Below are 137890 nucleotides of genomic sequence, written 5' to 3'. Positions count from 1 at the left end.
TGGTGGGCCTGGAAACGGGCATCTGCTGGGCGGGACACGCGGTAGAGTCGTAACCGTTCCCGCAGTTCCGTCCAAAGCAGCGCGATGGAACAGAGTGGGGTTTTAGTCGGTAGGAATCCGACATAACCACGGCTCCATCCCCGGGAGCCGGGGGTATCTAAGAAGATTTCCCCACTATAAATAAAAAAAAAAAAAAAAAAAAAAAAAAAAGGTACGGGCGCGGGTCGACGAACGAAAACCGGGGCAGCCTTGCTCTGTCCTCCGCGCCCTATTTCTGTCGCCACAGAGCGCTTTCCCTCCCCCACCTCGACTCACCGCGAGCTCCCTCTTAAATACACCACTGAAAATTACTTTTCGAAATTATTATTTTATCCCCATTATCAGTTTTTCATAAAGAGAGCCTACTGTAAAAATAAAAATTAAGTTTACGCGCTAAATAGTTGTTATGAAATTCAATACTGTCGCTCTTATGATTATGTTTTTATTATTAACATAACTTATTTAACGAGGAAGTATTGAAATAAGCGAGCCCTTTGTTATCTTAACATTAGATACAATAAGCCATAAACAATGAGACGATGGTTGAGGTGAAGTAAAGATGAGGTCATGAAGTACATAGAATGGACACTATCTGTTGTATGCGGAGCTGGTGGAAGGTCAACAAACAACATCGAGTCAACAGCTTCAAGGCGTTAACGTAACTGTTGGTATAAGCGACCATGATAATAATCCGTTCGATTACAATACTTTTGTATTTGTATCCATTAATTTTATCGAATATTATTCATTTGTGTTACGAGTAAACGGTGGCAATTATAGCCTTCGAGTTCCATTCTACATTTAAACATGCCCTTTCAAAAGTTCCAGTCACTGCGACATATTGTATGGCGTTTTAATTAGAAAAAAGGTATACGTTCATATGTAGTTTGCGAAATACATTACTTCTACAAACAAAGAGAACGTTTACAATATATGAAGCGGTATCCTTATGTATAGAGGTAATGATTGTCTGGGTATTGTATAACGCATTCGTAACTTGATTGTAATCGGGTGTCGTCAATACAAGACACGTCTAACACGTTAATAATGTTATTGTACATTCGACTTTTACATGTGTGAGTGTGACGTGGCAGCGAGTGGTGTGTGACGCGGGTTGCGTCAACTTTTACTCGCACTTTCTCGCCGTGCGCTTGCGCAACCGCCGACCAGCGCAATACTGGTTCACTGGACTCGGAGCGCTCATTGCATTTCCCTTCAATTATAATTTGTATCTACATAAGCCATGTACACAAAAATATGTGAAAGGCGTGAGAAAACACTAATGATTTTAATATGATGTAGAAATAATTGCTTTAACGGATACAACATAAATAAAACCAATTATGTGACATTCACATAGAAGATTATTATCGAATCCTACGTTGTTTTTATAAACAATGCAGGTTCTTTTTAAATTAAATGCAATATGTGATAAAAATAATTTTATGAAGGCTAGTGGTAGGTAACGGGACAACGAAGGGGCAGCACAAGTGGTGGGGGGAGCACGAGGTACGTGCCCTAGTTTCGCGCGGGTGCATGAACTCTAACGAGGTAAGGCCACCGACCGAGGCGGCCCTCACGCTGAATCGTGCTTTATTTCTAGAGATTTAGATAACAAATTTCTGTAATTGCGCTCCCAGTATATCGACATGAGCTAAGCATTGGTATCAAGGAGCAGTTGGGCTGTGTGACGATAGCTCCAGCTGCGACGCGACCTTCGCAATTATCGCCCCCGTGAGATCCAACCACTTTGACACACATCAATCTATTGCAGGCGACCAGTGTTGTAATAGATAGCATGTGAAATCATCTCATTACATGTTATACTAAAATGAATGTTAAATGTTATGACAGACCATTACTTCAACAGGATAATGAGCTAGTATTGTTTAGTGTATTTATATGTTTAAAGGATATTTAATAAAGCTTCACAAAAAAGTCATTGTGCCTTATATAGGACGACATCATAATAAGATGCGTAGAGATGTCCTCATGTTGTGCGCTTCTTTATAATACGCACAATGAAGTCTTTCTCACATCTCATTGATAGGTACAAAAACTACTCGATATGGGAGTCATTATTAATAATATTTTATTTTGTACATATGAAGACGGTCTCTGTGACCGAATAAGAATGAGTTTCTTTTTATTTATTAAGAATTATGTTGTCATACGTGTATGGTAATAACAATTATGTACATATTCTGTTTTAAAAGATTACGCATTCATTTAATTGAAGTGTAATAAATCTTTCTACATACCGAAATAACTCATTATCAAGCAAAGTATTATGCAGAAGCGTATAATTATCGTTAGTTAGGTTAGTGAAACACAAACGCATATTATGTACGAGTTGCATCAAAAGTAAACAACCTATAATCGGAACAATAAACTTCATCAAGAACGAGCGATGTTCGATTGTTAATAGTTATCTCATTGTGCTGTCGAACCAACGTAGGCCCTTATCTTAAAATTTGCATGGGCGAGCATGCGTAGTAACCACGCAATCTAATATTGCACAGTTGTTACCGTGCCAATTTCTAATTTCAAAAAAAAACTATTCTATTTTTTTACAACATTCATGTAAAACAATTTATAAAATTATTGATACAATAACAACCTTCACCTAACCTAATTAGACTATAACAAAAGATTTCAGATTCACATTAGGTTAGGTTATGGTTGGACATGATAAATAACATATATACGTGCTTTGCGTACCGAGTTTGTGCCACTCTAATTTTAGCCGAATGCAAGCAGCTACCTAGTTACAATAGTGATAAAATATAAATCCATCTGACTGCCAACAAGCTGTGTACAATTAATTAATAAATTATTCAATCAGTCAATAAATCAGAAACTACAAACTCTAAATTTCATCATTTATTTGAAACGTTCTAGAAAACGTTAGTCAGTAATGTATGTACTGTAATGTCAACGTAATATTTCATACCGATAGAGTTTGTTGTAAAATACGTCTAGTCTGTATGTATAGATAGTGCATATTTGCTAATAGATGTTGGCATGTCAGCGCGAGCGCGATGCAGGTCCTTAGCCGAAGGTCCCCCCTCGGTTCGCGCGGTTCGCGCGGTTCAACAAACTCTGCAAGGTTGCACCGTGACTCCGCTATCGCTAACTATAGTTACGATATCGCCCGCCCTTCTCTAACAAACTGCTTTATTTTATTACATTGCTATCGTATCGAGAAGGTCTTTTAGATAAAATACATTTTTTGTTTTATTTTGTTATAGAATATTTCTTACAAAGTTTGATGACTTAAAGATGTGTAGATTAAGTTTCATGCTTTATAAAGTTACATATTAAAAAGATTATATCAAATAAGATAAGTTTTTGTACCTGTCAAAACAAAGTGCTAATTAAAACATGATTAAAACTATGTATTTCTTATGAATCTGATATTCCTATTTATATGAAAATAGAATATGACATGATATTTTTCAAATCAATTAATACCACTAAGAAATTACAATATATTTATGAAGAAAGGATGTCCTCAACTTTTTCTAAAATATTTACAATAAATACATAAACTTGAATACGATGAAAGGCTTTCAGTACAAGTAATATGTATTATGAAACAATTCACCGAGACGTTGGTTGGTGCGCCATCTGTTGGCGAGTAGCATAACTAGAAGAAAATCGCTATACATAAAATAAACACACAGCAAAGCGTTTTATATAATTTGGAATTATGTATATTGTTGTTTTTTGCAGATCATTATTAAAAATAACACAATTATTTCATTATGTATTAGTCATTTTTATCTGCACATTTATTTTCCGTGTTATCTTCTATCAGTTCTATATTAGATAGGTGAGATTTCATCGCATTTTATTTAGTTTCAATTATGTTTGTCAGAAAGAAATTTAATTTTTGCGAAACTATTATCTGAATAGAATAAACTTATTTTTATTCATTCGTAACCTGATAGATACGTAGGTAAAACTACAGTGTATAGAGGCTATATTTTACACGTCTGTATTGACTATTTAAATTCACAATGATTAATGTGGGCCTATATCATTAATTTTGTAACAATTAACCTGTAAGCTAAGTGCTAAAAGTATCATAAAATGTAAATAACAACTGACGTAAAAGCGAGTAAGCATGCAATAAACAAACTGAGTCAAGAACGTCATTTTTTCTGAGTGGGGCCGTCGACCGCGTATTGCGTGCGTCATTCGCCATCGGCCCAGTAGCACACGTAAGGTATAGCGGACCTACTCTACTAATAAATCATTTAATTATTAACTACTAAATAGCATCGATAAGATGTTATTTTAATTAGCTAGTTGACTGTTGCATATTATCCATCAGATTATCTCTATCCTTATAAATTATTGTGATTTGTTTTATATTTATTCGTTAAAGAAGTAATAAAATAATAAAACTATACAGTTAATAAACATTCAGAATCATATCCACTGCATTATTACTAATTATTATTATCGATACTGATTAATAAAAAAATCCGTTTGTAAATGGTCAAATCTACTTTGTATAAAACTTTAATAGATTGTATATATGCACTTGTTTAAAATAACTAATAAATTGTATTTATTCAATTCAATTGAATTATAAAATTAAATCATTTGAGAAACGAATAGAAAAAATAAATGTTATATATAGTGGCTCCATCTAGTAGACGTTGTATAAAACTGTTAAGTAACAAACTTTGCAAAGAGCGCCATCTGTTGGGGTTTTCCGAAAATAAGGAGGCTTCTTTCTCCTTTAGTCACTAGAAATTCGAGAAAATGCCAACAGAGAACGCTTTACTTGAAAGTGAATTTTGAATACAGAAACACTGTTCTTCGTAACAAGTCTTGTTAAAACAATAAATGTATGTTTCCCATGCGATAAATATAACATAAACTAGCAAAAAGCGGTGATTTATGATGTTTCACGAAATTGACAAGTTAAATTTCCAACTTTATTTTTTAATGTGAATATTTGAATTTAGACATTTTTTTATGATTTTTAACTAATTAATACCAAATATCTAGATTAATTATCTCACCAATTTATAAATTAAGGTTAAAAATAAAGTCAGTAATTGGTATTTAATATTTATAAAAGAATTCTATCCTAGAGTCATGAATAAAAAATGCTATATCAAAGCTCAAAACTTAAAATGTACATAGTTTCTCAGTAAAGTATACCATATAAATGTATAGGTTGTGATTGATGGAATGATAATAATTTCAAAAGTTTTCTTTAGTGATTATTAGGATAATGTAAGGATAAAATATATACATAAGGAATTAAAGATATTTGATGCCTAGAGCTTTTTATGGTTAGAAGAAAGAAAGAGAGAAATTAAATGCGTTCTTCTCTTCTTATACATACATAAATAAGAAAGATACAAGGGAGTGTAGTTTGTTAGCGGAAGTCATAATAGTACAACGATATGAAAATAATTACCCTCTCTCATCTCTCTCTCTCTCTACATTAATCGTGATTCGTGTTATGTGATGAAAACCTCACTATATTTCAGTTCTAAGATGTAGCTTCATTACGTGCATATTTACCACAAATAACTTATAATAATGCTTATGGCCGAAAAACAAAGAAGCTGCAGGGATCAAAGTAAATTTTATAACATTGTATGATAATATGTATCTTAAATTTTACGTGTTAAAGAAATAAAATAGGGGTACATAGGTACCTAACCGATCATTTGCTATGATAATCGTTATTATAACCACAATAAAATATGTTTGTTTGCCCATAATATAGTTACGTACTTATTACGTATGTTTTGTGGCATTGAGAACTAATAATAATAGGTGAACTTGACATTGAGAACAGAGGCTCGTCATCGTAACAAGACATGCTATCTCAACCGCACGTGGCAATTACGTTGAGGTAGGAAAAGGACGGAAAAAGAATCTTTCTGTATATGCGGCCGTTTGTAGGTCAGTCGTGTATTTGTTCCGGACGATAGTCGGAAAGTCGACTGGAGGTTACTGTATATAATTATTTATGTTCCCACTTATCACAATTTGCACTCATCATCAATTTGTCAGTTTCCAAGTGCAATGTCGATGCCACATAGTTATTAAAACCAAATATTAAAATGATACTTGCATATACCACATATAGATAGAATTTATTGGGAAACGAATGTCAGGAAATGAAAAGACAAATTTGAAATGAATGCCAACCTCGGAATCCATTTTTTTATATTTCAAACAAATTATTTAACGATATTATCATTATTAATCTGTCTCTACATTTTAAATGCTCTGAAACGTGACGAGTATATTCAAATCAATAACGCTCTTCTACGAATTAAGCATACCATTTTCTCGTTTTATAGAGAACCTCTACAGACTGCACAAAATTACGACTAGTTTCTTAATTTCTAATGATAGACGTGCCTTTATAGAAATGATCTTTTAAATTACGTACACTACCATTAGCACCTAAGTGTAAATAAGAGCCTCTATCTTGTTTATCTTTTAGAGTACTTTCTTGGATTCGCGATTGAAAATAAATTAATTTATATTAAGTACAATCATTTTGTTTTTTGTGAATAAACATGTTTATCCAATGTTGAATTACAAAAGAGGCTCTTAATTTTGTCTACGAATATAAAAACTTCTCATTGCCTAAATTGAGCTAATCGATAAGTATTATTAGCCATACAAATTTCAATATTAAAAAATAAGCTTAAAAAAGAAAAGAAGCAAAAAATAAGCTTTTTTTGCTTTTTTTGAGCTTTATTTTTTATTATTGATTTCTATCAATAGTTATCAATAGTTCAAACGTTAATTACGTGATTACTTGTTTTTGAATGGCCAATTTCAGAAACAGAATAGGCGACAGAATCGTTACAAAATACATTGTAAAACAAAATATATTTTTTGTGATTTTGTTCCTCAAAAGGACAACATTGCATCACTTATTATTCATCTATTTGCTTGAATGTATTTGCCAATATTTCTCAGAATTGCTGTCGAGTGGAAATTAATAAAATCAAGTGAGCAATACTTTGTATCAAGTCAAAATAATAAAAAAATGTTGACCTTCAAATGAATATGTAAGGCGACAACAATAGTTTTCCAAGAGCACAGCTAAGTTTGTCCCTCAATACACTCTTTTCATACTTCGACTCGCACTTGACTGACTATTTTTCACTTACTTCAATTATTGTCCCTGTATGTGTACAGGATAATATTCGATGAAATATTTAATATATTATGATTGTTACATTTTTAATGTTCTAGAGAGTGTTCTATTTATACAAATTTAAATATTATCGCTCTATACATATATCTATACATATAATAAATCTGTAGAAGGGTCAATTCTGTACATTGAAAATATTGAAAAAATAAATAGCAGGGGGTGTTACTGGATCGATACCAAACCCAAATATGTGATTAAAGAAATTTTTGTCTGTCTGTCTGTATGTGAAGGCATCACGTGAAAACGGTTCGATTTCGATGAAACTTGGTATAATTATACCTTATTATCCTGGGCATAAAATAGGATACTTTTTATCCCGGAAAAATACGTAGAAAAAAAATCTTAATTTTCCCGCGCGGACGGAGTCGCGGGCGGAAGCTAGTTCTTTATTAAGAGATTAAATCAACGGAAACAACAAACTTACAAACAGATGAACTTTTTGCGTAGTTAGAAGTTCTAAAGGTCACCTTCCGCCTTCGTTATAATCCCAGGGTCACGCAGTATGAACTTGATTCCATACTTATTGCATTGTATATCTTTTTTTATAACAATAGTCCCTATTTTTTATAAAAGAAGGTCGTTTTAGCTACTACCCATAGACATAACTTGAGAAAAGCTTAACGGATTTCAATTAATTTTGGTAAGTTGGAGTCTTGGACGGAAAACAGCTAGTTATTATTTATAAGTATTAATTATTATTAAGGTTTATGGATAAATGAGCGTTACTCATTAATTCTTTAAACTAAAATACATATCCTTATTTGTCCTATTTCGAAATTTGTTTTGTTTTAATAATAACTATCACAGCTTCTTTAAAATAATACGTCGAAAATTAATCTCCTGGCTCTTCCAACGGCTTTAGGGAAAATAAAATGCGTCACCCCAAAGCTTAGGGAAGATACATTCAGGTTGAAATATTAAACAAACCCTCGGCCTTGCAGTAATTCAAAAATATTGTAAACAACGGTGCTAATATTTTCGGAAGCAATTTACAAATGTAAACCTTTAAAAAAATTTGTTGTTGTGTAATAGTTACAAACGAATTTTAATAGTTCAAAGTGCAATTGAAACGCCGGGCGCGGCCACGCATTTCCTAGTAGTGCAACGTATTGATCGCGGCCGTGACTCACGCCGCCCTTGCCCGACATTCAATGTTCAAGTCCCCTTCCCACATGCCACCCTGCTGCATCTTATCACCCATCCCGTTGTACAAGGAATCGGATGTAATATGTTTAGGAAGCAATTACGTTCCGTAGTTAAACGGCTAAACGCGCTTTATTTATATCTCTCCGAGCATAAAGTGACCTGGATTCTAATAATATTAGATTTCTATGAAATTTGACGGTCCCTTCAATAAGATATACGTTCGACATTGGGTTTACATTGCCTCTTATTTCCGTGTTACGCAAGCAAGGTCGTGAGCAAAACTGAGCGTTGAAAATAGAACGATGAAGTTAAGATGGATTTTCTTTTTTACGATGAATAACTGAATAAAACATATGTACTAGAATTTTTTGTTTAAGTGAATACTTGAATCATTCATTCTTCATTGTTTTACAGGATCACATGATTATATGCGATCACAAACACGCGGAAAAATAATTGAAGCGAAGCGAGATCGAGACGTATCGCTCAGTAATTGTAATTGAGCATATACGTTGTAGTGTTACATAACTGTGTTGTCATAACAATACGTAATATTAAACTAATTCCAAATATATTTTTATTAAAATTTTATAACGCTAATCACAACATAATTAAGAATCAATTGTTTTGTTAAAAACTCGTATAATAAGAGGTAGAGTCGGTACATTTTTTTTTTGTAAATACATGATAATGATCCCTTTTTCTTAAGGGTTCTTATAAGATATTCTACATAGGGGAGGCATTCGCTTACCCTTTCAACCAAAGAACCCTACTAACTTTAATTCGGAATTGTATCAACGGGAGAAAATGCGGAGGGCATCCGGAAGAATGCAGAGGTATAGATAAAAATATGCATATGTAGAGCCATGGTAAAAAAATACAATTTCTTAATAGCTGCTGATTCTTAACTTTCTATGCACTAGGCACTATTTGAAGAATATTATAAATCCAAAATTTTGTAATAGTAGTAATAAAAATTTCCAATAAATTTTTATTAAGAAATCTATTCTAATTCCTAACCTCTCGCTCTTTGACTGAGTTAAGCATGGGTGCATGATCATTAACTGACCACTGTTTTCAATCAGATAAGTATTAATTTAATTGGAAAGCGTGATTATGGAGCACAGTTTCTCGTTGCGCGAGGGTATGGCCGTCGGATCGATGCCGCCCCACGTTCACGGTCAACGCCCTCCGCCCGCCCTACACTTCCGCGTCAGCCTCGCCCCCGCCGCGCCGCGCCTCGCACCGCGCTAAATATACCACCGACGCGACCCTTCAAACTGTTGTGAAACACAATTAGCTTTTAACTATTTCGAGACCGAGTAATTCGTCTGCTCACTGACGACGTAATGCAAGCGATGCCATATATTACTATTTTTATTAACGAAACTAATATTACTTGCGTACACATTGGTGTGACGTGATGATGATTGCGAACCTACGCGGGAAAGAAAAATTTTATAACATGGTGGCCTGTCATATTAATTGTGAAATGGGACTTTACACGTGTTTAAAGGATAAAAAATTTGGTTCGTAATTCAGGTTAAATGTGTTCCAAATTTCCTGGAATTCAGTTGAGCGAGTTTTACGTGTAACAGTTATATTCATCGATAAATTTTTATTAAATTTATATTTAACAAATTGCTACGTTTATAATAGGAGTGTCATCACTATTGACATAGATGTATTCATAGATATTGACAGAAAACCGTAGCAAATTTTCCACAGGAATTATTAGAAGTCACTATAAGGGCATGTTTGTGCTGAATATCCTTTCGTTTATTTTCGTATCAATTCAAAAATAAAATGTTAATATAATAAAGATATCCTACTGTCTATCTGTCCTTGCTATTGAATCGCTTAACTGATTCCAATAAGACAAAAAACCAATACTGGAATTCGTCGACGTTGCTAACAAGCAATTGTTCTTAAATATTTAATTGACAGCAAGCTTATGTGATGGTTTGTTGTTTGTTATTATGCTTGTCTCGGTTACAAATGAATAGACGCCTCACATCAATCACAAAGGCTTATTAGATGGAAATGGCCTATTGTTAGTAGTTCATGGGACTAGTCTATTTAACGTACTTTCAGTATATTGTTTCCTTGTAACTGAACCTGCACTAAGGCATTGACATCCGATAGACCTAACATAGATTTATAAAATTTTAAAACATTTAGCGTATATTTGAACAAAGATAAGATCTTTTATAACAAGAATTTTCGTTCAAAGTTCGGGTGAAGTTTTTTTTAATGCTATTCATTATTAAATCTTTGGCTCATTAAACACAATTGACATAACGATTCTACATTGTATAATGACTGCAATTAAACGGTATAACCCTGAATGAAGTCCAGCTGTACGCTGTTTACACGTACAGTAATACTCAGCAAATACCTCTCAGAGACTTCCTTTTTGTTCGTCACTCTAAAGATCCCTTCCAGACAAGAGCATTCATTTCACCCTGAATGTACTATCCGTCTACATAAGGAAAAAGTAATACAAAAACTGCGTCTGATGCGACGAGGGTCCTCAGACGGTTGTGTGTATATCTATAAGTATGTCTGTGCAGTGAGTGGGTGAGCAGACTGCAGTCAAAGCCGGCTGAATCCCGGAAAACTACCGACCCAGTCTAGACATGGGGGCACTTCCCCACCTCGGTCCCCGCGCCCCGATCTGCCACCCTGCCGCTTTCACCAACGACTTGCAGACATTATAAAAACGGAATGCATCGACGCTTTTGGCTGATGTCGTGTGTAACAGGAACAAAAAGTTACATGAAAAATGGGACGGCGCTGCGTTATACACATTTCTGCCTGTTTCACTGCGTCTACGATATACCATTATATATATAATTATGAACATATGAAATATGAGTTCTATAAATTATAACACATTATATTATTTTATGCACATTTTTTTTTATTATTACCCGGTTATAATTAAAACTTATTTGATACCTACGATTGAATACCAATAGCTAAGATTGAAACTCTACATTAGTCGTTCTAAGTAGGGAAATATGTGTTTACATAGGTACGGGTACCTATACATTTTTGATTTCTTCGTGTTAATGTAATACCTAATTAATTTGAAGTTAAATTGTAAAAACATCCTTGTAAAAACAGGACGTATCGACTTTAATTAATTAATCAATCAAAATTTATTTCATCAATCTTAACAATCTCAAAAAACCGAACATACTGTAACCTTCATGTGCATACAATATAAAGGAATGTTGTTTTTTATTGTACTGGGAAAAATTAATCAAACATTTTTTGCAATAGCCTGTTCTTCCTTCCTAAGATATAAGATACATGAGATCGTTACAAATAAGAGGAAGCATGTACGCATCTACCACAACCATTTACCTTACCATTTACTTTAGAAAAATGATTCAGGCATTACGATTTACGCATCGCCTTGAATTAGACTGCGTGATATGCATGATTGACTGTGCTGCAGTGGGTTAGTGAGAGTGAATTACTGGGGTGGCAGGGAGTGCTGCAGACAGGGTGGGTCGGGGTGTGAGGCCAGACGGGAGGCGCTCGACGCACCTCGTTTCCGCACCGACGTAACCCGACATACATACAGACATGCATTTACTCACGCCGCGTGATTACACTTTACAATGTCCACGGCTGTAGTACACCCACGACAAAGCGACTTGACAGCCATGCGGCTTCATACACTCCTTAAATTACATAGACCGGGAGATACTGACACAAAATTTCGAGTCATTTGTAACATGGATGGCGGTTCTACAGGGGTCTTAGTACGCAATGACAAAAAGAAAAATGATGGTGTGAACGCTGGTACTGGTGGCTTAGTCGCGTGGGCGTTTGTCGAACTCGTCGGAAAAATAGCGAAAGTCAAACGATTTGTAACACAAAAATTTTAGAATTTACCGATAGCCCATAAAAAAGTAGTAGGCGGTAGTGTCATGCCATACTTTTCCGGTGTGACTTACAGCCCGCCATACCGATGCGAATGTGTTGATTTAAATAAAACAATCATTCAACCATTTGTACCAGGCTAACTTTTGCACAGGTAACTATCGTCGTGCAGCCATTTACGAAAATCGCCATGCCATACTTTTCGGACGATTCCAAATGGTCGCCATACCGCCGAAAATCTGCAAAAAATATTTATTTCGCCAAACTTTTTGTACCAGTATTGCATTTGGATTTTTGGAGAGTATTTGATAAAATGTGACCATTATTATATTTGCCATACTTCTAGTAGGGGGAAAAAGTGCTGTCATACTTGAAAACTTAATTTATTATTAATTTATATAAGTGAAGATTTCCAACACATAGATCTTTGAAATTTTGTATTTATATTTGTTGATCCTCAAACTTACAGGAAAAATAAGTGCCATACTGTTACAAATCGTTTGACTTTCACTATTTTCCGACGAGTTCGACTAACGCCCCCGCGACTAAGCCGCCGGTACCTACCAGCGTTCACGCCATCGTTTTTCTTTTTGTCATTGCGTACTAAGACCCCTGTAGAACCGCCATCCTGTTACAAATGACTCGAAATTTTGTGTCAGTATCTCCCGGTCTAACAGGGGTTGTTTGTTTTGCAGGCAAATTTTTGTAACAAAATATTCAAGCGAATTTTATTTTTCGTTAGCTAAAACAGCTTGCACATTTTCTCTTATCTTTTAGTATATTTCACAAATAAAATTATTAAACACATTGATAGTTCTTAGTCATCACATTATCGTTGATGTGAAGTTTTAATGAAACAATGCATTTCTGTCCATTAGTTCTCAGAGAGTTTACATTACAAAGTATAAGTACCTAAGGCGCATTGCTTCTATGGTAATTGTAATCGAGTTAGATAGCGCGTCCCTGACCGTGCGGGCCTTGGCCGCGGCCGTCGACTTTCATGCTCGCGCTGCACTCCTGATACGATACTTTGCAATATTATAGCTTCAGATATATGTCTCTCCTTTTCTAACGCCAATAAGATAATAAAGACAAACGAGCATCGCATTCTGCATCTAAACAGCTCTTAAGGATTCTTCTCACGCTATAATATTGTATAATGTATCGACAACCTAACAAGTTCTGTGTCATTAACTTATCGAACTGAATGCAACTCTAGATAGATTATTATTTTTTACTCTGCTTATAGAGAGGTATAATGAGAAACTAAGTCATTTCTGTGGACCCTTCTCCATACTATTTAATCGATACTATTGAATATAATAGAATAAGGCTTAATTCTTGTATGATATAATTTTTAACGTGAAACACTGCGTTTTGTAGGCATGAGAATAAGGTCTTTAAGTTTATTTCACCACAAGTTATTCAGAATGGCGATTGTGGATTCAGTTAGAAGGTATTTTATAGCTTTCATTGACACATGTGATCCTTCTTTTTTTCACTATTTACCCCTGGCGAAGCATCTTCAGTTGTTAGAAAAAAAATTTTAAACACTGATAAGATGGCCGAAAATTATCTTAATCTATATATTTTATAAATTCCGGTTCAAACGTGCCTTTAACTGTTGCACGTTTTAAAGAATACGCGTACCCTAAATTCCCTTTTAATAGATTATAAATATTAGCCAATACTTCCAAGATGGTGCAGTAGAAGCAGCGGCGAGGTCAAGCGCCGTGCGGGTCGTCGCCCGGGTCGCGCCACTCACACCGCATCGCATGTAATTCTGCACTAGTTAGTTGCAGCAAAAACAACCATCACTCTCGATGACTTTGATTTAATGATGTATATCAATATTTATTAAGTATAAAATATGCAAGACACTCAACTATGTTTCAATATAGATATTAATGGTTTAAGTCTGTCATGTGTTCGAAATTATATGCCGCCAACAAAATAAACTAGAGTAAATAATAAAATAACACTACACAAAATCAATTTAAAGAGATGGGAGCGTTTTTAGCTTGTTGGCGAACCATTAATTACAAGTTTTTACTTTCTCATATGAAATGATCTCATAAAAACCTAACCATGAACATGCATTGAAAAATGTAAAGAAAAAAATATATCGAGTATTGTATATTGACCCCAAGTGCCCTCCGGTCACTGCATTGCAAATTATAAGAATTTGAATTAAACTTCATTTTAAAGACCGTGTATTGTTCGTAAATAACATGTTATTATCATGATCGCTTTGAAGTTAACAAAAAATAATTGTTGTATGAGAGAAAAGTGGAGGGAAAGTATGGTATTAGTTTTCAATATTTGCATATAGAGCGAATGTGCGATTTAACTATTTCAATGTAACATTTTATATCATACTCATCCATATTAATTACGTTGCAAAGTTCGAAAGAACAATAGAGTTAAAAATTTGTATTTCTAGTAAATAGTTTTTCCAAGCGACTAAAAAAACTTCCGTTCTCTTATAGAATTTGGAATCACTGAAACATAACTCGATATAAAATGTGGACATTTTGTTGGCGCAGTATTTCAGCTGAATCACTGTTTCAAGAGGAAATTCCACTATTGATCTCTTGTATTCGTCATGGGCTCTTCCCATCCCATGACATTATATATAACAATAGCTTTGATAACCCTGATGTAGAACGATGACTCACTTAGCTAAGAGGGATAAAAAGAAACTTCAGGTTTAAATCGGTGCAAAATTACGTTTAGAATAAGATTTACTGTTCGTCTAGTAGGTACCTAAATGTAAAATTCACAAAATATCTTTTATTTTTCCTGAGCATCTTAACATAATGTGATGAGTTACTTTAAACTTAAGGATCATTTCATAAAGGATTTTCCAAAGCTTTAAGAGAAACTCTTTTATAATGTTATGATATACTTAATCTGAGATAATTATTAATTTATTATAGGTATCCATTAATAATTTAATCTTCACATACACAGTACGGAAAACGTGAGCTTTCCATGTGAACATTACAACAGACTTCGAAGCAAGCATGCGTATAATTATCATGTCTATACAAATCTTACTATGACTTAAAATATTTTTTTTCTGTATCGACTAACAACTACTTTATTGCATGATATTACAAAATAGAAATAACTAAAAGATAAAAAATAATAAGTAAATATGAAGTATTTCTCCGTGTAATACAACGCCGTAGCAATGTCGTAGCTAAGCTACGTGTGCTAGCTAGGTGCGCAGACGCAAGCGCGGCGCACCACGACGCAGGTCACTGGCACTGCCCGGCCACTGCACCCAACTAGCTTAGATACTTCTAATACTGCAGTTTTTTTTCTATTGCCAACATTCTCAGCCCAGTCAACGGAGTTCAAACCACTTTGTGCCAAGTTATAGCAAGTTAACAACCACATTCGTTATTTTCTATGTGTTTGCGTTGAATTGAAATAGAACATGCTATTTTACATGGAAAGTTGAACCCGTTTTTTGTAATTTAATACATTATAAGAACTATTTGCACGTACTTTGTTGGAATTTTAAATGTTAATATAGATTTCATTTCGCATTTCTGTTAAGTTATAGGCAAATATAAACCTAATAAGCTAGCTCTACACTGACGTTATTAAGATGACATTTTGTGATTTTTTTGTATTTTTAGCACATTTATAATGAATACACTCAAAAAGTACAGTATACGAGTGTATAGGCTAAATTTTCGTACATATTTGCCTCATCCCTCACCCCGAGCGGAGCGAGGATGAGCGATTTGTATTATTGTTATATAAAATTATATAGATTATTTACAACCTGTAGGTACCTACCTGAAGAGCTATACATTATTATTCGTATAACTATTTGACTTTCTACAACCGATTACCATTAATCGGTTATATAATAATCGGTTTAATTTATATGGAAATAGTACAGCTATTACAAATACATAATATTCCTCAATTTGTCATTATGGTAATTGATAGTTTGTAAGTTCAGTTTTCTCTATTTTAGAGCTTTTAAATATTTTTAGAACTGATAATAAAAATAGCGATCTTTGATTTTCTTCCCGATTTTGTATAGGGTTTCTAAAATTAATTCAAATTTCGATCCCGTTGTGCGGTGAGAGTGGTAATGTGAATCACTTTCGCAGCGTGTGCGCACACGCAGTTGATTCTCATCTAAAGTGCAACGCCCTGCTGAACTTCGCGCTACTAAATGGGCCATACAGCATACTGTCTTTATATTATATAAGAGTATTTGGATATCGTATATAAAATAAAATACTTGCAGGTATTCGTTGCAAATTCGAAATTGTGCTAATGAAAATTAAATTGATGGAAAATCATGACTTTGTATGTCGTTTATCTACGTGTGAAAAATATATTACGAAACTCACACACTTGGTTAATAATTATTAAATAGATCAATCGAAATATATTATTTAATAATGCAACTCATTCTGCAAATCTAAATGGCTCGTAGCCGCGACATGTGTTTTTCTCGTATTAGTTGAGGGCAGTGTAGTGTATATGAAAATGCGTTCTGAAATAGTCAAGACAGCATCTATCGCTGCGCAGCTGCTTGCGTTCGTTGCCCCTTCGGAAAGCATTAGATGTACAACGATCTCTGCAATTATTGCTGCGCCTCGCCCGGCCTGCACTAAACTTGAACTGCACGTAACGAGCCTGTGCTCACCTTCACTGCTTAGAAAGCAACATTAAATGCATCTAACACACTCTATTACGGACGCATAGTTGGTAATCGCCGTACACTGAGTATTCGAGTAAAAGTGAGAGGAATATTGACTTACAGTGAGATTTTAATGATGAAAATGCATGCACTTTTAAAAAATACTTATGAATAATACAATTATAATAAGCCTGTAATTAAATAATACACTACTGAATTAATTAAGTATCTTTCTCACGCTTTATATGTATATTGAATTATCTAAAGACATGATTGAATGAATACAGAACATTATACAAATATTCTTGTTATGATATCGTAATGAAATTTGTTTGTTTGTAATACATATACGAGTTCAATAGCTTATTTTAAAAACATTTCTCTCTTTTAATCTCATTTACAAAATAGGGAACTAAATAAGTGTAGGTTAAGAGTAAATGAAAGGGTACAATTTAACTAAATACAATTAATAAAGAAAAACGTTTTGTTTTATTCTTAATTAAACTCATCAGTTTATCTCCTGTGGTATATAATTAAGGAAATTATTTATATTGCTGAGATAACTACAAGCTACAATTTACATTCATCATGAAAAATTATTATGATAATGCTTTAAGCACGTTTTATCGAATATAGCAAACAGTTGCAAATATATCTCTACCTTATTATGCTAACCTAGTACTCCGATGCACTAGATTACACTACTAAAGGATGGTTTAATGATGAAGAAGAGTCATCCCATAAATTAAACATAATTTACATGAACAAAATAAAATTTTAAATTTTTTACAACTTGCGTTAAGCTTGCGTTCATATTATTTTTATTATTTGCCATCATATAAACGGGAGATTTACTTTTTTATTTAAAAGTTAATCAAGGAAATATGTCAGTGTTTGTTCAGACTAAGTACCAGGACATCTGAAATTGCGAGAAGATAAAATATGGTGGTGGTACAGTTTGAAGCTGTGCCGAGGTGCACGTAATATGCATTTCGATAGAGTTATGACAATAGCATGAGTGCAAAAGAGACAGAAAATAATGTGAACGTGTTTGTGATAAATTAATGATTACATTGGAAACAGAGCAACTTTTTGCTCTTGTTTTATTTTACTGTATTGTAAAAGATTTCAATTATTTTTTAAATATATGTAAAAGGTTTTATGTTACATCAGACTCTACTACAAATCTTTGATTGAAATAAGAGTTCATTATGAACACAAAATTTTTTTAAATAGTTAAATAAACAAGTTGTGAGGAAATTTCTCACTCAATCCGTATAACAAATAAAATGTACTCGTATAGGTACATTTGACTTATATGTGACTGCAATGACCTGGTGCAAAAACCGTGCAATGTGAATGACGTCAGCCTCTCTTAGGACGCATGACCAGCACAAAGATCGCTTTCAATACATATTAATATTAATCAAACTGTGAATTTTTTTCTCATATTATATGAACACATATCATTGAGAATTTAACATTTTCTGTATCTATGTATTAATAAATCTTGAGGCTAAATCCAAACCAAAATAGACTACTCAACTAATTAACCCAGAGAAAACATCGTCTAGAAGTCGTTAATAATCAAATACATAATATAAAATATTCGAACACGCACACGTACGAGCCTTTTTTTTCAATATCTCCGTAATTTTATATGATTTTTATATATAATATGGTAGCTTAAGCTAATTGATATTAAATGTTTATATTATACATATTAACCTATATGAAACAATCCGATTCCATCCCTCTAAAGTCTAAAATAAGTAACCAACTGCCTCGACCGCGTTATAAATAATAAATATTTTCCATTCATAAAGTATTCAATGGATCGCGGACCTAAATGCAACTCAGACGCAGAGTGAGCGCATCGAACTTCATTAAAGTTATGCTAGCCTGGTAATGAAGGTTCGCTTATTATACAACCCTTTACTCGTCCTAAACGTGTCCTACGCGTTGTTACCTTTTTATTTGTCATTTACAAATTATATATTATTCGGATCTCAACAACAAAATGATACCTAGAGATGTTTTTGTAAAGTGTGAAGAAGAAATAAGTTGTGATAATACGGGTTTATAAAAAAAAATCTTAATATATCTTCTTACTCAATAACAACGTTTCTTGTTTGTGCAACTAATAGATAACTAGAGAGAGGGCTCTAGGTTCCAATAATTATTGTTTATAATATGTATCACAATTTCATAATTATCTGGTTTTATTTATTGTCTTAAAAATATGACATGCTATCACAAATTAAACAAAAACTATTTATTTAAAACATGTTAATAGTCACGTTTACATACGATCAGCTTATTCCTTTTTAAATTGAATATTATTTGAATGTTTTCTAAAACTTATTACCTATGCTGATATTAAACAGAGAAATAAGGATTATAATCTTGAGTGATTAATCATATTGATTGCGTTATTCTTACAATTTCATTGTTTTAGTGATAAAATAAAGACGAGAGAGCATTTGAATGTTAAGAATGAGAATAGAACATCTTATTTCCGAGTGCATCCCCGCTTTGGATCGATCGACCGTGACCATAGCAACGCGCGTTCAATGCGTGGGTCAGGGGCGACACTGTAATATATTCAATCCAACGCTAGTAAATAAACAAATTTAACAATAAAACTTATAAAAACTGCATATACTCGTTTGTGTGACATTCAAATTGGCATTTTCAAATGATGGCAATAAAAAGGTAAATATTACGTTTGTATAACTTTGTACTTAGTGCACAGTAGATATATTATGATAAAAATATCAATGATTGTTGCATTAAAATGCATTATAGATGTCTGATAATTAACCCATTGACCACCGTAAGGCCCGATCGGGGCGCGACACAATAGATTTTCTATTGTGTCTGTGATTCCGAGGACTGATGGATTAAACGATCATTTTGTGATAAGTATATTTATATTGTTTTACATCTAACAATTACATAAACAAAAGGTAAATAATAATAGAATAATTAAAAAAAAATCAAAGTTCTGTCTACATTTCTATAAAAATAACCAAATACATAACATAAAACTGAAACAATATATAACGATAAAATTGCATAGGTATAGTGCTGATAGGTGACGTATAACGTTTTTAATAGAACCAATTTCTTATCAGCGACCTTCAGCTCAACATTGCCAGTAATAACACAAATGCATAATGTGTGCATTTTTTATTTATTTAGCGGGAAATGCATTGTTTCGCGGATTATGTGAGATAAATCTTGGTAATTTTAGAATAGTTACTAAAATATTGAATATCATACTATTTAGTTTTTCAGTTTATCATAAAGGTATTTATACTACACTGATGCTATACTGAACTTTTTTAGATTTCGAGAAGTCTCGAAGCCTGGGCACAACGCAACGCAAAAAACTCACACGCTCACCACTTCAATAAGACAACAATTGTTATAACTGATCGTTTAACCTCAGCCTTGACTGAGCTCTTGGATGTAGCTACATGTCAATTTTATTTCCTAGATTATACACTCGTCACTCAGAGATGCCATGGCCATGAAAGTAACTGTGCTACTACTATGTGTACAGTGCCGGATGGGTACACTAATTCATGATTACATTGTTGATACTTTAGACTCTATTATGGTATATTATGCAGTACACTATGTAATATAGTAAATATAATAACGCAATCCGGTACTTAACAGAAGACATTTCCTCGTTTTAAGTCATTAATGTTGCTTCATATATGGTAATATCAATTTATTATATAGGTACGTATATAATATGCATTTTCCTATATGGCATAAATAGTTATAGGTCAGTTTTTTCCAATAGCATAAATATAATATAGGTGGAATTGACCGCTAATGATCATTTGCAACCTTGAAATATTTGCACTAACACATACACACTTAATATACAATATTTTAGTTATATGAGGTATTTTTATTATAGCTTATTAACATTGAAATACTGTTAGCGATATAATCAGAAAAATTACATTACGTCGAAAAACACGAAAATACTTGCGGCCATGACCTCAGCTCGGTCAAATCAGTAGGAGGGTTGCTAAAAGGGGATGGTTGTGGAGGCCGGGTCAACGTTTTGAATACACACTAAAGAGTCTATATTGTGAAAGCTTAGGTATTTAAGAAAAAGTTGACGTTGGCAATTTATTAGCGTTCAACTGGTTGTTTATGTTATGAAACAATTTATGTATTGTTAGTGTTGCGAATGACGCTACGTGACCTCCGGCAAGGTTGCGAGCCGACACTTCCCTGTGTACTCAATCGTTTACTGCCATGTATTATATGATTGTTTAGATTATATAAATGTTCATGTGATACAAATACCATATACTGTGATTGACGCTCTTATTTTGTATAGTTCAATATTTAATACATTATTGTGTAAATATATAGGTACTGTTTTAATTTCACATTCTGTAATATTCCTTTACATTCGGATTTTTTTAATAATATGTCATGTAATAATAAATATTTGATAATCAATAAGCATGAAACGTGTGACAAAACAAAGAAATTGTGTGCATTTATATCTGTGCTAAAATTATGTATGCACGTCTATCTTTAATTTATTGTTTACTTCTTTAATCTTATCTGACGTATGAACTAAAGTGATCTCCCACGAGGACATTAAAGGTGTATTCAAACGTCCTTGTTTTATATCAGACGCAATTAAAGAGTCACCGAATGGGCGAACTCGATTATTTTCCTCGTATCAAGAAAACAAAGTGTGATAAAGAGATATCTAACGTTAGAGTATCAGCAGGAAGTAATTTGCTCTAGCAGAAGGTTACAGTGATAACGAATTAGAATTAACAATATGGTTCATTACTGAATCGACGTTGGCACAAAATATGACGTTCCACGAGATTAATTACATAAACTGACTTAAGCTTAATGCGAATCCTTAGTGCTGCGATAATCAAGTGAGTCATTATAAATAGCTGTCGATGTCGAATGCGCTGTTGACAAAAGCTTTGTTTATAAGAATTGGATGTAGGGGTCGTGCTCACCTGCGCCCGCGCCACTGACATTGCCAGATAAGATACGACTATTATTTTGTCACTGCTATCGGTCCAATGTCACAGTGACCTTAATGACACCGAATGACGCGCCATCACAATGCGATCGTCGCTGTGACCTTGCGATATTTATCTAATCTTCCGTTCGCGAAAAATTTGTTAGCATGATTACGTTTATTGTACACGTTTGGGCATAACACTCATGGAAGCGTGAGATTTGGGAAAATCATAATAATTTATTTTGTATTGTTATAATGTACCCATGATTTATGTTCTGTGTGTTCTATGTAATAGAACATCTATCAATTATTTCACAAAAGAATTACATGTGATTACAACAATATAACGTCAGCTGTAGAATATAATATTATCTTACCTTTGTTGTCGATTTTACTTAGCTACGTTAATAAATAAATAATAAGTGTAAAATAAGTCCTTTCAATAAAAAAAAAAACACTAAGCAATTGCTGCATTTAACACATACCGGTTTTTTAATTCAAATAGATTTAATACCAAAACCGGGCTTAAGTCAGATTATTACGTTTTCTAGTTGATGGTATAATATAGAGCCTAATCTTCATCACTGTTTTTTTAAATCATGAGATTTTACGTCGGGCTAAGCTTTTTTATAAATTATTCTGAGTATTATGCTTTTTAATATTATCGATAGTTAACAAAATTAAAATAAAAAACTTAGTTAAATAAAATTAAAAATATAGGAATGGTAAAATTGATACTGATACTCCTAAATCATCATAATCAACGGATCTTTTTAATTTTATTTTGCCTTTTGTTTCAACGTCTAATCCTCACTAGAATTTTCCATGACCTTCGATCCTGTACAATATAATTGTACTATATATTTTTTAAAGAATTTTAATTTTGTTAACTATCACAAAATTAAAATAAAAAACTTAGTTAAATAAAATTAAAAATATAGGAATGGTAAAATTGATACTGATACTCCTAAATCATCATAATCAACGGATCTTTTTAATTTTATTTTGCCTTTTGTTTCAACGTCTAATCCTCACTAGAATTTTCCATGACCTTCGATCCTGTACAATATAATTGTACTATATATTTTTTAAAGAATTTTTGAGTGAAAAAAAAATTAAATTGCGATGACTTAATTAGCTTTTTATTTTCCTAGTAACTAGCATGCCGCAAAAATATTTTGCATCTTTGCATTTTTTTTATATTTTCATGAGCACACACACACTTGATAAATATAAGTGTTAAAATTTTTAACGACCTTCAACAATAGGTACCATCGATCGATTTACAAAAAGGAAAATTTTTCTCTCTTCCTTAATGCAAAAGCATAACCTCACGGATAAAGCATACGTTGCCATAAGTGGAAATACTCTTATCAATATACCCATTAAACTGATTTGTTTACGGTAATATTATAGACTAATAAAATATGTATTTATAAAAGCGACCTTCATTACTTGTCGTCATTACCCGGAAATCACTATAGGCATAACAGTAAACGTTCTGTATAGTTTTCCGAAGCAGGAAGTACATACACGATGCTCAAGAGCCAAGATAGTCAATAAACGATCCTTGCAATATAATTACTATAATTACTCAATATTTATGATGAATAGAGGTTTCACTGGTCTATTTTTTATCACGGTCATGAAATGCATTGTGTGCGCACACAGCACAAACTTTTTGTCTCCGATTAAATCGAACCCTGAACTGATTGCAACGCTTACGAATTGATCAGTCAATAGCAACTGCAGCAAGATGTAATCGAAAGTATTGGTGCTAATTGCAGCAATAATATTTATAATTAAAAAAAAATACTTTAAAGATATTAAAATCAAATTCATTACTTTATTAATTGGGTTTTATCGTGATATATATTTGTACATGAGAACCATAGTAGTGGCGACGGAAAATTTGACAATGTAAATAGTAACATTGTTATGATGATAAATTTGTAGATATGAAAAAAAAATATTAATTCCATAAAATAAATACATTGTTTTGAACAAAAAAAACTTACCTAGATCAGGAATGGAGCTGGAAGGCTCTTCAAAGGGCGAAGGTTTCAGGATTCGCGGTGGCGGAGGTGGCGGCGGTGGTGGTCGCATGCACTGGATCACCGACTGCGTCGGCTGCGGCGGGGGAGCCGGCGCCGGCAGCAAGCAAGGAGCCCGGAACTCCTTGCCCGGCGGTGCCGGAAGCTCCAGCCGTCTACCGCCTCCCATCATCTCCAAATCATAAGGATCCATAGGCTCGCGTTTCGGCGACAACTTAGGATAACACTGCATAGTTTTTTCAAGTTCAATGTTTATAAAATTATTAAACAATTTAACGTTCAACGAAACAGTTCTAGCACGCAAGAAGCAAATCTCCAATATCGAAGTACAGCAGTATGTTTATAAGATCGCGATCGGCACGCGTGCAGTGGGTCGGTGCGGCGCGGCGCCGCTCCACTCGCGAGACTCGTTCGCTCGCCGCGGCCAACTTTCTCTCACTGGCGTGGCGGTGCTCGTGGCTGGACGAAAGTGAATCTGCAGCGTGCCCCCGCGCCCTCACATCGCCCTGAGGTGGCCCTGCACCGCCCGCCCAGCGCCCTCGACGACGTTTTCTGCAACGCTGTTCCACCTCAACTTTAACCTTACTGTCTGACCTCTTGAGTGCAATGCTCCAGGTATCTTATTAAAATTTCATATGTATTTTAATCTCCACATACGTATAGTGAATATTTTAACGACATTAAACTTTTATTTTATTTTATTTTCACGTGACCTAGGATTTTCACAACATAATGCAAACCTTGTATTGACAACCTTGTAAAACTTTACATATCATTGATCATGTACAACAATGTCAGCATAACACATTTCTTACAATATTTTGCGTACACAGTAATAAATAACCTTCACATCATTTTTATTCCTTCCGTAATTCTTATAAGAGTTAACGACGGATCTTGAACTAGTAGCGTCACATATTAAACGCACGTATTAATTAAGTAGGTTTTGTTACAGATTATAATATTATACATTAGAACCATTCTAATATTATATTTTTAAGCCTTATACTTGTTTTGATTCAATCTTTCTATTTATAACATAATTATGTTAACATATGTTTTAGTAATAACATTTAACTAGAAAAACTCAAAGCTTAGAAATAAGAGTTTTTTAATCTACATATTTGCACATTGATGTAAATTAAAAAGTGGTAAGTATTTAAAAGATAAGATTTTGTTGAGTGGGTCAAAGTAATAATAAGTAATCACAAGTAAAATACGTATATTTTCTCTAAATTTGGTATCCCTAGAGAGGGCTAAAGCACGCTCATTGATAAGAACTGATAAGCATCAAAAAGATAGCTCAGCATCGGGACGTGACACAAGATATGGGATTTAAAACAATACTTACATTTAAATAAGATAGTACACGATATTTTATTTATCAAAATCTTTTAATCAGATACCTTTCAATTCCCTGAATTTCTTTTTAATTGATCACGTCAGGTTTGTAGGTTATCTTATAAGACGAGATCGTTTATAATCAGTTTTTCAATTATTGCCAATATTATTTAAGGCAGTAGTGTAAGTATTGCTTTAGTTTTTAAATATTCAGAGAAAGGAGCAGTGAAGGATGGACTGAACTTAATATTTTGTTCCTTGTTCTTCTATTAAAATTAAAATAAATAAAATGAGATTTAACAATTCTTAATGAGACTATCTCTACTACTACTACTAGACTTTCCAATTTTCTTGTTTAATGATATTAAAACATGTTCTCTAGTTATTTAAAAAATATCATTTCCATAAAATTTGGATTAACATTTTCTAATAAAATAATGTCAGACATCCGAAAATGCGAGTGCCTTAATTAGGTATGCTCGTTGAAAATACTAGTGCTTAAGTATTAAACCATATTTTCAGTGTTCAGGGGATGGGTGGAGGGTGGTTGGAACGGCGTGCAGTCGCGGGGCGTGATCAGGTCACTGCCACTGAAGGCTCACGGTCGAGACCAATGCTCACATCTATTTCGGCGACAGGTCTCAATGAACTTTATCTATATTCTATTGTTTGTAATTTCATCTTTTGTCAGGTAAAATGATGAAATGTATTCTCCGTTACTGTTAATATCTGTGTATCTAGTTATGTTGGGTATTTTTTTATTTTTACGAATTACTTATAAATTATATTTATTAATCAATGCTAAATGTAAATTTACAGAAACATGATGACGAAGTATATCTTTATAATATTAGTATACTTATACTACTTTACTAATATTATAAAGAGGAAAGGTTTGTATGTATGTATGGTTTTCACGCCTAAACTACTGGACCGATTTTGAAGAAATTTGGCACAGATAATTTTTAAACCATGAGAAAGAACATAGGCTACCTTTTATTGCGAAATATGTACCACGGGCGAAGCCGGGGTGGACCGCTAGTAAATAATAAAGCCATGCAAAACACAAATATCGCTTTAAAATTTTGTAAATATTGATTTATTTGTTGTATATTATACACAATTCCATGATTGTTAAGATAAGGTGCTCAGTGTTTATTGATTGTTATATAATAACCATCTCGTGCAATAATATTTGTGTAATATCATGCGATATACCATAGAACGAAAAATGTAGAGCTAACGCTAAACTTCGATAGGAATCTCACCATAACGTGTCGATAGGTAGTTTTTGTGTATATCTATTAGAATTCGGGAGTGAAAGTCGGTTGATACGGGAAGGGCAGCAGGGCACACGGTGTGCAAGCGGTAAGCGAGGGTGTCTACGTTGGGCCGCATGCGCAACAGATACCATCTTATGCATCTGGACGCACTTGCACCGACGCGATCAGTTATATTAACACTTTTTTAAGATCATTAAAATAGAAATGTAAAAAAGTACGATTTATCTTTTAATAACACCGAATATAGAGGGTATAAGTTGTTTTGGGCTTCTTTTTATTTCTTGATTTTTCTTATTCTTAACCTATTTATGAGTAGCATGTATGATGGCATATATACGGCAATAAATATCAATTGGCCCATATTATAATTTATGCTAAAAACGAACGCAATCTGTTTTAAAAATTTAGTATTTTAATGCTAAATAATGAAAACACTAGCACGCAAGAGCTTTTTTATTGCTTAATTCGTAACATTTGACCCATATACATAAATTTAAATTCTTAACCATGAACCTCTATACCAATTCTACAAAACATTTGCGTGTGAACTTGAACTTGTGACTCCTGAATATTCATGAGCTTAAGAAAAATTACTTTGTGAAATTATAACGAAAGTAAACTAGATTATTTCAGTAAAATTTTACGATATTACAGGTTTTAGTATAGAAAATAGTATGTAAACATAAACATAAATATAATATTAAGAACCTTTAACTAATCTAAAGGATAATAAAACATTATTATATTTATAACGGAAACGGTGTAAACGCATCCTGCATCAGTCGCCGCCGTCGCGACCTCCGCCGATCGATATTCACTGGCTAGACGTGCATTTCTTCCCCTGGATACAAATATATATTATTATTAAAAATTTAACTGCCTCGCCACTAAAACAGTACACGTTATAGCTTTTACGTGTAGGCTATAAAAAGAATGTTCTATTCAAGGTAATTGAATGTTTATTTAATATAACACGTGGGCCGCACGATTCTTTGATTGATCTGTCATAAAAATGGTGTAGGTACGTAGTACTATTATACAGGGTGTCCCACTGTTGGTATACTAAGCTCAAAGGAGGTTATAGTTTTGCATACGCTGAGTACGTAAAAAATAATTTAAAAAATCCAGACGCATTTTTTTTTCAAATAGATGAATTCTTAAAACTCTATGTGTACACCCAAAAAAAGCAACCTGCCCATCTTTGCCACCAGCACATGTGCTATCGTTTAAGATTATGTTTTCATAGACAAAATGCTCATATTAGATAAGCAGTATATGCCGGCTGCGCGAAGCTAGAGAAGAAAACATGGGTTTTCAGGAAAAATTTAGCAAAAAATTTTGGACCCAATTTTTTTTTAAGTATTTTTTACGTGATCAGTGTATGCAAAACTACAAGTTCCTTCGCGCTTAGTATACCAATAGTGGGACACCCTGTATATTCTGTGGTATAGGTACATATATGGTAAATATGAGCATCTTGTATATTTCTAATAAATGATATCAAATAAATAGTTAAGGTTAGGTACCTTACGTACCTTTACGTATTATAGGAGGTGTAAACATTATTCTAGGTAAAGCTTTGTTTATAAGTTAGAGGATTCTATAGAGATGGTTCCATTGAATTCAATAGAATGTGTTTTTATATTAATCAAATTAATAAAATAAATGCAATCTACACGATTCTTTTCTTTATCTGTCAGAAAAAGCGCTATGCTAATGCGCTATGCACTCATCATTAATTAATATGAGTTTTAAAGCATTTTATTTTTATAAATAGTCCAGATAGTTATGGAATCTTCTAGGAGGTGTAAATGTCGATCTTCCAGATGTAGCTTTGTTTATAAGTCAGAGGATTATATAATCGTAATTTATACTAGGTTATTTTTACGATATTAAATTTGCAGTATGCAAATTAAGACTTGATTATTCAAAGTTAATTTGTGTTAATATTACATTTAATCAGTTCATAATTGTTTTCAGTTAAAGCAATTTTTAAAAATTCTTCACGTTATGCTCATAAAGCAGTAAACGATGCATTTTAGACCGAAGCCAATTAATTTCACATTTTTACAATATATTGTATGTTAATGTACCAAGAGCATTTGCTCATAGCTGCTAACAATAAACCTAGTTCATTGTATGGATTCATTTGAACCGAGAATATAGATCGAGAGTGTCTCGACCCTGCAAGCCTTGAAGACTGCAGTAGTGGAATGCCCTTGCAAGGGTATCTCAATGTCGGACTTTAGGTGCCAGTCGTCGCCCTCTATACCCCCGCCGCCCCCGCGCACCGCGCCCTGTAACTAAACTCTTTTAACTGGATGCAACTGAGTAAATAAACCATTCAGGTTGACCTTAAATTGTTGCACGATGCCGATGTAATCTTCGTTCTTCAACTCAAGCTACAAATACCTTAATTAATCCCATTACCTTTATGTTAAACTACTAGCTGACCAAACGCTGAGCGGAACGCTGCTCTACCAATTCCCTAATTATTATATTATCAGACCTACGGTATATACTGAAGATTAAACTCAAACATTTATTTATTCAGCTAGACTTCGTTTGGAAGCAATTTTGAATCATCAAAATATAGAAAAAAATATCATCGATTCGAATCGATTCTTTACAGAGAGGAGCGGGTAAATAAGGAGTTTATTTTTGAGATGGAGGTAGGACTACAAGATAACTGCTTGAACAAAATTAGAAACTATAGTCAATGGCAGTAGAAAGCCATGAAGAATATAACCAAAGCTCCATGGTAGAGCCGATAAGCTGTAAGACAATAAAAAGTCAGAAGTTAATAATTAATGTGACATATTATAATGTTAGACGTAACTTTTGATTTAATATTTTTGTGGATGAATAGTTGTCAATATAGCTGTCACTGTCACCTGTCAGAACATGCTTAGCTGTCGAATACTATAAATTGCCGCTTTCCTTTGACTCGTGGCGCAATCGTACGGATCGTGCCTAGGGGCTCGGACGTTGTTTATACGACGTTTGACCCAACTACCCTCACTTTGCTAATTAGTCGTTGACTTGCTGCGATTTGTTAATCAATTAGGTAGCTGTGTAGAATCGCAGTACATTTTAATTACATTTCAAACTAATATTTAACCCAGTCTCGCGTGTAATTTCTATTAATAAGATATAATTGTTATATAAATCTAATTAAATGAATCTTAATAATCTCAATTTATATTTTCAGTCAGGTGTGTTCTAAAATCCAAAACGGTCATGACAAAATGTGTTTGTATGTGCTTGGTTTTTGAACGAGTCACATATTACTTGGATATTTAATTTAAAGATATTTATACAGATATCATCTTTTACGAGATTAAGAAGTGTTGTTATTTCAAGTCTTGCAAGTGGCATTATTTCATCCCAGTTCCTAAACTGTATTTTTTTTACATCTGTTTTTCCTCATGTACCACATCATGTACATGGCCCTGAACTATCTAATGATTCTGGATCATTGGATTCAAATAAATTTTCGTATAAATATTTTATTCGATGCCATCTCAATGTATGCCGAGTGTCTAAAAGTACATTACTATTTGCAATTAATAATATATATTTTTAAGTACCTACATCTAAAAAGAAAATCTCAATAAATATATGAAACAGCATCAGCAAGATGAGCAACATAGAAATAATAATTACTCTTATAACTGTCCCATGTATAAAGAAGATAATATTTACAAACAATGAGCAATAATTATGTTTAAGCTCGAAAAAGTCGCTCATATTCCCTAAGAAGCAAATGAAAATTACCCCGCATTTATGCAAAGTATGAATGTAGAGCATTTTATTATGCTTCAAATAAAACAATTTCAGGTTTTAACGTCTTGAAGAAGCCAAACAAAAGTTTTAATTAAAGCAGGCAGTAAAATTTTTACAGAAACATCCAGGGGTATGAGGGAAACGAACGAGGGGGGTGCGGTATTCAGCACGCGCCGAGCTTGCCTGTCGTTGACACGGCCCGAGGACACCCGCTCAAGGTCGCTTTGCCCAAAAGAGCTCACAGCCTTTAACCATTAATTTGGTGAAAAGTACAAGAAACTTTTCCTCGTCTTAAAAATTACTCCAATAAGTTAAAAAATCATTATCATGATTACACAGAAAATGTATCTATCTTAAATTTCAACATTTCTTAAATTAAACATCTTAATATAATTCGATAAACATAATTCATGAATTCATTCGACAAAGCGTTCAATATTCATAAATAAGTAATGAGAGTGAATGTATAGATTAATTAACGATATAAAACAGAATATAAGCATAAATTCTTCACGATATAATAACTTTCAAACATAGTTGAAATTAATCTTTTTTTTTATCTAGTTATAGTAATATATTAATGCTATTTCCATTAATATTATACGATAACTATTATGCCGTACTTAAAGCTCGTAAACTTTAATGAAACAATAGCCTGACATTGCGAAGGTCCTTACACTTGGAGTTCAAGGCTTAAGTTATAATTTATTGTATCGCTATCAACGCTTTCACTTTGAAAACAACGTTATTTATCAATATTATAATTATAGAGAAACCTATTATGTATAAGTAACGGCATTCCTACGTAATTACATCAAGCAATCGACATAAATTTCAGCGTAAGGCATGGTTTTCTTTACAAAATATAATACAAAATACAGGGACATATAAAAAAAAATATTTTTTATAAAATGTATAGCTATGCCAACTCATTGATTCTAACCGCAAACTAAAACAATCCTCGTTTATTTTTTACATCGAAGCACTTTTCTATACTAATATTATAAAGAGGAAAGGTACTACTGTACCTTTTTTTTATAGCGGGGAAATCTTCCAAAGATACCCACGGCCCCCGGGGAAGGAGCCGTGGGTTATGTCGGATTCTTACCGACTAAAACCTCACTGTGTTCCGTCGAGCCGGGGCCGCGGGTATTTGTAGAATTCTTCCGCGACCGCGTACTGTACCTAAAAACTACCGGTAAACTACTGGACCGATTACATTGTAATTTAGCACACATATAGAGGATAACTTGGATTAACACATAGGATGACTGAACATAAATTCAAATATAAAAATGATACATAATGTGTATTAAGATTAAAGGAAAAAAATAAATTTAACTGTTATGGCTCTACCTAACGTAGCTTATATTAATTAACACACCAAAAGAACAGAAAAACAGGGGAATAGGATATGTATTTGAAGGTGTTACAAATAGGTAATTCTTTTTTATCTCTATAAACTTAGAATATACGTTAAAGTAAATATGTTATAATAACTCAATTTCTTTTCGTTATTTCAAGCATTTTATTGATTTCAAGGATGTTATCTTTTAACGACATTGAGCAATGTCCTTCACTTTATAACAATCAAAAGCTAATTCCTCTTTGATGTTGATTAAGAGATTATTATTAGCCACGTCATTACAATCAAAAAGGTCATCTATAAACTGATGGACGGACTACGGTTTATTTTTATTTTAGGTTTTATTGTATTGAGATTTATTTCCAAATTTGGATAATTTGGCTTTATTGTTACTTATTTGATAAAGAGGTAAGAGGTCCATGTAACTTTTTCGTCTATCTTCTAATCTTAATATATATATAAATCTCGTGTCACAATGTTTGACCTCAATGGACTCCTAAACCACTTAACCGATTATAATAAAATTCGCACACCATGTGCCGTTCGATCTAACTTGAGAGATAGGATAGTTTAAACATGTAGGTACCACAGGCGAAGCCGGGGCGGACCGCTAGTAATTACTATAAGAAACTACATTTCCCATGCTCTGAACATAAAACATACTTAGGATATTTTATTCACGGCTATACGATGACTAGCTTACAGACTAAACCAATATAACCTGACTCAATCCATTGGATAATAATTTTAAAAACGTTTCGGTCATATAAGACACAGAAAATTTAATACTCTCTCACTAGAGTGCAAACATACATGCAATGCATGATTTTTTTATGTTGTAAGAAGAATATCGAATCAAGCTTAAAATTTTGTTTTACAGAAATTCTATAGGTACCCATATGGCGTAAGTACATATATTGGTATATGTATTTCAATTTCAAACATCCTCTCGTTTGATGAGCTTTTCTATATTTCATTAATACGACGATTACTGTACTATAGAAAAGCTCATTACAAAACTTCCTGAAAACTAACTAACTAATAGTATGCGTTTATTCAGCATCTACTTTAAAGTAAATTTATTTTAAGCGGTTTATTTCAAATGACTATAATCTGTCGATAGAATATCCATATACTTTTAACTAATTCAATTTAACAATTCAGCCGTAAAAATAAAGCAATTCAGTTACCATGAACTGACAATCAAAGGCAACTAAAACCAGACAAAATTGGCAAACTGTTTCGGAATTCACGTCCTAATTTCAGGTCAATAGCAATTTCTAGAACGGTTGGGGTTGCAGTAGTCTGATACCCCTTAGCAGTGGGGGTGTATGGAGGGTTACGGTGCATCGCACGAAAGGGCAACTGCAGATAACGCAAGCAGAAGCCAGACAGTCAACGTCCCGATGCACTCCCGGCCCCCCCTCGCCCCGCGACCCTCGCGCCCCCTCGCAGTCCTTCGGGAACCCGTATCCGTCCGACGCGAACTTTTTACATTCGCAATCTCGATCCTTGATGACTCGTTTAACTAATGAAAAGAATTACCCAGTAGCGTACTCGACACAATGAGCCAGTTAGCGAATTCCGCTTTTGGAAAGCTATCTATACGCATGAAATTTTATAGGTTATACTGTATATTTTATCAAGTAAGTACCTAATAGCCTAAAAGCCTGGCCGGTAATATGGATAAATAAGTCGATTAAACGCAACGCATAAGCTACATAATACCTAGTTATTGTTAACCATTTATCCTGAAAGAATTAATCTGTAAACAATTAATAAAGCGAAGACTCTATGCGAAAAGAAATTCACAATATTATTAATTAAATAATTACTTGTCACTTTAACTTAAATCATCTGTGGTAAGAGGTCCAGGTTTAATAAAATGCCAATAAATATGCCGTATAATATATTTTTCTTAAACTCCAAAAATATAGAAAAAGCACTAATATGTTTGGAGTTTGTCGATACCGTTTTTGTGGAGAAACTTCTAATTTGTTGAGTTAAAAAAGCATGGTAAAATGATGAGTGCCACAAAGATAATTTACATTTATATTATGATTGTATTCATGAGCCAAAGTAAAAAAGATTTCTTATTCAAGAAATCAAAACAAACCATGGATCTGAGAGGCCATATTTTGATAAATGCAAAAATACTTTTGTATAAAAAGATGAAACAAATCAGTGAAACAAATTGGGATTAAAGTAATTTACTAAAATAATATTATCCTAATTTTGATTAAATCATATTTTATCGATAAATAATATATATACTTAGCTAATGCTAATATAGCTAGTATGTAGCGCTCGCTCCGACTGACTGTCCGAATTAAAAGATTTTCCACTTGTTCTGGGTTGGGTCTGTTTATAAAAATAACCCATTTTCATTTTCTTACCAAAATAATACTTAACAAAGTGCTGCAAAACCTTATGTCGGACAAAATTAAAAAAAAAATATACAAAAATCCAAAAATCCCTGATTAGTTACAATACAATAAATTTGTTCATTTTTTCTGTCTCTTTTTCACGTCTAAACCACGAAACCGATTTAACCGATAGAATATGTTTTATCTCAAAAATCCAACAGGAACTATGTCGCCTTTCCTTTGTCTACGCTAATGAAACCGCGGCCTGAAAGCAGATCTTGTATAAAGTCATCAGAATTATATCAGCGATATTTTTTGCAATATCATTTATATTGTATAGTTATATAAATTAATTTAAAATATGCCAACACCACACCTACACTCGAACTGCGAAGGGTACGTCCATGGGTATCGGTATTAATTTACTATGTATCTCATTTGAGTCTTTGCACGATAATTATAGGTATTCTTATTTATTGTGAAAGTTTAGTAAACAAGTAAGTAAATAGCATTGATTCGCAGAGGTCTTATTGTGTGTATCATACTACAGATAATATAATACTATAGTCATACGTAGGTAATTCAAAAGTTTCAGAAAATCTTGTTCATGCCAATAGAGCTTTTTTATGAGCTTTTTACTAAGAGAATAGAAGACACGAAGATATAAGTATAGCTAAATGTTTCAGAAGCAAGCAAAAATTTTCCTCTTTTTTGTATACCATGTCCAAAAAAAATATATATATTAATTTTTTCCACTTTGTCATTGTTATAATTAATGTTAAACTACTGTCACATTAATTGTCTTATTATTGGTATTCCTTTTTATTGGCGTATTGTTTTGTTAAAGTTAATTATAAATATTGTAATACAAATAGCTGTAAGGAATCTATGTATGTAAAAAATAAATAAATAAATAAAAATCATACTGAAATTTTTCATGTTTTACTATCAATTTCTAAAACACCAAAATAAATGTACCCTAGGTTGTAAATAAATTTACATAGCCAAGAAATAATATAAAGAAATATTCTGATTGGTATTCTTAAATCTTATATTATCCTTTACGAGCTATATACCTATGAGATAAACAACTAATGGCTAAAATAAATGATAACACACACACATAAACATAGGTAACAAGTACACGAACAACTTTATATAATTGTGTTTTTCATGTACAATATCTACATTACCTAACAACTCTTAATATGTAATACGTATCGTTAATATCAGCTACGAAATAGAAAATAATGCGATGTTGTAAAAGCCTCGTGGAAACTATTAAGAATTGCTCTTCTATAGTTGAAATAGCGTGCGTACAAACGCGTGCAAATACGCAATTGAATGGCATTATTATTTTTCCACAGCGTAGAGAGCAGCGAGGCAGCGGTGGGCACACAAGCTGAGCAGGCGTCTGTGTCAAGGCCATGTCCTCGACCGTGACCGTCACCGCTCGCGCACTCCGCACTGCCCCCCGCTCTACTAATATCGACGTTATTTTAATAAAACTAAACCAGCTCTACTTAAACAACATTCAATAAAAAATACATCTCCATATTTTGAGGACACCGATACGAGCGCTCACTTTGTTTTTTGTTTGCAGTATTATACTTCATTCGGTATACCCTTTGGTCTACATTCTAGTCGAATGTTCCTAGTAGAATATTTTAATTTTATGACCTTTGTTTTTCTAATGAATTACCCATTTATGGATTGAGAAGTTTAAGAAACAATAATTTTTGAACCTCTTAAATCTCCTAAGTATTTTGAAGACATAACCACGTGTAAGTAGGTTTCCACAAAGCTTTTCCAATCGTTCCACAAAGCTTTTCCAATCAAGGCTCAATAATAAGATACAAACGCAAGGTAATATTTTGTAACATTCATTACCTTTTTTCGTCATTAAATTATATATATGTACTTACGTTACAGTAATTAGTACTTTTCGTAATATCCCTGAAAAAAAAAACATATAGAAATATGTATCTAACATACGAATATTTAACTAAAATATACAAATATATATCCTAGTGCTTATCGACCAAATTTCTAGGAAATCAAACAATAGGAGAGTATAATAATTTATTAACAAGAATCCTCTGAAACATTGTTTAATAGGAATAAGTATAACATATACATAGTAGATAATAGACAAAAGGTAAGTTTATACCTTAATAAACAAGAAAAGAAAGCACTTCGAGGACATATAATATCTGGTTGTATATCGCAGGATTCAGTTCAATAACGCGAACGCCTACGCGGCCCATACACGTGCCCGCTGTTCAATCAACACGGTGAAGGTCACGCGTCCCAAATTGTCCTAAAGCAACTCCCACAAATGGGAGCCTAGGCCGTTGATCTCCTTGAAAATCTTTCAGAGCCCTCGACCTTGAACTTTACCCGCGCACGCGCATTCTCTGTTACCTAGTACCCTGATCTCGTTACTAAAGAATCGGCCTAAGTATATTGTATTACTGAAGAACAAGAAAGATACTTTGCTGAAACATTTGCTAAAAGTTACATCGTTCGGCCCCCCCTGTCAATGAAAAATTTCATCTTGCTGTACAGCCTATAATCTATTACCTATCCTGGGGTCTCTTCGTTTTAATTAATTAATTACTTAAGTGAATTGACGTGAGATTAATTTATCTTTTACATATAACTTAATTTAAAAGGAATTGTACCGTTGTGTTATACAACAGATTATTACTAAACCATAAGTTATACTGCGTAAAGCATTATGTACATAAAGAAGATAATGCTCATCAAAAATAATAAAATAAGTATACTTTGTCCAAAAATAATATTATAAATTATGATGTGAAAGTTATTAATAAAAAAAAGCTGCAATAAATAATTTCTTTACACCGCCGAACAACTATGTATCCAGTATCCACTACGTAAAACTCTACATTTGTTATTAGTTATTTCTACTTAAAACGCACGGTCCAAACTTCATTTCCTATGTTCTTTTTATACAATAACTAGCTGCTCCGCGCGGTTTCACCCCCGTGGCTCCACTCCTGTTGGTCGTAGCGTGATGATATAATATAGCCTATAACCCTCCTCGATAAATGGGCTATCTAACACTGAAAGAATTTTTCAAATTGGACCAGTAGTTCCCGAGGTTAGCGCGTTCAAACAAACAAACAAACTCTTCAGCTTTATAATATTAGCATATATTAGTATATATTAGGTACACAAAAAGTTAGCTACTTATATTTTTAACGGCTACCTTTCCTAATTCCAAGGCTACAATTCCTCACAATTAGCTAAGATTAGATAATTATATTATGTATACTCTTCAAAATTAACTCTTGCTCTTTAACAGAAATATTCTGTATCTAAAATATGATTAACGTCGAATACAAAAATAGGTTGTATGCTGATTTTTATGCTATATTGCTTCAAGAGCTTTCCGCCCTCGGCTACGCTAGTTATACGTCATATGCTAAAACTTTGAACCAATACACACACTTTAAAAACAACCGCACCAAAATCCTTTGAATAGCTGGAAAGACCTAAGTATTAAAGTATATGTACTACATATACAAATACAATATATTATATTGGGACAAACAGACAGCGGAAATTCCTTATAAAAAATACACAATAATAACAAAAAATATACTTACTAAAAACGAGATGCAAATTAAGTATGTACCTAATCAATTTTTTTTTCTATTCTTGAAAAGCCGCGGCCGCGCGTACTGGCGTAGGATGGTTATCGAATCCGTATTCTTCATGACCGATACCGCCATCTAGTAGCCATTATGAAAACTTTCTTGCAGTCTTTCTTGGTTGAACATTGGAAATCCTATTCTTTCTATTATTATAAATGAGAATATTGTATCGTGGAAAATAACATAATACTAGTTATTACACATAGTTCACAAGTTTGTACCTACTTATTTAATACAAGCTCTTGCAAGCTGCACACGACATAATATATAGGTACCTAAGAAGTTGATATTAAATAATTATAATGTTCAAAGAACGAAATGTTTTCATTATTACGTATATCTTATATAAAATATTCTTGACGAATTAAGTAGAATTAATTCTTTTGTAATATTTATGGTAATTTATTATTTAGAAAAAAGCAAGGAGTGATTTCAAAATGTTCATCAATTGTTGTCCCTTGTAGTTTTTATTAGCAATTAGTAATAACGTAGTGTTTGTTCATTTTATTATATTTCTAATATAAGTAGCTAATCTTGACCTAATTACAATAAATTTATTTGAGATGGAAACATTTGGAAACGTAATACTTATTTAGAAATTGTCCTCTATCTTTGCTTGCATCTAATGCCCATTTTCTAGATTGATTAAAAACCTCATTTTCATCTATTTCCAACTTTCCGCAATTAATTAGAATAAAGATGCTCACTATGCGAATCTATTTACATGATGATATGAAGCCATTTATAAGAAATAAGAATTCATGCTACAAAAGTATACCTACGCATTTTTTTGGCACATTTATTCTCTAGTACACACTTGCCAATTTTAACCACTTTAACAACATGCCTGAATTTTACTAACAATAAATTATCTACTTTTTAACTTTAATTAATATTATAAATTATTTGTTTTATATACAAGATTTCCTTTACATTTAAAGAATCATATTAAAGACATTTTAATAAGTCAGTATTATCTCATTATATGATACTTAAAATAAATTATGTAAAATACTACTATACCTCTTAAAAATCACTATCTACATAATACATATATAATATCTAAGCATTTTTTATATACTTAATTTTTTTTTATTAATTTATTTAAAATAACCTGATACGAAAGTGGTCGATATTTATTTTATATAATGTGTATATTAACTTTTCAAAAATTTATACGAACGCTTAGAGCATAAATATGAATTACTGGCTGCTCCGCGCGGTTTCACCCCCGTGGCTCCACTCCTGTTGATCGTAGCGTGATGATAAATTATAGCCTATAACCTTTCTCGATAAATCATCTATCTATCTAATACCGAAAGAATTTTTCAAATCGGACCAGTAGTTCCCGAGATTAGCGAGTTCAAACAAACAAACAAACTCTTCTGCAGCTTTATAATATTAGTATAGATAATATAATAATGGTTTAAACATCGATAAACAACATTGAAACCTCTCCGCTTCATAAGTAATTTATTAAAGCAATTGATATTATTGGGGTAATTAAATGTCTAATAACAATCATGAGGTGACGCACATATTCACCAGCATGATGCTTAGGTGGGCGAGCGCAGACCACGTTGCAGGGGAAACGAGCATTAACCCTTTCTGCAGTTCATTCGCCGTCTGGCCTCACCCCTGCAATCCACCCACGCTCGCCCCTTGACGCCGATCCGGCTGCACATTTACCACGCTGCAGCCAAACTATACATCTACCTGAAAGCCTTTAACACCTTATTATATGCTTCATTACGTTCTGCTGTTTAACGATACGGATATGTGAGTGCGTTAGTTACAAAAGTGGGCTAAGATGGCTGCAAATATATATTTTTTAAGTATAAACAAGTAAACAAGTAAAAAAACTAGTGGCCGGGGAATCAGTGAACATCGAAGCACATTTATTGAAGATTACAATATTACTCGGAACAATATTAAATTTTTTAATTATTAAATATCTACGATTCACGTTTTATTTTATTCGTAGATATGGATATTGTAAGCCGTCGTATTAGTGCTTCTAGTTTGGCGATCAACTGCTATTCCTTATATAATTTTCCACCCCATATTTTAATTTCACCTTCATGACGTTTCGTTTACCCACGTGAAAAAGTTAAACATGATCTTTCTCCAGTGTTTCTCCACATTTCTCCACTAATATCATTATCGATCTTCATTAAAAAATACTAAGATGCGTATATCGACTAAGTGATTGACGTGAGACGTGAACAAACAACATCTTACTATACTTCATAACTTACTTAAGTATCTAATATTCATCTACTATGTAATATTATAAATGCGAAAGTTTGTGAGGTTGTGTGCGAGTGTGTTTGTTACTCTTTCACGCAAATACTACTGAACCGATTACTTATTAGTTAGAAACTAGGTAGGTAAATCATAAATTTCTGTTTTGTTTTCATTTTTTTTCCAGAATTACTCAAAACCTGATCTTATTAATAATTAAACTTCTAAATAAAGTGGACTGTGGAGTCATTTTAATACGTAACATTTGACCTCTATCTGTTTTATCTTCATACTTCATAGTGACCTTTTTTTTTTGTGGGGATATCTTGCATAGATACCCACGGCCTCCGGGGAAGAAGGCCGTGGGCTTAGTCGGATTCCTACCGACCAAAACCCCACTGTGTTCCGTCAAGCCGCATCAACGACGGGGCCATGGGTATGTGTAGAATTCATCCGTGACCCCATCAGCGGCTACTTCATAGTGACCTGCTTAAAATATCGACTAAAGTGAATGAATGCCATTATCTTTTTCTTTGGTAAATTCTTGGGTAAATTTAAGGAGAAAATTAAGGCTTGGTTACACCATATTACCACAGTACTTAGTAATAAAAACATGTTAAAGTAACGGTTAATGAGTTACTTGACTATAGACGACGTCATAATATATTTACATTACATTACGTAACCGCTCGCAATTTCACCGGTTATGTACAGTATGTTAACGTTTTAAATATTTGTCAGAAGCGTCAAATACAAAATAAGATGCCGAAGAGATGCCGTATGACCATGGAACTATAGTCATACTGGAACCCAAACTCCTAAGAATAAATAAAAAACTGATAGAATGACCGCAAGTAACCCCTGTTTACCCCATAGGGTAGCCAGCGTGATTGTAAATTTTTCCCCTATTGACGTGCATTAAAAAATCGACTGTCAGTAATAATAGTCTATATGACATAAATCATTAATAAAATCCGCTAAAAAATGAAATTTAAACGAGATTCATGCAGGTTTGCTTTTCCATTGAAATAACAAAGGTTTACAACTTTTAAAATGGACTGCTTATCGAACACGCTCATAATTTTTTTCCCATATTTTGAATTATGTTATGAAAATCGTTGCGCGGCAGCCCCAATTCTAGGTGTCAAATAATGTTTACTGCAAAATGGCGGATGTTTATGTTCATTTCGTGAGTTTGTTCTTGTATTTTGGAATTATTCTGAGCCAAAATTAATAGAAATGGTTGTAAATATATTGTGCGCGGTTGCAAAAGTGAATGGCATCCAGGATGTGATATTATATTTCATTCGTAAGTACAAAAAACCATGCATAAACTACGCTTCATGTAAAATTGTAGTTTAGTAATATTTCTACTTTAATTGTTGTTAAATCTGGAATAATAGATCGAAGTTGTGATTATAATGTTAATTTTGATTAGGTTTTTTCCATTTAACATCGTTATTTGCTTATTATTAAATGTTTCATGATTGTAATAAATATTAGACTAGGGTGTCCATACTTTATAAAATTGTGTACATATATTTCGGTATAGTATTTTATATGAGGAGAAGTCTTTCTCCACTTGAGTTAGTTCAATTGGCGTGAAAGTTAATGGTATAAAAACGTTGTTTACTACTTTTATATAATGATATATTGTAAAATCAAAAACTCAAAGTACATACATATATGGTACCTACTGAAATAGAAGCACAAGACAACAGCACAAATTTTGTGTTATCTGTATCTAAATGACATTTTTTTTTTATATTTTGCAAATAATCTTCTTTTCTCTTTACAGGTTTCCGTCCAATCTAGCGGAACGTAATACATGGCTAAATATAGTAGAATTAAAAATATCCTGTTTTGAAAAAGTGAAGATATGCAACATTCATTTTAAACCCGCACTTGGCCAGTGTGGTGGATGTGGCTGTAACCTCATAGGAGGCCATGTCCCAGCAGTGGGAACGTAATATATACGTTACGGGAAATAAAATGTATGGGAGGGTTTAAAGTTACATTTTTAGATATTTCTTGTTATATTTAAAAAAAGTTATTATTGTTATTTTACTCATTAGGTAAAGTATCATATCAGTATCATATCGATATCAGTTTAAAGTTTTTTGATACCTGCAATAGTTACGGAATAATCACCTGTGCACACTTAACGATTACACCCTGAATATATTATATTTTGTTTTTTATTGTATGATAGGGAAGCGCTAGACCACGATCTCATATTTCAAGTACTCTTAAAACTATTTAAATACTTAAGGGTATGGAATGATAAAAATATTTTCAGTGAACCGATTTCGTTACTTTTTATTGTTATTATCTTATAATTTGCAAATTTGTAAAGGCAGTTGGCATTGTAATGATAAATAAATATTATAAAAACACATTGATATTTTACTTCATTAATTCCTCAAATGACTGGACGTAACGCCAAATTATACAGCAAAATGTTGTCATAATTTATAGCGGTCCTGTGTTCTGAAGATGCAAGACGGAAGACGCAAACATGAAAAAACGCTGAAAGGAACATTACAATTTTCCAATGTTAAATACTTGAACATCTATTTTTTATCTATTTGCAAAAATTCTACAGTAACTATATTAGAATAATAAATGCAATTACGTTATTTATTTCCGCCGTAAATCATCAACCATCAATCAATCAATAAATATAAAACTCTCCCGTTACTTAGTGACTGACAGACAACGCACAGCCTAAAATCACTGGACCTAAAGACATGAAATTTGGCACACTCTGTATATCTAGAGTATCCTAAAGGTGCACTTAGAAAGGCTATTCCGAAATCCCCACGGGATAAATGGGATTTTATGTTTTATGACTTCAACGAGGACGAAGTCGCGGGCAAAATCTAGTATTATAGTAAAATTTTAATACGAATAAAATTGATGTATCCGTTATTTTTTTCCTTAATATCCTGAATTTTTTACATTTATACTCACCCCACGGAAATATAGACATACTATATATATTATGACTCACCGTAACTAGAAAGAGACGGAGGGGAAACGATAAGATTCAAGGTCAAATTTTTTGACTTTACTTTTTCTTAGGGAGTGTGGGTTCCATACGTAGTATATATAGTTCCATGCGTATGACCTTGCGGACCAACGTATGAACAAGCGTATGACTTGCGAGTTCCGACTCCCATAGCTATAAGGGCTGGCGCAGATATAGCGGAGCGCAGCGCAAAACATTTTTCTTTGTTGAACAAGTATCGACATTATCCTCATTAAATAATATTCAACGTACCGCGCTCTCTTTCGCATGTGACGCTTTAATCGGGAATAAACTGCAGTTGTTGTATGATTTTGAATTTTATTTCAATTATGACAAGTTTGAATGGAAAATGCCGTAGACAGACATTGAGATAATATAACTACGTATGGAGGAGACACCACGAACAAAATCTGTGCGGCATTTTTTTGCTCTAAGTTTTAAAAATTATTATCTAGCTAAGTACTTACCGATGAAATTTATTCCTTTGCACTTTTCCGTATTATTTGTATTATTACACGAAGGTATATTTGATGCGTTTCACTTTAAAACCATTAAAAAAAACCTGTAAGTATGTTGAGCGGAACATAAGTGATGTAGGCGGTGTCAACTCCATATGTATATCTCAATGTAGACAGACGAAAAGTGCGCTGCGCTCCGCCATATCTGCGCCGGCGGCCGGCCCTTACAATGCTAAAAAATAAGCAGGTGCAACTTGGGTGCTACACATTTCGTAGTCACCACAGGTAGTCACTGAAAAAGTCACTGTTCGCGTAAACTGTTAAATTTGACAATAATCGTAGAAAAAATAACAAAAAAAAACTTTTTTTGTAGTTATAAAGTTGTAAAATAATAAATAAGTACTTACATTTATGTTTTATTACAATGACAACATGGTATGACCACCAATTTATAAATTTATCAGCTTTTGATTTTTAGAGTAACATCCCTCGTGTTTTTAGAGAAAAAGGGCTATCTGACGCAATATTGCTGTGCAATATTGTTACGATGCGACTGGACGCGACGTTAAGTTCTTTAAATCAGAAATTGTTTTTAATAAACCATTCTAGAATGCAAAACGTTAAATTACTCGTATCGGTAATTATTAAAACAAATAAATGGTGATTTCATTTTCCTAAATTAAATGACCTTGTAATTTAGTGGCTCAATTTTTATGATGTAAAGCACATTTCAGTATGTCAGTACCTATTTAAAATAAAATGTAGTGTGGGGAAAAAAGAAGAAGCTTTTAGCTAATACACTGGAGATTTCCGTATGAACATTAACTTGTAACAAGAAAATATGACCTTGAATGACGCCTGTATGTTTTTTATCCCTTTCACACCCACTTGCCAAGTTAGGTGCGAAAGGGATAAAAAAATAATAATAAAAAAAATAATTGAACTACATTTACCTGTGACATTTCCATAATCATTCTGTTCTATGTTATTTAATATTTTTAGTCTGTCGTCTATAATTATCAGTCTGTGGTTCTGTTGCAATGGCTGCAACACGGGTGACCTCGGGTGACGGACGACGGTCCACAGACTACAAACTGACATAAGTCTTATGGCCGTCAACATAGCAAATTTTTAAAGATTTTCACTAGTTTCTAATTGTATATGTTTGTACTCAAGATTATATAAATATGCCGAAAAATAAAGGAAAAGGAGGTAAAAACAGGAGGAGGGGTAAAAATGAAAACGAAACAGAAAAACGTGAGTTAGTATTCAAAGAAGACGGTCAGGAGTACGCCCAAGTCACAAAGATGCTCGGTAATGGCCGCTTGGAGGCCATGTGCTTTGATGGCATAAAACGTCTTTGCCACATCAGAGGAAAACTTAGAAAAAAGGTATGGATAAATCAAGGCGATATCATATTAATTGGATTACGAGATTACCAAGATGCCAAGGCTGACGTAATCTTAAAATATACACCTGATGAGGCAAGGAATCTTAAAACGTATGGTGAATTCCCAGAAACTGTACGTATCAATGAGACAGTTGTGTATTCAGTCGATGGTTTGGATGAAGACATTGAATTTGGAGATGAGGTCAGCTCAGATGATGAAGCAGATCCTGTTGATGCAGTTTGAATCGTTTTTTATATCTTAAATCCACAGTATCTATGTAAGTTTATGTAAATTTATTTCTGTTAAATAGAATGATTTGTAAAACTGTTTTTTATTGATTCATCATTGAGATTAGAAGATTGTCTAAACATTTTAGGCAAAAACCATTGTAAACATCTTCCAATACTTCTTGCAAATTGCAGAAATTTCTATTATTTAGTATTATTTATTATTAATTAAAAAAGTCATCCCACAAACTAGGATGTACTATAACATAAATCCCCTATATGAGACAACTACTAGGAAATATTGCACAACATTCCTTGAAGTACCATTTAAAACTCCTATAGAAAAATGTTAAAATTTAAGGAATGTACATAATTAAATACTTTAAAACATCCTTTGTGTTTGCTTTCTTATCCTATTAGTCACCTATGTATTTTTAATCATGTTAGAGTATATTTGTTCTTTGGAATATTTAAATTTGTTCTAATAAAATGCAATGTTATAAAATATTATTTAATAACTCAGGCCCTGGAATCACAGACATAATAGAAAATCTATTGTGTCGTGGACCGATCAGGCCGTTCGGGGCTCAATGGGTTAAAACCAACAGTCTAAAATGCACTATAAAAACATTAACGTCTTCAATTTCAATTCATAAATTAAGTATGAAAATAAAATATATAGATTGTAATTATCATGTTTATTTTGATTTTAACTATTAGAAAATTTTGGCTGTAAATAGATATGATGAATTATGATATCTATCCATACTATGATAACTATTAAACAAAAATCATAAATTCAGTTATTTCATTTATTTTGCTGAGACTTCTTATTATCTCTCTCTTCTTAATATTATGTATTATACATATTTGACTTACTTATTTGTAACTATTTATCGAATATTTATGAAATGGGACAGGGCAAAAATCAAATTACCTTTGTCCTGTTATATTGTAGGTGCATTCTATCCGTTAACACCGGTTGTTTTAATACTAAACTTAGTTTAGTGTTATGCCAACAGCCAGAAATATATTGAGAATTTTAATTCAGGACGACAACACCTAGGCAACAGATTTTACTAGGCATCTTACCCGAACACCACAAGTAATTGGTGGCATGGCTTTGGCTGATTAAGTGGGACAAAATATTGTTTTCTAATAATTTTTTTTTATTATTATAATTAACATCTGCGATCAGCCAACAGACTATGAGCAGATATTTGGACAGAATAATTTGGCGATTTGAGAACCAGAGCCAGTGCCCTAATTCCCCTTTCATATGTAGCTCAACATCAACATTAGCTCTTTTCAGAAGTTTCCTGGGCTTTAGTTTAAGCAATTGCTGGGAGAGAGGATTTGGATGCATTCCAAGTCTTTTCTTGTGCTTCTTGAGGTATTTTGTAGCTTCCTCCTTAACCCCTTATTGCATGAATTATTAAGGAGATGAAATAAAAATTATTTTTTTGCAAAAAAGTGTTTATTAGACCTTACATTATGAGATCAAATTGAGAAAAAAAAATTATTTACTTGTATTATAGAAAATATGAAACGGCGCCATATATGGACTCGTATGCAGTGTTTGTTGTATTTTTTCTGTCATATATGGCTTCGTATGTAATTAGAAAAAAGTAACTAATTAATGAAATAAAAATATATTCCGGATTAATTTCACACACACGGTTGCTAAGCCCCAAGCTTGTATCCTGAATGCTAAGTCAACTGATATACTACATATACTTTACATAAATCCTATCCTACTAATATTATAAATGCGAAAGTTTGTGAGGGTGGATGTTTGTGTATGTGTTTGTTTGTTACTCTTTCACGCAAATACTACTGAACCGACTTCAATGAAATTTAGCACACATAATATAGAGGGTAACTTGGACTAACACATAGGATAGGTTTTATCCCGGAAATCCCACGGGAACGGGAAATATGCGGGGGGCTTTCTTTGAAAACGCGGGTGAGGCCGCGGCCGCGGGTGACATGTTAGTACTTTATATGGATACCTAAATAACACCCAGAATCACAGCCAACTGCTTGCTTAAAACAATTACGTTTGTCATTATAACATAAAAAGTAAAAACACGTTATATTTTTCACATAACGTGAAGGAACGAAATTGGAACAATATAGGCATAACTGACGGCCGTTCTTCTTCCAAATTGGGTAATGACTAATCCCATCAGATCGTACAGAGTCAAAGTAAAAATCTAGATGTCTTGCAGGAGTTTTTCGTAGCTTTTTTGCGGCAATTGGCGAGTCAGGAATACTGAGGAGACTCCAGAGATGCCGATGTTTCTAAGTTTTTGAGAGACTACCACGTCTTTTGGTAATAAGAGCTTTCCCTGACTTTCGCATTTGCTCTGAAACAGCTAATTAAAAATCATACAGTGGCATATAGCATGAGTCTGTATTTATTGATGATGATAATATGATATTTATATGCTTAGTAGTGAGATAAAAGTGTCCAGGATCCATACTGGAACAATCAGTGAAAGTATCCTTGAATGCATACCAAGCCACATATGACATAATATATTTTGGACAGAATGCATACGAAGCCACATATGACAGATTTGGAAAAGTACAAAAAACATGATGAAAGCAAAAAAAAACAACCAAACCAAATGTTTTACCTTATTTTAGAAAGAATAAAGAATGAAGTAATATTTTTTTTTCATGGCTTTACTCACCTTTTTGATATTGAAATTTTAATTTGAAAATCACGGTTTTTTCCGCGCACCCAAACCGTCGCACGCGCTAGACTAAATCTATAATATATCTGATGGATAATGTTTACACTGTATAAATTAATTACATTCCAATTCTCGATGAAATGCTGTTTAAGATGTAAGGTAGTTTTTTTAGATATTGTTTATAGTTAGCCTGTAAAAAATTCATGAACTTCGTCGTCCATATATGGCTTTGTATGCGGTAAGGGGTTAATTGTAGGCATTTCTATGTACTCATGAATTTCAGAGTTGCGAGTGTACCATGGAGCTGCTGTGAGCATTCTTAAGATGTTGTTTTGCACTCTTTGCATGCACATTAGGTTGGATTCGCTAGCGGAGGCCCAGAGTTGAAATTTCTAATAATTTTATTGCTCATTTTTCTGGCTCCAGAGACACAGTGTTTTACTAATTCAGGAGCCTATGGATTCATAAACAAACCTATTTATTATGTCAATAACGTTTTATTTATTTATTTATATTTAGCAACATCTGGAGAGCATGTTTAGAGACATCTAGATCTATGAGTAAAAGCCTACAGACACAAGTAACATTTCCCCCCAAAGTACAAAGAAATACAGTTGAAAATTAATAAAATTCAAATTAGGTACTGATAATTTTTTTTTTCAAGTGGGGAAATCTTGCCTAAGATACCCATGACTCCCGGGGAAGGAGCCGAGGGTTATGTGGGATTCCCACCGACTAAAACCCCACCGTGTACCAACGCGCTGCTTTAGACGGGATGCGGGAACACATTCGCAATCTTCCGCATGTCCCGCCCCGCAGTTGCCCGTTTCCAGGAAATTCCAGGCCTTCCACCAATTGCCCACCCCGAGGCGGTGCAAGCTGTACACGAGCTCACGCCACCCGCTCGCCGACGATGGATTTTTCCCCATTCCATCATCGGCGTTCCCCAAAACCCGAACCCAGCAGCGACCGACTTTAAAAAATTAAATATACAGCATTTTATTAAGTACCCTAACGCACGGTTTTACGGTTAATTTTCGAACTTTCGGTTTATAACATCCCCAGGTACATGAGATGTTTTGTTTCTTTTTGATCAGAAAAATACAAATTCGAAAAAGTTCGGCTTTTCTACAACAGAGGGCGTTAATTTTCAATAGATATAACCTTGAACCTAAACACATAGAAATAAGAGCGTTTTCACATTATCCGATCCGATATCGGATATCGGACGCCGATAGCCGATATCCGATATCGGATACAATTTGCCCTTTCACATTGTCCGATAAAATCGTTCCGATATCATCATGAGTGTTGCCAGAAATTTTTAAATTGCCAGTTGATAAAAAAAAGGTATAATTAAAAAAAATCAATTGTTCTAAATTTTTAATGTACATGTACAACTATGGTTGTACATGTACATTAAAAATAACTACGATAAAGAAAAACAACTTCAAAAAAGAAAAGTAAAATGTAAAAAAAGATTTGATATCACAAATTACTGCATATTATTAATTAGATGTGCTATTTACTAAATAGTTTTGATATCGGTCATTTGTATAACATAATATACTTTATATGTTAACACATTATAAATTAAATAAATTTATATCAATACCTACTACAACCTAGTATTAGTTAACCTTTTGACCGCCAGAGCAAAAACGCATCGCCGTGCCCTCCACGCCAAGCCACAAATTCAATGAGATAACCTTGAAAATAGTAGGGAGTCCAAAATGTTATCGATAAACATAATAATTCACGTCTGAATATTTGAATAAACAGCTTATAACACAAAAATAATATTTATTTAACCTCATCTCCTACTGTAAAAACTTAAGACCACATTTATAGCAACTATCAACAAAAAAAATCAACCTTTTGAGATACAAAAATACATATAAAATTGCAGCAAGTTACAGCACTATTCTCTATCAGTTACGCCCCATTGGCATGTATACATGCCGATGGCGCGGGCAACCATCCTTTTTTTTATAATCTCTCGCTTCTGATTAGGGATGTGTAGCTGTATATTATTATAACTTATCGAGTTTATTTATTAAGTTTATATGAACTATAGGTATTATTGTGGAGTGTTTATTTGTAAATATCAAAACAACTATTACCTTTAAATAAAGGGAATTGCATTAAAACTACATATTTATTTTCCAATCATTTAGTTTAATACTTGAGTTATTACAAATACTAATTATATGTAGGTACCTATTTAGGTCAATTACCATATTTTGATATGACATAGCGACAGTTTGTATCATAAGAATATTCTAATAAAGGCACTGATTAGACTTATTAGGTAATAAATTTTGAAAACTGCTAAATAGGTAAGTACCTACAGATTTTTAGAGATATTTATACATTTTGGACCTAAGCGAATTTTTATCATTACATGGACAATAAATATTATGCTAGAACGCATACATTGTGTTTGTGACGATAAAATAAAAAATAATAAAAAATCAACAATTGTATATAATCATTATGTTCATTAACAGCCTTGTATTTACCTACCTATCTATATAATTATTATGCTCATTAATAGCCTTGTACTTATTTGTAAAATATCACATGAAAATAAAAAATACTTAATAAAAAATCAACAATCTATAATATTTTGTATAGATAATTCAAAATTAATGAAGTTACTTGAATATTACACTACATCACTAGTAGGCACGTATACATGTCATTGGCGCGAGAGAACATGCTTTTTTAGCCATTAATTAAGTTATTTTTTGTCATCAAATATTTGAATAACTACTTGGCAATTTTGTTTACTGTGTACAATTATGTAATAACTGGGGATTCAGTTCATAAACTGTATAAATAAAACACGTAAAAGTAAAGGTTTAATATGTTTATTTTGTATTTATCTATGATCTGTTTCTTGGCATGTATAGGTGTCGCTGGCGCACAGGGCACATGCAGGGCACGATTGCGCATGACATCTATAGATGTCATTGGCGTTCAAAAGGTTAATAGTTTTAGTAATACATATTAGTAAATACCTTTCAAAATCTATTAAATGTATTTTTAGCAAGATGTACCTAGTCATTTAGTCATTTTTTCACTACATACACTTATAAAAGTTCATGTAGTACATATGATAAATTTATTAAGTGATACAATCTATGTTCACATTTTCTTTTCTTTTTCTTATTACACTGTAATATCTTAAAATAATATTGTCACTCGTTCAAATATATTTGTAATATGATTGTTGTAATTTCCTGTAAGTAAAGATACCTACATAAATTATTTTATTCTCATAAACAATTATTTTAGAATTAAGAGTTTTCAAACTTTGTATTCTTATGTTGTAAATTCAAAATAAAAATCAAATCGGTGTGAAATCTCCTCCTTTTTTTGAAGTCGGTTAAAAACAAAGCACTCAATGACAACAATACAATAAACAGCACAACCAACATCCGAGTAGGAGGAGGAGCGAGGCAGAATGAGATAAAATAAAGATGATAGACACTAACTAATGTTTTCGAAGATAGATATTTGAATTTAAGAACGCAATATATTTTTGTTTACTTCAGTTCAGCCAATTGCCGTATATTTTAATACGGCAAATAAAAATACCTGCCGTATAAATCGTATTTTAAATGCCTATAAATACTTAAATGTGTGTTTTCTTAATAAAAAAAAAGGTTTCTTTTAATAGAAAGGGTTTTAGGTTAAAAGCAAAGAATTTTTTTAAATATTGAGCGCCCTATAAGACTGAAAATACACAAACTAGTGCTTTTTTGCTGTTGGTATACTGCCTTTTCGAAAATTGAGATGGCAACACTGAACATTATCGTCCGATAGCCACTGGGAATATCGGTGTCGGCTCCGATATCCGATATCGGACCGGACAATGTGAAAGACAGGCACATATTTCATACATTTTACTTCCCTCCGATATCGGATATCGGCTATCGGCTTCCGATATCCGATATCGGATCGGATAATGTGAAAACGCTCTAAGGGTGAAATTTGTGTTAAACGTGATAATAAGAAACGGATGACTGTGTCAGTCATTTTTATTTAGATTACTATGGTGACATTCGTATTACTTGTAAATATTCTTTAATTTTAAGGAAAAACGGCATTATTTCTAAAAAAAAATAATTACCGGAGAAATGTTATTCCTTTATTAGTATAGCAGGATGGATTTCCGCAATGGGAAATGATGAAACACACTATGTTTACACAAGCATGTCTCAAGAGCAACTGAATAGCGACGACGCCCTGGTGGCTTGGAAGTTACCTGAGTGGCGACAAGGTCACGCGTGCTTACGACTTCTAGTGTCTTGTTAATTAGATTTCTATGTGTTGTCAGCATTTAAGGAAGAGGTAGGTTCTTTTTTTGAAAAGGTTCAAATTATACCTTGCTGGAAACAGCGATGATGGAAGACTGTTCTACAACAAGGTAGTGCGAGAAAAAAGTTTTAATTCTCCCGCCCTGAACAAAGGATTTGTCTAGGACCTAGGTCATAAAGTTAAAACCACGTTATAACGAACTTGAAGATCCATTCTTCGCAGTCTCACTCGCGTGGCTCCGCTCCTGTTGGTCTTCCTCGATAAATGGGCTATCTAACACCGAAATAATTTTTCAACTTTGACCAGTAGTTCCTGAGATTAGTGCGTTCAAATAAACAAACTATTCAGCTTTATTATATACTAGCTTACCGCCCGCGGCTTGGTCCGCTTTGTCTAAAACCTAATAAATTATATACTAAAAACCTTCCTCTTGAATCACTCTATCTATTAAAAAAACCACATCAAAATCCGTTGCGTAGTTTTAAAGATTTAAGCATACAAAGTGACATAGGGACAGAGAAAGCGACTTTGTTTTATACTATCTAGTGATTATATAGTACTTATAATTATATAGTACCTATATTAGTATAGTTGTATAGATAAATATAAATAATATAGGACATTATTACACAAATCGACCTAGTCCCACAGTAAGCTCAATTAAGTCTTGTGTTGTGGGTACTAGGCAACGATAAATATAATATTTTAATAAATACATATATAGATATTAACACCCAGACCTAAGAACAAATAATTGAGTTCATCACACAAATATTTGCCCTGACCGGGGATCGAACCCGGGACCGTCGGCTCAGTAGGCAGTTACTTTACCACTGCGCCAACCGCGTCGTCAAAGTAGTCGTCGGTATCATAAATAGCTTTATTAATCGCGTCGCGTCGTCAAGATTTTTGAATGATGGAGTAATCAGTAATGAATACATACCTATAACTAATTTAAAAAAATCTGTTATGCTATCTGAAGGAGAAGTTTTAACTTTTTCAAAAATAATGAGTGTTTTTTCTTCAGGTGGCATCTTAGGGTGGCATTACAAAGTACTACACTAAATAATTATTACACTTTATATTTTTAGAATTCGTTAGAGGCCCTATTAAAAGCTAACCTGGAGGTCAAAATTAATTTTATCTGTGATTCTCATATTTTCTTCTATAAACCCATATGATTTTTTTATCTGTTGAAGTCTTTAGATTAAAAATGTTGCCATCTTGCAATCGCCATATTGAATTTTGTTGTGCTTCGGTAGAAAACATTGTGAGCACGTGGATTGTTGGATTTTTATTATTGAGCGAAATTCATAAGTAAACTTTATATTATATTGGCTTATTTTAGAAGTGATTTTATTTTTCTTTTCTTGAAATTTGAAACATCAGTTCTTATATACCAAAGTAAGTAACCATTCTTATTTGCCGGCATCATTCCAGATTTGGATCACGGGTTTGATCTATTAGTAGGTCGTGATGACGATACCCCCTATGAGTTGAAAACAAATATATATCCTACTAGCTTTTAGCCCAGTATATCAAGAGTTAGTGTATTGTTATATATTGACATACCATTAATTGCGTAACCTTTCATTTTTTATTTCGTACAAATGCTTACGTGTTGTCCGTGAAGGTTTCCACATTGCTCGTGACCCAAACCGGACAACGTATACGTAGTCAACGTAGCTAATAACATAAGCACATGGTCAACGGCGATTTCAATAAATAAATAAAGCTATTTATGATAGTTTCTTGTGTAAACTAGATAATTAAATAAAGTTTAACCAAAATTGTGTACAAATTAGATAATACCGTATGGTATCGCCGGTACAACGTCTCATGTGCTATTCGGTATTTATTTATTTTTTTAATTAATAATAATAAAATAATGATTTTTGAAATGGCTCAGGTATGTATGTTTTTTTTTTCATTTGTAAATAATTCACGCCGTTTCCATTGCCTTATCTAATATTATCTCTACCCTAAATTTAAACTATATAGTTGTTATCTCTGAAGAAAAAATGATGTTTAACTATTTAACCTATATATGTTAGGCTATAACATAATTATTCCTGTACTATGAGGAAAAAATAAAATAATTCCGATTATGGTACAGATTTCCTAAAGAAGCTTATACAATTAATTTTGTTCTTTGAATGTAATACAAGCTTGTCTTCTCTTATCTTGGTGTTATCAAGTCAAGCTGTTCTATTTTAGCTTGACAAAATATATTTTTTATTTTTCTTTGTTTGTTGTACTCTACAAATACAAAATATATTTAAAAAATTATTTTCTTTGTTGTAGTTCATTAGTAAAAGTGGCTTATTACAATGGCACCTTCTCGTCAATTGCTCATGTGGTCAGTACCTTCAATAGCAGTCTTGTTAGGAATTTTTTGGTTCAAGAAAAAGAGAGAATATGCAAAATCTGACCCAGGTGGAAGAGAAAGAATAAAAAGTTTGCAAGAAGAACTAGCTGAAGCTTTAAATGCTGAGGCTGAGTTAAGAAAGTCATCACCCTTAGGAAAGGCTGATCGTTCTATTATTAAATCAGCACCCATTGACATCATTCCTAACGGTAGTGGCTCACAGAGATCATCTCCTATAGAATTGACAGACGAAGAGGTGGACTTGGAAATTGAAAAGATTATTAGAAAGAAATCTATAGAGAAGGAAAAGAAAATGTCCTTAGGTATAGATAATTATATGGAGTCTGTGAAAATCAAAGAAAATGCTTGTGTTTCACAGAAAACTGAGTATGATTTAAACTCATCTTTCAGAGCAGAAATGATTTGCAACATGAATGCAAATGCCAACATGCGTTCTGCAAAAGTAAACGAGGAAAGTGGAATTGCTGTTGCTGTTGACAATTCGCCTGATGACAGTTTATCACAGACAGAAACACAGTCAGATAGTACAAAAGTTGATGCTATTGCATCTCAAAGTAAACTGACTGAAAATACTTCCTCTGAAAATGTTTCAGAGGACATAAATGATAGTAATAATGAGACTGTTGAATCTAGAAATATTGAAGAACCTGTGGAAGGTCAAAATAGATACTCAACTTCACAAGCTAGGAGAATTTCAGAACGGGATTCAGCTAACCACAGTCCTGTTGATCCCATGATGGCTAGTCCATCCATGTGTCACTTCTCAGATGACCATAGTGAGGTATGTCAAATGTACATTCTATACTTTTAATTTTTTTGTATTACATATTATATACAAAACAAAATATTTATCAAATATGTGTCTTTTAGGGTTCTAGTGATAGTGGTAAAGGATGTTCAGAGGCTGCAAGTCCACCACCTACAAATATGAACATTGTTGCCTCTGAGGCAGGCCTTAGAATACATCAATTTTTAATACCACAGACCCTGGTTGGTCTGTTAATAGGCAAATCTGGTTCATTTGTATCATGCATCAAAGCTAAGACTGGTGCAACTGTTTATGTTAGAAGACATCCAGAGGTGTCAAAACAAAAGATTTGTGCAATTGAAGGTAAACTTTAACTTTATTAAAAATGATATTAATTCCCTTTAGAGATTTTTCTATTCTAAAATGGTAAGTTTAAATACAATATAAAATAATGTGAATATTTTAGGAACTCAAAGTGAAATTGAGGCAGCTTTAGAAATGATAAAAGAGAAATTCCCTGAGAAGAGGTTCCCCAACTTTACAACAAAGGAAATTAGTGCAGAGTTATATCAACGATTGGCGCCTTTAGTGCCTGAATACCTTCAAGTGAGTGTCACATTTACCCTAAAGTTTACGCATTTTTTTTTCAATTTCACTTGTATCTCAAAGCAAGTGCAAAACGTTTAATGAATGTTGTATGCTTATGTGTTCAGTTGCAGCTAGTGGAGTCGGTGAACAACGACACGATAATGACGTGCCTCGTGAGCGCGGGCCACTTCTTCCTGCAGCAGCCGCTCCACCCGACTTTCCCCTCGCTGCACGCGCTACACCGCCTCATGGCCGCCACATACCAAAATCCGGATGTGCCGTCACTGCCGCGCCCGGTGAAAGGTACGCGCAATCAAATGGCCTTTTGTGACATTTCGCCGTTGATTAACGCGCTCGGTTTTTCGATCTGATTTATGAAGATAAATGTAACATTAATATTTAATAACGTTATTTCCGGTATATTGAATTATTAAACTTGTTACTTTTTGCGTCTTTCTTTAAACCTAAAAAAACAAAATAGGTATTTAGGTACTTGGTATAATCAAACTTGTTTTGATGCTTTCTTTTATTTATAATTGAAAATATTGGCAACATTTTTTATTTAAATGAGACTAATTTCTTGTTGCTGTGCAGACGTTTAGCAAGATAAACATATTGTTATTTGTGTCAATGGTTTGTGTACGAATTTTAGAATTGCGGTCAAGGTCATTCACGAATCTTTTTCGAGATTAAACCAAACACAAATACTATATAAACAGATATAATGACCCATAAAAATATTATTTTTGAAATAATCGCATTTATTTTGTTCATAGTTTCAATTATTTATTTATTTATTTTTTCATGAAAAAAAGGTTTTTTTATATTTTAGTAGGTTTAAAAAAGCAACTAACTATTGATGTTATGACTCTGTAAATGTACATAATTGTTCATATTCAGAAGTCGCAATGTTTCATTAGTCAATATGGGAAAAAGTTAATTTAATGAATAACATAAAACATTTGATAACCTTTAAATAGGTATGCAACAATAATTATACGTAAGTTGTAACTACGTAATATAAACACGCCATTGTTATGTATTCTTTGGTAACACTTCATTGTTATACATTGCATTATGAACTTGAAATCTGGGACCAATGTCGAATTTTAAAATAACTTTAGAAATTTATAACTTTAAAGTACCAAAACCCGCCACTTAGCAATTTTTTAAGTCTTTTTTAACCCTGATTATGAAATAATTCTTCATTTCATTTGATCTGACTAATAATCTGATTTTATTTCTGTTTTTAATATTTAAGCATGACTAATGATAAGTTTTATATAGACCATAATATTAAATATTGTATCATGTATTGTCGTTATTATTGAAATATGTCTCATAAATTTTTCATGTTAAACATAAAGTTTACGTCAAAAATTGTGAGACCATCAAATTATACAAATTAAAACATTGACAAGCAGTGGCCGTGGCATATTCGGTCGCCCAATGTCGCCAAATTGAACTTTTATGAATGAAAATATTTAAATAATACATACAATCATAACTTAAATACATTAATAATATTTGTTGTTGTAGATAGGATAAATATTTCCCACCTTTCTTTGGGTAATATAGGTATATCTAGTTACACATAACTAAAATATTTAGGCATTTTAGCTACTATAACTAAATTATAAGTATCAGTTCATAGTATTGTGATAATCTTATCAAATATCGATTGACAAAAATAATTTGATGAGTTATACATATTACGAAGAGCACTTGTTTTTAATATAATGAATGAAGTTCACTTTGTCAAATAAATATGTGCACAGTTGATATCCATAAACAATTGCTTACGGTTACTGGTTTTTACAGTGTTTTTTCTTTCATGTAAAAACATGTTGTTGTCTATGTATGTACCTATTTGTTTAAGTTAATGTTCACTATTTTAGTATTTTAACGTGTATCAAAATAATCCTTTTCTTACAACTTACAGCATTAGAATAAATATAAATGCATTTATAATGTTTTTAAATTGTTTTAATAACTTAAAACTGCCGAAAATCGAAACTTAATTTTCTTCCGTCGGTTTAAAATTTCCGTATTTTAACCGTGTTTATGTCAAATATTCAAACATAGAAACCTACAAGGATTTATTTTTATTGTTTGACATTGTTCCATTTCGCGTACCAGAGGGTTCAATTTGCGCGGCGCCCACTGAGAACAACTGGTATCGCGCCCAAGTGATCTCCACATCGGAAGACAACGACACATCAGTCGTGAAGCTCGTGGACTTCGGCGGCTACCTCACCGTCGACAACGACCAGCTGAAGCAGATCCGCTCCGACTTCATGACACTGCCCTTCCAGGCCACGGAAGCTCTACTCGCTTTCGTCAAACCAGCCAATAATGGTGAGTATCCGTGTGTCATATAGGTCTATATAATATATTTTGTTGAGTTTGACTACAAAAACATTCCCACTGACATTTTTACAATCCACAATGCTCTAATCGTACTAAATAAACAGATGTAATTACGTAATCTATATTTATTACAAAAGCAATTTATGCATATAAAGATTTATATTATATGCATTATTATTTATACAGGGTGTCCCAAAAAGTAGTGATGAACGGAAGCTGAGAGGTAGAGGACCTAGAGAGCTATCCGAATCACCCCCATGTATGTTATGCGATTTTTCGTATTTTCGGAGTTATGACATTTTTTTCAATTTTTCATCTATCGCTGAGTACGATGAGATTTTTATTTATGGTGACGTGACTTATTGCGCTAGATGCTTGATTTTTTTTTGTGTGGTAAGCTGAAAGATAGGCCAATTCAGTATGGTAACATTTACTATCGTTAGATCTTCGAATGGAATAAAAAAAGAATTAAATGCCAAGAAAGATAAAATTACCCAGTATGTTCACAACTTCAAGGGCCCATAAAAAAATAAAATCACATAAAAAAAGTTTTCCATTTGGCTTTTAAAAACTCGCTCTATCTATCAGGTAGCTACCCTAAAAATTTCATTTTATTATTCAGAAGGCTTCAATCGAAAAATTGAAATCTAAATGTGGTAAGTGCAAAAATTTTATTAACATGATGATCATTAAAACCAAATTAAAACCCATAAATAGGTGTTTAATTACCAGAAATTTTTAAAATAACCCCGCTGTTGCTCAATGCAAGTGCGACATCACCGTAAAAAGTTGTCTTTTAAATGTCTGAATGCCCTTTTATCATTTTTAATGGTTTCTTCTGCTACTATGAATTTCCGGGTTATTTCGTCCAAATTGTAGCATTCTTTCAAGTAGCCGAGGTCTTTTTAGTATCCCCATTGAAACAAATCAATGGGGTTTAGGTCGAGGGACCGTGCAGGCCAGGCTTTAAGGCAGGCGTCACCAGCGCATGCGCAGGCTGCAACGACCAATCCATCTTTCAGGGTATCTTTGCCCTTTAGCCTGGCCTCGACGGTCCCCGGACATAAACCCTATTGATTTTTTTCCGTGGGGATACTACAAAGACGAGAGACTGCCACAATTTGAACGAAATAACCTGGAAATTCATAGTAGCAGAAGAAACCATTAAAAATGATAAAAGGGCATTCAGACATTTAAAAGACAACTTTTTACGGTGATGTCGCACTTGCACTGAGCAATAGCGGGGTCATTTTAAAAATTTCTTGTAATTAAACACCTTGTTATTGGTTTTAATTTGTTTTTATTAATCATCATGTTAATTCAATTTTTGCACTTACCTCATTTAGATTTCAATTTTTCGATTGAAGCCTTCTGAATAATAAAATGAAATTTTCAGGGTAGCTACCTGATAGATAGAGCAAGTTTTTAAAAGCCAAATGGAAAACTTTTTTTATGTGATTTTATTTTTTTACGGGCCCTTGAAGTGGAGAACATACTGGGTAATTTTATCTTTCTTGGCATTTTAATTCTTTTTTTTATTCCATTCAAAGATCTAACGATAGTAAATGTTACCATACTGAATTGGCCTATCTTTCAGCTTAGCACACAAAAAAAATCAAGCACCTTCCGCAATAATTGACGTCACCATGAGTGAAAATATCACCGTACTCGGCGATAGGTGAAAAATTGAAAAAAAACGTCATAACTCCGAAAATACGAAAAATCGCATAACATACATGGGGGTGATTCGGATAGCCCTTTAGGTCCTCTACCTCCCAGCTTCCGTTCATCACTACTTTTTGGGACACCCTGTATAGAAATATACAGGGTGTCCCAAAAAGTACTAAAGCTGGGAGGTAGAAGACCTAGAGGGCTATCCATGTTATGCGATTTTTCGTAATTTCGGAGTTAGAACGTTTTTTTTTTTTTCAATTTTTCACCTATCGCCGAGTAAGATGAGATTTTAATTTATAGTGACGTGCATTATTGCTGAAAATGCTTGATTTTTTGTGTGCTAAGCTGAAAGATAGGCCAATTCAGTATGGTAACATAATATGTTAGATATATAGGGGTGATTCGGATAGCACTTTAGGTTCTCTACCTTCCGGCTTCAGTATATCCATACTTTTTGGGGCACCCTGTATATTTATCTAATCATGCCTCTAATAAAATAAAACGCTTGATCGACAGACAAGAACAAAAACAATATTTTTTAAAAACCGAACATATCTAAACCTAACACACATCTTGCTACATGTCGCTACTAAATAGTTCGTATATGAGTGATATTGTTGATATAAAATAACACCCCTACTTATCACAATATTCACTAAACAATCATATACAAAATTATTCTATACAAACTATGCCAAGAAGCAACATAAATTTATAAAGTAACTAATATCTGGCCTAGTTAAGACTGACAAGTACATCAAACTACCAATTAGTTGTTGATAGGGCACATGACTATTTGCCCCTACTGGACCTTTATTTACATTTAATTTGACCTCCATCGGAGTATCAACAGTCTTACAATCACTTAAATTAAATCTGCTTAAAAGTTGATCAATATAAGCTTCCTGACTCAAAGTTACATATCCTTTATCTTTATTGTTGTTGGTGTATGTCTCACTACAGGCGAAAATGTCTCTGTGTAATCTACACCATATTTTTGGGTGAAGCCCTTTGCGACCAAACGAGCACGATAACGCACATTGTTTTCACTATCGTACTTTTTTCGTAACACCCACTTGCACTGCACTATAGTACCATCTTTTGGTACATCTACGAGTTCCCATGCACTATGATTCTCGAATGACTGTAGCTCATCCTGTACTGCCGCTAACCAATGTTCTTTCTCTGGACCTTCCAAAGCTTCCTGCAAGGATATCTCATCCATGAACATGTTGTCATCTTTTATACAAGCACTTGCAAATCCATATTTGTCTGGCTGCTGCCTACGCCGGGGACCAGATATTATGTTGACATTGTTCAATATAATGGAGTCTTCACTGTCTGTTGTACCAGTCTCAGAGCTATCTAATGTGCCTTCTTCACAAGGTACATATAGTTCACTGCTGTCATCTGTGTTCGAGCTCTCTGATTGTTCAAGTGAATCTTCCTGAGGTGTCAAGTCTTTTTCCTCCACTGGAACCATATTCACTTCATCTGAACAATTTTCCTGTACCTTCAGATCACTCTCTGTCTCCATCTTGACATGACCTAGACGTCGATGCCAAACTTCACTGGACACCATCACTGCAGCCGATGAACAACACTCAGGCATGTTTAGTTTATACACACCATTCAACAGACTCGCTGTAGCCACTAATACTCCTGCTTGGTTGAAAATCTGACATCCATTATTGTTGAATGAAACTTTGTTTCCTTTTGATATAAGTTGACTAACAGACAACAGATTTGTAGTCAACTTCGGCACGCATAATACATCTTCCACTGTAATATCGTATTCACAGGCATGCGTCTTTGTCGTAATCTGCACATCTCCAGTACATACTACTGGTATTTTATCTTTATTTGCCACGACAATTTCTTTGATCATAACATCTCGCGACACATTTGACAACCATTCTTCGTTCGCGGTAAGATGAACACTCGCCCCGGAGTCAATATACCAGTCACTTTTACAAAATTCACCATTCAGGAACACGGCGCTAAACGCGTTACTTCTTGTGCGTTCATTTTTATTTGTATTCGACGCATTTTTGTCCGAAAATGTACACTGATTGCGATAATGTCCTGTTTGTTTACATTTGTAGCATCTAATGACTTTTGGTTTTGACTTTGACAAGTTTGACATCTGTTCAGTGTTACCAACATTCCGTTTCATCTTATAACTCGCAAATGCTCCACTGGAATTGGAAGCGCTACTGTCTTTGCCATTTCCACTTTCTTCCATGTCCAATAATTTTGTTTTAATGGCGTCTGATGTCAATGGTATGCCGCAATGTTCAATCGCCATTATCATAGGGGAATATTTTTCTGTTAATCCCGCTAACAAAAGCGATGCGACCCACTCATCATTGATATTAAAGCCCGTACCGCTTAATTTTTGGCTTGTTTCAATGATTTGTGTCACGTACGAAGTCATTGAAGCACTATTTTCGAGTCGTATTGAAATCAAACTCCTCAGCAAACTGATTCTTCTCGTGAATCCTGAGTCATCAAATAGGTTCTTCAATTTCTTCCACAGCTCATGTGTCGTTTGTACACTTTTTATATGCACATAAAGCGACGAATCTATTGTCATGATCAGCTTAGCTCTGGTTTTCGCGTCACCTGCTGCTCCTATTTCTGCTGGTACAGTCTCCGACTTGATGCAATCAGACAATCCCTCCAGCACCAGAAAATTCTCAGCCGCAAAAGCCCATTCACTGTAGTTTTCACGTCCTTTCAATTTAGGCACACTAACAAGATAATTCGTCGTCATTTTCAACTAAAAAATCTGGGCCCATAACCTCTAATCATGCCTCTAATAAAATAAAACGCTTGATCGACAGACAAGAACAAAAACAATATTTTAAAAACCGAACATATCTAAACCTAACACACATCTTGCTACATGTCGCTACTAAATAGTTCGTATATGAGTGATATTGTTGATATAAAATAACAATTTAACATATAAACATCAGCAATACAAAAACAACTTTTGCCATTTTGCTTGTGTTTTCATATTATTATAATTTGCTTCTGAAAACCAACTGTGCAAATTTCATTAACCTTCAGGCGTTTTAACTGGTTGTTCATGAAAAAGTCGGTCAAATAAACAAGTTTTAAATTTTTAATTATTTTTATAATTAATTATTTACATATCTATTTAAATAACAGTTGATTACGTCAAAGTTTTAAAACGATTATAAAAAAAGCTATCATGAGAATTCGATTTTTTTCAATTCTTTGAAAATAAGGGCGGCCGTACACGGACCGCTTCAAGCAGTTGAGACCGACCGCTTGAAGCTGCGACCGCGCGGTGAACTGTCGACATTCATTCACTGCCGTACACGGACTGCTCGAGCCGTCGCGACCGCTTCAAGCCGTCAACTGCGCGGTTTGTAGCAGTCAACGACCGACCGCTCGAGCAGTCCGTGTACGTCGCTCAGCCGTTAACTGCTCGAGCTGCCCGTGTATGGCCGCTCTAAGGGCATTCGAATGCTTTATAAACATTTACAAGCTCTATAAAACAAAAACACCAATTTCACCGAATAGTCATTGATGTCTATTCCCGTGAAGACTGGAAAACGACAGGCGGCGATTAGTCCTATATATTTAGTAGTACATATATTACGAAAATGAAATTGTCCTCTACAAAATTAGGAAATAATCGCAACATCAAAATATCCACTTATAATTAATAGTTAATCTAATATCTGCAAAACAATAAGTTCTTTTCATCTTGAATAAAAACTTTTTTGTTGTCATTTCTTTCAAATTTAGAGCCAGACTGGAGTAGCGAGGCTCTACGTATAATGGCTGGCTTGACAGCGGGACAACTATTGCACGCGCAGGTCGCTGGCTACGATGAGACTGGACTACCCTTAGTACATTTATATCTAACCCTTAACCCACAGGTAATCATGCTATATTTAATTTATTATGTTGGATTTATTGGTGAGAATTTTTTTTTAAATATGATAACAATAGTATTGTTAATCATATTATGTTCAGTATACTTGTCACTTGTGTGACAATATTTTAATGTGTTTCTTAATGTAACAATTGTAATTGTATTCCAATTATTATAATAAATATAGTAGTTCAAAATTCGAATATTGAACTTAATTAAAATGAATGAACAATCTTACAAATAAAATATAATAGCTCAAACTCCAACATACATTGAAATAAATGAATTAAGCGCGTCACACACGGTGAAGATACTATAATATTTTATGTTAAGATTCTCTAATATAAAATATTACAGTATCTTAAGGTATCCGGTATCAGCGTTCTGACCATCATTTTTCTTTTCGTCATTGCGTATTAAGACCCCTGTAGAACCGCCATCCTGTTACAAATGACCCGAAATTTTGTTTGTGTTTCGGGTAGTGAATCTTAACATAAAATATCTTAGTATCTTAGTATCTTCACCGTGTGTGACGCGCTTCAATGTGTCAATAACCAATGCAAATATGAAGGTGTTTTGTACAATTCCAGCAAGTGATATTCCTGAACCGCGAGCTGGTGGAGCGCGGGCTGGCGGAGTGGGAGGTGCCGGCCGACTCGTGAGCGGTCACACGGTCACTCGTAATACGAGATTGCATTTCTTGCTCACTCTCTCCACACTACACTGTGAGACAAGACGACTTTGACGTATGGATACTCCATTGTGTGCACTTTCTACTGGTTAACAAACTTTAAAACTCGGTTGTGACTGACAGATTGCAGAGTTGACTCCAAGAAGGTTATATCTTACACTGGAGATTGCACTATGACCATTAACTTGTAACAAGAAAATATGACCTTGAATGACGCCTGTATGTTCTTTTATCCCTTTCACACCTAACTTGGCAAGTTGGTGTGAAAGGGATAAAAAACATACAGGCGTCATTCAATGTCATATTTTCTTGTTACAAGTTAATGGTCATAGTGCAATCTCCAGTGTAAGATATAAGCTTCTTGGTGCACTTTCTACCGTTTGACAAACTTTGAAACTCGGTTGTGACTGACAAATTGCAGAGTTGACTCAATCCCTGGTCTTAGGTTGTCAGTCGGTGGTTAAATGTTTTTATCAGACGAATAATGGAGTCATGCGCCAAATGAGCCTTGTCGCCCTGTCCGTTGACGACTACACGAAAGCTGTCTTGTATTACCGGTGACGTACTTAAGTCTCCTGACGTTCCTCGCTGTACTGACTCATAGTTATTAAAGAAATTTAACGTTACATTCAGTGGTTTACACTCATGTTTGAAATAAACAAAATATTATATTACATCTCCCTTTACGTTTTATGCGTTGACTTGTTTGGTACAACATGTTAAAGTATCACCATGGATAGTGTTATCCAATATCTTACCATAAATATGAATGTTACTTTGACATTTCTTTACTGAAGCTCCCACAACTTTAACACATTACGATATACGTTACGCTTACGGATAACCTACAATTTTTAACAAGATACAAATTGCCGCGTAGTTGTTAAGAATTTTAATTACTTGGCGCTTGCATAAGATTCATTTTAATACAACCTATATTTAAAATATTTAGTAGAGTACCTATACTTAGAGTTGGTCAGGATGCTCATTATAATGCGTATAATAGCACTGCCTTCTGCATTTTACTTTTTTAATTCTTCTATTCTGTACTAAAACGCAATAGTTTACTCGAAGCTCTAATACCAATGCAATAACTAGTTACTAGTAAGTGTTAAAGGTACATAAATTACGTCACAGTATAGTGACCATGTGTTTTTATTAGAAAACATGCAATTTTTCTAAATGTGGATCATCTGTAGATTGAATTTGGTAATAATATGTAAATAAAATAAATTGATCTACAAGTTCATGCAATGATTTTAGCTGTTGGTATGTCATTAATTTTAGTATATGATCCAAAAATCGTGAATCTTCCAATGCATAGGAATTGCATATTTTCCAATAAAATCCCTAGTTATGTATAAATACAGTAGGCGCTTTTTGCCTTGTAAGTCGTGCCTTACAGTGTAATAATTTATCTTCCGATGTTTCTAGAACAAAACATTAATGTATTACCAAGTTAAAGTTAACCATGCAAGTTATATTACGTAGAACATAAATGGTGTTATCATTGTTCATTTTAGAAGATAAATTCATTTTGTAATATTTTGCTGTGAGTTAATTGGGCGTAAGATAGAAATATTTTTTACAGTTGTGTATGCTTAAATAACTATGTAAATTGTATAAATTGTTGTAGAATACATACACATGTAAATTAAGAGAGTACAATATAACGTTGTGTGGTTGCTTTGTGTGATTATGATCATATTCTTTTACGTTTACAGTATCATGTTATTTTCAGTGTCATTTAGTTTACTCATAGTGATTTAAAATTGTCATCTCACATATTTCTATATTACTGTAACATTGTTTCATTTATTTTTCGATTTCATTTCAAAAGAAACTTATATTTCAAATAAATATTACAAGTATATGTTCATAGAATACGTCCGTAACGATGTGTGCGTTTTTTAGAAGATTTGATGATAAATCTTGGAATTTATAATGAGCATGATGTCCTGACTAGATTTAAAAATGTACATAATAGAAAATTTAAGTATGTAGTTACGATTTAAAGCAATTTGATATTTGTGTTCTTAATATTAATTCAGTATTTGTGTTGATAAATAGGTGTTTGTTTTAGTGATTTGATTTTCGTATGCGTCTTGAGTAGTTTAAAATACCTATTGTTAACTTAGGTGACACATTAGTAGTTATTATGTCGGATAATACTTATTAGATATTATGTATCGACAAACTATGATAATGCGTCTTAATAAAAGATCGACTTTATTCCACTTCCAGAGAACACTAATTATTAGCAGACGTTGGAGTGTGAATCGGTTGATGCGCGTAGCTGGCTATCTGTTTGCATTTTGTTGACGTCCTTTGTGTATATAAACTAATATATTTGCGGTTAAATCAATAAATTATCGTTTTAAAAATTACCATATGTCTTATTTATTTACTACATATACCTTTCCTATCCTATCTGAAGGCACTGTTAAAAACTAATATGATTTTGGATAAATTTATTATCATTTACAAAAAGTGATGATTTCAATGTTGGTTCTCTTATAGTGTATGCAATATATTATAAATGACTACATACTGACTAATAATTTGTAGCCTCCACGCCGGGCTTCAGCTATTTTTTAATGTAATAATATTAAATATTCATCCTCAAGAACGTTTAAAATAGTAGGAAGTAAATGGCAATTATAATATCGATCATTGTAAATTTTAAAAATTATTTTGCCATTACATACATTTTGTGATTGTGAAATTTTGAAATATTGTTAGTAGTTTTTTAAGTTAAAAATTGGTCCATACATGGTACAAAATATAGAACAGTAATTTTTTTACATATTTTTATCTTTGGTTAGTAGGTATCATCAATTGACCTCATGCAACAACCAGCCCATTATTTTAACACTCAATCTTTACATATAGTTTTTTTAGATATAATTAATGATGGACATTCTTATTAGTTCTGTCAAATTACTATTCCAAACCGTTGGGTTTAATTTAACAACGATAGTTAATGCAAAGTAGCAAATTAATAATATCACGAATTATCACTGATGTTTGTAGACAAAAAAAACAGTTCCTTTATATTTAAGAATTAAAAATAGAAATATGTTCATGAAAAAAAATAAACAAGTAACCTTGCCGCTCTGCTCATTTATCCAAGGTTTCTATCAATATCCAAAGTCATAATTAATTCATTGTTTCATTCTTCCTGTAAAAATGTATGAAAATTCAATGTAAAGGGGCTGTGGATAGGACCCTTCAATTTATGTAGTTCGAAACTAAGGCACATAGAAATTTGAAAGTTTTTCAATTTATCTGCACATTATCTTCAACTCTGCTATATTTGGCAAGATAAAACAGAATGTCTAAGAAACAATGAATATCAGTTGATAATGATTGATGATTATACACAGTATGAATATCCCTATTCTTTCAAGATCGAAAATTTGTCATTCATATTAATTAGCAAAAAGTAACTTCAAGCAATTCAACTAAGAAGATCACCGATCACGGTGTGCGTTACCCAGGCAAAATGTTTTGCTTTAGAGAGATGAGACTTAAACAAATAATTAGTGTATCATGAGGAGCAATTTGTTTACTAATAGCAAAATTTGTTTGAATTGTAGTTTTTAAGTTATTTAAGAAAAACAAATTTTGCTGGAGTAACGTTTGAAACGTTACCCAGGCAAAATCGTCTTTCAAAAATTAGTTTCAGCACGGAACCAAATACATGAATAGATAGCTTTTGTTGAGTAGTAAATGTTTATAAATAGCAAAATTTGTGTGTGGTATAGTTCTTTAGTTATTTAAGATTTTGCTGCGGTAACGTTTTGAGATTTCCCAGATCTCGAAAACGGCTCAACGCCGAAGTTTGAAAAAAATACCAATAAAAGACCTTAATTTGTTTAAATTTGTTTAATCATTAGTTTTTGATTTGGTTGACGTAAACCAATGTAATTAAATGGTTTCAAAAATCAGAAGAAGCGGGTTTACATGTAAACCAATACACTTATAACCAAATAAACAGCTGTAAAAAATACCCGTGGTTCGACGCTTGTTTACAGCAGACATTTTAGATTTCATACTTTACACGTTAAGAAGATAAAAACAAATTTGATTTATTTTAGACTGGTCGTACTTTAGCGATCGAATACGCAGTTCCCATAACATTAAGAAACATGGCATACTTTAAACAAATTAAAATGATTCATGAAAATTCTTTCCTGTTAATTTCAGCCTTGAATTACGGCTCTAATGAAAGTTATCTCAAAAACAAGAATATGTCAGCAATTCTCTAATAAGCCGACCAAATTGAAAAGGTCACGTAAAAGCGACTGCACCGTACGTACGGGTAATCTTCGCAAATTAGCAGCTTGGTAACCGATGTTTTGTACAGTTAAGCAGAAAAACGTTATTCGTGAAGCCGATTTTTTAATATTTTTTAAGTGCAGTACCATATTACACAATTTTTACTAGTTAATAAAAGTGTAATATCATAGTGTATAATTTATACTGTGATTTAAAACAATACAAACATATATACATGTAGCTATATTTTTAGTACTTAATTTGTTGTTTCTGTTAAACCAAATGTTTTATTTTGATACCACAACGCAAAGCCACGCTAAAAACGTTTTAACGTTCTTGATGCTAGTCAGAGCAGCGCGCATCGCTGTGTGCAATGCAACGCAACAGCTATATGCCTTGTCTTACTTACTCTTTAGCTGTGAGTAGTTGAGTACGCTCTATCTATGGGTACGCTAGCTCCGACCGAACCAATGAAACAATCAGTCGTGAACCAAGTGTTTTGGAGAGAAGTGCTTGTGGTTTATGTGTGTGTGTACGACGACGTCTTTGAACGATGTGAGTATTAAATGTTTTTATTTTACAGTACAGTTGTGTTTCAGTATGAAGTAAAAATAATTAAAAATCATTAAAAAATAAACGATTTATTTTCAAAATTAAAATAAATTAAAATATTCAAGTTAGACCATTAGACTGGGGTAGAAGCCTTTGAAAATAGTGAAAAGATAAAAAAAATCGCAGTTGGATGAAACCCATTAGAAAAGGAGGGGAATATGATAAAAATGTAAGGAAAAATAAATTACGGTCAATCCGAGTTCGGGAAGCGGGAGGGGGGAGCTTTTAAGAGGAAAAAATGGTTTCTCTCGATTTCCGACAAAACTACAAGTCCTATAGAAAAAAGTTCAATGGCAAAGTTGTAGGTAATTAAAAGTTCTACAACTTTTGTATTCACAATTTTTTCACATAACCTAAAAATTTAGGTGAAAAATTCAAAAAACCAAGTTTTTGGTCTTTTATTTCTATCTACTTCAAAATTTATTTTTTTTCTACCAAATTTCGTGGAAACTTACTTTATTATGTCCCAAATACACTGTTATTTATTTGATTGAAAATATTTATTTTTTCGCCTTATTTTGAATTAATACCAAAAAAACAACCTAATTTTCAATCGAAAAGTCACCCGTCAAAATATCAGCTTTTTTCAAAAACTTGGGGTGCCTTTTATTCATTGAAATCTCTTCTTTCATATGGTGTAAAAAAAAATAAACACCACCATAGTAAATGTTCTCAGGAAATGCATACAAACAGTCTGAAAATTAGCTTTTACTAAATCAGGCACAATTCTTGAACTCTATATCTTCTCTTGTATCGGCTTTTCGGTAATATTTCAAAAGAAAAATAATTATCTGTTCTAAGTTTAATATTTTACAGCATATTCAAAAGCAAAATGATGTCGATAAAAACATTTCAGGTAGTTCGAGAAGTGTGCCTGATTTAGTAAAAGCTAATTTTCAGACTGTTTGTATGCATTTCCTGAGAACATTTACTATGGTGGTGTTTGTTTTTTTTACACCATATGAAAGTAGAGATTTCAATGAATAAAAGGCACCCCAAGTTTTTGAAAAAAGCTGATATTTTGACGGGTGACTTTTCGATTGAAAATTAGGTTGTTTTTTTGGTATTAATTCAAAATAAGGCGAAAAAATAAATATTTTCAATCAAATAAATTACAGTCTATTTGGGACATAATAAAGTAAGTTTCCACGAAATTTGGTAGAAAAAAAATAAATTTTGAAGTAGATAGAAATAAAAGACCAAAAACTTGGTTTTTTGAATTTTTCACCTAAATTTTTAGGTTATGTGAAAAAATTGTGAATACAAAAGTTGTAGAACTTTTAATTACCTACAACTTTGCCATTGAACTTTTTTCTATAGGACTTGTAGTTTTGTCGGAAATCGAGAGAAACCATTTTTTTCTCTTAAAAGCTCCCCCCTCCCGCTTCCCGAACTCGGATTGACCGTAATTTATTTTTCCTTACATTTTTATCATATTCCCCTCCTTTTCTAATGGGTTTCATCCGACTGCGATTTTTTTTTGTTTCAAAAATTATCTACTCTAGTCTACATAGGAAACGTTATATTCCAATTAGACCTTTTACCCTTACCCTTTTCTATTAAGTATTACTAAGGCAAAGCAATACATATAATTTGTATGAGACTGATTTTTTAAATAAAAATAATGAATCTTAACCATTTTATTATTTTAACTAACCTGACCAGAAAACTTTTGTATTCAACTGTACTAACAAAACATCTATATTATCCTGTTCATTTCAGATGGTTGCGCTTATGTATGGTGCGGTCGCTTTTATGTGACCTTTTCAATTTGGTCGGCTCATTAGAGAATTGCTGACATAATCTTGTTTTTGAGATAACTTTCATTAGAGCCGTAATTCAAAGCTGCAATTAACAGGAAGGAATTTTCAGGAATCATTTTAATTTGTTTAAAGTATGCCATGTTTCTTAATGTTATGGGAACTGCGTATTTGATCGCTAAAGTACGACCAGTCTAAAATAAATCAAATTTGTTTTTATCTTCTTAATGTGTAAAGTATGAAATCTAATATTTCTGATGTAAACAAGCGTCGAACCACGGGTATTTTTTACAGCTGTTTATTTGGTTATAAGTGTATTGGTTTACTTGCAAACCCGTTTCTTCTGATTTTTGAAACCATTTAATTACATTGGTTTACGTCAACCAAATCAAAAACTAATGATTAAACAAATTTAAACAAATTGAGGTCTTTTATTGGTATTTTTTTCAAACTTCTGCGTTTAGCCGTTTTCGAGATCTGGGAAATCCCAAAACGTTACCGCAGCAAAATCTTAAATAACTAAAGAACTATACCACACACAAATTTTGCTATTTATAAACATTTACTACGCAACAAAAGCTATCTATTCATGTATTTGGTTCCGTGCTGAAACTAATTTTTGAAAGACGATTTTGCCTGGGTAACGTTTCAAACGTTACTCCAGCAAAATTTGTTTTTCTTAAATAACTTAAAAACTACAATTCAAACAAATTTTGCTATTAGTAAACAAATTGCTCCTCATGATACACTAATTATTTGTTTAAGTCTCATCTCTCTAAAGCAAAACATTTTGCCTGGGTAACGCACACCCGATCACGCGCAAAGTTTGTGAATATTTGGCGTAGAAGTAGCCGGTCCGATCTGGTCTTCTGGTATCTCTCAGTGCGGGACAAGATTACTTCACCCACGCCCAACAGCGTAATTGTATATCAAAGTAGGTATAGGCAAGTTGCTACTGTTTTTAATTTGTTTATAAATTAGAAGCACTTGAAATTCAAACTCCTATTATTTTATTTTAATTGAAAAAGTATGATAAGGAATTAGCGTAAAAACAATCGTTATTCTCCGTGATTTATCACAAGGTCTGATAATAATAAAACAAATGCTTTGTTTCTTTGTTTTTCATATACTTACTCAAGGCTTTAAAAAAGAAAAAGGAATTTGATTAGATAGAAAAAATAAAAGATACTATTAATATGAAAGATTTATTCAAATAACATTATTATAAAAATATTATAACCTTATTATCTTACATACTATTGCCCAGTCCACTTATATAAAACGTGCTAACGACTCAAACTTTACACTCAATAACAATACAATTTCAACACAATAAACGCAATTATCTAATCTTGTTTTAAATAAAAAAAATGTGGTCCTTAGCAGTATGTATAAAAATAGAAATAATAAATCAGTCGACTATGTATTATGATTTGCATCACAAAGTTCTTTGAACTGCGCCGTCTTTTGTAACGTTATTTGGGTTCGTCGTAAACATTAATGAGTTTTTGAATAATTACATTCAACAACACCTCTTGCACATAACTTTAAAGTTCAATACAAAAATCTTATGTATACTGAATACCGAGTTAGTTTTCAAATATAAATAATTGTACAAAGAAATTTAATATTACTTTATATGCTTTAACCCTGGTTATTCCCAGAAAATTATATATATACCAACGAATGAATAAACTTTTAGTCGATTTTGAATCAGTGTTATAACATAAATATTTTAAATAATAACTAAATTTATCGAATGTAACTACGCCATAACGCGCTCACGTAGGTACATACTGTCACAGATATTTCATGTAACTACACTCGTTGAACATTAACATTTCAAAGCTAAAAATTAGGCTAGATTATTATTAATCAGAATATGAAGTTTTAACTCCATACGTCAGCAGAATATTTCTTCATAGACTCGAGTTTCTTGAGGAATTGCGCCGCTTCGTCCTCCGTGCGACCTCCCTTCTCTCTCACAGCCCTTAGCACAATGTTACGGACGTCTACAGCCATATTTTTGGCGTCACTGAAAATAAAAACATTTTTGAATATTACACCTTTTAAATATGACATACTCGTATGCGTCCGTTGTTGTCGTGCACTTATCACTGTAAAAAATGCCAACGTAATCATGATTTGACAAAAATTTTACGTCACGTATTTGAATGTAAATAACGCGTTTAATAAATGGTCTAGTGAATACATTATTTTGTTATCGTCAATGATAAAATGCTACCGTATTGTGGATCCTAGGTCAATCGTTTTTTTTTTTTTTTGCATTGATAATATTGACTTGTGGCCCTTGCTTCGTAATTTTAAGTATAAATTTGAACACTTAAATATTACAGTAAAAAAAATACATTAACATAAATCAGTTTATTTTTATACACTCCTCAAAAACCATTTGTATTGTTTAAAAATAATTATAAATACCCGCAAATATAGAAATGTCCGTTTCTCTTTCCAAGCACATCCCAGATCTGGTCCAGGTCCTTCTCCAGGAGGTGAGTGACGTATATCTTCTGGGCCTGGTCTCTCGAGAACGCTACATTGAGTGTGACGTCACCGTTCTTTTGGTACTCCTCCAATTCCTGTAATTTTAATTGTTATTTAAATCTGATTACGTTTAATTAAACAATACTTTTCGGTGTCAATTATATGTAAATTAAAACATGAAACTTTCGAACCTTCAATAATTTATAAAATAATGTAAGATATTAATTATTTAAGTATGAATTGTGTATTTTATTTTATTAATGTCTTATATGGTAGTGTAAACTGTAATCCAACATTGTATATGTCAATTATGTACCTCTTGGTATATGTAGTCGTGATCCCGATGCCTGCAGCCAAAGTAAAGGATGGTATCTCCAACCTCTTTGCCGTTTTGACGAGCGAAAGCGCGCTCTTGGAGGAAACCTCGGAATGGAGCCAGCCCCGTGCCGGGACCGACCATCAATATTGGGGTTTGAGTTTGCAATGGTAACCTGCACACAAACAATAAATATGTTAGCGCGTTTAATTTAAAGATAAAATTATATTTTAAAAGTAAATCAATTGATGAACTTAATTAATTATTTTAATAATAATCAAATGGATAAAAGTATTAATAATCATTTAATTATTAAATAATAATAATATTACATGTCATATTCAAAATAACGATCAAAACAACACAAATAACACCTGCGCTGACTCACACAGTCACGCCACTCGAATTATCGTCTTATAAATAACGGTCGTCTGCAGTTGCGAGTCATTCTTGTACCGACTTTGGTCGAGTCAAGATGTCTAAAAAGTATTATATCAGTATTTAATTACGTAATACAACCACGCTTTAACATCAGAAGTAGAAGATGAACCAGCCCTTACTCGGAATCCTGGCAGGCTGGCACAAATTCTTCCATCATACTACGTGACAGTGTGCAACTGTCTCTGTCACCATCATGACAGTATACCACTGTGGACTTCAACCTTCGAAAAAAAATTGGATTGAATTGACTTCAATAATTATACAAGGATGAAGGAACTCGCACAATGTGTGTTTTCTTGTGCGTTGTGTGAAGTAAATGTTTGTGGTGTGGAATAACGGTAATGTAGTTCATCAATATTATAATCTGATGTGCAATCCGGGCGGTTGTCCAGGATATTTGAGCCTTTAATTGTGGTACACCGTACAAGCGAACGACGTGCTTATGTCACAAATAATAAGGTTTTGATCCTAGGGAATTTGAATCCAATGTGGTGCCTTCGATGGCGCCCAGTGTAAGCTATTGTGGTGGTAAATTATTATTTTTCTGTATTTTGACGATTGAAAAACGCTTCTAAGCGAATTCCAGTTGAATAAATCAATATTTGAGTTTGAGTTCATCATGTGGATGTGATGGTGTTCTATAAGGTCAGTTTGGCCGAGCGGTTATGTTTGTGTTATAATACATTGTGTTTTCACATCACGAGATAAATTACCGTACTCATTTCAAATGAATGTACGAGGATGTTTTGTGTTATTGTTTTACTATGGCCAAGCCGGATATAACTTGTGTTTTAACTTTTAATTATGTTCCAGGACTTATGATTATCACTTGAGAGTTGAGATACAGATGAAATACAGAAGCCGCTGTTCGCAGCTGGAAAAACTCGTTGAGCTATCGAATCCTATGTAAATCACAATAATACTCGACAATGATTGCTATGAAGCGAAAAGTACAAGCAATTGCTAGACTACTATTGTGTCCTATGTACTTACGTGTAAGAATAGTACCAAAGCCAAATTTAGATGACCGTGTTAGCGGTAATGGAAACTAATGATAATCGACTGCCACTTGTCTGTACGGGTCTTCTGTGACTTAGTCTGACAACTGGGCAGATAATAATACAATTGAATGCCACTTGTCTGTACGGGTCTTCTGTGACTTAGTCTTACAACTGGGCAAATAATATAATCAGATGCCACTTGTCTGTTCGGGTCTTCTGTGACTTAGGCTGGCAACTGGGCAGATAATAATAGAATTGAATGCCACTTGTCTGTACGGGTTTTCTGTGACTTAGTCTTACAACTGGGCGGAAAATAATAATAACCTGATTGTCACTTGTCAGTATGGATCCAGACAGTGGTTTAGCCTGACAACTGGACAAAGAAACAAATAATTTGAATATAATGTACTACTTAAAACAAGTCTGAATGTCACCAGCTGAAGTGAATTATATCATTGATATTTTGAGTTTTGAATTACCGCTCAGAGCACGAGCTTTTTTCAGAATGGCCGTGTTAGCGCGTTTAATTTAAAGATAAAATTATATTTTAAAAGTAAATCAATTGATGAACTTAATTAATTATTTTAATAATAATCAAATGGATAAAAGTATTAATAATCATTTAATTATTAAATAATAATAATATTACATGTCATATTCAAAATAACGATCAAAACAACACAAATAACACCTGCGCTGACTCACACAGTCACGCCACTCGAATTATCGTCTTATAAATAACGGTCGTCTGCAGTTGCGAGTCATTCTTGTACCGACTTTGGTCGAGTCAAGATGTCTAAAAAGTATTATATCAGTATTTAATTACGTAATACAACCACGCTTTAACAAATATAACTCTCATTATTCACTTTATTCTTTACATTTATAAGTCTAAATATTGCTCGCATACAAATGTACACATTACAAAATAAACTCTGTTTTACATTGTGTCGAACAACCAGCGGTCAAACACGGAAATTTACGCGAAGGTTAAATTGCGTAATCCTGTGCAATCTTCAGAATGAATGAACTTAAAGGCCAAAGTGCTATTTTATCTTTTTATGTACAGGTTGATAGAATATCAAATTGTTGAGCGTTAGAAATTATTCAATAATTACTCATGTTTTGATAACAGAACAATTAATGAATGTTATCATTATCACAGAACAAATCTGTATTCGATATTTATTCAAGGAAAACCAAATATTATAAGTATATTTTATCACGTGAAAATGACTTATAGAATTTATATTTATGTACCTATAGCAAGAGATTTTTATCATACTATCTTTGATATAAGAGTAGGTACTCTAGTCATTAATTGTGCAACTTGTATACTTTATCATTTTCCATTTATAAGTACATATTATTCATCCGTCGACAAAACAAAGTTACATAATATATGACTTTTCACGCTTATTGTAGGAACACATTGTGTATAACTAATCAAAGTAATCGGTTATATGTATAAGCTTTTTATCACATATATCTTTATATTGGTATTTAAATAATGTACAACTCAAGGGCGCCCGTAATGTAATATGGAAGGTTAAAGATAACATTTAATTTTAGGTGGTCATTGTTTTATATATTATACATATAGCTGCTCCGCGCGGTTTCACCCCCGTGGCTCCACTCCTGTTGCCCGTAGCGTGATGAAATATATAACCTTCCTCGATAAATGGGCTATCTAACACCGAAAGAATTTTTCAAATCGGACCAGTTGTTCCCGAGATTAGTGCGTTCAAACAAACAAACAAACTCTTCAGCTTTATAATATTAGTATAGATAATAAATAGTTATACTGTATAAGTTGAATCAAATGTATAAATTTGTAATTTAGGTTAGGTATAGGCAAATCTATAAATTAAGTTTGACAATTATTTTTTAACATCACCACAGCTCCAATAAGTGATCGTAAACATCGTGATGACGACAAATAACGCCATTAGAATACAAACAGTATATAATCAATTATTGTATTTATAATAGGAACAACACGTTAATGCAGATCAGCCACTAAAACGTTATACAGGGTATCGCACCCTCGGTGTACTTAAAACTATAAAGTTTTGCATATATGTAGATTAAGTAAAAATGCAGACACATTTTTTTCTATTAAGTAGATGAATTCTTAAATCTCTCTGTGTACTCTTAACTTAAAAACCCCGTTTTTGCCACCCGCTCGCGCGCTTACGTTTAAGATTGTTTTCACAGAGAGAACTGCGCGAAGCTAGAGATGAACATCGAGTTTAAGGAAAATATTAATACAAAATGTTTGACGTCGCTTTGTTGTTTAAATAACTACGTAATCAGTGTACGCAATACTATAATCCATTGCACTAAGTACTACGGACACTTGGGGCCGCATTATGATTTATGACCCTTATTTCCAGATAGTTTACGCCCTGAATTGGACTGATATCACTACATAGTATAAAACAAAGTCGCTTTTTCTGTCCCTATGTCCCTATGTATGCATAAATCTTTAAAACTACGCAACGGATTTTGATGCGGTTTTTTGTAATAGATAAGAGTCATTCAAGAGGAAGGTTTTAGTATATAATTTATTAGGTTTTAGACAAAGCGGGCGAAGCCGCGGGCGGAAAGCTAGTTATATGTATAATTACCTGAACTGCGACTTCCTGATGTACACGGGCACTCGTGGCAGGGGCTTGCCGGGCTCGGGCTTGTGGTCCGCCAGCCACGTGGTCGCCACGCCCTTGTTCACGCGCCCCGTCGACGTCTTGTACTGCACCACCACCGCAGTCACGTGCACCGTCTCCGGGTACAGCTGCATACCACATAACGACTTACAACCAGCCTCTTAGTTTAGGTAGCATACGACATAACGACTTACAACCAGCCTCTTAGTTTAGGTAGCATACGACATAACGACTTACAACCAGCCTCTTAGTTTAGGTAGCATACGACATAACGACTTACAACCAGCCTCTTAGTTTAGGTAGCATACGACATAACGACTTACAACCAGCCTCTTAGTTTAGGTAGCATACCACATAACGACTTACAACCAGCCTCTTAGTTTAGGTAGCATACCACATAACAACTTACAACCAGCCTCTTAGTTTAGGTAGCATACGACATAACGACTTACAACCAGCCTCTTAGTTTAGGTAGCATACCACATAACAACTTACAACCAGCCTCTTAGTTTAGGTAGCATACGACATAACGACTTACAACCAGCCTCTTAGTTTAGGTAGCATACGACATAACGACTTACAACTCGTTAACAACCAGACTCTTAGTTTAGGTACAATATTATATCGAGTTACATACATCCTCATGTATCGAAACTACGTTATACCGACTTACATACATCCTCTCAGTTTAGAGACAATGTTCTACGGACTTACATACCGAGTTTAGATACGACCGACGTCATATCGACTTGCATACATCCTTAATTAAATAATTTACAAATAAATACATATGTATAAGAGCATCTAGCAGTTAAACACCGCTTTTCAAAAATGATACTCTGTTATAATGGTTTTATAAACCAACGAGCATATTGCGGATATTTTAACTTAGCCAATGAGTAGAACAACAAAATTTTCCACCACGGTTAAAAGTTGAGATGTATATTCACTATGTCAAACATTGACGAACAAAATCTGTTCATCTGTTTTGCATGACACAGTTATAGCCTTAAAAAGGGGATGTACACAACATTTCAACAATTCATCACATTTGAAAAGAAGCAAACAATAATTATTTATGTGTACAAAAAATAAAACAGTGTACTATTTAACAACCAAAAATTATACGAACAACAAAGATAATATAATTTAAGCGTGATTATATGCCTGCAGAAGATCTAAGGCTTTGTTTACAACAATCATGCCAATAAAGCATGACTTAACAAAAAACATTTTCGTCTGTCACTCACAGTAACACATTGAATGTTTTGCGTAAGCGCTGATTGATCGTATTTCTTATCAACGAAAACAAGGAAATTAAATATATATCTAAAAACCATTTAGCAAATCACTATTCCACTTAAAGGTCGTTCGTTAAATATACCATGATACTTACTTTAGGACTTGATGAAATAGAATAGTATCTTGGCTGGAGACGAGGTAACAGTTCACAAATATGGTCCAGTGGTGGTTTACACGACTTAATATCTTCCAAAATATGTACGATGTTTCTACAGCTGTCTACTACAAATGATTGGTACAATGCTTTGCCTTCTTGGGAGTTTGTTGCCATGAGAAGTAGTTTCTTCTTATCCTAAACAAATAATGATGTCATTATATCAAGTTATAGGGAAAGCCAAGTATCGATTGCATTTAAAATAATATAGTGTTAAGGAAAGTGCTCAAATAAATGTTCATTTAATTTTCCGCTTGAATTTACATATAATTATAGACTTAATCCCTGAGCTATTTTTATAATTGTTTACAATGAAGGTAATTTCCGTGAATTATCATGGCGCTAAACTTATTATTTTTATTAGTCTATAGTAGTGTTAGCTACAACTAACAACAGCTGTAGCTTTCTTATTGGTCATTATATAATTTGTACAGAAAAAACAGAATACACTAATCTTATGAAATATTTTCAATATTGGTTTTTATTACTTATTGTTTTTAATAATATTAATTTGATGCATTTAACAATACAAGAAACAGTAATAAATTATAATTGGTAATCATCAAATAACCTGGTACATCAAATGAGAATTTTTGAGACAATAACTTTTTGCGTCTAATCCAGAAAGCTACCCACAGAAATTATATTGAAAGTAATTCAATTATAAAATTTGCCTAGGGATCCTTATAATAACAAAATAATGTTATTATACATAAATGTGCCATAATTCTTCACAATATATTCACATACAAGCAAATAAATAAAAAATATGTGCGTGTACTAGTGTACATAGTACGTAAGAAGTGAAACTTCTTTATGACCTTATTTTTCAAAAAATAATTTACTATATGCAACTTTACAGAAATACGTCGAATCACGCGTGGTAGGGATAAGAAAAAGATGAAGAGAAGAGAGGCGCGTAACGGAAAAATGTCACGCGTAACGAAAAAATGTTACACTAAATTTTTTTCCAACCCCGATAAAGAAGTTTCACTTCAATAAATATAAAACCGAATGTTCACATGTAAATTACAAAGTAAAAGACTTACCTCTTCACTTGTGCAGTATTCTACAAGTTCACGTAGGATGTGCGTGCGCGGTAATGCAGTTATTTCTAAATAGTGAGAGAGTGCTGTACGGTATGACGTTGGGCACGGGAATGGATTCTTTTTGGTGCTCTCTTGGTCAGTATTTATAAGTGAGAAGACCTCATCTAGATCTGCACCAGTCAATTCTCCTAATTTATTCACTAAGTTTTCATCATTAATTGGATACACAGCCACATGATCACCTGTGAATATGAAAAAAAGATGAAAATTTTGTACTAAACAATTTAGCTATTATAGTTTAAATATATATGAGATATGATAACAACTAATCATACTTATATAAAGCGAACATTAGGTCATGTACATTGGAAGGAATTTAAACATTTACAAACCTGCTTCATATCGCATTTTAGAATCTGAAATATCCAGTTCGACATGAAGACATGATCGGTCTCCACCTTTGTGCAATTCTCTATTAACCTTAATTTGAGCAAGGAATGGATTCTTAGCATCATAGGGCCTAAAAAATAAGAACCATAATTATTTCAATACTTACATAAGTGTGTAATGTAAGTATTTATGTTTTAAAAACATAAATAATAGCTTCAAGTGTTTTTATTTAATTAATAAATTACAAAAGAAAGCATTGTTTTGTTTTATTACATTATACATTCATAAATTATTTATTTATTAACATTTTTATTTTATAGATAAATTATAATTACTTACGGCCTTTGAACTTGTAATGAATGTAGTCTAGAAATTTCACCAGTAAATATTTCATTGGTTGCTATTTCACCAGGGCCATGAGTTACCAGACGGAATTGTCTTAATAATTCTTCTTCGCCAGTACTTTCAATGTTAAACTTTTCACAAACAGCAGGCCAGAACTTATCTTTCCAGGTAATAAAGTCATCTTCAATACTAAAATTTACACATAATTAATTGAAACAAATACTAATTATTTGATCAGTAGAAACAACATTTAAACACCACTTACTTTGCATCGTCATCACCTAGCCCCAGCTCATATACTCTTGTAGCACCCAATTCTTCAAGACGTTTGTCTATGTAAATTGCAACAGCATTGTAATGCTCGTATGTTTTATTGCCAAGTCCAAACACCTAAAATTGTATAATTCGTTAAATAGAATAACTTATTTGAGGCACATACCTAATTTGAATTGTAAATTACTTAAACACTCAATTACCACTCAGTTACCAATATGGGCATCATACCATGTGCTTCAGTTTAGGTGGAAATATATTTTTTCTGTTGATTAATTTCGCTAAATAGCTAGGTTTGTTTTTAATAACCTGCATAGAAATGTTTGCAATAGATGCGAACATTTTTTATGTGTAACTAAAATGTCGCTCCTTACATGGCTAGCTATTAGTATTTTGTAGCAAAAAATAAACTTATAAACAATATATTGTTATATAATTATCTTTAATTTATATAACAAAATATAAACTAAATCGCGCTGTAACCTATTCGCTTTATTTGACACTTCTATATATTATGATAATTGACAGCTGTCAAACTGGCAGCAGAGCTATATTTCCATAGAGGTTCTGTCATTAGTGAACGATATGAAAAGAATGATTGAGAAACTGGTTTATTAATTAATATAAAATGCGTCACACTTTGGATAACATTGATCTTTGAAATCCTGTTGAATTCCACTGGATGACGTGGACGTAAAAACGTAAGCATGAATCTTAAAACACGCTTGCACGAGGAAAACTAATTGTGTAATTTACTATAGGTAATACTGCAACTGGTATGTACTATGGTATTAGGAGCATAAAATATTTTTAGTTTACGTAACATGCTTGTGATTTTTGTTCCTATATGTATACATATTATGTAGTTTGGGTATCGTAATATGATAAACTCGTACGAGTTCAGTATTATTCACTTAACCGACAACTAATAATATACATATTGTTGTAATTGAAAAGTAAGGCAGTTAATTTTATTTGCAAGTTTGACTTGCAAGTAAAAATGTATACAGTATTCGATGTTACGAATAAAAATTGAGCTGATAAACTGTACACTTAAGCGCAAAAGATAGATATTATTTTTACAGGTTACATAATCTAGACTTTGGACCTGCGATCATATTTAAATTTTACTTATGTATTATAATAAAATAATACTATGTATGATATACCCGACCAGAAATTTTAATATTGTTATACCTAAAACTTTTTAAAGGGATTTTTTTTAATTTGGTTGAAGTTGTTTAATGTTTTTTTTTCTACCAAATACGTAAATAAATATGTACTCATATTTCAAAGGTACATTATTAGCTACTTATTATTATTTAAGTGGGCATAGTTAATAAATAAGTACCTACCTATGTACAGAAAAAAAATAGACAGGACGACCAAGTTGACCTTAACTACATCTACTAAATAAGTAAATATGCTAAGTAATAGTACATAAGTAATAAATTACGTACAAGTACATTTTGCTTGCGTATTTCCCCATTTATAAGTCATATATTATATTATGTACATATGTATATTTTACTTAATACGATAGGATAAATACGTAATATAATTTTAACAGGTATTTTAATGATTAATCCATACTATAATATTGTTAATGCGAAAGTAACTCTGTCTGTCTGTCTGTTACTCAATCACGCCTTATCTACTGAACCAATTTGCATGAAATTTGGTATAGAGATATTTTGATACCCGATAAAGGACATAGGCTACTTTTTACCCCGGGAAATGGAATAGGTTTATCCCGGAAATCCCACGAGAACTATGCGGGTTTTTCTTTTCGACTGCGCGGGCGAAGCTGCGGGTGGAAAGCTAGTAATTAATAAGTGAGTAGGTAACTAATAACTATATTTAAAAAAATGTACCTTAAATAATTTTTATCCTTACTTATATTAAAATTTAAAAGCCTGAGTTTATTTGTTTATCTTTCTTTCACATTGCAATGAAGTCATTTAATTGTATGAATTTATATCTGGAGGCTAGAGTAGGTATTGGCTACTTTTCAAATTATGTGACCTGCGGTCAAACACCTCTTTCCCATGAGCAATTTAATATCTACTTAGAACACGCCGGGAGCCCCAGGCGAAAAGCTAGTAGTGTACTATGTATTCTAATACTATGTAAGTTCTAGTACTATGTATGTAAGCGGGTAAGCTTAGTAATATTTATATATGTATGTGTATAAAAATGTAACCCGTTTTCCTTGGTCACGGCATCACGCGTGAACGGGTGGACCGATTTCGATAATTCTTTATTTATTATATTCCTTCAAGTACGAGGATGGCTCTTATGGAGAGAAGGCGTAAATATATATCACGAGCGAAGCCGGGGCGGACCGCTAGTTATACAATAAAAATAGCGCTATTCTATTCGGCACTGCAGCAGTCCCCTTTTCCAGTCTTAGCCCCTCAACGTTGCTACGTCAATTGAATAATAATATAATAACCCTTGCGCAATCCAACGATTGCTATAAGTATGTTGTTTGTATGAAATATCCACCGAATATTATAAGTATACAGTTACAAATACAATAGACTACCTTGTGTGTTTCGTCTGAGAAAAGTACAAGATACAATAATTACTAGGTAGTAATTCTTATATATAAAAATGAATCGCAAAATGTGTTGGTAAGCGCATAACTCGAGAACGGCTGAACCGATTTCGATAATTCTTTTTTTATTATATTCCTTGAAGTACGAGGATGGTTCTTATGTAGAGAAAACGTAAACATGTACCACGGGCGAAGCCGGGGCGGACCGCTAGTTATTAATTAAAATTTAAATTATCTAACGTGCTCATTATTAGAGCTAAAAATAGATATACTGTTTTTTTGCTTGTTTTTTGCATTCAAAGCAATAATGTTTTGTTCGTTAAAATTGTTGAAACATTAAAATTGTCCAAACAATTCATAAATATAAATTCTACTTACAGCATAGTTTAATCCTGTCAACTCTGGCTCTCCGTTCTTCAACCATTCATAAAAGTCCATAGCATTATCTGTGGGGTCTCCTTCACCGTATGTTGCTACACAAAAAACGGCGAGAGAATTTGGTATATCCCTTAATTTCGTTAACTCTTCCTAAAAGGAAAATTATACATTATTATTCACGCTCGCGCTATTATAAATGTGACGCTTGTTTAAATTGTGATATGTATTGTCATCATTATAATTAATTTATAAATACAAACAAGCAAATCAACACTGATTAAATTAAAGTATTAATTATTTATACATAGTAGGTAGGTATATATTTGACGTTTTCTATTTAAAATAAGATAATACATAAAAAGTACTGTACAAACCATATCACATTCCTCTGGATCTGCGACCATTCCCTTCATCTTGTATCGTATGCCTTCCTTGGCAAGTCGGCCTGCGAACTCTTCACCGGTACCCGTCTGTGACCCATAAAATACTACAAGACTTCTGCCAGACGATTGCAGTTTCTTTATAAAAGAGTTCTCTGTAACCTGTATGGATCCAGCAGGCCTAGAACAAGATTAACATCGTTAAATTATTACAAAACATCTAGATATTTTGTATAAACTTATTTATTCATGGTTATAAACTAATTTGAATTAGTTTATGACATTGAACATGGACAACTCCTTTTGATATCAACATAGAGATTAGAGATAGATTAAGAGAAGTATGTTCCAGGAACACTAAAGTTAGTACAATAATTATGAGCTGACACTACACGCAACACAATATATGTATAATACCTTCAAAGATATCTATTATCTAAATTATATGTACATATAATAAGTACATATCTTTCCTGTTACCTGTATAAGATATTCGAAGTAACTATGTCCTATTTAGTAATGTGATGTTAGTGTAGAATGTAGATAAATTGGCTCAAACTATACTAATATTATAAGTAAATAATGAGGAAGGATTTATCGTCGAGGTCTACTTGGATTTGACTTAAAACCGCTCGATCTGTCGATTAAATTGTTATTGTAAATAGATTTTCATCGGCTATACATTTTTTTTTGTCCCGGCACAACCCTGGGGAAGCCGGGACAAGGACTAGTTTATTAAAAGACAATAATCGAGTGTTTGTAGTGTTAACGTAACAGCGGAGTGTTATACGTGGGGTTATGTCAACTGAAAATATCGCTATCAATGTTATGTTTTTAGGTTAGTTATATGCATATTTTATCATTACATCATCTAGGTATAATGTTATTAATAATTATGACTGGTAACTTGGTAAGGTATATAATATGGATATCACAAGATTTAAAAAATACACTTTTTACTTAAGCTGTTTTTCGTTTTTCGTCTAAAGTTCCGTTATCTGCAAATAACAAAATATATGCACATAAAATTAATGTTTTGAGTAACGTATTTAAAACAGCTATTTAATTGATGTTTCCAAAAAATCGATTAAAAAAAATTTTGACTGGCTACCTAGTCGATATACCTGACAGGGTGTAATCGTTAAGTGTGCACAGGCGATTATTCCGTAACTATTGTAGTCTACAATATCTACAATTTCAGATATAAAAAAAAACTTTAAACTGATATCGAAAGCCCTGTAACTACATAATGCGTAAAAAATAAAATAAAAAATCTGTATTAATAATTAGGGCCGATTTTTCAATGCTTGGATAAAACTTATTCGCCTAATCCATACTAATATTATAAATGCGAAAGTAACTCTGTCTGTCTGTCTGTTACTCAATCACGCCTTAACTACTGAACCAATTTGCATGAAATTTGGTATAGAGATATTTTGATACCCGAGAAAGGACATAGGCTACTTTTTAGCCCGGGACGTAGTATCGGTTTTATCCCGGAAATCCCACGGGAACGGGAATTATGTGGGTTTTTCTTTGACTGCGCGGGCGAAGCCGCGGGTGGAAAGCTAGTAATTACCATTTTAAAAACGTATTCTAATTGCCCGTATTTGACAGTTTATATGACATTTTAATATTATTGTGTACTTTATTGGACGGATAAGTTTTATCCGAGCATTGAAAAATCGGCCCTTAATAATATTATCATCACTACATAGTATAAAACAAAGTCACTTTCCCTGTCCCTATGTCCCTATATCCCTATGTCCCTTTGTACGCTTTAATCTTTGAAACTACGCAACAGATTTTGATGCGGTTTTTTTTAATAAATAGAGTGATTCAAGAGGAAGGTTTATATGTATAATAACATCCATTAAATAGTGGAGAAGTACTGTTATTTTTGAGTTTTCTAATGTGATGTCGTAAATAATTACATTTTTTCCGCTTATATTGCAAACGCAGGCTGAACCCTACGAGTTTTATCAAAATAATGTACTAAGTATTGTACACATTGAAAAGGTCTACAGAAAAGTCCGCGATGGTATATGTCTATCTCTTATGGATAACCCACAATAACTTTTTTTGTCATTTACTTTTTACGACAAATAATGGATAATATAGATCTATAAATAGATCTAATAATATAGATCCTAGACAGATGTTGCCAACCAGCTTTTTGGTCCCCCTCCCCCCACCCCGGTAATTAAATATGGCATACAAAGAAAAAAATAAGAATTTCCAAAACATGCCGTGTGGGGTATCAAATGAAAAAACTTATTGAGTAGATCACGAATATAGCATACTATAACATTTCTTACACTTTCTCTAAGATTTTTTTAGAAAATTTACAAAAATGCTCCATTTTTGAGTTAAAATATATTTAATAGCAAATTAGTATTACAACATAATATGTGTAAGTTATGTTGTACCTCCTTCATAATCTAAATTATTATATTAGATATTTATTATTTCATTATATAAAACTTAATAAAAAGTCTATTTTCAATTATAATGGCAGTTTATAATATAATTTATATTCATCAGAAGTTGAGCATGTCTACGGTAAGCAAGGCCGAAGGCGGGAAAACAAATACAGTGTCTGAAGGTCTTCTGTAATTTTAATAAAGCCGCCATTCGCCTTAGTTTTGAATAAAAAAAATCTTTTCTGTATCAGAACTGTAAGTAATTTTAAATTGGCATTGTATTACAATTGGCATAATCTTCTTCAATCTTATTCCATGTTTAGTTACTACAATTCTTACATAAAATAATATGCTTGTATGTAAGCTTGTATTGTAAGCATTGATAACACTTTAGTTTGTTTGTGAACTTTATGAATCTTTAATTAAAATTAAAGATTTTAATTAAAGATTCATAAAGTTCACAAACAAATTTTTAATGCAGAACTATGTAGGTAGGTATGTATAAAAACTTAGATCATCAAGTAACTTAATGATCTAAGTATAAAAATAATAATATGATAATGTACATTGTATTACAATTGGCATAATCTTCTTCAATCTTATTCCGTGTTTACTACAATTGACAGGGCCCGGGCGGTACAAAGTTCGCCGGGACAGCTAGTTTAAGATAAAAAATAACATACTTATTTCGTTTTTATAAATAATCTAAAATTGCCGTTGTTATGTATAAAAATTAAAAAACACGTTGAACTTACTAGAACTATTTTTTTGTCAATTTTTTTCGAGAACCACACAATAAATTTTGAACGGATTAACTCGCTTTTAGTACCTATCGTATTCAATGTAAAACAATTTGTTCTTTGAATTAGGGTCGTCAGACCTTTTTTTGTATTTTTTATATACTGCAACAACAATAAAAATCACATCTAAAAGAATTTAAAATCTTTTATTTTAAAATATTATATTACGGACATGTAATATTATTCGTATCTCAAGGTTTCATTCATATGTTACAAGTAAGTACTTATTATTAATAAGAAAAAAAAACAGTTTTTATTTACTAAGAACGTACCGTATTTGTGGTTTAAAAAATGCTTCCTTGTCGATTGTTAAGTTTTATTGAAGAATTAAAAAAAAAATTGTAAGTCGCGTTTTCAAATTTAAAACTTAAGAAAATCATACATTCGTTAATAAAACCGCACCCATTACCATAATATCTACCGACTATCAACACCAAAGAAGAGTGGCAACAATACTTTAAGACCTTACTGAATTGCCCAGTAGCAGGGAGCCCCATCACTGAAGTGATAGAAAATAATGATACTCTTATAAACGAGATAAGTCCAATAGAAGTGCGAAAGGCAATATCCAGACTTAAAAACAACAAAGCCCCTGGAGCTGACGGTATTCCAGGTGAACTGTGGAAGTACGGTGAAGATATAACAACCTCCAAAATGTACGAGCTTATTACTAAGATATGGAAGGAAGAGAAACAACCGGATGAATGGAACCTAGGTGTGATATGCCCAGTTCACAAAAAAGGCTCCCGAAGAAAATGCTCTAACTACAGAGGAATAGCGATATTGCCTACGGCTTATAAAGTACTCTCGTATATTATACTGGGTCGCCTAGAACCTTACACAGAGAAAATCTTGGGAGATTATCAATGCGGCTTTCGAAAAAACCGTAGCACAACTGACCAAATCTTTCTCTTGAGACAGATTATGGAGAAAAGGTGGGAGTATGCACAGAGCCTTCACATCCTATTTGTGGACTTTATCAAAGCATATGACAGCGTCGACAGGGATTCACTCTATAACATCTTGAGACTTTTCCAAATCCCTGAAAAACTGGTAAGAATGGTAAAAGTAGCTACCGAAACCAGCAAAATGAAAGTCAAGGTTTGTCGAGGCTTTACTGATGTATTTGAAGTCACCACTGGGCTAAAACAAGGAGATGCACTTTCACCAATTCTGTTCAATCTTGCTCTAGAATACCTTATTAGAAAAATCCTGATACTTGAGGGTGGTATTGAGCTCAACGGCAATCACAAAGTTATTGGATACGCTGACGATCTAGCGCTTCTAGGACAACGTGAACAAGATCTTACGTTAATGGCTAAGACACTAGAATCGGAAGGTCTTAAGATTGGCCTTAAGATAAGCGGGGAAAAAACGGAATACCTACATATGAAAAGATACAAAGATACTAGAGTTTGTAGGAAAAATCTGGTAACCGGAGATACTACATACCTAGGAACAGACTCCTTTAAATATCTAGGTTGCACAGTTACGGATACTAACCGCCGAGAAGCCGAAATAGATATCCGCATCCAAAACGCACTAAGATGCTCAGCAGCGCTCCATAAAATCCTTGTGTCCAAGATTATAAGCAGGAAAACAAAGGTCAAAATCTATAAAACCATTATTAGACCAATCCTAATGTATGGGTGCGAATCGTGGACACTAAGCCAGAAAGAAGAACAGAAGCTCTTAGTTGCGGAAAGGAAAATCTATCGGAAAATCTTAGGACCTACAAAATCTGATGAGGGAACTTGGAGAATGAGGAAAAATCTAGACATCGAAGATCTCATCCGTGAACCCAACATTATTGGTGAGACAAAAGCTGCTCGCCTTCGATGGATCGGTCACCTAGAAAGGATGCCAAACGATCGCGCTGCGAAGAGGGTGTACATGAGCAAGCCGATCGGTAGGCGCCCCGTCGGCCGACCTCGTCACCGTTGGAGAGACGAAGTCCAAAAAGATCTGGACATCCTCCAAGTAGAAGACCTCAACACCAGGGCGCTTAGGCGCGAAACCTGGAAACTTTTGGTGTCGGAGGCCAAGATCCTCTTTGGGTCGTTGCGCCGTTGAAGTAAGTAAGTAAGTAATCAACACCAGGGCCAATCCCTTATAAAATGATAAAAACCTAAAAAATATAGTAAGTAGTAGGATGAAACCCATTAGAAAAGGCCCCTCCTTTTATGAAAAAAATTGCGAATTAAAAAGTTGTAGAACTTTTTATTACCTACAACTTTGCCATTGAACTTTTTTCCATAGGACTTGTAGTTTTGTCGAAAATCAAGAGAAACCATTTTTTAGCATTAGAAGACCCCCCCCTCCCACTCCCCGAACTCGGATTGTCTGTAATTTATTTTTCCTTTAATTTTTATCACATTCCCCTCCTTTTCTAATGGGTTTCATGATTCATCCTACTACTATTTTTTTTTGTTTCAAAAATTAATGGCCCTGGTGCTGGTCTAATCTGCTTCCTATCTGTTTTGATTTATACATCATAAGTTTACCATATTTTATCTCGTGAAAACGGTGGTGAAAACCGGAAGTTGAAAATTTAATAATTGTTAAACAACGGGAAAAATAATTCAGGATATGAGTTGGCCAAAAATGGTCAAATGTAACAAAATTAAATCGAATCCATTGAGCCCTATTATTGGGTGTACCTAATAGAGAATTTAGCGTATTGTTGGTAAGTTAAATACAAGTCGCGTGACAACTTATATTGTGTTATGTGTATGAAAGTATGAGACAGTCTCATTGGGACTAGCTATAAGGTATTCTGTGATAACTGATAGCCTAACAGGCTTTCGTAATTAACGACTTATGAGCAAAAATTAACAACAATTTGACCTACCTATATACGTATATACTTAGCTTATTTTTAATACTACTTCTCATTTTTATTGCATTAAATATTTTTTATACCTTGTAGCTTAATAGTACATATTTCGACAATTAGTGACGATCGCGATGCTAGTATGTATATTAGACGTATAGTTAAAGCAATATGCATGTACATAATATAATGGCTGGCGTCCACTAGGCGGATCGGGCCGGGCCGCATCGCAACGCAAAAATACGCCGGCCTATGTTTTGTATGAAACATCGTCCATTAGCGACGGATCGGGCCGCAACGCATTGGCGGATATCGCTTCGCAGGCGGATTTCTGCCGGCGGAGCGCTGCGGCCCGGCCCGCCCCGACCCGTCTAGTGGACGCAGGCAGGCGGATGTGAGCGGCGAGAAAATCCGCCTAGGCGGTCCGCCGCGCCCCGTACAGGTGGACGCAGGAGCAAACAGCGCGTCCATTAGAGACGGCCCGTTGCGATGCGGCCCGGCCCGATCCGCCTCTAATGGACGCCTAGCATAAGACAGTGCGCGCACGAGCAACTTTGTCTCCGCAACTATTTTGTCTCTCCACCCATGGGCTAGTATGAAAGTGCGCGCACGTAGCGACGCAACTCCCCATACAATTGATGGGAGAGACAAAATAGTTGCGGAGACAAAGTTGCTCGTGCGCGCTAGCTCTATGATATACGTACTTATCTATACTAATATTATAAAGAGGAAAAGTTTGTAAGTATGTATGTATGTATGTATGTATGGTTTTCACGCATAAACTACTGGACCGATTTCAAAAATTCTTTCACCATTAGAAAGCTGCATCTTTACTGAGCAACATAGGCTATATTGCATTTTCAAAAAAATTAGAGATCCTTACCAAAAATGCAATAATGTAACCCAAGGTGTAAAAAAATCCTCAATAAAACTTCTGTCATCGCGTGCGCTGCGGAATCTATTGAAGATAGAACAAAAAATGTTCTACGGTATTATAGAATGGATCAATATCTACAAGAAAGTCCGCGATACCATATGTCCATCTTCAGTATTTATGTTACTACAACAACTTTTTTACGTTTTCAAAGTAAATAGAAGTGCCGACAGTAATCAAACCATGTTATCCATACACATATATTAATCCTTATCCCATTAAATGATGTTTTATTATAGACTGTTTCAATACCAGCAAAATACTTTTTAAATGAAAAGAATTGAATATTCCATTCAAAAGATATAACGAATTTTAAAAGTGTCAATCTACAGAAAATAGTAGGTATACTGTTCGAGCAGGCCGTAGTGCGGGGGTCACGGAGGAATTCTACCAATATGCGTCTTGACGGAACACAGTGGGGTTTTGGTCGGTAGGAATCCGACATAACCCACGGCCCCTCCCCCGGAGGCCGTGGGTATCTATGAAAGATTTCCCAACTAAAACAAAAAAAAAAGGCCGTAGTGCGGGACGGGGTAAAGGTGATTTTCATGTGATTAAAAATTTAACCTATAGTCCGACCTATAGTAGACTTTTCACTGTAACGATTTACGATATCGCTATCTATGCGGGTGAAACCGCAGGGCATTGCTAGTAAACAATATAAATGTTTGCAAGTTTGCAATTACGCATTACGTTCCTATTTGAAATCTCTGACGTGCATTAAGTTACTGAAAGTAGCTTCCGCGTTCAAACGTTCATGTAATATATGCTGTAAGTATATTTATATGTATAGGTACAGCCTTTAAAAAAATCACCATCGATGTATCGTCATCATTGATCATTTTCATACACACATAATATTATAAATACAAAGTTTCTGAGGATGGATACTTATGTTTGTTACTCTCTCGAAAAAATAACTGGGCGAATTTAGATGAAACTTTACGATTATACATCAGAATACCTGAGCTATAGAAACACTTAAAATGTATATGAAGATGTTCAAAAAGTAAAATAATTTGGAAAATCCAAAAGTGCACGCCTCATAATTTTTTTTTAATAAATATTTATTAATTATTATTTTTGTTTATTTAATAACAATTAAACCACATCGAATCAGACCCTGAAAAATGAAAGGGTTCTATTCCTGAGCATACTCAAGCGTAAGAGAAAAAAAAAGACTCGATTAGTAAAGTATTTCGGTCGCTATCGTGTTAACAAGAAAAAGGATCCGCACATACAGACACACGGACGTCCAAGACAGAACTTTTTTAAACTGTTTTTTAACTAGTTTAAATAACAAAAATGACAACAAAAATATCATGAACGTTAAAAATAGTGTTTTTTCTTAATATGTGTGTGTATGTATTATCTTACAAGTGCAATGTATGATACATAAAGACATTTTAAGTTTGAAAAATCAGATGTTTTGCGCGAAGTGACAGTAGTACCCACCTCAACGCTTCGCTTATGAGGCGTGCAATAAATTAAGCCAAGTTAATATACACTGGTCATCAAAAAAATCGACCCACCTGCATTTTTACGGAAAATTGCGGTTTTCTCACAAACTAAAGAAAAAATTTGTTTGGAAACTGAACTGATTAATCAAACAAGCATATTTACACGAATATAAACACATAAAATCATTAACATCATAAAAATAATTGTCAATTTCGAAGAAAGATCAAAATCCTCAATTTTCAGCTTTTTCTTTATTAATTTTCAAATGCAGTTTATTTTGTAATCATGAAACTTATGATCATGTTTTCTTCGAATTTATACTCAGTACTTTCTCTTATTTCTGGAATGATAGCCTGCGTTCACCATTTTAAAGAAATAATCAAGATTTTGATGGTCTCTTGAGGAATTCGTTATCATTCTTCCCTCATGGCGGTTTTCAGGTCTCCTATTGTTGTAGGGGCTGAATTACGAGCTCTAAGCTTTATTTTTTAATTGTCCCACATGTGCTCTGTAGGTTTCAAATCGAGACTTTTTGCTAACCAGAGTGTAACTCTAATGCGGACCTCTTCTAAATACTGGATCACGATTCGCTCTACGTGTTTCCGAGCATTATCATGCATAGACTCAAAGTTTTTGCAGATACAGCCGGCATATTACACCATATGATAGTCCAAAACCTCGGTAATGTATTGAACAGCATTTAATGAGCATTTTTTTATCATCAAGCTCCGTGCGTCTTGTCAAAGAAATGCCACTCTAGAACTTTTGCAGAGCCTCCATCATAATCGACCGTTTCTCTTACCTAGCACTGAACAAATCGTTCATCTGGTCATCGCATGACATAAAGACGTCTATCAGCACCATATAAAGTCATTCGCATCTTGTCACTCAAAAGTACTGTCTCCCATTGGCCTATAGTCCAGTTTACGTGATTTCGAGTCAATTGAAGTCTGGTTTGTCGATGAGCTGTGGCTGATTGTGGTCCTGTTTCTGGCTTGTGTGGTCTTAGGTTCTACTCCTAAAGTCTTCTTCTAACAGTTCTGTCATTTATACCCACCTCCTTATCTTCACGCAGGCGTCACTAGAGATCTACACCAGACAGATGTCGATTTTGTAGAGTTGATTACATTATCTAGGGGTCGTCCCTTTGAGTTGCCGCCCTATTTCTTGCAGATCAATATTTTCATCGATACTGCCCATTCTCTAGAAACCTTTGGTAAACTCATCGAACTGCAAAACAGCTCAGATTTTACTTTTTAGCCACGGCAAGTTGACATAACCCCTGTTTTAGTAGAGCCACAGTTTGGGCCCCCTCAGCTAGAGTAGTATCCATTATATTGAGACAAAATTTATCAAAACTACAGCATCAATTATTAAACTTAACGTTATGAACAAGAGATCCCAAAAAAGTCATTTTTGAACTGGGAACACGGGCATAATTTGTCCCGCCGTAAACCGTCAAATCAACCCTGTACAGTATTTCTGTATAAAAATTTGTTAAGAATCTTTAAGTGCAGTAAAATTTTCGACAAACATAATGATTAGCATGTTATCAGACCCTTACAAGAAAATACAACAATCTAAGACGACTTATTTGTGAAATAATCGATAAATAGCAAACATAGTGTAGGTGGGTCGATTTTTTTGATGACCAGTGTATTATGGAAATACCAATCAGACCTTGTTCTTATTTAATTATCCTTATGCAATAGGATTTTAGGTGGAAACCGACATGTTACTAAGACATTAAAAGTTCGACGACATATTGTGTGATCCGCCAACCCGCACTTGGCCAGCGTGGTGGATTATGACCTGTACCCTCATAGAAGGCCCGTGTCCCAGCAGTGGGAACGTATATGGGCTAATGATGATGATAATGATAATGAATAGGATTTTCTTGCGTTCATTTATTATCCTCGAGAGTCAGCTGACGAATAGCCTTACGAGATAATTACAATACGCACCAGGTAGCGGGACTACAATTATTAATAATTAATTAATTACTAAATAAAATTTAGACAAGACTACAGCTAAATTATCATATGTAGAAGAATGTTTAAAAGTGGAACGACATTACACAATTTAGTGATAACGTGCACGAGACCCTTGAAAGTGATCATTTCTTGATAACCCTCGGGTGAATATGTGACGGAACGATTGTCATCGTAAAAATAGACATGCTTAATATATCGAATTATCGATTGTGTCCTTGTAACTCGTGTAGTAATATGTTATATGAGTATTTTAAAGTACCACAGCAAAGATATTACAATAATGTTATAGTAATATCTATTGATTGTTTTCATATTTAAATGCAGCAATGAAAACTTAGTGTTTTCATAAAGTCTAACTGTAGCAATGTTTTGATATTTAAATAGTGTAATTTCTACTATTTTTATTTTATTGTAATTAGGAAATAGTTTCGAACCAAAAGTGCACGCCTCATAATTTTTTTTAAATAAATATTTATTAATTATTATTTTTGTTTATTTAATAACAATTAAACCACATCGAATCAGACCCTGAAAAATGAAAGGGTTCTATTCCTGAGCATACTCAAGCGTAAGAGAAAAAAAAAGACTCGATTAGTAAAGTATTTCGGTCGCTATCGTGTTAACAAGAATAAAACCGGCCAAGTGCGAGTCGGGCTCGCGCACAAAGGGTTCCGTAGCAGCAAATATAATAAATTACAGTTAAATCAACCTATCTCAAAAACTATAAGAGATACTTTGATCAAACCAAAAATCGTTGAAAGAGTTAATTAGCATGCATCACCTCTATTTTTTTTAGAATTTTATACCCCGTAGTTATAAAAATAGAGGGGGGGGGACATACTTTTTACGACTTTGAGAGCTGATATCTCAAAAACCGTTCACTTTAAGAAAAATGTTTTTTAGAAAACTTTATATCATTTTAAAAGACCTTTCCATTGATACCCCACACGGGTATGTACATCGAAAAAAAAAATTTCATCCCTCAGTTACATGTATGGGGGGCCCCACCCCCAATTCTTTTTTTTACTATTTAGTGTCATATTTTTGTAGCGGTTCATACAACACATATTCCCATCAAATTTCATCACTGTAGTACTTATAGTTTCCGAGTAAATCGGCTGTGACAGACGGACAGACGGACAGACGGACAGACGGACATGACGAAACTATAAGGGTTCCGTTTTTGCCATTTTGGCTACGGAACCCTAAAAAGGATCCGCACATACAGACACACGGACGTCCAAGACAGAACTTTTTTAAACTGTTTTTTAACTAGTTTAAATAACAAAAATGACATCAAAAATATCATGAACGTTAAAAATAGTGTTTTTTCTTAATATGTGTGTGTATGTATTATCTTACAAGTGCAATGTATGATACATAAAGACATTTTAAGTTTGAAAAATCAGATGTTTTGCGCGAAGTGACAGTAGTACCCACCTCAACGCTTCGCCTTAAGCGTGTGCAGAGAAACGGAGGGGAACTGGCGGGGGTCAGGCGACGCGGGCCGCTTAATGCAATCACGCTGAGTTTGCATTAAGGGGGCGCATAAAGCAAAATAACCAATCTTCTATTAGATGATACGTGTAATATGCAAGACCAAATCTAAAAAATAAAATATATATCAAACTAGATGATATATTCAACGATTCTGTTTAATCAAAAACATAAAATATTAAAATTTACTCGATAAAAAAAAATCACCAAGTTAGCTCTAATTTTCACACTTTTACGTTTTCTACTTGACATGGTAATACTTATTATGATTTTTTTTTCATAAACAATTATATTAAAACATTTGCAAGATATTTGTCAGAGCATTTTGTGTAATTACTTTTAGTTTTGGTTTTATCTGCGATAAACCACTTTTGGCGCTCTTTTTTTCTCGAGATAAACGTTTGATTTTGTCACGATAAAAGTGGTTTATCGCAGATAAAACCAAAACTAAAAGTAATTACACAAAATGCTCTGACAAATATCTTGCAAATGTTTTAATATAATTGTTTATGAAAAAAAAATCATAATAAGTATTACCATGTCAAGTAGAAAACGTAAAAGTGTGAAAATTAGAGCTAACTTGGTGATTTTTTTTTATCGAGTAAATTTTAATATTTTATGTTTTTGATTAAACAGAATCGTTGAATATATCATCTAGTTTGATATATATTTTATTTTTTAGATTTGGTCTTGCATATTACACGTATCATCTAATAGAAGATTGGTTATTTTGCTTTATGCGCCCCCTTAACTATCGCGAAAGGACGACACAGTCGTATTTTTTGTGTAATAATTTTATTATACATACTTAGGTACTTACATATTCTATTATGGCGCACAAAAACTGTTCCGTTTACGGATGTAAATCTACATTGAAATCCCAGAAGGAAACAATATTTCAGAAAGATTGTATAAATTGTATATGTTGTCCTCATTATTTTCTAATCAGATTGTACATCCCAATGCGAATGCATTACTTAGTTAAATGTTATAACTTATAATATACAATTAAGAACATCCAAAAATAGTGTCCACGTAAATATTTAGCAGTGCAATATCTGTAATTATATATTTATGAACAAATAATTACATCAGATTTAATAATCGCAATTATTTTGAATGTACATATGAATAAATGATTTCATCATAATATTAATAATCACAATTGTTTTATTTCCCATTTGGGTTAAATATTTGATTCGATGTCCCCGAATTTCATTATTTTTTGCTGTTTAATCGATAGCTGGTAGTGGATTTTCTTAACAAACTGCTTTTCTTTTCCAACAAAAATGCGTAGTTTTTGTGAAAATCGAAAATGAAAATTATTATTTTTAAGGTTATTATTGTACTAAAAACGACACTTTTATACCATTGTCGTATTAAAACTTCTAGTAATCTCGCACACAGGCAATATTTTTAAATATAATGCCGTATTATTAATTTATTTATAACAATTTCTTAAATTATATTAAGTACCTGAAAAATGTAAGTTTGTATTTACCACGTATTTACGACATGCCATTATAGATAATAAATGTTAAATGACGCGTTCACAATTGTAGATAATAAATATAATTCGAAAGTGATTTTTAAAATGAATTTGTCAAAAATAATTTTAAGGACAGCGCTAGTCGTCTGCTAAACGGATGAATAAAATAAATTAGTTGTCCGATTACCGGATGAATAAAATAATTTAATCGTCCGATAATTCTTTAGAGAACTGCCGCACGTATTATAGGTTTTTTGTGGGGGGAGGAGGTATTTTATTTTTTTGCGCGTCGACGGAGCCCCGCTTAGCGGGGCTCCTATTTCTGTGTAGTTTTTTTTTTTAAGAAACCTAACCTAACCTAACCTAACGGCTAACCTAACCTAAACTTGATTTTTTTTTGCGCGTCGACGGAGCCCCGCTTCGCGGGGCTCCTATTTCTGTGTAGTTTTTTTTTTAAGAAACCTAACCTAACCTAACCTAAACTTGATTTTTTTTTTGCGCGTCGACGGAGCCCCGCTTCGCGGGGCTCCTATTTCTGTGTATCTTTTTTTAAGAAACCTAACCTAACCTAACCTAACGGCTAACCTAACCTAAACTTGATTTTTTTTTGCGCGTCGACGGAGCCCCGCTTCGCGGGGCTCCTATTTCTGTGTAGTTTTTTTTTTAAGAAACCTAACCTAAACTTGATTTTTTTTTGCGCGTCGACGGAGCCCCGCTTCGCGGGGCTCCTATTTCTGTGTATCTTTTTTTAAGAAACCTAACCTAACCTAACCTAACGGCTAACCTAACCTAAACTTGATTTTTTTTGCGCGTCGACGGAGCCCCGCTTCGCGGGGCTCCTATTTCTGTGTAGTTTTTTTTTTAAGAAACCTAACCTAACCTAACCCAAAGGCTAACCTAACCTAAACCTAACCTAACGAATTGAGGGCGAATATCTCGGCCATTTTTGATTTTAGAGAAAAGTTGTTCCTATAAAACATGCTTAATGCTTATATTAGCGTAATCTTTACGATAAAACAATAATAAATAGGTGTTATAATGACACCAACTCCATCAAAAATTTTCTAAGTCCTGAGCCCCCTTTGCTTTAGTCCAACCCAACTAGCTTTAGTGTTAAAAGGTTATCTAGTAATCCGAATAATCGGACGATTAAATTATTTTATTCATCCGGTAATCGGACGATTAAATTATTTTATTCATCCGGTAATCGGACGACTAATTTATTTTATTCATCCGTTTAGCGGACGACTAGACACTTCGTAATTTTAATTTAGATAGCATTTGATAATAACAAAAATTTTACGATACATAAATAAAATACAAACAGGTTGTTTAAACCTACGTAGTTTTTTTTTTTGTTTGAGTGGGAATCGCCCTAAAGTCGCTTCTGGCACTCGCCGGCCGCTGCCGCGGCACGCTCGCTTCGCTCGCTCGGCTCGTGCGGCAGTTCAACAGTTAACCTAACACGCTCGTCGCTTCGCTCCTCGCTACCTATTTGAATACTAAAAGTAAAAGTTAATCGATTTTAAAAACTGAAGCAAGTGAGCTATAAAAAAACATTAAAAATTAAAATGTATCATTTATACTCTATGATAAGCTAGTATATTTGTATTGCTAATCTGTGATCTGCGTCATATTAACTAATCTGTGTTATCTGTGGCTTGTTGTGAATACAAAAATATATGGAACGATTTTTGGCTATACTAAATTGTTAAAATACTATTTTAACAAAATAAATTGTAATATGTAAATAAAGTAATAGGTACGTAAATATATTTAAAAATATTGCGTGTGAGTGTGATAATTAGACATTTTGATACTATAATGGCTTAAGATTTTACTTTAAGTTGCGTTTTTAGTACAAAAATAACCTTAAAAAATATCATTTTCAATTTCGATTTTCACAAAAACTACGCATTTTTGTTGGAAAAGAAAAGCAGTTTGTTAAGAAAATCCACTACCAGCTATCGATTAAACAGCACAAAATAATGAAATTCGGGGACATCGAATGTAATATGCAGCCCCCATTTGTTGCAACCCTAGCGTATTTTCGTGTGGCAGCGTAAGTACCTACGCGCGCGACTTCAAAGGCGATTCCTTACTGTAGGAAATAATATTGTAATACTGTGCTACTACATAGTTCCTATGTACTCGTAGGGGACTGATATCACAGTTTACAGTGTTTAACTTTAATGTTAGTGTAGATTTATAATAATTTATTATTATACAATATAATTTACCGCGATTAATATTCACTTTGTAACTACCACGATAGTCAATACTCAATAATATTTTTCACATAATATATTAATAGAGCCAATCTCAAATGAATTATTCATTACATATCAAATCTGTTATCAGTAAGACGTGGTAACATAATGAAAGCGTCATTTATTAATTATTATATTATGTACTAGCGGTCCGCCCCGGCTTCGCCCGTGGTACATATTTACGTTTTCTCTACATAAAAACCATCCTCGTACTTCAAGGAATATAATAAAAAAAGAATTATCGAAATCGGTTCAGCCGTTCTCGAGTTATGCGCTTACCAACACATTTTGCGATTCATTTTTATATATAAAGGCTTTGTCAGATAGGACGCGTATTTTAGCGCTGCGTAGTAGCGCTACAGCGTCCTGTTTTAACGTCGCGCGAGGCTTCGTCAAACAGAACGCTTTAGCGCGCGTTAGGACACAGCAATTGATATTATTAAAGCTGCATGTTGTTTACATAATTATTACTTACGAACAAAACAAGGTACAGCGATATTAACTCCGGAGTCGGAAGAATTTTTTACTTACCAGTTTCATTAATTTCTTCTCCGATTTGTGCCCACTATTTTGCCTTCATTGATATATCTTTATAGTTTATATGAACTATCCTTCGTATTATATAAGCATGGATATTTTCTAACCAATTCTATCAAATTTTCGGTCATTATGCAGTATTTTTTTATTATTTTACGCCTATAAACTCCGACGCTAAAATAAAATTTGTAAAAAAATACAACACCCGACGTTAAAGCGTCCTAACGCCGCGACAGAGCGTTGCGTACTGCTAGCGCCGGCGCTCTGTTTGACGGTATTCTACGATGGTAGTAGAACACATCTTAGCGTCATATCGCGGCGTCAACTTAACGCTCTGACGCGCGCTAAGTACGCGTCCTGTCTGACAAAGCCTTAAGATATTGTTTCCTAATCCCTAACATTGATATACCTACTCCACAAACATGAAATAAAACTGCAGTTATTTATTTATGTTAATTCGTGAAAAGGAATGAATATTAATTAACACCTGTATTATATAGATTCATATGAATCATTATTTTTTATTCACCTTTAGTACCTACCTATAAGCCTACCTATATAAAATTAGGATTTGTTTCAGCCGCGGATTTACTAGCGTGAAGCGTCAAGCGTGCGTAAAATAAAATAAATCCGATTCCCGATTATACTTTATCTTAGTGTCAAATTAGGTTCATCAAGTAGGTACTATGCGATTCCACTAAGAAAAGGTTTCCACTTTCCACTAAGAAAACCTTTTCATGGAGGTCATTGGACCTGTCTGTTTTGTCAAACATATGTAGGTATGTAATATGTAGACCTACATATGTATAATATGTAGGTCTACATAATATTATAGAAGAAATTCTACAGTGATATTAGTGGACGTAGACGAAATTATTAAAATTTCAGTAGGTACTTTACTTATGCATTTACCACAGCTATACAAAAACACAATCCTATATTAATCTCACATTAATCTTATTAGAAAAAATAATAGGTAAGTACTTAGGTACTTTATATCTAGTATAATTCTAATTGAAGATCATGGATTTTATAATACCTATGTTCTAAAATTTACAGAAATAAAACATAGATTTGTGGTACATTCCAATACCTATTTATTATTTTGGCCTTTTAATTTTTAAAGTAGGTACGACCACCTGTTACGAGTTGCCTTGTCAATAGGAAAAGAATTTAATTAATTTGCTCAACTATTGCTCTATTATGAAGATTAATTAATGATAGTTATACATAAATGGAATATAAAAGTAACAATAAATGCCTAAAATTAACGAAGGATTGCGAAACAAGTTCCTTACCTACCTACTTATACTGGTTATTGTCTGTACGTACCATACCTACCTATTGCATTTTTTTCACTAGAAACTTATCACTCGTAATATTATGTAGGTTAGTTAAGAAGCGTAATGAGCTGTCGGCGATAAATTTAAATCAATGCAAAAGGTAGAACAATTCATCAAATTAATATTCAACCTGGTTTTCGTATTCATATTTTAAAACGATTGTACAAAAACTTTATACCTAGTTGGTCAATGAAAAGTATGACTTGGATCTTACTTGGATAAACGTAATTAAAGTTACTTACTGTATTGAATATTTACTCAGAAGTAAATCATCTGTTTTGTTTTCTTTTCTGGAACTGTATAGCCACCAGGCTGCTGCTCCAAATAAGATGATAAGCATTATTATGTCGAATGTGCTAAATAGCGATCCAGTCACAGCGGCCGCGGCCGCTGCCTCCTTTATTAAATCTTGTGTGTTATCAGACATTGTATAAAATTGTTCTCTTCTCAGTTCTTTTTTTAATCACTTGTCAACACAAGGTCACCTTTAGGGGTTACTTTATACGAAAACGATTAACTTAACACATTCGATTAACGACGTATAATCGGTATCGTTACCTAAACTACACTGACTGAATGCGTGACTGGAACAAGTTTACGAATACGAGCTCAACGCAGAACTCGTATTCGCTCGCGGCCCGACTCTTTTGGCGATGGTGATGGAAAATCGGCGAATGAACGAAACGAATAGGAGTGAGCGAGAGGTCAAGAGTGCTGAAATGACTGTGCTGGTTTGTGTTCTGTTGGAACTTGAAATGGAAATAAGTTAATGACATGCAATCCAACGTAACTTATCCATACGCTGCGACTGCGTACGTGAGCTCTTCTTTGTAAAAGAGTTGATTAGCGATAATCGTCTAAAGTCGTTTTTAAATAGAATTAATATTATTATTAAGTGCATACTATTAAGTATATAGGTACCTATATATCATGTATATATGTAGGTATATTATGTAAGATTTTTTTAGACTTTAGGTCTAAGGAACTTAGGTCATTCGTACTAGGTGCCTGTCTTCATACTGTAGGTATGCTCATTTAATTACAATTTACAATAGGTATAAATAATATGTAATTAGTACCTACATGACTTTTTTGGCTTTCTGGCAAGTTCTTTTTGTAATTTTCTATATGACCTATATAAATTCTTATTTTTATTTTATTTTGTATCTTATCTTTCAGGCAAATTACTTGCGTCTACGATTCGATAAACAGCTGCGAGGCGCACTTCAGTTTCCATGTGTAACATTCAAAATAGGTACCTAGGTATATGGATAGGTAGGTATATGATAAAAGTTATTTTGTAGATAATTGTGTATGTAATCATCAGATACTCAGCATTTTATTATGATAACGTAGGTAATCTCTGATTAGGTAATGAGACTTCAGAGAGACACAAAAGATATACAATGTATAACGATGATCAGAACTATAGGTACTTATACTTACTAAGTACTATAACTAGGTATACCTAGTTTTATATTATCTGTGCTTTTATATCCTTTTATATCTTTTTTTATTTTCGACTAATACGTAATTACTAATTACTAATTAGTTAATTACCATAATTATATATTAGTATAAATTTTGAAGTGAAACTTCTTTATCAGGGTTGGAAAAAAATTTAGTGTAACATTTTTTCGTTACGCGTGACATTTTTCCGTTACGCGCCATCTTTTATTTTTTGAAAAATAAGGTCATAAAGAAGTTTCACTTCTTACGTGTGTACACTAGTACACGCACACATTTTTTTTATACCTACCTATTAGATCATCTTATTGGATGGGGAATACTTAAGCTGTTTAAATCTAAAATCCGTATAATTTGCCTTTTCAACAAAAAATGCATAGAATGTTATGAAAAAAAATAGGGTGAACGAAGCGAGCCCACATCAAAACGCATCACAGATTAGGTACCTACTACATACCTAGTTACTACGTCCTCTACTATTAATCTATACTAATATCACAATAATATTGTAATACTGTGCTAATATTATAAAGCTGAAGAGTTTGTTTGTTTGTTTGAACGCGCTAATCTCGGGAACTACTGGTCCGATTTGAAAAATTCTTTCAGTGTTAGATAGCTCATTTATCGAGGAAGGCTATAGGCTACATGTGGCTACATACCATCACGCTACGACCAACAGGAGAGGAGCCACGGGGGTGAAACCGCGCGGAGCGGCTAGTTAATAATATAATTATAGTTATAACATCAACAACAATCTATTCATATTTTGTCTGGTTGTTATTTGACTGTTTCAAGTTTGAGTCTGCATAGGTAGTTTTTTGTCGCCTTTTTGTCTACTTACTCAATATTATAATGTATAAGTATCTTATACACATGCTTATACATTATCATAGTTGTATACGTAGTATATTATTATTAGTCTGTGATAATAGTCTCACGTCTCATCCAAGCTTTGATATATGAACTGACCCATAAATATAAATATAAATATACCATGTATATAACTTAAAGACGTTTGTTTAAAATATCTAAGACAGAAAAATAAAGCGAGGAAAAAACACGTCGCCCTCCGCTTTAATATGTACATATTATGATGGGTGACGCAATAGGGGTCAGCAACTCAAGGTGAGGGACAGCTGTTTGTTGCTTCTAAAATGTAGCATGCATTAGGGATGGATTTTAAAAACTTGTGATCTTTGTTTATGTCAATATAATAATGCTATTTCAGGTAAATATATTACTATAACGTCTGTTAAAAGAGATTTGTTTTCGACATCGCTTTTGGACATTGACCTTGTAGTGCTGGAAAAATAAGGGATAAAATCGTCTCATACCAACAAACTCAACCGATAAAAAATTTACAAAATTATCTTTTGTATCAAAAAATCATTGTATGATTTTTTTTTAAGTAATACCTTCGTACCTACCCGCTACCGAATTAGAAATCTCTTTATAGAAAAAGTTAGTTCATCAAAACAATAGTATGGATTAGATTAGAAGTTAGAACATTGCATCCAAAACATCTTATATATTCCAATCTTCATAAATTTCCATTCTGTGTATTAACCGACTTTTCTGGAATTTTTTATAAAAACCGCAGAAAAAAATATTTGTACGTCACAATCCGGATCATAATTAATTCAACATAAAATCAAGTTTATCCGCGCCGTTTATAAATGCAGATATGTAATATGTATAATCTACTAGCTTTCCGCCAGCGGCTTATAGTATTTTTTTAATTTAGCCCGGACGTAAATTCAGACAGACAAAAAATTTAAAAACTATAATTTTGGCTTCGGTATCTTTATTGTAGATCACGCCCCAAGGAACTATACTATTCTTTTGAAAAAATATTCAATGTACAGTTTTGACTTTCCTAAGATTATTATATGTACATGTATAACAAGATATTATATACTTAGGTATAATATATTTCAGTAAACAAAAATGTTGATTTATAGTCCAAGCTTCAAATTCAAAAAGATTTAGTTATCGATGTTATCATCATTGAATTATACATTTTGAGTTTTCGAAAAACAGTCATTTACTTACAACGTTACAAATATTGTTATCATATTTATTTTTTCCTTACTCGTAGACATATTTCTCATAAATCATAGAAATTGTGAGATGTCAGTCTTTTGCTGACATTACCTACACACAATTTCCGGGTTATTTAGTCCAAATTGTGGCATTCTCTCGTCTTTGTTGTATGAAGTAACCCCACAGAAAAAAAATCAATGGGGTTTCGATCGGGGTATAGTGGAGGCTAATGCTATAGGGAAAAAATACCCTGAAAGAAGGATTGGTCGTTGCGGCCTGCGCGTGTGCCGGTGACGCCTGCCTTATAGCCTTTCCTCCATGGTACCCCGACATAAAACCATTGATATTTTTGTATGGAAATACTACAAAGACCTAGACGAATTAACCCGGAAATTGAGAGTAGCAGAAGAAACCATTAAAAACAATAAAAGGGCATTCAGATCTTTAAAAAACAAATTTTTCTGGTGATTTAACACTTGCATTAAGCAACAGGAGGGCCATTTTAAATATTTCTTGTAATTTTACACCTTGTAATTAGATTTAATTTGTTTTTATTAATCATCATAGTGTAAATTAAAATTTTGCACTTACCACATTTAGATTTAAATTTTTCGATTGAAGCCTTATGAATAATAAAATTAAATTTTGAGGGTAGACTACCTGATAGATAGAGCAAGTTTTTAAAAGCTAAATGAAAATCTTTTTTTATGTAAATTAATTTTTTTACGGGCCCTTGAAGTTGTGAACATACTGGGTAATTTTATCTTTCTTGGCATTCAATTCTTTTTTTTTATTCCATTCAAAGATATCTAACGATAGTAAATGTTACCACGCTGAATTGGCCTTCAAATCTTTCAGCTTAGCACAAAAAAAAATTAAGCATCTACCGCAATAAGTCACGTAACTATAAATAAAAATCTCATCGTACCCGGCAATAGGTGAAAATTTAAAAAAAAAACGTCATAACTCATAACTCCGAACATACGAAAAATCGCACATGGGGGTGATTCCTATAGCCCTCTAGGTCCTCTAGGCTCTACCTCCTGGCTTCAGTATATCCATACTTCAAGCAGGTTTCCTCTAAATCTATTGCAGTCTATTTATTGCCTACATGTTCTATTACGATTCTCTACATGTTAAATGTGTACATAGGTAGGTATGATAGGTTTCCGTGTGACGTGTCCCGTAGCAGTATCAGTGATTATATCCTCTTTGAGCAGTATACTAGTAGTCAGTGGTAAGAGTAAAGTAATAAATACTGTGGGAAGTCAGTGGGCTATCTTCATTTTAGCCGTATCGAACAAATGTTATGTAATCAATAATCATCATCATCATTCCATATGTTCTTGTTTAAACCTCCTATGAGAGTTCAAGCCATATGTATAGTAATTCAGTGTAGCAATCCAACACGCTGGCCAAGTGCGAGTTGGCAGATGTCACATGTCGACGAGCCTCACAATGTTCATCGTTTGATTACAGGTATTCAAGGCTTATTTAAGGTTATAGTTTAATGCTATACTCAGGATTCTTCTACTACTTATGAACAATTTAATGTTATTTTAACGTAACCAATTTTAGAAAAAAGATTACAATGCATAAATAATGAAGTTATTTAGAAATTAAAAAAAAAAAACACTTTTTTGCACCAGTGTTGGACAGTGAAAAATCTAATGATGGACACCCAGTTTTGGACAACATCCAGTTATGAACACTTATTTATGGACTGTACCTAATGTTGTTTCTCCAGTTATTTACACTTGGAGAAGACTTATAGTTATCAATAGAATCTTGAAAATGATGATTCATGGAATACAATAAATCGAGGATGTATTTATAAAAAATAGTACTTATTAATTATTTTGCATATTTATAATATTTAAAACAGTCTTAATTTCCATTTTCTAGGCAAAAATTGGACAAATGCATCGTTAAATACGAGTTATGTCCGTTAAGAAACACCAATATGGTTTTTTTTAAGTCAGGGATGAAAAATATAACTAAAAAAAGTACTGCCATTCCATCCATTTTGGGACTTCTTCTTCTTCGTCATATCACTCTAGGGGGGTAGATGTTACCCGCGTCACGATGTTCCGCCATATCTCTCTGTTTCCTGGCATTCCGCTACACTCGTGAAGTGCCTTAATCTAATCGGGCCATCGATATGGATTCCAAATTGTAGCACGAGGCAAAAAGCTTTTTTTAAACTGCTGTCAAGATGGTGTGGATGAAATTTAAGCGTGTGTGCTATATAGTGGTGGAATTTAGCAGCAGACAACGATCCAAACAGTTCATCAGAGAACTCTCTATGATAGATGCGTTACAATACGCATAAGTATGCGACTTCTCTACGCAGTGATAGAGAATGAAGCCGAGAACGAGTCGCACAGCACATAATGACCCATTGTTCTAAAATATATTCTTCGAGTTTAGATATATATATACCATGTTGTTGGACCCATTAGTGTAATTTTAACAAAAAATATCAATGTAGTGGAACTTTTAATGCATGGAGTCAGGCGTTGGCACCTGTACCACAGCTTATTTAAGCTTTTATGGGTGCCATCGTTCATAAGTTTTTGTAATGTGTGTTTTTATTGTTCCAAATAAACAATTTAGATTTATTTTGAATGTCCATTATAGGAACCAAAGCAAATCCAGTCATGGACAATTGTTGTACAATATTGGAACCCTTTGTTTGAAATGGTCGTGATAGGTATATTATTAATCAGAAAGAAAAACAATACAGAAAAGCGCATGTAATTAATACCTAGAATAGAATTAAATCCAGTTGTGGACACTGAAGAATTTTATTTAAACAACTTAACCTATCATGATACTACCTAAATCGTGTAATATTTCGTACACTAAACTACTTATAACCAAAATTGTGTCCTCACTTCCTTGGATTTCCTTAGTAAAAACGGATTTCTTCGAAACGAGTCGCAGCAACTAAACATAACGTTCTGCCTTCTTCAAACATTTTGGCCGAATAAGATGAAGTGTCGTATTTTGATAGCTTATGAACCAAACTTTTATTTTAAGTATTGCCAAATTATATAACGTTTATTTTGGTCTTAATATTTAAATTTAATATTTATTTTGTCCATTACTGGATGCTTGTCCACGACTGGTGCCGTTACCTTACTTAATATTATAAAGCTAAAGAGTTTGTTTGTTTGAACGCGCTAATCTCGAGAACTACTGGTCCGATTTGAAAAATTCTTTCGGTGTTAGATAGCTCATTTATCGAGGAAGGCTATAGGCTATAAATCATCACGCTACGACCAACAGGAGAGGAGCCACGGGGGTGAAACCGCGCGGAGCGGCTAGTTAAGTATAAGATGCATAAGTTTTTTTTTAGAAAAGAAGCTAAGTACTATGTTTAGATTTTAAAAAACCATGATCATCTCCTTTATACATTTTGGTTTCATTTCTGGGAGTTCTTGGACAGTCTATAAACTTAAGAGTATGTATTAGCAAGCTGCTAAATGCTAATACATACTCTAAGGCTACCTATAAAGCAATCAAGTTTATTCTCTGACGATTAAAGTTATATTATATTATCGCTGTGATTATAGCACAGCTAGACATCCTCGCACGACACATTTCCCTCGCACATCTCTGGTGGAAAAGCGCCCTAACGTACGTAGTAACTATTTATTTATTACTAGCTGCTCCGCGCGGTTTCAACCCCGTGGCTCCACCCCTGTTGGTCGTAGCATGATGATATAAATAGCCTATAACCTTCCTCGATAAATGAGCTAACACCGAAAGAATTTTTCAAATCGGACCAGTAGTTCCCGAGATTAGCGCGTTCAGACAATCAAACAAACAAAGTCTTCAGCTTTATAATATTAGTATAGATTTTGTCCTGTGCGTTTATGCAGAAGCACATCAGAAGTGTGTTCATTTGGTAAGCGTCCTATCCTCCTACCCGGCTGCATAACCACAGTCACACACACACAGTCCAAATAAAATCTTATTATTGTGTCATCTCTCATGATAAAAAATTACAAGATTTGTAGAAACATTCTAGATGCAAGAAACATTTTAATATGAATCTTAGGACGTAGGTATACAATATACATACTAGGACAGAACCAGTTAAATGTTATAACTTATAAATGTTCATTTCTCAAGTCTTTGATCATGCACATACGACATATTAAGTCATACTCATCAATTTGGCCATGACAAACCTATTAGGTACTTAAACACTCCATAAACTACATATAAATATACTTATATTAGTAGGTACATATTACGACCCTGAGTTCAGGCAGTTTGCAATCGGTTCTTACATATTTATTATTTATTGATCATCAAATTAAATTTACGAAACATCGACAAATTAGGTTTGCTGCAATAGACACGTTCCATATAGTTTGTCTTATGGTGCCGAACCAATGCACAACACAATTTATTATTGAAATGTTTACAAGCTGGTCATATAAATTGCTGTTTTGTGTGATAACTGATAACGTACTTAATTTGATTTTCAAATTGACATTTCATAACATAATAGAGCAGGCTCCAAGGAGATGTTCGTTTGCAAAAATAGCGGACCTAAATCTGACTTCTGATATATATTGTATAGATCCCAGACATCCTATAGACAGATGTTGCCAACCAGTTTTGTGGTCCCCCTTCCCCCACCCCGGTAATTAAATATGGCATACAAAGAAAAAAATAAAAATTTCCAAAACATGCCGTGTGGGGTATCAAATGAAAGAGCTTAGTAGATCACGAATTTATAGCATACATTTACATTTCTTACACTTTCTCTAAGATTTTTTAGAAAATTTACGAAAATGCTCCATTTTTGAGTTAACTTTAAATCACTATAGATTGAAAACTCATGAATATATTTTTTTAAATTATTATTTTAAATAATTAACAATAGTCCATTGTTTACGATTCAATAGTTCGTACAGTGAAATAGTTGCATGGGGGAGTGGGGGGAGCATCCAAAGATGGCGAGTATATTTTCAAGTTTATGCCAAATCTAATCACACAGAGGCTGATTCAAGAATTTTCTGCCATATTTTTCATTCTGTCAAACACAACGACAGTGCAGAGATAATTATTCGAAGCCCTGACACCGATATTTTTGTATTAGGCCTTTATAATAATATTTTTTAAAATTCTTTTAAGGCCTTTATAAAATTCTTGAATCAGCCTCTGTGTGATTAGATTTGGCATAAACTTGAAAATATACTCGCCATCTTTGAATGCTCCCCCCACTCCCCCATGCAACTATTTCACTGTACGAACTATTGAATCGTAAACAATGGACTATTGTTAATTATTTAAAATAATAATTTAAAAAATATATTCATGAGTTTTCAATCTATAGTGATTTAAAGTTAACTCAAAAATGGAGCATTTTCGTAAATTTTCTAAAAAATCTTAGAGAAAGTGTAAGAAATGTAAATGTATGCTATATATTCGTGATCTACTTAATAAGCTCTTTCATTTGATACCCCACACGGCATGTTTTGGAAATTTTTATTTTTTTCTTTGTATGCCATATTTAATTACCGGGATGGGGGGAGGGGGACCACAAAACTGGTTGGCAACATCTGTCTATAGGATTAAGGGATCTATACAATATATATCAGAAGTCAGATTTAGGTCCGCTATTTTTGCAAACGAACATCTCCTTGGAGCCTGCTCTATAATACAAAATTAAAGACCATTAGAAGGGAATAAGGGAGAGATGATGCCTAAGGGCGCTTGTGCACTACAAGGAATTTTACTGTCCGGCATTCCGATTTTTTACGGTCCGGTGTGGCATGAAAAAACCGATGAATTGCTTGTGCACCTGTCCATCTTTACTCGGATCAGTGCTGTACAGTTCAAGGAAGTTTGGCGGTATAATGCTATCATAAATGATTGTTTTTGCATTTTACAAGAAACGAGTAAAAAATATAGAAGGTGAAATATTATATTATTTCGTTATAATAAAAAGTAAAGTTCCGTAAGAGATTTAAAATGCGTGTTTCACTTATTTATTTTAATCGGTGACGAGGAGCTAAAGCTATTCCCACTTAAACTTTAACTTATCAACACTTACTTAGATAATAATTATAGGTCAATGCTTGGTCAATGTATATAAAATAACAATACCGACTTCTCAAATCTCATTGCCAACTAAAAGAAAGTAAAACAAGAGCTTGCTTTCAATTGGCATATGCAGTAAAAACAGTAAAATCCAAGCAAGTGGGCATTCGAAAACAATTATACCTACAGCGACTCGTAGACACAAAAAACCATCCGGAATAGGGAAAAGTAAAATGTCGGACAGTAAAATTACGTATAGTGCACAAGCTAGTATATAGATTAATGGCGTGCCATACCGGACGGATGTTTTGAATAATAAAAGACGAATGTGGCACTCGGGGACTGCCGCGGAAAAGCTATTGCATAGCATGCCTTCAAGCCACACCTCCGAGCCCGTCGGAGTGGGGAGCGTGAGGTTTTTTCGTTACGGAATTTCTCGATTCGGTCCCATAATACCTAAAATCTTATAGGTATAATGTGAAAGTTTATCCTGATTCGGATAAAAAATGATTTTGAGTGCTAATCCTATCTTAATCCATCAGTCCTCGGAATCACAGACACAATAGAAAATCTATTGTGTCGCGCCCCGATCGGGGCTTACGGTGGTCAATGGGTTAATCTTATCTTAATACATACTATTATAAAGTGTGCGTTACCCAGGCAAAATGTTTTGCTTTAGAGAGATGAGACTTAAACAAATAATTAGTGTATCATGAGGAGCAATTTGTTTACTAATAGCAAAATTTGTTTGAATTGTAGTTTTTAAGTTATTTAAGAAAAACAAATTTTGCTGGAGTAACGTTTGAAACGTTACCCAGGCAAAATCGTCTTTCAAAAATTAGTTTCAGCACGGAACCAAATACATGAATAGATAGCTTTTGTTGAGTAGTAAATGTTTATAAATAGCAAAATTTGTGTGTGGTATAGTTCTTTAGTTATTTAAGATTTTGCTGCGGTAACGTTTTGGGATTTCCCAGATCTCGAAAACGGCTCAACGCAGAAGTTTGAAAAAAATACCAATAAAAGACCTTAATTTGTTTAAATTTGTTTAATCATTAGTTTTTGATTTGGTTGACGTAAACCAATGTAATTAAATGGTTTCAAAAATCAGAAGAAGCGGGTTTACATGTAAACCAATACACTTATAACCAAATAAACAGCTGTAAAAAATACCCGTGGTTCGACGCTTGTTTACAGCAGACATTTTAGATTTCATACTTTACACGTTAAGAAGATAAAAACAAATTTGATTTATTTTAGACTGGTCGTACTTTAGCGATCGAATACGCAGTTCCCATAACATTAAGAAACATGGCATACTTTAAACAAATTAAAATGATTCATGAAAATTCTTTCCTGTTAATTTCAGCCTTGAATTACGGCTCTAATGAAAGTTATCTCAAAAACAAGAATATGTCAGCAATTCTCTAATAAGCCGACCAAATTGAAAAGGTCACGTAAAAGCGACTGCACCGTACGTACGGGTAATCTTCGCAAATTAGCAGCTTGGTAACCGATGTTTTGTACAGTTAAGCAGAAAAACGTTATTCGTGAAGCCGATTTTTTAATATTTTTTAAGTGCAGTACCATATTACACAATTTTTACTAGTTAATAAAAGTGTAATATCATAGTGTATAATTTATTGTATTATATTGTTGTTTTCTCATTTAAAAGTTTTGTGATTATATACATTTTTTATAGAATATGCTCGAAACCGTCCCTCATAAGGGCAAGAAATATAGGCAAGCCGATAATACATATTTTGTAAAAAAAAACATTAAATGTGCTTTGCACATTACACACACAACGCCGACTCAATTCCAACTCAAGTCACACTGTGGTATTGAAATATGAGCTTTATGTCGTGTTACTTAGAGTGGATATTTCAACATTAAGTTAAAAGAAGGTTACGACGCTTTGACAATGATTGGTTCACGGGTTATCCACCTGTGGCAGTCACATGTAATGTTAAAATATTCACTCTAAGTAACACGTAACAAAACTCAAAAATGTTGATGCTAAGGCAAAGCAATACATATAATTTGTATGAGACTGATTTTTTAAATAAAAATAATGAATCTTAACCATTTTATTATTTTAACTAACCTGACCAGAAAACTTTTGTATTCAACTGTACTAACAAAACATCTATATTATCCTGTTCATTTCAGATGGTTGCGCTTATGTATGGTGCGGTCGCTTTTATGTGACCTTTTCAATTTGGTCGGCTCATTAGAGAATTGCTGACATAATCTTGTTTTTGAGATAACTTTCATTAGAGCCGTAATTCAAAGCTGCAATTAACAGGAAGGAATTTTCAGGAATCATTTTAATTTGTTTAAAGTATGCCATGTTTCTTAATGTTATGGGAACTGCGTATTTGATCGCTAAAGTACGACCAGTCTAAAATAAATCAAATTTGTTTTTATCTTCTTAATGTGTAAAGTATGAAATCTAATATTTCTGATGTAAACAAGCGTCGAACCACGGGTATTTTTTACAGCTGTTTATTTGGTTATAAGTGTATTGGTTTACTTGCAAACCCGTTTCTTCTGATTTTTGAAACCATTTAATTACATTGGTTTACGTCAACCAAATCAAAAACTAATGATTAAACAAATTTAAACAAATTGAGGTCTTTTATTGGTATTTTTTTCAAACTTCTGCGTTGAGCCGTTTTCGAGATCTGGGAAATCCCAAAACGTTACCGCAGCAAAATCTTAAATAACTAAAGAACTATACCACACACAAATTTTGCTATTTATAAACATTTACTACGCAACAAAAGCTATCTATTCATGTATTTGGTTCCGTGCTGAAACTAATTTTTGAAAGACGATTTTGCCTGGGTAACGTTTCAAACGTTACTCCAGCAAAATTTGTTTTTCTTAAATAACTTAAAAACTACAATTCAAACAAATTTTGCTATTAGTAAACAAATTGCTCCTCATGATACACTAATTATTTGTTTAAGTCTCATCTCTCTAAAACTCTCTCTAAAACTTTTTAATGAACCCACACGAATTACACCTACTTCTGCAACCTGTATTGATAATATATACTGCGACTGCAACTGTTTAGAGAAAAATATTCTCAATACACTCACTTCGGATCACTGTGGCCAGAAAGTAGTTTTTGAATGGGATTGTTTACCTGAATTTAAAAGAATTAATGTTAGGCCTATAACTAAAAAAGGCATTAATAAATTTAGAGATAATATTAATAAAAGCCTGCCCGTACTGAATGATCAATCCTGTCATAATAATCCTTGTGAAATGTTTAAAAATCTTTTTAATTTAGTGCATAATGAATTTGAAAAAATATTTAAAGTTAAATCTTTAAATATTACCAAGGATTTACCATTTAGTAAATGGGCGACACCTAGCATACATAGGTGTAGGATCGTTCTTTATGAGTTATATGGTATGAAGCAATATAATAAAGACCCATCTTTTCTTAGTTATGTTAGAAATTACTCAAAAACTTTTAAAATTGTTTGTTTTACTGCGAAGCGTTTGTATATCAGAGATAAAATACGCGACTCCGATAATAAAGTTAAAACAGTTTGGTCTATTATTAATGGTGAAATGGGTAAAAGCAAATCAAGTAATACCATAAAACTTGTTAATAATGGCATGGTTATTGACAAAAATGCTGATGTTGCGCTTGCATTTGAAGATTTCTTTAGTAGTGTCCCTGCTAGCATTACTAATAATTTAAATTCGTCTTCAGCACTTGCAGAGACCTTTTTGAGGGACCATGTTGCGGGGTGCAGCACATTATTTGAATTGCGACACGTAACTGCTAATGATATTGTTACAGCCTTTAAGACACTAAATTTAAAAAATACTTGTGATCTTTGGGGAATGTCCGTAAATTTAGTTAATAATATAATAGAAAATATTGCGAACAATTTAGCTTTTATATTTAATAAGTGTTGTGACTATGGTACATTTCCTAATTTATTAAAGCTTAGTAAAGTTATACCTCTATTTAAGAAAGGCGATCAAGAAGACTGTAACAACTATAGACCTATCTCGATTTTACCAACATTAAGTAAGGTATTCGAAAAGTTAATATTAAACCAATTGACTAGTCACTTTGCATCTAATAATTTGCTGCACACCAAACAGTTTGGTTTCACAAAGGGGCGCTCAACCACAGATGCTGGAGTTGCACTACTAACACATATATATAAGGCATGGGAAAACTCAAAAAATGCTTTGGGGATATTTTGTGACCTCTCCAAGGCATTTGACTGCGTTGAACATTGTACCTTATTGCGTAAACTTAATCACTATGGGATTAAAGGACAAGCTCAGAACCTCATAGCCTCATACCTGCATGATAGGATACAAACTGTAGTTGTTAATGGAGAACGTTCTAGCGGTGCGTCAATTAACATTGGTGTTCCACAGGGATCTATTTTAGGACCCTTCTTGTTCTTGGTATATATCAATGATCTACCTTATTATTTACAGGATAGGTGTGAAATAGTTCTGTTTGCAGATGATACCTCATTAATATTTAATGTGGATAGGCATGACCCAAATGTTGACGAAGTGAACAGTGCTCTTTTACACATATCCGACTGGTTTACTGCTAATAATTTATTATTAAATGCCAAAAAAACAACTTGTGTTGAATTTTTACTACCAAACGTTAAAAAGTTAAGCAGAAATATTACCTTGAACGGGGAGGTATTACACCCTACAGAATCGACTGTATTTCTTGGGTTAACATTGGACGAGAAACTACAGTGGGGAGCCCATGTCAACACCGCTGCAGGTAAGCTCAGTTCAGCAGCATATGCAGTCCGAAAGGTAAGGCATCTCACCGATGAAGATACAGCTAGATTGGTTTATTTCAGCTACTTTCATAGTATTATGTCCTATGGAATTCTACTATGGGGCAGGGCAGCAGATATAGAAACTATATTTATCTTACAGAAAAGAGCCATTCGTTCTATATATAATTTACGTGCTCGGGACTCACTAAGAGATCTCTTTAAGAATACTGGTATCCTTACTGTACCATCACAGTATATATTTAATAATATTTTGCATGTACACAAAAACGCCGACTTACACACAAGAGTAGGAGATAGACACTGTTATGGCACAAGGAACAGAAATAGAATTGAAATGCCATTTTTCCGATTAGCTAAAGTTAAAAATTCATTTATGGGTCAAGGTATACGCTTTTACAATAGAATTCCTCATAATATTAAAGAGTTTAGTAGTTCTAAATTTAAAACTTATATAAAAAATGTACTAGTTCAGAGAGCGTACTACAGTATTCAGGAATATATGGACGATAAAAACCCATGGAGGGTTGTCGCGTAAAAACCACAGGACAGTTCTTTGGCATGTTATTACAATACTTATATGTTGTTACATATGTATTTTGTAAAATTGTAAAACTGACATGATTTAAAAGAGCAACTATGGAGTTTCTTGCCGGTTCTTCTCCGTAGATACTGCTTTCCGAATCGGTGGTAAATTTTAAAATATGTAATGACGTTTCAAAAGTGCTTCTTTAAGAAGTCTAATTGAATAAATAAATGTTTGAGTTTGAGTTTGAGTTAAAGCAAAACATTTTGCCTGGGTAACGCACACTATTATAAAGGTGAAAGTTTGTAAGGATGTATGGATGTTTGTTACTCTTTCACATAAAAACTACTGAACCGATTACAGTGAAATTTAGCACACATATAGAGGGTAACTTGGATTAACACATAGGATAGTTTTTATCCCGGAAATCCCACGGGAACGGGAACTTTGCGGGTTTTCCTTTGCAAACGCGGGCGAAGCCGCGGGCGGAAATCTAGTTAATATTATAAATGTGAAAGTTTGTATGGATGTTTGTTACTCTTTCACGCAAAAACTACTGAACCGATTACAATGAATTTTAGCACACATATAGAGGGTAACTTGGATTAACACATAGGATAGGTTTTATCCCGGAAATCCCACGGGAACGGGAACTATGCGGGTTTATCTTTGAAAATGCGGGCGAAGCCGCGGGCGGAAAGCTAGTGAGACAAATAAAACACAAAAATGTAGTTTTTTTTTTTATGTATTCTTACAAAATATACATTTATATGATACCAATCTTGTTGGCAACATCAAGAGCGTCGTAGTCTCGCGCGAGCCGTACATACGCCTTCTTCTTACCATCAGGTCTGAAATATAAATAACAAATTCTATGTAAATAATATGAAAAGGAAATAATATAACATATCAGTTGCTAATTGTAATCAGAGTTGTGTTATTTTTATTTCATCGTTTATCAAAGAGATTCCCACTAAATATCTCATCATATTAAAAATAATTTATTATTTACTAATTATTATACAAAATAATGTACAAAACTGACCTGATGAGTGTGTTTACTTTCGCCACATTTATGTCATAGAGCTTCTTGACTGCAGCTTTAATATGATGTTTATTAGAGCTGGTGTGTACAATGAATACCAAGGTATTATTGTCTTCAATCTTCTTCATGGCAGCCTCAGATGTCAATGGATATTTTATGATGTTGAAGGCATCCATACTGGAATTTCATATTGTAAATTTAGAAATTGTTGAAACCATAATGATTGTAGTACTATATAGAATACATATCACTCTTATTATTTTCTAAATAAAATTACTCATAAAAATTAGTGGTTGAAAATTGATGATAACCTACATTTTAATGTACAAAGAAAAATTACTAATAGCTAGTTAATGATTTTAAAGCTTAAAAAGAATTTCTTTGAGCAAAAAATTTATACATAATTGATGGAATTATGTTTATCAATTTCACATAAACCATTGGAGGATATCAAATATCCTATTTTAGGTTACAACCTATGTAAGTTATCTTCTTCTTATCTTCTTATATATAAAAATGAATCGCAAAATGTGTTGGTAAGCGCATAACTCGAGAACGGCTGAACCGATTTCGATAATTATTTTTTTATTATATTCCTTGAAGTACGAGGATGGTTCTTATGTAGAGAAAACGTAAACATGTACCACGGGCGAAGCCGGGGCGGACCGCTAGTATTATAATATTTATAACTTGTATTAATGTTTATTATTCTATGAAACCATAATTAAAAGGTTGATTGTTCATTTGAAGCCATAAATGATTATTAACTTACCGATTTCTTTTTGGTAATGACTTCCTTGGGTATTTAGGATGTCTTGGTGGTTCAAAGGTCTTGGGCCTACGGAAATGCACAGAAGTGCGGATTTTACGAATCCTCTTTCCATGTTCGCCTTTAACTACCTGAAATAAATTATGTAAAGATAAATGTTTGGTAACTATTAAAATATATTTGTGTTACATACTAATTGTTATTACTACACAATGTGTTGACACAATTACATTTAAAATATAATTTAAAAGCTTTTGCCCACTGCTTTTATAAGATAATCTTGAATGAATATTAAATTGATTTGAAATTAAATTAATGATTAAAACTTGCATTTTCTAATGCTCAAGTAACGTAAATCATTAACACTGTACCTTTCTTTGAGCTTTAAGTGCCTTAGTTACAGGCTTAACAACTTTCTTCTGTCCCTTGATACCAGTCTTCTTGGGTTTAGGTGCAATCTTAAGTTTAGCAGCGGCTGGTTTAGGCTTCCTTGGTTTAGAGGCAGCTGCTGCTTTCTTTACTGAGGGCTTAGCACTAGACTTGGCTTTTAAAGCCGCAGCCTTAGCTGAACCAGGCTTAGCAGATGGGACTGATGCCGATTTCTTTTCAGCAGGCTTCGCAGCTGAAGCAGCCTTGGCCGGTGCAGGTTTGGCAGCAGCTGGTGCAGATTTGGGAGCTGCAGCTTTAGGAGCTGGAGCAGGCGTTTTGGCTGACGCTGGTTTAGGAGCACTGGCAGATGGCGCTGCTGCTTTTGGTGCGGCAGCGGGAGTTTTAGCCGAAGCCGGCTTCTTTTCGGCTGGCTTGGATGCCGAAGAGGCTGTTAAATAAACACCCGTATGAAAATCAATCCTTTATAATTTGACGAAACCATGTTACAATAACATCAATTTAGGTATATTAATTCACAATTAGTATGTATATGAATAAGTAAATAGAAGTTATTCCAATAATATGAATTATGTTCTAACCTCAATTCGAGTGCTGGTTCGAAAGTTTATATACAATGAAATAAAACACTATAAACGATATTAATGGTATTCTTAATAAGTTACGAGTTTATATATAAAGTGAAAAGGAAATGTTTTAAAACTAATCTCATGAAACAACCACAAGAACCGCGTGGCTCACGAAATGTCAAATATATTTTTGTATACTAAACTAAATTTACACTTTTTAGGCGCTGCATTGAATATAAATTAATCTTTGATAATTAATTACATAAAATAGTGCGTTAATTTATTAATATCACATAATTTTAGATAGAAAACTAATAAACGTACCTGATTTCTCGGGTTGCTTCTTTGGAGGCATCGTGACAAAAAGATGGAGTTTGCCAATGTTGCCAACAATCAAATTACAAAATTTTACTACAAAATATTTGTAGTTGTATCTGTATTAATACTGCGTCTACACCGTTTACACTTTTTTTTAATTTAATGCGATCGCGACTTAAAAAACTGTTGTAATTGTGGTTGTAATGCTGTTAAAACCTTACATAATAATTAATACACATAATTATTTAAAAATTAAGTAACTTTACTATAACTTCCATCCACATAATAATATGTGGATGGAAGTTATAGTAAAGTAAAGTACATCGTTCAATAAAACAAAAATAAAATAAAAAAAATGTATGCGTGTGTGTACACACGTAAGAAGTTAAACTTCTTTATGACCTAAAAATGTCACGAGTATGGCGTAACGCAAAAATGTCACGCGTACCGCGGCGTAACGCAAAAATGTCACGCGTACGGCGTAACGCAAAAATGTTACACTAAATTTTTGTCCAACCCCGATAAAGAAGTTTCACAGAGTTTCGCTTCAAATATTTTATATTCATTTGGATTTTTGATATTAAAAAAGACGGGTTGCATTCCGGGAGTGCCGGCAGAAGTGAAAACTTGATTATTAACGTTCAGAATCACTACATATAGTATAAAACAGAGTCGCTTTCCCTGTCCCTATGTCCCTTTGTACGCTTAAATCTTTAAAACTACGCAACGGATTTTGATGCGGTTTTTTTTAATAGATAGAGTGATTCAAGAGGAAGGGTTATATGTATAATAACATCCATTAAATAGTGGAGAAGTACTGTTATTTTCGAGATTTCTAATGTGATGTAGTAAAAAATTACATTTTTTCCGCTTACATTGCAAACGCAGGCTGAACCCTACGAGTTTTATCAAAATAATGTACTAAGTATTATACACATTGAAAAGGTCTACAGAAAAGTCCGCGATGGTATATGTCTATCTCTTAAGACTCTTATGGATAACCCACAATAACTTTTTTGTCATTTACTTTTTACGACAAATTATGGCTAATTTTCGAAGCGATTTTAACCAATACAGCATCAATCCTTAACCAATTTATCAGCATTGCACCCGTGCGAAGCCGGGGCGGGTCGCTAGTGTTTGATATTTTGGAATGGTATCCGTCTTACGCATGGATTATAAGGGCTAAAAAAAAAACATCCGTCTTACGCTTTTTCGATCGGGCCCTTATCGGGCCACGTGTCCTGACGCGAGTTTAAGATTAAGATTAAGTTTAAGTTTAACGTGCTGGCCACGGACAATTCGCTATAGCGAAAATTCGCGCGGCGCGACTGGCGGCGCGTCTTGCGAATGAATCAAATGTATGGAAATGTACTGGGCATGCCACGCGCAGCGGCGACCAGCGAGACGACCGGCGAATTTCCCCGAGCGAATCGCGCGGCACGACTAGCGATCGAAACAAATGTATGAGTTATTACGGCGCAGGCCACGGAGTCGAGCGGCAGACGCGGCGACTACTCCCGGAGCGAACTTAATTTAAAATAGTTTGTTTTTTTTTCGCGAAAATGGAGACGGAAGCTTTTATTGCAGAAATTCTAGCTAGACCAGCTATTTGGAAGTCTAGCCACCCGCAACATAATTTTTCATCATGCCTATATTTTTCATATTTTTGGTGGAATTCTCCGTCTGTAATACGATTTCTATTTATTTCGTGTACTCCACTATATCTTCCAAACATTAAATCTTGAGCAAAAAAGCTGCTACTCTCCAAACAACGTCGAGCTAACTTTGATAAAGCTATATCTCGTCTCCTCGTCTACACTGGTCGCGGCGGCGAACGCAACTGCCCGTGGCGTGCTTACCTCGCCGCGCGACTTGCCGCGCCGCCGCGCCGGTCGCGCCGTCGGTCGCGCCGCCGGTGTCCGTGGCCAAGGTGTAAGATTTTATACCCAACGCCGCTTATGGTCCATTGAAAAGTTACATTTGGGGTCGCATTTTTTAGAGGACGCAATTTTATTTTTTTGATGTGTAGGGGGGGGTCAGTGTGAAGCTATCACCAAGTTTGTGGGGTCGCCACCCTTGTCCGACGGCCGCCATCTTGAAAATAGCGGTTGAAATGGTTTTTACGATAAATCTCTTAAACTATTTATCTGATAATAAAACAATGTTAACATTATTCGTTGCAAATTAAATTCTCTACAACTTAGGTTCAGTAACTTTTTGTCGTAGAACTATAAGCAAAAAAGTTATAAGCGAAAATGTTCAGAAAGAGATGTTTATATTTTTCAATAAAACTTTTTTCTTATTACTTATCTTTTACTTAGACTTATGTTGATGGAATTACACGTATCCCGATGACTTTTTTATTGTGTCATCGAGATACGTGAAATTCCATCAACATAAGCCCCCGTAAAAGATAAGTAATAACTTTATTACTTATATATTATACTTTTATTTTTTTAATAATTATAGTTAACTAATGTTTTTAGTGGGTTATTTCATATTTGTTACGCTTTTAGGTAGTTATGTGAATTTGATGATATGTTAGTTATTTTTTAAATGTGTCTGGCTAGATGTAAGAACCATGAAAACTGTCTGGCTCTTAAGGTAATATCTTTTTATAGGTCCCCAAGTAACATATATAAAATTTAGCTTTTAAACTATAATGAAAGTTAGGTACAATTTTATACACCCTTACTACCTGTTTCCTGCCAAAGTAACCACAACCCAGACTTGATAATCGCTAGTCGTTCTTATCTGTATCGGAGACATATACAGAGAAACTTTCAACTTTCCGAAAGAAAGGAAAGTCTGGCCGTCGTGGGCTCTTGATCTATACCGCGTCGATTCAAGACAGAAAAATGATAATTACCATAGACAGAGGGATGATAAAATAAAGTTATAAACCTTTTAATATTCTAACAAGTAAACTAATGTGTTTTAGCTTTTTCTTACATATGCCCATTGAGTTACCATGTACTACGTACTAGAGAGGCCATCGAAAGAAAGTAATGAAACTGTCAATCAATCAATCTTTATGTCCCGTTGCATCGATCCATTTTCCTTTTATGTTCGGGTTACTTGGAAAACTGAAAAAACAAACATAGTCTAAGCAATAAGGAGTTTTCTTAAAAAACTCCCAAGATGACACTTTAACTAATGGCGTCCATGTCATAATATTTATTTTTAGTACCTTCTTATTAAAATACTTAAAAGTTCTAGGTCAAGTCGTATTAAATGACAAAAAAAATCTATACCTTTTTTTCTGAAAAATTGCTCCTACAAATTATCATTTTTCTGTTCGATTATAAAATCGATTAGAATCGAGAACTGTTGCATCAAATGAACATCACTAACCACAAAATTGGACAGAAAAATGAGAACAGAAAAATGAGAAGACGCTATTCATTGCTTGTTATCATACGACGCGATCTTTACCGTGCCAAGTAAAAGCCGCAATGTATTCCGAATCATTTCGTATGATTTGGTATCCGTGTTTGTCACGATCGTTTTCCACAGATATTCTTTATTTGATTTTAAAATAAATAGTGCATATTCTAATTAGAAAATTACTTACCGGTGGAAGGAAACATCTCTGCTAACTCGGCCACTCACAGCTGTGGAGTTTCTACAGTTTATACCGGCGCAATTCGGCATTTTACTTTATTCAGCTTCACGTCTTTCCTTGGCGAACTGCAAGCGCGGACTGAGTGTAGGCCAGCGTCAAGTAAGTTTCAATAACTTAGTTTGGACACGGGAAGTACATACACTCGCTTAGTCTATCTTGATACATGTCTGTGGTGCGGCGTTGTGTGCTGTGGTTGTGTGCGTGCGTACGTACCTAAATGGGGGGCGTGGCCAAGCCCACTGCGTACATACAATCAGCGCGATGTACCTTTGTTCGAAGAGAACTTACTTCTCTTTTTATACTTACTATGTAAATATTTCATAATAAAACCACATTAAATTGTTGAATATAATTTAATTATTAATATATTTATTAATATTTGCTAATTAACTATAGACTAATTATTATCTACCACGGTTCTATACAGTTAAGATTGTAATCCGAAATGAATTAATTATTTTTCACTGAGGGCATGACTAGAACATGGGGTGGCACGGTGAAATGAACCATAATTAAAAAGAGGAGTGTTTATGTTCCGGTTAGCATGATTTTGTGCCAATGCATTTTCCAGATTACTAGTAGGTTGTACTGGTCTCTTACCAATGATTAAAGGATAACATTCATCAGATATACAAGATAAAGCACCTTGTATTCTTTTCATTCTATTTGAACATTCTTCAAAATGATCACATAAATATTTTAACTCAGGAATCACACCTTGATGGTGTGTTTTCAAATTTTTATCAATTATTTTTATACCTTCATTAGATGTGTATGTAATTTTTTCACCACTATAGAAAAACATTTCTATATCTATACCATTTTCCATTAGTTGACATTTAGCTAGCAAAGTATAAAGAGTAATTTTAGGTGTTTTGGCCTTAACAAGGTCAACAAAACGAGCAGCATACAAATATTTTTTCCAATGTTTTTGGGGTAAGTTGTGGTAAGAAAAAATTTCATCAGGATTTGGAGTTTGCTCTACTGTGTTTAGTTTTTCTCTAGTCTTTTCAGGAGAATAAATTTCAATTTTCATTCCATCTTTAGAAATAGTACATATTTCCACAACACGTTCTTCTCTGTCTTTTCCTTTCTTTTTTATAAATTGTACAGTAACTCCAGAAGGTTCTATCTTCAGGATGGCATTTCTTGTTCTGTGGGATATTGTCGGCAATCTATCAGCACATAGGGGAGGAACACCAATTGTATTGGAATTTGTTTTGCATTGTTTTGAAAAATTTTCTTTATTTTCATCATTTGAAAAAAGCAACTCTGGTTTATCTTTCATAGATATTTTTTTCATATTTTCACTGAGACTCACAATGTTATTTGTATCACCCTGAAGAGAATAATTTTCAGTACATGGTAATGGAGAGGTATTTTGTGCGTGAGAATTAAATAGTTTAATTGAAGCACTATTTGCAGAATGACAGTTATCTTGATTTTGCATAAATATTTTATTATGCATTGGTTTACGTTCAAATTTTTCATTAAATAGCAAATTCTCAGATGGTAAATTATCATTATTAAATATGTTATGTAATTCTGAGGTACTTCTTTTTGAAGAATTCAGTTTGTTGCTGTGTTGTGTACTGTGTAAAGTAGTTAAAAATCCTGAATCTTTTGATAAATCTTGCTTTAGATTCCCAATGACATTAAACCCATTATTTAGAAAAGGATGTTCCATTATCCCCTTTAATGTAATTCTTTGAGAAGGATCCTTACATAGAAGCCTCTGTAATAGATCTTGAGCTTGAAAGGATAGCTCAGAAGGAATACTGTAATCGGCATTTATAACTTTAGTAAGAGTGGTTTTTACATGTTGTGTATGAAAGGGAGGACTGCCAACTAATAGTGTATAAAGCATACAACCCAAACCCCACACATCGGCAGGTAATCCATGAAGTTCTCTAGAAGCTACTTCAGGGGATATATAGTTTGGTGTTCCACACATGGTCACATGTTTTTCATCAGGCCCATTTAGTTGGGTAGCAAGACCAAAATCAGCAATTTTAACATTCAAATCTTTAGTCAATAATAAGTTGTTTAAAGATAAATCCCTATGAATAATGTTATGAGTATGAAGATACAAAACTCCACTCACAACTTGTCTAAATATATCTGCAGCAGCTTTTTCAGAAAGGCCTCGAGTACCTAATTTAAAGTGCTTTGCTAATTCTCCATTATGTGCTAGTTCTAATACTAAATAAACATAATGTGCATCTTCAAAAAAAGTGTACAGTTCTAAAATGGCGGGATGCTTTAAGCGAGAGTGTATAGTGACCTCTTGTCTTACTCTTCCAATCATTCCAGCACTTGCCATTAAAGCTTTGTCTATCATTTTGATAGCAACAAATAAGCCCGTTTTTCTGCATCTTGCTCTATAAACATGAGCAAATCCGCCTTTACCAAGATGTTCTAAAATTTCATAGTCTTCTATTTTCTCCCCAAACATCTTCACAAAATGAAAATCTGGATCTTCATAAATAAATAAATTCTTGGAATATCTTCAATAACATGAAGTTTCCAGTTAACATCCATTATTGTTTATTATACTGTAAAAATATAATTAAAATTAAATACATACAAAAGAAAGAATGAATATAACAATTAGGTATAATGTTTAAATTCTCACTTTATTTATTATCCATTTGGCATCTCCTATACTTTTATTAACTATCTCTTTTATTCTTTCTGGATCAGATTCAGACTTATGTTGTTTATAACTCTAAAACAAGATTTAACATTACTATTTTTTTTCTAGAAAATTGATTAATTATCAGGGAAACCTCTATTATAAATAATTTGGAACTTAGCCTGTACCTGTTTCACAGCAAATTTATAATGTTTACAAGCGTCGGGAGGCAACTTTTCACATTGGCGTAATAGATGTTTGTACAATTGCAATGATGTCATAACACTAGCTTTAGCATCATTAGTGAAGTGTCTTGTTAAAAAATTCAGCATTTCATTCAATTTTCTTTACGAAGAAACTTTTACAGGTTTCAAATTGTAAGTTACATACTATACTATTCTTTGATGTTTACGTGTTACCACAGGTGTTACGCAACAAAGTCAATAAAATATGACTGAATAATGAATATTCCCAGCACAGAGCACCCGTACCTAATATTTACATGTATTAATATAAAATGCTTCTGAATCGTAGAGGGAGAATGTACTAGAGATCACATCGGCGTATACCCGAACGAGATGGCGAATCCTTACGTCAATGTTGCCAACTATTACAAAAACTTTTTATCCGAAAAACTGGCAAAATATCTATAAATGTTTGGGTATTTTTTTGTAAGATAGGTTTATGAAGAAAAAGACAGATTTGAAAAGATTTTGTTATTTATTAACTTAACTAGCGACCCGCCCCGGCTTCGCACGGGTGCAATGCTGATACTAAATAGTAAATACACTACAGAAAAATTATGAACGTTGTATATAAAAACATAGCGGCCCGCTCCGGCTTCGCACGGGTATAAAATATATAGCCGGGCGGCTGGCCGGTACCGCCGCAAACGCTACGTCCCGCAATTTTTAAATCTATACTAATATTATAAAGAGGAAAGGTTTGTATGTATGTATGTATGTATGTATGTATGTATGTATGGTTTTCACGCTTAAACTACTGGGCCGATTTTGATGAAATTTGGCACAACCTTTTATTGCGAAATATGTACCACGGGCGAAGCCGGGGCGGACCGCTAGTATATATATATATATATTCACTGTTGTATTGTATTGGTTCTTTTTCCACACCACCTGTGAGGTAAGAACCTTAGGTGCGTTTTTTTTAAAGAGGTATCCCCAGTAGGCCTAGTCCTCCTTTTTGGCATGCATCAATATCTGGAATAAATCGGACATTAGGTACTTTATATTATATCTTATTATATAATTATTATATATAATTATAATATCTATTTATATTATATAGAAAAAAAATTGGACTTTGTATGGAAATCTGTCAGCTGATTAGCGAAGTTTCCTTACAAAGTCCAATTTTTTTTTTACGAATTCAGCAAAGTTGTAGAACAAAAGTTGTTCAGTTTCATGAGTAGAAGCTCCTGTCTAAATTTTTCAAATGTCTTACCTTTCACCTTGTATATCTATATCAAATGAACAATGTATTCAAGGTATTTAATTGGTTAAGTATTAATGCTGTATTGGTTAAAATCGCTTCGAAAATTAGCCATTATTTGTCGTAAAAAGTAAATGACAAAAAAAGTTATTGTGGGTTATCCATAAGAGATAGACATATACCATCGCGGACTTTTCTGTAGACCTTTTCAATGTGTATAATACTTAGTACATTATTTTGATAAAACTCGTAGGGTTCAGCCAGCGTTTGCAATGTAAGCGGAAAAAATGTAAATTTTTACGACATCACATTAGAAACCTCAAAAATAACAGTACTTCTCCACTATTTAATGGGTGTTATTATACATATAAACCTTCCTCTTGAATTACTCTATCTATTAAAAAAAACCGCATCAAAATCCGTTGCGTAGTTTCAAAGATTTAAGCGTACAAAGGGACATAGGGACAGAGAAAGCGACTTTGTTTTATACTATGTAGTGATGACTAATACAAACATAAAAAAAATCTTATAATTAAGAGTTAAGGATGGTGTTGAATCCTTGACCTTCAAAATTATTGACCTTTAAATAAAATTAACTTGTTATAAAAGTTGCGTACCTTGTCATCCACCTCAGACATTTTTTTTGTTGCATAGTGCATCCTAACTTTTATATATTTTCCGCAGATGGATTTAATTAAAAGTGAATAGTGACAGTCTAAAAATAATTGATTTTTAAAATGATCACTTATTCTTGAAAAAAGATTTTCATTAAGGCATCTTTTGAGACATTCTTGAGAAATAGTATGAAAATAATTTTTCTTACTCATATCTCTATTTTGACGGAAAATTTTCTCACTAAATGTACAAATGGCAACTACATCTTTACTAGGATATTGCAGTCCCCCCTTGTCTTTTTTATACAAGAAACTTTTAAATTTATCCGCAGTCAAAACTGACGTACAATCAGACTTAAGTTCTTTTTTCAGTTGACTTACAACAAACCCTGCGATATAAATAATAATTTGTTTCGAAAATTCGGTCAGTTTACTAGGATCACTTAAATAGTCGTGGTCATCCATAGTGCGGATAAAATCAATGTCACGTATCTCAGAATCATCAGTTTCATCTATTAGTTTAATTCTTTCTGTGGTTTTATTTATTGCAATTTCCGGTTTGGTATATGTTAGTATATTTATTTCCTGTAGAGGAATGCAATTACCTGTAGTGATGTGTTTAAGTTCACCATGGACTAGCATCCGTTTGAAAGCGGATTTAAATTGTTTGGCTGTAGGGTTATTGTTAAATCCACCTTTAGCCCTAATCGCGCTAAAGAAATACTCCAAGTGATCTTGGCTAAGCTTATACGTACACAGAAATTGTAAGGATTCACTTCTGGCATAATTTTCGTATAGAAAAATTATCCCTCGTATACAAATCATAAAGCCCAAAAATCCAGTCTTTCGGTTTGTATTAAGGATGGGCATGCCACCTAAATGTAACTTCATTAAATATTGATATATTTGTTCAAGAATCAATTTAGTATTTAAAAAGTTTCCCTCGAATAGAGGTTTTTTATGTGTATATGCATTCATATTTCTTGAATTTAATATGTCAAACAAGTCATTTATATTTTTAATAAATTCTACTGTAGCCTCCGAATTTGAGAAATTATCTATTTTAAGTTCTTCGTTACAAAATTCTATGGCATCAGCAACAGAATTACTGAAAGTCTGAGCAGCCAACTTTACTTTCATGATCTGTTGCCTAAAATTCATATGAGATCTTTTCAGTTTATTAGCTAGGTGAAGTCCTTCATTTTCCTGCAAGTCAATTAAATGTTTGATGTATTCCCAGGAAATAGTGCGTCCCTGCCTATCAATGATGGGTCCTTTCTGAGCCAAAGTATTCCGTACTAATTTAAGCATATGTGATGGATCTGGGTATATAATAATTTTTTTGTCACCTACTTGGAAAGTAGGATCTATTTGAGTATCTTGTAAACAACACCCTAATAATTTAGCCATTGCAAAGTTTGTTGGACAGCCATCGAATGTAAGTGATAAAATTTCTACTCCACATTCATCATGAACGGTTTTAATACAGGTCTGAACTAAATTGGCTTTTTGGTATGCCGAAATACCATCTATTAAAAAGTACCCTAAAGGTATTTTCCAACTACCATTTATAGCAGTTAGCATAAAGACAAGGGCTTCCTTAGCTAATTGACCACTACTTATATTATTGCCACAATCTACAAACCCTATACAGTTTTGACCATCAAAATCTACATGCTTTCTAATAGCCATTTCATCGAAACATAGGGCGCAAAATAATTTGCGAAATGGATTCACTATACTATTAGCTAATTTGAGTAGTTTTATTGCTTCTAAAGATTCTTTACTGATCCCTGGACTACCGTCTATACACTGGTACCACCGTGAAAGAGTTCGTGGGTGAGGAAGGCATGTATTGAAATATTTTCGAACATGATCGTAGGCTCTTGGACTTATAAAGTGGAGAGTTAATGCAAATTTTCTTAACTCTACAGAATACTTCCTAGGTGCGGATTCTTTACAAATATATCTTTTTAAAAAGTCCTTATTTGCCGTTTCTATAGATGACAAAACATCAGCAGATTCTTGATTTATTAAACATCGGGCTTTTAAATCTTCTAATATGCTGCACAGTTCTGCATTCTTTTTCTTTAACCGCCACGCCCTTGTCCTCAATACTGCAATTTTCTTTTTTCTTTGCTCGGCTACACGTTCTTTATTTATTAATTTTTTTCTTAATTTGATTTTTCTCGGTGTTTCCACCTGGAAAAAAAAATATTAAGTTATTTTTTGCAAACTTGAAACAGAAATATATAATAGAAAAAAAATCTTTAATTAAAAAGTATTAAAATAATACAGTTTATATATTTGGGGAAATTAAAGCATGTATTAGTTCAAACTTCAAAACTATGTTACAGGCTTTAGATTCCCCTCACAATTATAGTAGATTTGATTCCTTTTCCAACTTAAATAATTTTACAATTTTAAAAAATATTAGACCACACAGATGTACCTAAATAAGACAAAATATACTACTTATACAAATAACTCTAAACAGTTACAGTGCTCCCACGGTAACTCTTCAAAATATATTTTTTGGTCACGCTATAAAACCACGCTGTGGCAACATTTCCTATACGCCATTAAAGATATCACTTCGGCTGTTCTTTAACATTTGCTACGGTTTTAGTTATTGCGCGAGCACTATATAGTTTCACAACGGCGGCTCCTGCTCCTGGCCCCGTGATCGGCCACAAGCGCTGTCACCATGCGCTGGCACCGGCGTGATGAAATTATTACTATACTCTACTTCATTGTTTCAGAAATAAATGTATTCATTCATTAATTTATTGTTGTATATGAAATAATGATATACCTCAAAACTTGGTTCAGGGGCTTTCGACTGTTTGCTAGTACTAGGTAGCTCAATAATATCCTGTAAAGATAAAGTTTAACTTCGGTAAACCAGAAAATTCAAATAACATAAATGTACAAAATGTACCCAAATGAAATTATTACTAACTAGCTATGTCCCGCGGTTTCACCCGCATTGCTCCGCTCCTGTTGGTCTGTTGAGATAATATATAGCCTAAAGCCTTCCTCGATAAATGGGCTATCTAACACCGAAAGAAATTCTCAAATTGGACCAGTAGTTCCTGAGATTAGTGCGTTGAAACAAACAAACAAACTCTTCAGCTTTATAATATTAGTATAGATATATATTTCACCATAATTTTATAATATAATCAATTTACCTCAAGACTTGGTTCAGGGGTTTTCGACTGTTCTCTTGTATTAGGTAGCTCAACAACATCCTGAAAAGATTAAGTTAGTTGAATCAGATAATACTAAGAACATCCATGTACAAAATAAAAGGTGTAAAAAAACCGGTGACTAATCCAGGCTTCACACATTCATATGAGCCGTGTACATACACAACAACACCTCATAAACTTCCTCTCCACGGTATGTCGTGCAGTTCTAAAATAGTGCAGTGTTGTTGCTCGTGGGAAAGTGCAATGAAATTATTAATTTACCTGAAGACCTGGTCCATGGACTTTTGATTGTTGGGCAGTACTCAGTCGCTCAACAATAATATCCTAAAAAAATAAAATTTGATTTAGTATAAATAGAAAATATACCCCTATAAAAATAAATTAATAACTTGTTTTGTTTATTATGTAGACGTAGCAACAAAATCGGTCTATGAATATTTAAACTACAACATTTAAATCCAAACTAAATGCATCACAAAAATTACTCACTGTTGTAAAAAGTGTTGGAATTGCATTGGGCATCAAATAGGTTTTTTTTTTCGTTTTTCGAAAATAACGCGACTCAAAATGTATAGAACATATTCTGTGACTTTTTCCTGGTAACCAGTTCTTCCTTCCGGTAGCTCGAATCCATCTGTTTAATGTACTTGTTTCTTTTGGAAACCTAAAAAACATATTTAATATTAAAAAAACATTTCACGATTTTGGGGAAAATTTTACCCTGTACTGGTATCCCTAATGTTAATCACATGATTATACCATAAATTTGAAACTACGTAAAAACAAATGGCGTCCTGAACAACAAGAACACTTCGTAATTTAGTCGGATAACACAAAAAAATGTTTACGTCTATTTCGATGAAAATATTATATATTTGTAGATAATTTCACATTAGAGTTAATGAAAATGTATCAACTATATCCAGTTCTATAAAACAATATACTTCAAATAAGTTTACTTACGTGTGAAAGGTAATATTTGGTAATCTTCGTTCCGGCCGATTTTTACAACCAATCACACTACAACGCACCATATTTTCACTTAAAGTCGGATTAAAACAGATCACTGTCAACGTTTATTAAACTTTGAAGTCACTTAACAGCGAGAAAAAACAGAAAACTAGCAAAACAATGGACTGTAGCCGCTTGTTTGGGACAAACTGCCTTTGTCCCCAACAAAAGAAATCGCATAACATGAGAGAAACAAAAAACAATGTTTCTGTCTCGCTTGCTCTTAGCTTTATAGTCATAAGTGTATTTCTCTCACGCATTACTTGTCATTTTAGTGCCTCCTCTATGGTTCATTCTCACTCTACGTTCTGAATCAATTACTCTATGTTCTGAATGTCATGTCACCAGTCACTGTCATAGTGATTAGTGTCAGCGCCCAGAGGGACGAGGGGGACGAGGATGTGAGAAAAGTTTGCTGACGCAAAAATCTTCCTAAGTTTCAAGGAATTTACAAAAATTAGTTTATCTGATCTAATTTGAAGCTTTACATAATGATGATGAAGTTCTAATTGTGTAAAAATTAATTTATATATCTATGTAGTTTGATTTAATTGAAATGGAGTTCTAGGTATAATCTGCCTAAATCTATTAGGTATTATATAGGTATATATCCACTTGAGAATAAGGGGCTCTCAGGTTACAAAAAAAATTTTATGCTTATAGGTAAACCAGAATCTGATGGCAAATTGGGAAATCAAAATTTTGAGTGTGCAACCCTAGGGAAAATGGACTGAACGATCTTGATACTACTTATTTTTTATTTTGTCCTCATCATTACATAAGTGAACAATACTGTACTTAATAATGAGATATCCACTTAATATTATGTAGGTACATACTTACATGTATAATATACATATTACTTTTATCTATGTAACACATATTATTATTTACACATACCTATATTTGTATATTCATTATCATTATGCCATGTAAAAATATGGATGTAATGATAATGCAGATCAAAACTAGATTGCTAATATTTTTTTATAAAATAAAATAAAAATAAAATAAAACTAAGTATGTTTATTTTCGTAAGTATTAAAGATACACACATTATAAAATTGACTTGGACAGCTTGGACTTGACGAATAGCCGTATTGGAAACTCCTGTAATAAGTTTCATAAAATTATATTGTAATTAACAAACAATATGATAGTTACCTACTTATAATATTTTTTATTTTAAGTATCAAAACGGGTAAGTCCAATTTACCAATAAAATATTCAAAATTGAAAATTGTGATGTGTTTGACCCTTCTTCATCGAATGTTTTTCTATACACATTATAAACAACACCTCTTGCTTGTTATCGCAGCGGCTTTTTCGACATTTTCGAAGATTTTTTAGACAAAATCCTAAAAAATATTCATCAATTGCAAAGAAGACAAATAATTTGACAACCAATTTGATAGTTGTCAAATAAAATTGCCATATGAAAATCTTTTATTTCGTAAATATAAATATGCCATCAGATTCTGGTAGACCTATATCAGTCCGTGTAACAACCGTGCCCATAAATTATACCTGTCGTAAAGCTTGCCCTATTCAAATTTGGTTGAGTATCTGTGCCACAGCTGTCACATTTATTATCTGGAGAGAACCAGAGACTACTTTAGAACAAAGGTTCATACAATTTTGACGTCCTGTTTTAATGACAGACCAGTTTCAAAGGTCGTCATTTTTTCACCGTGCCGAGCAAAATATCGCTGCGCAAAAATGGCGTGATTACTTGAATGTTATTACTTCTTCCTTTGTGTGTTATATGTTATAATTTTCTATATAAAATTCTCTTTACAGTGATATATACGTATTGTAGTATTTCATTAGCCAAAGTTCTTATTTTTAACAAATAATGTAGGTCAAAATGCGCGTTCCAAACATGGCGGGTTTCGGTGTTGTTTACGAATTGTTGAAACTATATTTTTATATTTTGATACGTTATATACGTACTAGAAACTATCTAGATTAAGTAATTACTAATATAAATCTATTACATTCTTATATTTACGCAGATTCAACATTTTAAAATATTTGAAACGTAACAATGGCCAAGGACGTAACGATCCGGATAGCGTGCCGAGTCATTTTTATTAGTAAAAATAATAGACATATCCTGTATAATTTGTATATATTATGCATTCATTTTAAAGGAAATATAGTCTAGTTTTAAAATAAATAAGTAAAAATGAAGCCGAGCGCATAAATTTGTCGTAATAAAATTAAATTGCGAGAAAATCTAACAAAAAAAAGTACAATTAAGTATTATCATTCTTTTTAAAATATGAAATTGTAAGTTCGAAGTATATATTTTCTACTCTAATGATGCCTCATTTCATTACCTATCTAACAGTATTTTTTTTTCGTAATCTGAGCTATACTTTTCTTTCAACAAACGTTTTTGTAGGGATGGGTCACGCGATTTTTTTTTGAGCAGATAATGAGAGATATAGCGATAGCGTCGGACAGAGATCTCACGCGTCAGTCTGACAGCTCGGACCAGCTACTGGTTAATATATAGGCGTTATATAGGTATATTATAAAGCTGAAGAGTTTGTTTGTTTGTTTCATGTTTGTTTTTTGTTTGTTTGGTGGAACGCGCTAATCTCAGGAACTACTGGTCCAATTTGAAAAATTATTTCGGTGTTAGATAGCAGTAGATAGCCTATTCATCGAGGAAGTCTATAGGCTATAAACATAAATCATCTAAGACCAAAAGGACAACGCGGAGCCATGCGGACGTGAAACCGCGGAGCGCAGCTAGAGTTTGGCTAACGAAAGATGAGACTGGCTTTTTATTTCGAAAATTTATATGGCAACACTTATAATTACGTAATTGTCATTAAAACCTGAGTTGTTGATGTGTCAAAGTGAAAATTATTTCCGCGATTTTAGTGATTTCTAATTGAAAACGAGACGAAAACATTGAAATGCGACTTAAAAAAGGTTCTTTTTACTATGATTAGTAAATTTGAAAAGAAACAAGTTGAAAGAGATGTAGTTTTCAAGGAAAAACAAGAGTGTTTACGTGAAATATATCAATGCATTGTTAAGTGTGACTTTGATATTTTGATACTATTCATTTTGATTGCATTGTTTAATATTTATTATTTTGCAGGTAACATGGATGATACCAATAGTCCAGTTATAAACTATTCAAGCAACAATAAAAAAAATTGAATGATCTGTTTCGTTCAAAATGTTTAAAGACACAAAATCAGTATCTTGTCGAGATTTCTTCTATGACCGGACCATGTTATTCGTGTTGAAGATAGTATAAAAAACGAGATGGAATAACTGCAGAAATGGAAGGGTTCATAATAAGAGTCAGAGATAATGATAGTGATTCTTACTATTCACTCGCGGTTGAATTTTTAGATTGATTAAACAAACTTTAATTGTATTTTTATTGTGTTTTTTCTTGCTTTCATTCGGTGTTCTTTTTTGTCTATCTGTATCACTTAACTGTACTACGTATATTACATAAAACAATATTATAAAGATGAAGAGTTTGTTGTTTTTTTTTGCTCGTAAGAGAAAATAATAAATAAAAGTATTAAAACTATATTTCCAACTATAACCTAAGTTGCCATATGTTGATTTTTTGAATTTGCCGCCTTTTTCCAGTCTCATCTTTCGTTAGCCAGACAATAGTACCACATAAATATGTAGAGGTAAACTACGATAACATGGCGCGCCCTCTAAATTACTGTTTCAATGTGTGTAGTGACATCCTTACGAAGGAGTTTGTATGTAGTTGTACGTATTCGTCTTTAGTACTTTACGTCCAGATTTGTTGGTCAACTAATCATAAGTTGCCGAGCGCCCAAGACAACGCACGTGTCGTTTTCATAGAATACGTCAGTGCAGCGCCATTACTGAAATACTAATAATAATGAGCGATTAGAGCGTGACTAGTCGAGCAACAAATCCGTGGATTTGTTTTTGTTTGACGGCCGTCTCATTACGCACACATGCGTTGTGAATCTTTGTGGTGCATTGTAAATAATTTCACAAATACTTTCAAACGTTTTGAATTTTGGAGGAGCGCGCCATGTTATCGTAGTTTATCTACGATAACATGGCGCGCTAGTGTATATTTCGACCGACAAGCTAGTGTATATTTTGAACAAGCTATTAGACAGTGCGCGCACGAGCAACTTTGTCTCCGCAACTATTTTGTCTCCGCAACTATTTTGTCTCTCCCACCTATGGGCTAGTATGAAAGTGCGCGCACGTAGCGACGCAACTCCCCATACAAATTGATGGGAGAGACAAAATAGTTGCGGAGACAAAGTTGCTCGTGCGCGCTCGCTCTTAGGGCGTATTCAGAAAGAAAGCTTGAAACTTATAAGCGCTTATCGGCGCTTGTCATGTTCATATATTTTCCTGCGCGGGCTACCAGCACTGACAGGAAAATATATGAACATGACAAGCGCCGATAAGCGCTTATAAGTTTCAAGCTTTCTTTCTGAATACGCCCTTAGCTAGTTCAAACTCACACTTGTGAGTTCAGTTTTTAAAGCCAGTTCAAGCCCCTATAGCTATTCACATTGCGATGATCAGTCATACTGGAATGTAAGTGAATTTCATGAATATAATATGCTTTTGCGAAATAAAATAATTTTTATTTTTAATTGTATTTCGTAAGACGTAAATTAATGAGAGTTTACTTAAAATCTGTGCAAAATACATTGCCATTGTAACTAGCGGTCC

General features: G+C 33.4%; 6 protein-coding genes and 2 long non-coding RNA genes across 10 annotated transcripts; 4 read left to right on the top strand and 4 right to left on the bottom strand.

The window, feature by feature from the left end:
* Positions 1 to 23023: 23023 nt before the first annotated feature.
* Positions 23024 to 24662, bottom strand: LOC149905913 (uncharacterized). The gene is made up of 2 exons (XM_090105338.1): positions 24018 to 24662; positions 23024 to 23058 (listed from the first exon to the last, which is right to left on the bottom strand). Exons 1-2 carry the CDS (start codon positions 24283 to 24285, stop codon positions 23024 to 23026), a joined length of 303 nt encoding a protein of 100 aa, XP_089961464.1. The 5' UTR covers positions 24286 to 24662.
* Positions 24663 to 41113: 16451 nt separating this feature from the next.
* On the top strand, positions 41114 to 42518 carry LOC149905912 (uncharacterized). Its single transcript, XR_016457094.1, has 2 exons — positions 41114 to 41431; positions 41921 to 42518. It is a non-coding gene; the product is annotated as an uncharacterized LOC149905912 (long non-coding RNA).
* A 2163-nt stretch (positions 42519 to 44681) lies between these two features.
* eIF1A (eukaryotic translation initiation factor 1A) lies at positions 44682 to 45621 on the top strand. The gene has a single exon (XM_090105857.1). It carries the CDS (start codon positions 44799 to 44801, stop codon positions 45243 to 45245), a length of 447 nt encoding a protein of 148 aa, XP_089961983.1. The 5' UTR covers positions 44682 to 44798; the 3' UTR covers positions 45246 to 45621.
* A 7856-nt stretch (positions 45622 to 53477) lies between these two features.
* Positions 53478 to 67017, top strand: LOC149905910 (A-kinase anchor protein 1, mitochondrial-like). Of its 3 annotated transcripts, none has more exons than XM_090105099.1 (8): positions 53478 to 53661; positions 54562 to 55427; positions 55517 to 55757; positions 55861 to 56000; positions 56114 to 56285; positions 58122 to 58340; positions 63810 to 63943; positions 64530 to 67017. In XM_090105099.1, exons 2-8 carry the CDS (start codon positions 54588 to 54590, stop codon positions 64599 to 64601), a joined length of 1818 nt encoding a protein of 605 aa, XP_089961225.1. In that variant the 5' UTR covers positions 53478 to 53661; positions 54562 to 54587; the 3' UTR covers positions 64602 to 67017. The 3 variants fall into 3 exon arrangements, with proteins under 3 accessions (XP_089961225.1, XP_089961223.1, XP_089961224.1); XM_090105097.1 differs by having other exon boundaries at positions 56108 to 56285; XM_090105098.1 differs by lacking the exon at positions 53478 to 53661 and adding an exon at positions 53759 to 54166 and having other exon boundaries at positions 56108 to 56285.
* Positions 67018 to 72474: 5457 nt separating this feature from the next.
* Cpr (Cytochrome P450 reductase) lies at positions 72475 to 103217 on the bottom strand. Its single transcript, XM_090105807.1, has 12 exons — positions 102867 to 103217; positions 85038 to 85224; positions 84664 to 84813; positions 81718 to 81842; positions 81447 to 81641; positions 81110 to 81237; positions 80718 to 80959; positions 79609 to 79806; positions 78177 to 78340; positions 74105 to 74279; positions 73726 to 73883; positions 72475 to 73318 (listed from the first exon to the last, which is right to left on the bottom strand). The coding sequence occupies exons 1-12, from the start codon at positions 103049 to 103051 to the stop codon at positions 73174 to 73176; spliced, it is 2052 nt and encodes a 683-aa protein (XP_089961933.1). The 5' UTR covers positions 103052 to 103217; the 3' UTR covers positions 72475 to 73173.
* A 15035-nt stretch (positions 103218 to 118252) lies between these two features.
* RpL23A (ribosomal protein L23A) lies at positions 118253 to 120705 on the bottom strand. The gene is made up of 5 exons (XM_090105703.1): positions 120626 to 120705; positions 119717 to 120162; positions 119349 to 119476; positions 118577 to 118753; positions 118253 to 118382 (listed from the first exon to the last, which is right to left on the bottom strand). The coding sequence occupies exons 1-5, from the start codon at positions 120654 to 120656 to the stop codon at positions 118298 to 118300; spliced, it is 867 nt and encodes a 288-aa protein (XP_089961829.1). The 5' UTR covers positions 120657 to 120705; the 3' UTR covers positions 118253 to 118297.
* A 3887-nt stretch (positions 120706 to 124592) lies between these two features.
* Positions 124593 to 133494, bottom strand: SAK (polo like kinase SAK). The gene is made up of 4 exons (XM_090105022.1): positions 133480 to 133494; positions 127071 to 127402; positions 126883 to 126975; positions 124593 to 126802 (listed from the first exon to the last, which is right to left on the bottom strand). The coding sequence occupies exon 4, from the start codon at positions 126700 to 126702 to the stop codon at positions 124702 to 124704; it is 2001 nt and encodes a 666-aa protein (XP_089961148.1). The 5' UTR covers positions 126703 to 126802; positions 126883 to 126975; positions 127071 to 127402; positions 133480 to 133494; the 3' UTR covers positions 124593 to 124701.
* A 2473-nt stretch (positions 133495 to 135967) lies between these two features.
* On the top strand, positions 135968 to 136577 carry LOC149905906 (uncharacterized). Its single transcript, XR_016457081.1, has 2 exons — positions 135968 to 136120; positions 136293 to 136577. It is a non-coding gene; the product is annotated as an uncharacterized LOC149905906 (long non-coding RNA).
* Positions 136578 to 137890: the final 1313 nt, after the last annotated feature.

Source organism: Colias eurytheme, chromosome 9 (assembly GCF_061535395.1).
Source record: "Colias eurytheme isolate Ceu_HAF_F1 chromosome 9, ilColEury1 Martin Lab GWU primary, whole genome shotgun sequence".
NCBI lineage: Eukaryota > Metazoa > Arthropoda > Insecta > Lepidoptera > Pieridae > Colias > Colias eurytheme.
Note: the sequence above shows the minus strand (reverse complement) of the source record. Positions and strands in the feature narration are given on the sequence as shown.

Excerpts from the sequence above, each read along its gene's own strand:
- RpL23A (XM_090105703.1), bottom strand. The coding sequence starts at position 120,656 with ATGCCTCCAAAGAAGCAACCCGAGAAATCAG. Across the intron at positions 118,754-119,348 it reads TCATTACCAAAAAGAAATCG|TATGGATGCCTTCAACATCA; the intron begins GTAAGTTAATAA and ends ATGAAATTCCAG. Across the intron at positions 118,383-118,576 it reads AAAGTAAACACACTCATCAG|ACCTGATGGTAAGAAGAAGG; the intron begins GTCAGTTTTGTA and ends TTTATATTTCAG.
- LOC149905913 (XM_090105338.1), bottom strand. The coding sequence starts at position 24,285 with ATGCAGTGTTATCCTAAGTTGTCGCCGAAACGCGAGCCTATGGATCCT. Across the intron at positions 23,059-24,017 it reads CAGCTCCATTCCTGATCTAG|GATCGAAGGTCATGGAAAAT; the intron begins GTAAGTTTTTTT and ends TATATTGTACAG.
- SAK (XM_090105022.1), bottom strand. The coding sequence starts at position 126,702 with ATGTTTGGGGAGAAAATAGAAGACTATGAAATTTTAGAACATCTTGGT.
- eIF1A (XM_090105857.1), top strand. The coding sequence starts at position 44,799 with ATGCCGAAAAATAAAGGAAAAGGAGGTAAAAACAGGAGGAGGGGTAAA.
- LOC149905910 (XM_090105097.1), top strand. The coding sequence starts at position 54,588 with ATGGCACCTTCTCGTCAATTGCTCATGTGGTCAGTACCTTCAATAGCA. Across the intron at positions 56,286-58,121 it reads ACTGCCGCGCCCGGTGAAAG|AGGGTTCAATTTGCGCGGCG; the intron begins GTACGCGCAATC and ends TTCGCGTACCAG. Across the intron at positions 58,341-63,809 it reads CGTCAAACCAGCCAATAATG|AGCCAGACTGGAGTAGCGAG; the intron begins GTGAGTATCCGT and ends TTTCAAATTTAG.
- Cpr (XM_090105807.1), bottom strand. The coding sequence starts at position 103,051 with ATGTCTGATAACACACAAGATTTAATAAAGGAGGCAGCGGCCGCGGCC. Across the intron at positions 84,814-85,037 it reads ATCCAGAGGAATGTGATATG|GAAGAGTTAACGAAATTAAG; the intron begins GTTTGTACAGTA and ends TTTTCCTTTTAG. Across the intron at positions 73,884-74,104 it reads ACGACTACATATACCAAGAG|GAATTGGAGGAGTACCAAAA; the intron begins GTACATAATTGA and ends TTAAAATTACAG.